General features: G+C 39.6%; 1 protein-coding gene across 3 annotated transcripts; it reads right to left on the minus strand.

The window, feature by feature from the left end:
- Window positions 1-53,283: 53,283 nt before the first annotated feature.
- RNF182 (ring finger protein 182) lies at window positions 53,284-117,432 on the minus strand. 3 transcript variants are annotated; one of them, XM_074335203.1, is made up of 3 exons: window positions 116,944-117,432; window positions 64,094-64,252; window positions 53,284-56,456 (listed from the first exon to the last, which is right to left on the minus strand). In XM_074335203.1, the coding sequence occupies exon 3, from the start codon at window positions 56,247-56,249 to the stop codon at window positions 55,509-55,511; it is 741 nt and encodes a 246-aa protein (XP_074191304.1). In that variant the 5' UTR covers window positions 56,250-56,456; window positions 64,094-64,252; window positions 116,944-117,432; the 3' UTR covers window positions 53,284-55,508. The 3 variants fall into 3 exon arrangements, with proteins under 3 accessions (XP_074191304.1, XP_019598516.1, XP_074191305.1); XM_019742957.2 differs by lacking the exon at window positions 116,944-117,432 and adding an exon at window positions 116,585-116,894; XM_074335204.1 differs by lacking the exon at window positions 64,094-64,252.
- Window positions 117,433-128,707: the final 11,275 nt, after the last annotated feature.

Here is a 128,707-nt window from a genome sequence, read left to right on the forward strand (position 1 = left end):
ATAATCGCTTGGAGATTCAGTGCAGGACAGCAGAATCAGGGTGTGCAAATCACTCACCTGGTTAATGGATTAGAATCCAGGGCAGCTAATTCCTCTCCTTAAACTCTACTGGAAGACGTCAGATTTCAAAACAGAAACAAATAAAACCGTGGATAGGTAATTTCCAAATCATGAGTTAGCTCAGTCCCCAATTAAATTTCATCCAGCATAGACAGCATAAACCCAGGTGAATAAGAGGCTTTGTCAGTAACAATAGGTGAAAATAAATTAATTCTCAAGTTTATGATTTTAGCCTGAAAAGTTTTTAGAAATGACAAAAAGAGGGCATACTTTATACTTAGAAATGAGGAGTGCCATGGCTCATTTATAGATAAAAGGGTCAGCTGAAAGCAGGTAGCTGGTTATTTTTAACCTGTAATTTTTTTCAGAAAATGAGGGGGAAAAAAACTTTGCAGAAATGTAATTTCCAGAACTTAAAGTAAAATATTTTAGAGAAGTTTCAGATGATATTTTCTTATTGTATAACCCCTATGAGTTATAGGGGGATATGTGTGTGTGTGTGTGTGTGTGTGTGTGTGTGTGTGTGTGTGTGTGTATTGGAAAGGGAGAGAGACAGACAGACAGAGAGAGAGACAGAGAGAGGGAGAGAGAGGGAGAGAGACAGCTTCTCTTGCCAGCATTTCTCATTTCTCTTTTCATCACTTTGTGTTTCTGTGTCCACCCTGCCAGCCATCACTCCCCTCCCCTATACCACCAGGCCCACTTCTACTGCTCTTAGATCACTATAAAATAGAAAACAAAAGAAAGAAAAAGAAATTTCTATAATTTTTGTATTTGGATAAATTTTAAAAGAATCTTACACTCCGTGATCTTTTTGTCTCCCTGTGGTTTCAGAAACCCGTCATAGAGATTTGGTTCTCCACCCCCCATTCTGCTGAGATTACATCATGAAACCCTTAGCACGGGGAAGAAATAAACATCCCTCCCATAAAGAAAAGGAAAATAATCAAGTATCGAAACATCAGCGTTTTGTTCACATACACAACGGTTTTGATTTCTCCAGAGCTCCCTTTCATCTCAAGACATCCTAACTTTGAATGCCCACTATCTACACGTTGGCCCTTTAGATGGAGAGGAAAGATATGCTGAGCTGTCCCCTTGCTGACAGTGGTGAATGCATGAGGCATAACAAAAAGTTGTTCCCCCCAAAAGGGAAGCACTGACACGGGGGAGGGGCTTGTGGGCATGGCCCCGCGAAGTGTTATTGTCATACTTTCAATTTTAAAAATCATTACTGTCCAGAAGCAGGATGAGCTTTTTTCTATTTCACTTTTCTTGCCTGTGGCCCAGTGCATATGATTCTCCAAGACTTGCACCTATCAGTGAGTGCGTGCTTCAAGAATTAGCTTTAGAAACAAAACTCCAGTATCTACCTGAGGTGCCAAAAAAATGTATACACGTGACTTGTACTAATCTTTTGTTACTGGTATATATTGAGTGTTACAATTTTAATACAGTTTTTTCCTTTCTTAAAATGTGTACACATTTTATTGGCACCCTCTGTATATATGTCTTATTTTCAAAGTATTACAAGGAGAGATTGATGTACTCTGCCAGAGAAAGCCCTGGGGCCGTGCTGTCTGATAAAATGAGGCCCTAGCAGGTAAGCGTCAATATAGAAACCAGCAGAAGAGAAGGTTTACTCATGCTAGGAAACCTTGATCTGATGCTGCATTCGCATATTAGTCAGGATAAATAACCCTACAAAAACACCCCTCCCCCAAAACTCAGCAGCTTGATACAGTATAGGTTTATTCCTTGCTTGAGTCACATTCAAAGCAGATTGGTGGCTGTCTTCCAAAAGCTGACTTAGGAATCTAAGTTCTTTCCATCTTGTTTTGCCAGCATCTTAAACATGTGGCCTTCCAAGTCATCACAGAAGGAGAAGAGAGAACATGGACCACTACACACAGAGTTTCATGCCAGGCCTAAGGCAGTTACATCTCTTCTTGCCACGTTCCGTCGGCCAGAACCCAGTCATGCAGCCCCAGCTAATGACAAGGGGAATCAGGCCACGCCTTCTCCCAGTGCGCCTGGAAGAGAAAACAGTTGATGTGCAGCCAATCTCCATCTCAGGAGATATTTTCTTCAGTCTATTAAGTCATGAAACTTTGCTACATAAGCAAAGATGAGAAAGAAAGGAAAGAAAAAAACGAAACAAGAACTTTTGTAAAATAAATAAATAAAATTTTACAAAAACACCTGAAACTAATGAAAAAAATTAAACTAATAAAAAAACCCTTTTGTTGGTCTGATACAATCAGATCTTTGATTGGGCTCAATATCCCCAAGTGGCAGACCAAATGAGAGCTAAACCAAGGTGGAAACACCCAATATAGAGACCTAAAAAGTTACTTTTGATTCCAAAATGTATGGAAGTCTCAGCCTACGGAAACTGTGGTACCCAAGGAGCACGCCAAGTCATGAAGCCACCTTTGCAACGTTGTAATGACCAGACCTGGAGGGGAGCGTATCCATAGGGCCTTGGCTGAGAATGAAGGCAAAAGACAGTCTTGACAATTATTCCACAAACATCCTGTTCTCTAGTGAAACCAAGGCCAGGGCTTTAGGGAGACAATTAGATTAGACAGAGCTCTCAAGGGATATGGAGGTCCAGGAGCATCCTTGGCGGGGGGCGGGGGGCTCCAGCAGGAAGCAAATCACACTATGTACCCCCACACACACTATGAGCTCCCTCCTGTGTACCCCACCCTAGGGGATGGCACCAGTCAATCCCACCCTGCTGACTCCACCTCCGGGCTCTTTCCGGAGTTCCTCCCACTTTCTTTATCCCACCACCGCCTCAGTCCAGGCTCATCGCTACTCCCTGGTCTCCCTGCCTCATCCCCCCCCATCCATACTCCCTGCTGCCATCACAGCACTCTTTCTAAAACGTAAAGCTGACGGCGTCAATCCCCTGCTTAAAATCTTGAAATAGTTTCCATCGCCTTCAGAAAGAAATTCAGAATCGTGGCTGTGACCAACAGACCTAACATAATTGGGTTCTTGCTTGGTCCTCCAGCCTTTCCCCTCACAGCACCCCTTCTTTCTAACACCTCACTTGCGCACTACACTCCAGCCAAGCATTACCCCTCAAGGTTCCCAGAGGAACACAGGTGCCATCTTCTCACAGGAGGGGTTCATCTCCTTCTTCTGCCTCCAACTCCTGCCCTCTCGCCTCCCCACCCCCACATTTCTTCCCACTTGTATTTGATAGGGCGAATGTAACGTTCCTCTGTGGCAAAACAGCAAGAATTTATTTGAACAAGGTGCTGCCATTCATCCTGAAGCAAGAATATGACGAGACTTAAATCATAGCCCCAGCTCATTGTTTGGCAAGGATTGAGGTCAAAATGTTGCTGTCAAGAGAAACATGCCTCCTTTCATGCAGACTAAACGGGTTCTGCCAGAGCAGCGCTCCACAGAACAGCCTTCTAAGTTTTCTTTTACGTACTTGGGGAGCACAGATGGCCCAGTGAGAGAGGTCTCACTGAACCGGAGATACCCACAGGCTTTCTGCCCTTGTCCTCCTTCCCAGGGCTCTGACCCTTTCCCCGCCCTCTCTTCTAGAAGTCTTCAGGAGCTGGAGCAAATGCAGACACCACTGACATCCAGCTGTAACTCTCAAGAAAGACTTAGGACTGGAACTCAGTTATTCCATGGGGGAAAGCTCGTCATGCCTGCCCTGAAGGAGAAGGCATGGACGCCAAGCAGTGAACAACCACAAGAAGAGACTGAGGAAACAGGAACATCTGAAGGCATAATCAGTGAATCCCCTGCTGATGGTTCAAGGAGGGGACTAAAAGCTGACAAGTGCATCCACACTCAATGGAAGGAGTTGTACCATCTGTTCAGGACTTTCTAAGGGGTGCCCTGAACCATTTTGGTGACCTCAAGCTTATCATCAGCTGCAGGCTATGCAAGTGGGGTGACAATGATCAGGCACAAGAAGGAGGGGAGGATTTCTGTTGCCCAAGGGACTCTGTGTTCCCTCTCCCTCAGCAGGAAATGGGAGGAGGTGCTCTTTTCCTTCCTAAAACCAGATAAAGGGACTTTAAAGGATACTGCTTAAAGAACTTGATATGACCCTAGAGTCTGAAGGACCCAAACAGAGACTGGTGCCTGACCCCTGCCAATAGCACTCTGAAAACTAAAGTCTGCCCAGCGGCCCCCGTGATGTGAGAACAAGGGAAAAAAGTAGGCAGTGGAGCAGCCTGTTTAGATAGAGCTTAGAGGAGTGAGTGAGCGTTTCCTGTGGACCAGCGGGGACCCTGCAGAAGGTCATGAGGCTTGAGCTGTCTTGAAAGGAGCCCTCCCCACAAGTCTGCCTAGAATAGGACCTGACCACAAAAGAAGAATCTATGAAGGGTGAACCTTCAGAAACAGAAGCTGACAGGGGAAATCCAAACGAACGGTCAGGGGGCCACCATCTGCACCACTGCACCAGTAAGCCATGCAGTGGGTAGAAGACCCCCACAGAGGGCCCCCCAGGGGGACATTTTCAAAAACTCACAAAAATCAGAGCTCCCGTTTGGGTATCTGGCCCTCCCGGAGGCAGGCAAGTATGAGGGCTTCTACGCCCTGCCTCTCCTCTCTTCCTCTACCTCCCCCTGGAGGCCGAGCCAGCCCAGGGAGTGGGAGGTGGGTGTAAGATGCAAGATGAGGAAATACTGAAGAAGCAGGGTCCACTGCTATTCCCCCCGCTGTGGGCTTCCAAGCCAGAAACTCTAAACTGGAGACACTAAAGCTTTGACAATAGATGTAGCTAGACTTTTTGAATCTATAAGGGAGTCTGTTCATTAGACCTAAGACTGACCAGGAAAGCTGTGGGATCAGACAGATACGTCAGAAAGTTGGAGAAGGAAAGATGACAGGTGGTGAGGAAGCATCAGGTTCTTCCTGCTCCTCCTGCACCAAGTCCTGCTCATTCAATGAACTAGTTACGTGAGCTCCTCTGGGGCAATATCCCCGACCATGTAAACCTTGGAGTTTACATGGATGAGGGCGCTTTCTGACATCTTGGATTGCCACTCCCTTGGGTTTCAGGTAAGCCAGTAAACAAAGCTGCTCCATAACCTTAACTAATCTTTTTTAAAGTTTGGCCATCCTGAGCGAAGGGGACCACCCTGGTCTCGACTCTCCTGAAGCCACTAGGGCTGGTTAAGCAGAACTGGTGATTGTGTTTGGAGACCATTCAGCTGTTAGCACAGAGCCCTGAGACACATTGTGTCTTCAGGGAAGGGAAAAGTCACATGCAGGCAGCCAAAGGAATTCTGCACTGACATCTTGGGGATTTGTTCCGTGTGCCTGGTGAAGGTTGTTGATTCCAGGCACAGACCCAAGAACTGGGAAATGTCAGGCTTTGCTCAGCAAGTGCCTTCTGTGATTGAGAGGAATGGACGAGTTTGGAGAGAATACAAATGGGACAACTGCTTAAAGCAGTTGAAAGAATCCACCAGCCTTTCTCTTACTGTTTAGAGTGAGCAGAAAGCAAAAATAAAAGAGTGCTCATCTCCCATTGGTCTCTCCCTCAAGTAGTGGAGACATGACTTTTCTGTGCACATGAATTTTTCAAAATCTAAATCTCAAGAACTGGTGAAGAGCTGTACCTCAGTATTCCTCCCTCTGTACATATTTTTTTGCTCAGAAGTTGTGTGTGTGTGTGTGTGTGTGTGTGTGTGTGTGTGTGTCAGTGTACTAGTTTCTTAGGACTGCTCTAACAAATTACCACAAACTGGGTGGCTTAAAACAACAGAAATGTATTCACTCACAGTTCTGGCGGCTGCAAGTCCCAAATCAAGGTGTGAGCAGGGCCATGACCCTTCTGAAGGCTGGAGTGGAGGATCCTTCCTTGTCTTTTCCGGCCTCTAATGGCCCCAAGTGTTCCTGGCTTGTGGCTGTATCACTGCATTCTCTGCCTCTGTCTTCACATGGCCTTCTCTCCTCTTTGTGTCCATATCTTCTCCTATCTTTTATAAGGACACTTGTCATTGGATGTACGGGCAATCTGGATAATCCAGGATGATCTTATCCTGAGATTCTTAACGTAATTACTTCTGAAAGACTCTTTTTTCCAAATAAGTTCACATTCACAGATCCGTGATGGATGTCTTTTTGTGGAGGGAGGAGGGAAAACCACATTCAACCCACTGAAGGCAAAAAGATAGCAACAAAATAATAAACTATTTAGGGCCCAGGAATACAGAACTGGGGTTCATGGGAAAGTTCCTCCATTTTGGAGGTATAAGTCCAGGCCTCACCCTCACAGGAGGCCCCACACCACTGCCTCTCTTGGAATCTCTATCTCTGCATCAGTTGGAGGCATTAGGACACAGGGGGCGCTCTCCCCAGGGCCGTGCACGGGACCACACTGCTTATAACAGAGCACCCTGTTATAAGCAAAAAATGAAAGGATGGGGAAAAAAAGAAGGGAGGGCGGGTGGGAGAAAAGGCTGCTTGATGAGTTTACAGCACTTGCTCATATATTTTACTTCTTTGTTTACTTAATTGTCTCTTTCACTACAGTAAGCAACCAAAGGGCAATAACTGTGACCTAACAAATTGTGTATCACCTGTGCTTAATATAGGGCCCAACTTAATCCCTTCCGACTTGTTAAGATAAATAACGTGTTAAGATATGCAAACAAATGAGAAACAGAAACTCATAGACAGAGACAATAGTTTAGTGGTTACCAGAGGGTAAGGGGGGTGGGGGGTGGGAGATGAGGATAAGGGGGATCAAATATATGGTGATGGAAGGAGAACTGACTCTGGGTGGTGAACACACAATGGGATTTATAGATGATGTAATACAGAATTGTACACCTGAAATCTATGTAATTTTACTAACAATTGTCACCCCAATAAATTTAAAAAATAAATTATTAAAAAAGATATGCAAACATTTTTCCCTTTCTTTTGACCACTGAAAGTACAACACAGTTCTCTCAGCCTTTACACTCTTGTTCGTGATTCTCATGGAGGTCAGGTGTGGTCAGAGTGTAAAACTTTCCAGGTTGCACTTAGGGCCTTTGTGTAGTTTGCAACCCACGCATTCTCACCACCAGCATGAGTGACTGAGCTGCGAGCCCACGGAGGAGAAAGCATGTGGATTATTTTTTAACCCTCAGGATTTGACGTCTGCTAAGCTTTTGTGGAGTATAGAGCTCTCTCATGTACATGATCTAAGTTTGATTCTCACAGCTGCCCTGCAAGGAGGTTATACCAGGTATCTCTATTTTGCACATGAAGAAACTGAGAGTAACCAAGTTATGGGAACCATCCAAACATCTGGAACTGGAACTTGAATATATGTTTTCTGACTCTCAGAGTAGGACTTATTCCATTTCTCCATAAGTAGAAACACATTATTGGTTTGTGTCTTAGTGTCATAGAAAACAATGTTCTTTGTTAATACCTACAGTCTCAAGAGTCTATATTGCCAAAACAGACATCAATTACTGATTTGATACATTGATAGGAAGAGAACAAGCTGTCACCTGCTCCCTGGGCAATAATTCTACTTAAGCTGTGTTTAATAGTACCCAACAGAGAGCTGAGAAGTGATCCATTCAACTGGAAAAAGAGCAGAGTGTACTGGTACTGCCAACCCTGGAGAGACCCTTAGAAGATAGCCCTCTGAGTGTCACGCTGGCAGAAGGAAAGCCCCCTGAACCGGGTGGCTGGGACCACCACATTGTGGTTCCTCCCAGTCCACAGTGACAAGCTCATGTGACCAAGCTTGGGAGGGTCAATCTGTTAAGGGTGCACAATTGAAAGAGCAAGATGAAGGAGACTCCTGGAGGTGGTGTGGGGAAGTGTGCTGGGCTGGCTGCTGGGCGACAGACACCAAGAGAGAAAGGGACAAAGGGCACATGTGGCTGCTCTGGGCTGAAAGGTACACCACTGTGCTCGGGTGATGCCATCCCTCAACCTGTTTCCTGAACCTGTGCATAATGTCACCAGGGCGTTGGCTTAGTGTGGAGATTTCTGTATACATAGTGGTGACAGCTAGAGAAATAAAAAAACGGGCTAAAAGCAAATCAGAGCCAATATTGTCCACCTCCGTGCTGCCCCCCACTTGTCCTCCCACCACGCACACACCCTGTACCCATAGCAGGCAATTTAGGTCACTTCTTTACTCTCTCGACTGTAAAATCCACTGACCCCTTAATATTTGTGAAGAGGCAGTGGGATGAAGATGACATGGCAAAAAGAGAACAAGTTTCAGAATCACACAAACCTAGCGAGATCCTGACTCTGCAAACCATGGGCGGGCAACTTAGTTCAGGTTGTGTAACTCCTCAGAACACCACTTCCTCCATCTGCTTTGGGAAAGATGGAAAATTCCACCCCTGAGAAGGGCAAATCCCCCATGAGGCTTTTGAGGTATCTGAATAAGGTTAAAAGCCTCAGGTACTGACCTAAAGACTTCTTCATTCATCTAAGACGTGGAGTGTTCACTACAGCAGGGGGCTGGTTGTACCTGACATGGCGGCATAAGCCTCAGGTGGAAACTATCCTTCATCACAAATAATAGAAAGAAGATAAGGCATGCAATGACTCAATTGTGATTATTTTCTCTGAAAAATCATATCCCTTCAATGGTGTGACAAATTAAGAATCCATTTTGTAGCAAGATTTTAAAAACTCAAACTCCTACTCTCACAGTTAGCACCTCCTTGCATTAAACGAACAAATGTGACTCAGCTTAATTTGGGCCCAGGAGCTTACATGCTTCCTTTCTTATTATCCCAAATCATTAGATCTGTGTTTTCTTAGTAGTCCCATTACTTTGGGGCTCCACAGAGTCAGGAGAGAGAGAGAGAGAGAGAGAGAGAGAGAGAGAGAGAGAGGAGGAAGGAAGGAAGGAAGGAAGGAAGGAAGGAAGGAAGGAAGGAAGGAAGGAAGGAAGGAAGGATAAAGAAAGGAAAAGAAAAATCTCTAGGTTTAGTGGGGCGGCATGTTACTTCTGGTTTCAAGTTCTACCAATTAGCTAGCTCTAGCACATGGTTTTTCTTGGCAGCTTTCTGCTTCCCATCACAGATGGCATAGACGAGCCTGACTGTTGACTTTCTGGTTTTTCTTTGCTATTTCCTCTCCCACAGCTAATTTAAGAAAGTCCACAGGATACAGGCACAACTGCCAGCCCTGCCTCATTTCCCCTGCCTTTACCTTCTCCAGCCACCCACAGCCACATTTACTGCTGGTCTCCTCCAGCACCCAAGCGTGATCAGATGGCAACCGGAGAACATAGCCTCCTCAGTCACATGAACCAGGGTGGTATGGAACTAAGGTCTAACCCCCAGATGGGGAACTGGTGACCCCATCTGTCAGCACTGCCTGCCCTTACAGTTTGGATCCCTTCCACAGAGCTGGGCTCCTCCTTGGCCCTGCTTACCCTCCTCATGTACCAGTCCCTCACCCACCCTAGGCAGGGAAGTCCTAAAGCCAGCAGTTCTTAAGCCCTGTGCTGACTCTCCCCACCTCACCTCACCTCATGGACAGCCGCTTGTTTCTTAGCGCCTATCGGTGAGTAGGCAGCACTCACAGGTCCTGTGTGGACCTGCCTATGATTCCAGGCCCCAGCCAGGCCAGCATCTCTGCCTGGATCACTCCTAACCCACACACCCACTTCCTTCACTTAGCTTCCAGAATGCCATAGCTAGTCCCCTGGGGCAGGCAGGGCAGAGCAGAACCGTGTGCTGGATGGGAGGGGCGGGAGAATGAAGCAGGACCCTGGCTCCGCAGTTTCTGATGATGAATGCCAATCTGAGCCTGTGGAAATGGAAAGAAGGGAACAGCTTTCCAAACATTGCAGGTAATGGAACAAGAACACCTTACTGATGGCTGACGTGACAGGACCCCTCTGCTGCCAAAGCGGGGCAGGCACCCTGAAGGGGCTGGAAACCCAAAACCAACAGCTGTAACTAGGCCAGGACTACAACCTGCTCCTTTAAAAAAGGAGTCTTTATTAAATATAGCTCTGACCCATCACACCACGACTTAATGACTTCTGATGGTTTCCTATTGCCTGTAAAACAGCTTGATCCACAACTTCCTTCACATTCCTGGATCAATACTGTATCAGTCAGGGCTTTCCGGAGAAACAGAACCAATAGGATGCATGCGTGCGTGTGTGTGCGCACATGAGCATATATATACAGCAGGTCCTCAAATAACGTCATTTTGTTCAACATAGTTTCATTATAGTGATGAGAAAAAAAAATTGATTCCTGGCCAGGGCCACTGTCTGTGTGGAGTTTGCACTTCTCCCCATGTCTGTGTGGGTTTGCTCCCACGTCCCAAAGATGTGCACATTAGGTGGACTGGTGTGTCTAAATGGTTCCAGTGTGAGTGGGTGTGGGTGTGGGTGTGAGCAGCCCTCCAATGGAAAGGCCTACTGTTGTTAGTTAGTTACTATATGCAGATCCAGGGAAAAGCCCCGCGGCTGGACCTCTACTTCCATAAGTCCAGGGCAGGGAAAGATGCAAGAAAGAGGCAGGCCACTCCAGTGGGACAGCTAACATGTTATTAAGGGAAACTTACATGGGAGGGCCATCGTGGGTGACCACAAGACGAAGTGGATATTCTCCATGCTTCTGGCCAGGCACCAAAGAATTATATAGGGTGAAAAGCGGCACAGGGGCAGGGGGTAGTCATGGGTACTGGTTCATGAATGCTAGCAGGTATGGGAAATTATTTATATGCTTGACCAGGTCAGGACAATGGCCTATTCCAGGAACCAGCACATAGTGGAAAGCATGGGAAAGGTACTGACTTTTGTCAGAATGAACAGATTTGTGGTAAGAAATCTCCATTCTGACGTGGGTCCAGCTAATGGGACAGACACTGGTCACATCATGACACAGTCTCTTCTGTACACCTGTCCAGGTGGGCTCCCGCCTTGTGCCCTGAGCTGCCGGGAGAGGCTCCAACCATCCGCCATCTGGAATAAGTGGCTTGGAAAATAATTATCTTACTTGTTTTTATTAATCTTTCTTCAGTGTATGAATAGCTCACATTTATTTTAATGTGTAAGAGTAGAAGGGTTTTGAGTCTTTACATAGAAGTTTGGTGATGTTTTTGTGGCCAGAAATATGCCATAGGAACTTAACTCTTATTTCTATCAATTAGCCTGTGGGAAAATTGCTTTTGTTACACATCATTTCACTTAAAGTCACAGTTTCTAAGAACCTATCAACAACATTGAGGACTTACTGTATATCTATCTCAATATATCCATCAAGTATATGTATCTATATCTATATCTGGAGAAACAGAGAGATTTATTTTAAGGAATTGGTTCATGTAATTTGGAGACTGGCAAGTTCAATAGCTGCAGAGTAGGCCAGCAGGCTGGAGACCCAGAGAAGAACTGACGTTGCAGCTCGAGTCCAAAAGCAGTCTGCTGGCAGAACTCCCTCTTCCTCAGGGAAGGTCAGTCTTTTTTCTATTAAAACCTTCAACTGGTTGGATGAAGCCCACCCATATTATGGAGGGTAATCTGCTTTAAATGTCCATGGATTTAAATGTTAATCTCATCCAAAATAAACTTTCAGGAAAAAAAAAAATCTAGACTAATATTTGATCAAATATCTGGTTACTCTGTTTGCAGCCAAAATGACACATACAATTAATCATCACAAACATGGTTTTTCATCCTTTTCAAACATGCTCCTACGTGGGCCTTCCTTCTGGCCACTCAGAGACTAGTTCCTAGGACACAGCAGAACCTTCAGGAGCTCTGGGCCCTCGTTCATCCCCGTGTACTCCCAGAGCCCTGTTCCTGTGTCTTACCACATGTCATTGTCATTGGCTGTTTACCTGCCTGTCTCCCACTGGATGTTTTACCTCCTCAAAGGCCCATTTACTCTCTATTCATCTCACACTGCCAGCTTCTGACATACCGCGTTTCCCGGAAAATAAGACCTAACCAGACAATCAGCTCTAATGCGTCTTCTGGAGTAAAAAATTAATATAAGATCGGATATAATATAATATAATATAATAAATATAATATAATAATATAATATAATATAGTATAGTATAATGTAATATAATAAATATAATATAATACAATATAATATAATATAATATAATAATAATATAATATAATATAGACTGGGTCTTATATTAATTTTTTTCTCCAAAAGATGCATGAGAGCTGATTGCCCGGCTAGGTCTTATTTTCGGGGAAACACAGTAGTAGTTGGAAATCAAAGAACTTCAGTAGATGTTTGTGGAACAAAAATTGGTCCAGAAAGCTGAAGACTCACACGAGAGATGATGGCTGAGGGTACTGAGCACAGACTGGACCATAGACTGACAAGGAGATAAAAGTTCAGAAAGTCATACTGAAGCCCAGGATCACTCTGACCCCAGAAATCACAGAAGGCTTTATCAGGGCAATGGCATTTGCATTCTGCCCCATGGGACTTCAGCAGGTCGAGATGCAGCAGGGCATCCCAGAGAAGGGAGTGCCTTCAGTTAAAGCACAGAAGCAGGGAATGGTCAGGAGAGTGTGTAGGTTTCCTAGAACATAAGCTACATGAAGGAGGTGTGGGGAAAGAGGCTGGAAAGGCAGGTGGGACCAGATTATTGCAGGTTGCAATGCCAGGCTCAACACCCTGGGTGTATTCAGATTCAGTGGTATACCATCAAGGTTGTCTGTCCCTATCAAGCAAGGGTTGGGGGGTGACATAATGATTCCAGCCTGGCTGTCACTTCTGCCTCTGCCCAGAAAATTATTGGAGTGAGGTCACTAATGTGCCAGTCCTGAAGGGTGAATTCACTGATACCTGAAGGAATTAAACAGGCGGTGTCGTGTGGGGCAGCCTGCGGGGTCTCAGCTCCCGCTCCCCACATAAGAATGCAGGACATGGTGAGGCCAAACAGGAACACCCACGGAGCCATAGGTAGGGGAGTCATACCACTATATTCTCGCTGGCGGCTGGGTTGGAGACACAGGAGGCAGGAGCCACACTATCCACAACTACTTCTCTCTGCCAACCAACCTCACTTGCTAGCTGCAATCCGCCGTGCTAACCACAATCCGCTCCTGCTAGCTCAGCCACCATCTTCTTGCTAGCTCCCATTTTGCTGCTAGCGTAGCCACAGCAGTTATATTAGTGGCCAATGGCTCACTGATTACAGCTGACGGCCAACTAGCCACAGTTGATGGCCATTTACTACCTGAGCCAGCACCTTTCCACATGCGGCCGAGTGCCTGGAAACTGCACTCCTGGCTCTGTCTCCACAGGTGGGTTGGCGAGGGAAGCCACCTTCGCTGTCACTCATTCGCACACCTTAGATAGGGCCGTAGATCTGACTGCTCCAGTTTCATTGAGTGGTGTAATTTAGACACTGTCTTTAAGAAGAGGTAAAGGAAAATGTTTCAAAAGCTGAAAAGACCAAAACAATGGCTAGGCTTTAGTCCTGGCTGCAAATGCAAGCAAACAAAAGCCTGGGTGGGATGACATTATCAAGACTGTCCCTAGGGTGGGTGGAAAGGCTGGGCTCAGTGGTAGGGGGCTGGAGTCTGCTCCTAAGAGGGGTCTGGAGGGCTAGGCTTCAAGGGCGCCTCCTTCCATGGGCCCAGGATGACCACAGTCTCTCCAACAGCCCGGCCTGAGTCTGCACGGCTCCAGGTGCACGGCTGCAGTGGGCTCTGGGTGAGGCCAAACCTGGGCTCCCACCCTAGAGCATTCAGAGAGGTGGCCTGTTGTCAAGCGGGAGACCCTGCTTGCTGCGCCATTTGTCGATCGTGGTGGCCTGCGGGGTCTCTGCTCCCGCTCCCCACATAAGAACGCAGAATGTGGTGAGGCCAAAAAGGAACACCCACGGAGCCATAGACAAGGGAGTCACACCACTATATTCTCTCTGGCGGCCAGGAGAGACACACGCAGTAGTAGCCACACGATCTGCAGTCCGCCCTTCACTTCTCTGCCTGCCAACCAACCAACCAATCACCGTAGCCCCGCAGTTACATCAGTAGCCAATTGGCCAACCAGTCACAGCTGATGGCCAACCAATCACAGTCAACTGTCATTCACACCCGATCCAGCACCTCCCCACGCGAGGCCCAGAGCCTGGAAACTGCTCTCCTGGACTCTGTCCCTACACCTTCTGTCCCTACACCTGTCCAAATGGGCTGTGGGCTACTTTGTAATTCCTCCACTTCTCCACTTCCCCACCCTCCATTTTGTTGCCCCTACTTCAGTCTCAGATATGATTATAAAGGAAGAGCTCCCCAAAACACTTTGTGCAAGCGATTTCTCTTGCCTCTCAGCATCCAGGGAAGAGTGAATCCCCACCATACTGCTCAACTGCTCCCCTGCTTTCACCTGTCCCCCTCCTGACAGCTGTTAGGAATGCGTTTCCAGCAGCCTTTCGGGCCTGCACCTCCGCTGGGGGACTGAAAGCGCTGTGCGTGCTGCGTGGCAGCGGCTGTGCCTGCTCTCCGTTCCGCACCCCGACTAACCTGGCCTACCGCTGCGCCCCCAGCTCCTCAGCCACTGGCGGCCCGTTTGGTGGGGTAGGACTGGACTCAGGCACGAGTGTGCTGGCACTGGGCATAAAGCTCTGTGCATAAAATGCTCAATGCCAATGTTTGGGGGTACAGGACAAAGGCTACCCCGTTGTGTGCAGCTCCGGAGAGCGAGATGGCAGGGCGGGTGCTCCGATCCGGCCTTGTGTTATTCCTGCCTGGTTTTTAGCAGCTTGGCTGCCCCACTTTGCTGATTGAAGCAGAGCGTTAGGGAGGAGAAAGAAGGGCAGAGGACCAAATATCCCAGAATAGTGCTTCATTTAAGGTCTCTCAGTGAGGAAACTAGACCAAGTGATTTTTCCATTTAAAAAAAGAAAAAAGGAAAACCACCTAGCCGAGACAAAGCAAATGAATGAAAGGCGTGTTAAGCACAGAAGTGTTTGGTAGGATAAATGGTCTGCCACCAGCCTCATAAAGCGTTACTGAGGCAAACGTCTCAAGAAAGATCACGTGGCAGTTTCATGGAACTGCACTCCATCCAGTAAAACTGCAGGGGGCCGGTAATTCCAAATGCTGTGCTGGAGGTCTCCCCACTCCATAAGGTAGAGCATGTGGAATGTTACAAACTCCTCCCCAAAAGAAGACTGAGCAACAAAAACAACAACACTGGATTTTGACCCCCTAAGAGCCAGGAGGGAAGCGGACCCTGTAAGTAGTAAGGTCCCTCCAGCTCTGCAATTTTGTATTCCGGAGGGAGGTCCTGGCACTGTGAAAGGGGGTGACAGGTCTGTGAGGAGAGTTCACACTGGGAACAAGAAGAGTAGATTCTTCCTGAATTGTGCCATTCTCCGCATTGTCTAACTTAATCCTCGCTGCAGCCCCAGGGTTAACAATGATTATCTCCATTGTTCCCATAAAAAAACCCGGAGGCCCAGAGAGGTTAAGTAATTTGTTTAACCTCACACAGCTGGCCAGTACTGTCTGAGCCCAGAGTCTGACACACCAACCTTTTTTTAACTATCTGCCTCATGGACTGGCCTGAGAGTTGCCATCAGCTCCTTTCTATACAAGTCCTGCCAATTGGCCACTCAGGGGCAGGGGAATGGGACAAGAAATATAGTTGAACAGAACAACCAGAACCTAAGTGTAAGGGGAAAAAAGAGGGACATAAACATGGGCAAACAATAAGCCATTCATTCCTCCAGTGATGATCCCAACTCTAACCCCACTTCTCCCAGGAGCCCCTGGGAAGGCCCATGACGCATCCATAGGACCACTTCTGCTAGCCATAGATTTCCATTTGCCCAAATGTTCTGGGTATTACAAATGTAAAACAAAAACAAGTCGAGTGAGACACAGCATAAGACAACTAGTATCATATATAAGAACTTTTCCTTTCCCTCCCCTTTAGTTAGTGTTGCAATACGCAGGAGAACAGAGTATATTTACTTGTTAATGATGGTGTTTTTCTTCACCTTTTCTACTCTCCTCTGTTCAGCTACCTGGAAAGTTAAAGGGGTAGGGATTGTCAGGTGTGAAATAAAGATGGGGGAATGTCATTTTCAAATGTCTAACCATTTTTGAAGACCAGTTGCAAAGGCCAGTGCATAATCTGTCCCCTTTGCCAGGCTGCATGGTACACTCTGTTCCTGGGAACTCTACCCAGAGACCCGACAAATCCCAGGCTCAGCGTGGTGATCTACTGAGCTGCCCCACGTCAGAGACATTTTCTCCCACTTTGCACAAAATATTCACAAAATATGACAGGTGCCCAATTTGAAAGGCAGGATTTGTGAAGTCGGGCTTCAGGAACACGAGGTCTCGCACTCAGCACCTTTGTTTTCATTAGTTGAGAGTAAGCGAATGCAGTTGCTCCGTGTGTGTGATTAAACTCTAGCAAAACTTCTTTTTAATCCATTTTAGGAGTCACTCGTTTTCTACATCTTTATTATTACTTTCCAAAATCTTTGGAGGAAGGCTCCAAAGAAGCCTAATCTTGAATCCACTGTCTGGAGTTGTGGTTATGTGATGCCTGGCAGCCTTCTTACTGGCAGGGCAGTGGGAAGACAAATAGTGGTTTCCCATTACTGAGAGCAGTGGGGTGTCAGGATGGCTCAGTCGCTGGCAGTGTTTCAACCAAAGACCGAAGTCTCAAAACTCCCTGCCTCTGTATGCCATTGCTCCCTAATGAGAAAATAGTACTTACTTATTCCACAAAGTCTCTGGGGAATACAACTACAGGAAATCTGTTCAAATGCACAGAATCAAAATACCTCGTCTCGCATCTTGCGATGGGTTCAGCTATACCCTTTTCCTGGGATTGCTCTAGTCTTCTAGCATCCTTCCTCTTGCTAGTGGAAACATACTAGGATACAGTTAATACTTTCTCTCTGCTAGCAATCAAAATAAGTAAGTAAGTAAATAAATAAATAAATAAATAAAATAACATCAAATGTCTAACCGTTTGAAGAGAAAGTAAGCAGCTGTCAGAGCAATTTACATAAGAGACACACACTCAAATATTGGTCTACTCCCAAAATCTATAAAACCTATTTATAAAATCAGCAGTTGAATTGCTTGTGAATGCCTTTCCATAGATAATCCTGGCCAGGAACGTTGCTCCACAGTAGAAAAAGATTCTTAAGAGTCAAATGATGATCTACAAATAAAACTAAATAATTCATAGCACTATTTTCACTAGACCTGACTCCCTGTGCTTCCTTGAGCGAGTTGGTGTCAAGATAATTTAAATATTCATGTGGCAGACACTTACTTTCTGGTTATACTCCAACTTCCTTTTAGGAAATGCCTCCCCCCACCTGCCAATCCTCTGATTGCCTGGACCTGTCATTTCTGTAAATCTTGCCTTCCATGCACAGAAACGAGCACGGTCTGTATCCATGCTGTCTAAGAGAGGCAGCTTCCAAGATGCCCCCCAAACACCCTGCCTTCTGGTGCTCACACTCTGTGTAGCACCTGCCCACAGTGTACCGGAGTTGGTCTTCGTGACTGATAGCATACAACAGAATTGATGGCATGTCATTTCCAATATTAGGTTATAAAAGAAGTTGGCTTCTGTATTGGGTTCACTTCTTCTCCTTTCTCCCCTCCTCTTTCACTCATGGATTAGTCACTCTCGGAGAAGCCAGCTGCTACACTGAAGGGACACTCAGGTAAGCCTATGGAGGAGCCACATGGTGACTTATGCAACAACCAGAGAGAAACTGAGGCCTGCAAGCAACCATGAGTTTTAAAGGGGATTCTCCAGCCCCAGGAAGCTTTGAGAAGATGGCCATCCTGGACAGAGCTTGACTGCAGCCTTGTGAGAGACCCTGAGCCAGAACATTCAACGTAACTACTCCCAGGTACCTGCCCCATGAAAATTATTTGAGATAATAAAGGTTTTTAAGCTGTTAAATTTTAGAGTAATTTGATATGCAAATACAGATAACTAATACATTGGCCAGTCAGACTATGCCAAACTCCCAAACACATGGGACACAGTAATTGGTCCAGGGGTGGAAACACAATCAAGGCACAGCCAATCAGAATCCTTTGAACAATCGATATGGAGAATAGGTGACAGAAAGTCTGGCTGTTTTCGCTATGATTAAAGTAAGCCTAGAGCTTTGGCTCTAAACCACAGTCTATACTGCCTCCCTAAGGGGCATTTGCAAGTTTGGGGGACATATTTAATAATCACAATATATGGAAGCCCTATTGGCATTTGATGCCTAGAAGCCAGGGATGCTAACACTCCTGTAATATATGGGGCAGTCCCACACAACAAAGAGTTATTCATTCCAAATTGTCGATAGCACCCACATTGAGAAACCCTAGGCGACAACCTTCCTTCCTCCTTTCTTTCCTTCCTTCCTTTTTTCTTTCCTTCCTTCCTTCTTTCCTTCCTTCCTTCCTTCCTTCCTTCCTTCCTTCCTTCCTTCCTTCCAAATAAAGCAAATCTAGGTGATAGTAAAGAACCAATATATATTGAAAGAGAGAAAGATAGAGTCCTGATTATAGAATTTGAATCCTTGAATTCATTCTTGCCTGAAGATAGAAGCAATCGCTTTTCTTTTGTAATTTTTTTGTTGGGGAATATTGGAGAACAGTGTGTTTCTCCAGGGCCCATCAGCTCCAAGTTGTTGTCCTTCAATCTAGTTGTGGAAGGCACAGCTCAGCTCCAAGTCCAGTCACTGTTTTCAATCTTTAGTTGCAGGTGGCACAACCCACCATCCCATGGAGGGAATTGAACCAGCAACCTAGTTGTTGAGAGCTCGTGTGCTCTAACCAACTGAGACATCTGGCCGCCCCTCTGGAAGCTCAGCGGCAGCTCAGTTGTCTTCAATCTAGTTGTGGAGGGCGCAGCTCACTGGTCCATGTGGGAATCGAACCGGCAACCCTATTGTTCAGAGCGCGAGCTCTAACCAACTGAGCCATCCGGCCACCCTAAAAGCAGTTCCCTTTGATCTTGTCAGCTATATGAGCCAATAAACTTTCTTCTATGTTTAAAAGAGGTTAAATTGGGTTATTGATCTTTTCCACCAAAAGAACCATGCCTGTTTCATCATTCAATCATCCATTCAAATAATATTTATTGAGCCCTCACTATGTGACAGTCACTGGCTCAGATCCTGGGGCTACATAGTTAAAGATGGCACATTCCAGAATGACAAGGCATTAACTAACAATCACAATACAGAATGATATGAGGTCATTTACACACACACACACACACACACACACACACACACACACACAGCTTTCCTTACTGCAGTGGAGGAATGGCTGCTGTTGTTGGGTAGGTGGAGGTAGTCAGAGAAGTCCTCACTTAGATAAAAAAGAAAACTGATAACTTGTAAAGGACTGTCTAGAAACGCCAGAACAGGTAGAGGAGTCTTGCTTGATAAATACCAAAGTGACTCATTGCACAGGCCCTGGCTTTTAATATATCGTAGTCCTGGCTATTGAGGTTGAAATCACAGTGATTCGAGAATCACTTATAGGCCATTTGGGAAAACTCAGTGTAATAAGACAAAGCAGCATTGATCCAACAAACTGTCCCTTGTAAAGCACTCTGGTCATTTTCTTTCTCCACTTCTTTACGATCTCTAGTATTTCATCTGGAAAAATAAGTCTCTATTATGAAAGCAACTCTGTTTTTTAAAAGCAACAAAGAGAGGAAGATATTCTTTCCCAACCAGACTCATATGAAAGTAAGCAAAATCATTTTCATTATTCCTGACATTTTTACATCTCTTTCACCCAGCACACGGAATTATGGGAGGGAGTTACATGCTATTAATTGGTGCCATTGCAATAACTCTGCTTTCTAATACCAGGAGGGAAATAAATAGCCCCACTTGTTAAGGAGGCTCTCAATCTCTTGTGAGAACTTGGACTGGATCTTGGGTTTAAGTGGAGAATTTTTTTTCCACTGAATTTTTTTCCAGAGACATCCAAATATTTCCCCAACTCTGACATTTCCAGGCCACCAATCAATCACGTCACAATATCTATTAGGGTCAATGAGGGCAAGGCATTATTCCAGACACCATAAGAGAACATGGGGGAAAGAGCTACTGAACCTGATTTCAAAAAACTTACAATCTTTTTAGGGACACCACCATGAAATGACAAGAATCAGATGTGACAATGCTGGTGGAACTACAAAGGGAGAGTAGTTAGGAGGCAGTCTGTAAGTGCCCCTTGGGCTTAGAGCCAGGCCTACAGAATGGGTAGAATTTGATCAAGAGAGAAGAACAGTCTCTCACCACCCAGCAGCACCTAGAGGAAGATGATTACGCAGCCAAACTGAGAGGGTGTGTGCTGGAAAATAGAATCAGAGAGGCAGCGGGAGCCAGAAGGGGGAGCAGGCAAAGGCCAGGTGCAGCTATCAATCTATAGCTTCTCAGTCACGAATCCAAGCTTCTTCACCTGCTCTGTGATAAGAGAGCTTTAAGCATTTCCTCTTTGCAGCAAACGCAGACAGCTGTGGGTCCATGCAAGAGGAAAGGGCTTCTCTCCCTGGTTCTGGTGTGCTGGTGTCTTCTCCCCACCTTGGGCTGCATGGCTCCCAGTGGCTGTCCCCAGCCTGCTACCTAGCTCCTCACTGATGGTGACCACCTGGCCATGGAGCTCCTTCTGCAGACCCTGAGTGCCCCAGTTCTTGTACTGCCCTGCTGGAGAGCAGGCCCTTGACACCTACTGCCCTCTGCACTCTCCGGCCACCTTCAGCCCACCTCTACTCCAGAGGGTGGTTTCCTCTTTGTCCCACATCCCTGGACAACACAGAGAAAGAACGTAGGCTGTGGTCACACCTTCTCCAATGCTGTCTGAACCTCAGCCTAGAAGAGTGACCCCCTTTTAACCTTGTCTTTCCATGGGTGCCGTCCATCAGCTTTAGGGTATTCTTCAGGGTTTACTTTACCTCTTCATAGTTACTCCCTTGTTATTGTTCGTAAGTCTTTATACAAAACTTCCCATGTTCCAATTACTGTGTGGTTTCTGTTTCCCACTTGGACTCGGATTGACAGGCAGGCAGAAGAGTCTAGACGATGTGATTGGGGGGCCAGCCAGGTAGGGCTGGTGGATGTGTGTTCTAAAAGCAGGAGTGGGGGACCTGGACCCGGAGAGCAACAGGTACTACTGCTGCTTTCTTCCTGTTCTAACTGATAATCTCAGCAAGTGAAGAGGAGAGAGTGGAGAAGCAGAGGAGAGAGAGCAGAGTATGTGGGGAGAGCAAAGCAGCACGGTCTTGGAGAGCTCCTCTTCAGGCTGTTCGGCTGCCCGGCCATGCACCACTATCTCCAGGTAAGTGGCCTGGCCCTGCAGACCCAGCCTGAGAGTCACACAGGGATGTGTTTAAGAACGATGAGTCTTGGAAGTACTGGAGAAGGGATTGGAGTGGATGTTGAAGGGAGTGGAGGGGAAAATAATGCAGAACCTGAGTTGACTGGCTATGGGAGTGGGTCGTCCAAAAGAAGAATGCACAGCCGACTGAATAATGGCTGACTAGGTCTAAGCGACAGTGAAGGATTCACGGGGAGGAGTGAGGGAGGGAAGCAGTAGTTATTTCCAGGAAAACTCCCTTAAGAAAATAAGACACGAGGAAAGAAAGGATTGGCCTCTTTGGTGTGAGCAAGGCTTGGGCGAGCCATTGGCCCCTCTTACCTCAGCTTCCTTACTTACCCAGTAGGAACACTAATGTCTACTGCAGAGTGTGGTCTTAGGGAGTAAATGCAACGCACTGAGTGCCTTGTCTGGAATGCAGAAATGTTCATTATGCTGGAAAGTAGAGAGCAAGGGATGGGTGTCCTGATGGGCAAGCTTGGAACCAGGTAAGGGGGTGGTGGTGGTGGAAGGGGCTACTCGCAAGGACAGGGCTCCTAGAATCCTGGAAAAATAGGTCCTGGAGAAAGGAGGTACTCTGAGTAAAGAGAGACGTCAAAATGAAGGAGGGAGCAGAGCACACCTTCTCACAACTTTGCCTAGAGCTGGTGGGCTTTTGAAATTTCAGACTAATCACAGTAACATAGTTTTGGACGTTAGTGTTCTTTTCAGCAGGGAAGGATCATGAATGCATTTTTTTCATGGTAGTGTACTGCCTTATATGGGCACATGAGAGGTCATTTCTGCTCTGTGGTCACATCCAAATGTCAGAAGATAAATGCACGTGTTACCTTTGTCAGGGAACTTCCTGCCTCTAATTTTTTTTTCTTAAACCTATAATCTTAGAAAATTCCCCAAAGGTTAATTAAAAGCTTTACTTCTCAGCCTCTGGTGTATTGTACTAAATATGTTTGTTGGTTTGGATGTCAACAGCAACTGATATTTGTTAATAGCTTATGCAACATCAAAGAGGCGAGCAGAAGAAAAGAAAAAAAACCCTCAGATACTCTATGCCACAGCTGAATAATTCTCACCTCCAGTGTTTATTAAAATAATAAACACTTTATATTTATTTACCTGAAGACTTTGAATATTCAAACAATGCAAACTTTTAAATTAAATAAAGCACTCCAGTATTCATATTTGTGTATTAGAATATGATCGATCATTGATTGGGGTCAAGAGTAACTGACAAATATTATGTCATAAAAATAATTTTATCTGAAAGTCTTTGATGAAAACTTCTCTCTGTCTCTCTCTTCTCTCTCTGTCTCTCTCAAGCATACTCACATACACACACACTCACACACACACTCACACACACTCACACACACACTCACACACACACTCACACACACAACCACCACCCAGATGAGAAGCTGAGCAGACTCATTCATCACAATCTATTATATACATTAAAATGAAGAGTCAGGGTATTGGTCAAGACTTTTAACCTCTTGAACCAGGATTCTAACCTTTATTCAGATTCTAAAGATGATGATGGTGACTTTCCCTTTGAAAGAGCTCTACTCAAACATATTCTAAAGCTATTATAACAGCTAATTTCTCAGGAAGAGGCTATGCTAATTAGGGTTGGTACCCTTGGTTTATCAATAATTAGTTACCACTCAAAACACATTGCATTAAGTCCTTCTTCAAATCTGAACCCTGTGCTTCTATTAATGACTTAGCAATTATGCTGAGTATTAGGGACCCACTTGGAAACACCAGAAGGAATGTTAGAGCCATTTAGCACTTGCGTCCTTGGCTTCTGCAGTGAGTCAATATGTGGGGAAATAGAACTCAGAGTTAGTGGAATTGGGGAAATCAGAGCCTGGCCATCTCCTGCAGGTAACTCTCAGCAGGCACCATGGTCCTATTGATTCCATCACCCTGCCCCATCTCCACTTTGGGCCCTGTAGTCTGCTCTGTCAAGCACCATGTTATCACCACACTCGGGCTGTATCAGTTATTTCCTGCTAGGCTTTGCTCCATATACTCAGCCTATGCCCTTGACCCATGTGGCAACCACAGCAAGCTGAATGCTGGTCCACAAAGCATGCTTGCTTTTGAGCCAGATAGCTGGATAGGTTAAACCCACATTAGCCATTTCCTTGTCCATGAGTGAATCAAAAACTCTATAAAAATAACAAGAGGATGATGGAAATCCTGTGGAAAACCAGAATGAGAACAACAACAACAACAACAACAACAACAAAAAACATAAAAAGAATCAACTACCAGTGGTGAGAAAGTCACAAGTAATCACAACTGAATGTTGTTTCAAGATTTAGAATCCTAGAATGTCAGGACTGGATGGAACCTTAAAGGTTATTGTATGAGGTAAGATAACTGATAGTTGCCAAAACAAATAAACACAGCAATCTCAGTGACTTAAAAAAATAAAGGTTTAAAACTGCAAGCTAGTTGGGGAAGGTAGTTTAGTCAATGTCCAGGAAGAAGAGAAAACAGGTTAGTTGGTAATCAACCAGCTAAGCTCTACCTTAGTTCCCTAGGACAATCATTCATACCTCCCCTGTCTTGAAACACCTCATCCCCAGCTGGAAACCATGTGGCATATTCAGGCATACTCAAACAAGCAAGTAGAAATTCTGGGAGCTGTGGCCAGATGGCGTTCCGCAACCTGTTTCAGAAAAGAAGCACACCAAATGGGATTTAATTCTGAACTGACCCCAGTATGGTTAGGAATGGAAACTCTACAACCACAAGACAACCGGAAACTTGGAAAGCCAGCCCAATTTGCTTCTGGAAGGGTTGGAGAACAGCGAGTCAACAGAGATAAAGTCCTAGAGCATGTTTTTGAGTATCTAAGGCTGAGTGACTAACAGCAGGTCACTGTTAAAAATCATTGCTAATCGATTCTTGCCTACTTATTTGGTTTATAGGAATGTTGGGACGTTTTGTAATCTGTAAAGCTTTAGACACAGGTAAAAAAGTTGTCATTGCTAATTCAAATTGTTTGCATAATAGGTTTATTAGTGAATTCATTATTCCTTGGGAAAGATTGAAATAAAATGCAACACACACACACACACACACACACACATCCAACATGTCCTGTCTATTTCCACCTCTGTAGACATTCATATCATACGCTGTGCATCAGTCCTACACACGCAATCCTGATTTTTCATACTGGTTACTATAGTTCAATGTGATTCTATTGTGACACCTGTCACCTTGGTGAAAGTCAGATTGATCTGTAGTACAGAACGTGCTAATTCCTGACAACAACTCTAGTTGTTGTAAGCAGCAAAACACCGTGAAAGAGCATATAGAGAGATTTCACCTATCGAAAACTGATTGTGAGCAGAAGGAAATAAAGATGGAGTCAAGGGCTTCAGAGTAAAGACAGAAGAGTGTACTGAGCGGAACCCACTCTCATAAGATGCCTTTTCTTTTCGTTTTTTTTTTAAAGATTTTTATTAACATATAGGTAACATACAATATTATGTTAGTTTCAGGTGTATATCATAGTTATTCAACAGTGCCCACCTAGCACTAAGGTCAACTCTAATGAAAAATGAAGATGCCTTTTCTATCCTAAATTTGGGGAAGCCTGTAAACCTTGCCCCGATGAGCCCCATTCTGTAGAGGATATTCATAGACAGCCTTCATGTGTCAGAGGGCAACAGCAGTGCTTGTGTTTAAGCAGACCCGTGTCTCTGAATTCCCTGCGTGTTTCAAACACATGCACAAGCTTAACAGGACAGGCACAGTGAGGGCTTTGGAAATACAGCTGATGACATCTGTCAGCGGAGGCAGCAAACCCACGAGAGCACTGGGGCGGGCAGGAGGCGGATTACAGAAAGGGCAGCCATAGTGGGAGCCATCTGGGGTCTGTGACCGTTGTGGCAGGAGGAGCTGGGCATGCTGCTGGATGGGGCTGTGTTTCCTAGACGCAGCCAGGAGGAGTGACGCTAGCTCTGACAGCAGATGCAGAAAAAGATCTGAGGCTGTTCCACTCAAAATTAGCCTATGGTACTAATTCATCTCCTATGATACTTAACCTCAGGTGCCATATTATAGAAAGGTAATGGGGGTAACAGTAATTTCATTGAAGTAACTTACTTTTCGTGATATGGACACGTCCATTTCCAGCATACAATGATAGATTTTTCTCTCCTTAAAAAAACAAAAACAAAAAAACAAACAAACTTGATTGCATCATTTATTTCTCTAGCTTGCAATGTGGTCGAGTTCATCCAACCAGAAGTATCTTTAGCGTGCTATTTGAGGCTAATGGCTATTTCAAACACTATGACAACGCCATCCTTTATATGATTAATACAGACATACCTCATTTTATTGCGATTCACTTTATTGCATTTCACAAATGTTTGTTTTTTTTAAAAAATTGAAGGCAAGCTCCTCCACCAGCAAAAAGATTATGGCTCCCTTCATTGCAATACTGTCTTTATTGCAGTGGTTTGGGAGGAAGCCCGCAATATCTCCGAGGTATGCCTGTACCACATACTAATGTCTGGGGGGATACATTTTGGTTCTTATCCCGCCCACAAGAACTTATACAACAGGAAAACAGAAAAAGATTCTTGTTTTCCTAATGAAGTCAGAACATTTTAAGGCATTCCTCGTAATCTAATAACTGCTTTCTGAAATAGGGGAGATAGAAATCAATGTGCCCATTTCACAAATAGAGGAAAAGAAACCGAGGAAAGAGTTGCTCAAAGTCTAGTGGCATACTGTGCAGACAAATGGGGTGGCAGGTCACCCAGGACCCATGCAGATGAGCACCTAACAAATGTTTTCTGGTGATGACAGGAAATTAACCTCTGACCCAAAGCTGAGAAACTTGTTGACGCCTCTAACTTTTACTGACTCTCTAGACTTTATCTGACTTTATGTCAGAGAGATGCTTGAAAGTACAAGAAAGGACTTTCTGGTATGTAAAAAATGGGCATGGAGCCAACATCCACTTTGAAAGGGACCTTTATGATTATTTTACAGAGAGGGAGACGGAGACAGAGAAAGCATATGGCTTCCTCTGAACACAGCAGTAGTAGTGGCAGAGCAGATGAGAATGCAGACCTTCTGATTCTCCCCCCATCCTGTTCCCAGGTTGACAGACTCAAAGCTGAACCCATCTTTTAAGTCCCCATTCAACAGAAAACAGACAGGCAGAACTAATCACTGTTTTGGTAAAGTCTGTGTGAGATCTGATCAAACGCTGCAAGGAGGTAATCTCACTGACATTTTGATTTCTCAAATGTCAAAACATGTAAAGAATCATGAAGTTACAATTAAATCTCAGGTGAGTTGGAGAAAATTGTCAGGTATAAAAAAAAGACAGAATAAAAGAAACGAAAAAAAAACCACTTCGTCTTTCTCACATCACAGCGGGAATCATAGTTGGCAGTGCCCTGTTTTCAGTGACAAGATCGAGGCAGCCACGCTGAAAATGCCTTGTCTGGCTTTCCAACCTTCACGAAAGCATTCCATGAAGAAAGTTACCAGTGATAGGCTCTGGAAAATATTTGTAGAGGAGGTAGAGAGAGGGCGAGTCCTTGAAATGAAACTTATATATTGGGAAAATTCCAATAAAGGTGTAGGACAAGATAAAACTAACTCTCCTTATAGGTTGTCATTCCTTCCACCCTAAGGAAGCCATGAATTCTAAGAAGCATTTATTCCTTGGAAGAAAGAGAGTAAAGAAGAGGGAAGGAGGGAGGGAAGCATATGAATCATTCATATCTGGGAAGAGACGAATGAAGAGGAGGCTGGAAGGGAGGAAAAGGAAGAGGAGGGAAGGGGACCCCAAACAATAAAGGCCATGCACTCAACACTGTGTGGAAACACCTTCCCAATGTACCCGCTTCACCTGTTTTGCCTGCCAGGCACGAGTTAGGCACAGAGAAAATGTGGTACAGTTTCTCTGAACAAATCAGTAACTCTTGTTGTATTGTAAGAAAAACAATAGACGAGCAAAATGAGTTCTGAGAAACTGTAATCAGGGTGTACGTCTTAAGCTTTGTTTCTGTAGGCAGCATGACACGCTCACTTTCAAAAGAGCACAAAAGGCAGACTTGGCTGTCAAACTGCTGATGTCAAGTTGACAGCAGGACAAATCCAACAATATGACAAATGGAGGTGTGCTACCAAAGGGAGAACAGGCACAGGAGGGGTCTCTTGTAAAACCATTTGTAATTTTTCATGTCAATTGGAAGATAAAAAGGGATATTTTCCTGTCTGGAAAAGAAAATATTTCTGAGTAAAATCTCTAAGAAATGCAACGCTTCAGGAGGCATAAAGAGTCCCAACTCTGAGGTGTAAGTTTGTTCCTTGGCTCTGTGGCATCTCAGTGGGATAGGCCACTTCTTGGGGACAAAGAACAATTCCTGTAACGTTGTGTTAAAGGAGTCTTGAAGTCCCACAGATGAGTCCTTATTGGAGCAATGCAAGAGATGAACTCGACTTTCTATTGGAAATGCTCCCCTCGAATTTAGAGATGTCGATGTTTGTGTTCCTTGTTATGCTGCCTAAAAGGAAGCGTCAGCTGGAGCAGGAAGCGTGGCTCTGTGCCCAAGAGCTTTAATGGAAACACCTGAGTACTTCTCTCAGCGCTGCCCTGAGAATTTACCACTAGAGAGCTCTGGGCTATTCTTCTACCCTCATTGTGGAAGCAGCCTGAAACCCTCTGTTTAGGTCATAAAACAAGAATTTTAATAAGAAGATTTTCTATTTCACTCGTGTGCAGATCAGTTTACCACGGAGTTAGTCATTGCGGCAAGAACAGGAAGTGTTGCTGGGAAAAGTCATGGCAGCTGGGTAGTATGTTTCTTACAGCTGTCATGGCTCCTCATCATTCATACCTGGGAGGCCCATCTATGTCATTGCTGTGGAGATTTGCATGGATGGAGGAAATGTGTTGACTTTTGTTTTCACCCTGGAATGTGAAATAAGAATATGCGTTCTGATCTAGGCCTCAGTTATCCACCATATATATATTAAGTAAGAGAGCCAGTAAGTCAAACATCTAGGTTTACTTCTCAAATCTCTCTCCATCCATGTTCCCCCAGCTCGTTGATTTCCAGCAACAAAATAACAAGTTTCTTTTATCAAGATACTTGGGCAGATAGCAGCTTGCAGAACTGGCCTCTACCACGTGCAGCTTATGGGATCATTTCTGGCCTTCAATCTAAACTTCTATTTTCATCTAAACTTGGGCTCCCAAATGTCCCTTCAGGATGGCTATAGCATATGATACGCACTGGAAGTATAATGGGGGACGAAGATGAGAAAAACGGCCACTCTGCACTGTTTCTCATACAAAACTCCACAGCCCAAACCATCTTTCGTTTATAGTTAGTTATTCAACAACACTGTGTGAACGTCTTCAACTGGAAGAGAGCTAAGTAGGTTATACTGTTACCGAACTCAGGTTCAGTGCCACTTGGTGCCCGAAGAGTCCAAAACATGACAGTGACAAGGGCTGGTGAGGAGAAAAAGTGTCCTTTATTCTAGATGCCGACAGCTAGGGAAGATGGCAGACTCGTGTCTAAAAAACCACCTTCCCTGAGCCAAAATGATCAAGGGGTTTTATAGGCAGGTAAATGGGAAAGAACAAAGCACAGCAGGCCTCAGGGCTGGTAGCTGAGAAGTCGTCACCTGGGTCTTCTGAGGCCTCAGGTCTGTCTCAGTATTATGACGATAAATCTTACTGTCTACAGTGGAAAGGTATCACAACAACTGTTGGGAAGTTGAGTCCCAATACCTGGGTGACTGAAGATTAGGATGTTGATTAGTAAGGTGTGGGTAGCCTTGAGAAAGGGAATGGAATTAGTTCATCAGTGAGGGGAGAAACAAAGAGAAAACAGCTGCATGTCAGGATAAATCAAACCGTAAATTGACTAAGTTTAATTACATTGATCTCCCGAGTTTCACCCTTACAATATGACACACAGCACAGCCATTGAGGAACAGGAACTTATATCCTTGTGCCTTATTTAACAAAAGAAAGATAAGGGATTAAAGAAATGCAGGCTAGTTGAATTACATTTAGAAAATACTGGTAAGTATAAAGAAAAAAATGAAAATTCCCTGCACTCTGATCTATGGATACTGTGAACCTGTTGCCTTCAGTCATCCAGCTTCTTCTGCTTTTCTGCCCTGCAGTTGAAATTCTACTGAATACATCAATTTCTTTCCTGATTATTTTTACTTGAACATATAAGAAGAATATTCCCACAATTACCAGAGAAACCCATTGAACAAGATTTTTTTTCCAATAAATTGTTTTGCCTTTGTCTTCCTATGACAGAATCATTCATCATATTTTAAACGCTTTTATTTCAAAGTTTTGAGACAGGTTAGTGAGCATGTCGTTAGGTACACTGGAAGGTCCCTGGTGGAATACACAAAAAAGCAGCCATGTCCTGAAACTCCAGGTCCTGGAATGTCTCCTTCACTCCAGGACAGAGACATGAGAGGTTAATAAATAATTTCAAGTCGCTTCTTGCCAAAGGAGCAGATCTGAGAGATAGGGATGGGTTATTTCGTTAATCCCTTCAGGATGGACAAACAGGACAAACCTGATAGATGAATTCAATTAGAAACCTCCAGCCCCCTTCCCCAAGCAGGCAGGGGAAGGTATAAAAGTAAGAGCTTTTGCCTCAGTCACTGGGCACCCCCATTCGGGACCCCCTCCTGCTCGGGAGCTGCAACCTCTTCTCCTGCCTCTAATAAACTGTCTTCCTTTACAACTCTTTGCCTCTCCCTGGTCCGTGTGTCCATTCTTTGGCTTCACGAGACACGATCCTGGCCCACACCCAGAAACTGCCGGCAGATCCAACATCACCTACATCATTTGGGGACTCAAATACTCTTACTTCAGTTTCACTGGATTCTGATTAAGTGGGGGTTGGTAATGGGAGGATCTGGTGTTGCTGAGTTTTGTGGGAGTTTGTTTGAAATCCTGAGTATGAGCTGGGTGCTAGGGGACCATCCACACACACACTCAAGGTTTAAAGGGAAAACTGCTAATGTTGATGTGAAGATCTTCCCCTCCGATTGGAAAGAGACAGTGCCAGAATGTCGGGCTGACAAAAACAGAGACAAAGAGAGAGCAGAGGGATTACTGAGAAAATCAAATTAACTGCTGATCTAAATCCCAGATTATACTTCCATTAAGTACAAGCAGGTTCAAGCATCTTTTGATAGAGGGAAGCAAAGGTGGTTGGCAGTTAGTCCTCTGCGGAGCTAAAGAAACATGGGAAAGCTAATGGATTTCTGAGAGGAATTCAGGGTGAAAAGAAAGATGTGTTCTCTTTAAGCCCAGACATAGGGAATACCAAGGTTAGATGAGCAATACCTAAAAAGGGTTAAGAAACAGTGTAAATGACTATTCATTTTAATTAGACTTTTATATTTCTTGAGTTTTATATTAATTGCAGAGTTGGAAAGTGTTGGGTTGAATTGTGTCCCCTCAAAATTCATATGTTGACATACTGGCCCCTAGTACCTAAAAATGTGACTTTCTTTGGACACAGGGTTGTTGCACATGTAACTAGTTAAGGGGAAGTTCTACTGGAGTAGGATGGGCCCTAACTCAATATGACTGGTGTCCTTATGAAAAGGGAAAATTTGGACCCAGAGGCACAGGGAGAACACAATGTGAAGGTTGGCGTTATGCTGCCACAAGTCAAGGAACTGCTAAAAACTTGAAAAGAGGCCTGGAAAAAAATGGCCCCTTCCCTCGTGCCTTTACAGGGAGCGTAGCCCTGCTGACACCTTGATCTTAGACTTCCAGCTTCCAGAACTGTGAGGCAATAATTTTCTGTTGTTTAAGTCGTTCAGTTTGTGGTATTTTGCTACGACAGCCCCAGGAAACTAATACAGAGGAAATCCGAGAAGCTATTTCGTCCAACTTCCTATTTAATGCAGAGCTCCTTCCGGGTTGGATAGGTGTTCGCCTCAGTCAGCCTCTGGGGGAAACTCCCAGGAATATGGCCATTGTCCTACTGAGACAGGTTGGTTAATATATTGCTAGGTAGACAGAGGGGTCCCTGGTGGAATAAACAAAAAAACAGCCATATCCTGAAACTTGAGGTACTGGAATGTCTCCTTCACTCCAGGACAGAGACAAGAGAATACGCCTTAAAGTTAATAAATAATCTCAAATCCCTTCTGGCCAGACAAAGGAGCAGAGCTGATAGGTAGGGATGGGTTATTTGCTAATCCCTTCAGGATGAGCAAACAGGAAAAAACCTAATAGATGAATTCAATTAGAAGGCGCCAGCCCCCTTCCCCAAGCAGGCAGGGGAAGGTATAAAAGTAAGAGCTTTTGCCTCAGTCACTGGACACCCCCGATTCGGGACCCCCTCCCACTTGGGAGCGGCAACCTTTTCTCCTGCCTCTAATAAACTATCTTCCTTTACAACTCTTTGCCTCTCTCTGGTCCGTGTGTCCATTCTTCGGCTTCACGAGACACGATCCCGGCCCACACCCAGAGACTGCCGGCAGATCCCACATCACCTACATCATTTGGGAACTCACAGGAAAAATATTCCTACTTCACTAGGGGCAATGCAGTCAGGCACTTAGTAACTCCCATTATTTCTTCTGTGGGTATCGTGTTTTTGTAATACAATTATTAGCAATACAAGCAAAGGTTAAGCTTTGTTTTTTAAAAAATATAATGCTGTATTTCACATTCAATAAATGGATGCTGCATAGAAAACTATGTGTGCATCTACGGCTTAGCCACATAACTAAGCCACATCACCGTCATTCACTCAGAGGTAGCAAAAGTATAAGATAGTTGGGGGGAATAACCAGGCCCTGCGTTCTGGCCTCACTGACAAACTGAAAAGCAAGAACACACTTCACACTCTCCTTTGTAGCTTGCAGAGTCTTCTGCACAACAGTGCCCACCAAGAACAAATCAATGTTAACAGGCTGGACGACTGAGTCATAAAAAGCACAATTCATGAGCCAAGCATAGTGTCTTTCTTTCCTGCTACAAAAGGGCAGAGAAGGAAACAGAGCTGTGAGTCATAGGGTAATACTGGTAATGGGAAAATACCACTGGGAGGTGAGAAACATCTTCTTTGATACAGTCCATTGCATTCTGTTTTCCAGCTGGTCACATTTCAGACTTGATTGAGAGGTAGATTGCCGCCATCTCCCCTTCAATCCCATTCAATAAGTATTTGTTGAATGAACACTGACCATTTGCCCCAGGGAGAAATAACTAGAGTGATGAGGCTAATTAATTCTTATGAACTAGCTACAAGGAGGTGCCTGGGAGCTAAATGACTCATGATCAGAGATCAATGCTTTAGGAAGATACGGGAAACGGCTTTCATTTCCAGAATGCTTGGCTCTGGATTAAGGAGAAATTCTGTCCCTACTCTGTAATTGGAGATCTCCCTCCAATCTCCAGTGATGAGATCAAGCCATTTCACTATGGGAAGCAGATTCTGTATTTTCACAGAATGTTCAAGCCTCTTTCTACTGGGTGCATCCAGACTTCGTGTTTCAGTCACAATTTAACATTCACATTCAGATAAATTTAACAAATACTCCCTGAGTGGTATTTACTCTGGGCGAGCCCTGTGACAGGTGCTATAGTAGCTACAAAAATAAGGCCCAAAGTCCTTGCTTGGGTCTTGAGGAGCTTGGGGAGAAAGCAAGACAATTACTCTGTCTTCACTTGCTGGCATCAGTTCGTAGGCTAACATTTCTGTTTCTTTTTCATGTGGGAATCAGAGAGACCTAAGTTTATATTCTGGCACCAGTATTTACTTGCTGTGGAACACTAGACAAAATCCTAGGAGGAATTTTATAAAATTAGACAAACCAATTTAGAAATTCATAAGAAAAACAAAGGATTGGGACTAGCCGAAACAATTTTGAAGGTGAAGACCACGGTTAGGGGTCATTCACTGCAAGATATCAGAGTAAGAGCTGTGGAGAGCAATTGTGATTAACACTGGTGGAATATCATGGTGGAACTGACAAAGTAGAACAATGATGTCCAAGAGAAAGCCAGAAACACACTCACATCAATGTGTATCTGAAGGTGGAGCGGAGGGACAGTGACCATGGAACCGTAGAGTGTCTTCAGACCAAAAAAATGGAGCAGGCAAATTCATTGGGTATACAGAACTTATTGTAGGGTAATTTACTTACCGGGAAGATTGGGTCGGAGTGGATAAGACAACCCAGCAGTCTGCATACATTATTCTTCCCTACTAAACAGTGATTACATCAAATGTTTCCGTCAAATGTATGGCCAAAGTCCTACTGACTGACAAGACAAAGAAACAAAGCATGTAATCCGTGCCAGGCACCTCACCTCCTAGGGATCATTGTGGATGATTGCTTACTTAGCACTGATGCTAACATCAGTGCGATATTTATCTCGGTTGTTACGTCTTTCTGGCTGTTACTGACAGGAATCTTTATGATTACATTGTGTAGGTTTATAGAACACAGCTAATCATTAACTACAAGGCCGTGTACGCTGGCCAGGACCAGTTAGGCTAACCAAAGTTAAAGCGAGAATAGAGAAAGTGGGGGGTTTACAAAGATGACAGTCCATTTGCTCACATCAAAATCTATATAATGTGAAAACTTGGTACGAGAGAGGTGGCATTATAAATCAATCAGGAAAGCAAGGCCTCTTCCAAAAACGGTGTTGCAAGAATTAATCCAATAAAAAAATTATTTTCATTTACCAAATACTCCTCCTTCTGGGCCCAGGATGGGGCTGCACTTCCCTGTCCCTTCTGAAGCGAGACATGGTCACATGACTCACTTTGGCCACTGAAGATGTGCTCAGAAGGTGTGTGTCACCTCCAAGCACAGCTCTAGCAGCCAGTGTGTGACTTGTCATATTCCCTTCCTTGCTGCAGGGCCCTTGGGTGCTTCTGTCTAGATAAGTGCCCATTAACCAGGGTCCCTGAGAGACTGTGATAAGCAGAGATCCTACATATTCACTGTGGACAACAGTACAAACAAGACATAAATTTGGGTTAAACTTCAGAGATTTGGGGTTGTTTCTATAATGTAACCTAGCTTCTCCTAATTAACACAGAAATAAACTCAAAGTTAAACTGCAGGTGATTAAAGACCTAGACATGGAAACTTTAAACTTTTTAGAAAAGGATACAGATAAATATCTTTATGACCTCAGAGTATAGTAGGACTTCTTTGAAAAGTTTTTAAAAATTATGAACCGTAAAGGTGAAGATAAATGTATTTGACTGCATGCAGTTAAAGTCTTCTGTTCACCAATGAACATCATAAATTAAACACATAAGCCACAAATGAGAAAAGATACTTGTAGTGTGTATAAGTGACAAAAGATTAGTGTCGAGTATCCATAAAACATCCTGAAGATCAATAAAGAAAAAACACATAAGCCAAAAGAAAAATGGAAAAAAGATATGAAAAGATAAAAAATAGATGGAAGAACCGTTGAAATCATTTAACAATTGGCGAAACAAACATTAAAGCAATTGAAACCATTTCACACTAATCAATTTGGTAAAAATGTTCAATTTGATAATACGTAGTATTGTCAGGGACATAAAGGAAAACTACATTGAAGAGCAATTTGGCCAAATCTAGTGAAGTTGAGGACATTTATATCTTTCAACCCAATAATAATTCTTCTTCCCACTGTATTTCCTAAAGGAACCCTGTGCATTTGCACAAGGAGATATGTAATCAGGAACATTCTTTGCAGGCTTGTTTTTAATGGAAAACAATCAGAAACAATTCAAATATCTATCACCATCAGAGTAGATTAGTAATAACCACTTGTGTCAACATGGATAAGTCTCAAAAACATAACACTGAAAAATGACAAAAACACAATCTTTGTGGTTTTGCAGAAAGTTGTGTAGTATATGTTCCATTTACACAAAGTTTGAAAACATGTACACTTCAATAGATACATACATACATAGTACAGTCACGTAACACTTAATGATGGGGATACATTCTGAGAAATGCATTTAGGCAATTTCATCATTGGGCGAACATCACAGAGGCACTGATACAAACCCAGGTGGGACAGGCCACTCCACACAGGCTCTGTGGGGTAGCCCTTTGCTCCCAGGCTGCAAACCTGAACAGCATGTTACTGTACGGAATACTGTAGGCGAGTATAACACAATAGTGCACATTTGTGTATCTAAACACATCTAAACATAAAAGGTACAGTAAAAATACAGCATAAAGGATAAAAAAAATGATACCCCTGTGCAGGGCACTTACTCTAAATGGAGTCTGCAGGACTGGAAGTTGCTCTGGGTGAGTCAGTGAGTGAGTGGGGATTGAAATGTGAAGGCCAGGACATGACTGCACACTGCGGTAGATTTTATAAATACTGTACACCAGCATCACCACAAACACCTGAATAATGCATTGTGCTACAACATTACAATAGTACAATGTTACTAGGCAATAGGAATTTTTCAGTTCCATTATAATCTTATGGGACCACCATCATATATGTGGTCCATCATTGATCAAAATCCCGTTATGCAGCACATGACTATATATACAGTAAGAGTGTGAAAGCTCGCACAGAAATGACCAACACAATTGGAGAGAGGGGGTAATGGAGTCAGGAACACAGGAGATTTCTAATGCAAATGTATCACTTTACGTATTAAGAAAAACAGAAACTAATACAGCACAACTTCAAATTGGACTGAGATTGGATATATCTGGGATACAGATGCTCATTATGCTGTTCTCCGTACTTTTCCATTGATGAAATACTTCTCTCTTTTTTTTAATATGACTTCCCAAAGCCTCATACTGAGCAAATGGCAGATGAACCCAGATCAGTATTTTATTCACCACCCCACACTTAGGTGAATAAGTTTAAAATGAATGCATCCTAACATTTCTGTACCTCTTTCTGCAAACTCCAGCATCTTAAGACATTGATTCTTAAATTTGGCTACAAGTGAGAATCAGTGGGGTCCCTGGCTCCCAACCCCAGCGATGCTGATTAAATTGGTCTGGGATGTGGCCTGGGTGATAAAAGTGTTTAAAGCTTCCAGGTGATTCTAATGTGCAGCCAAAGTGGAAAACCACTGCTTTAGAAGAAATGTAGGGCAAGAACTCAGGTTTGAAAATCCGCCCACTGTGGGAAAGAACCTCAGGTCTGTCACTGCTTTGTAACGTTGGGAGACTGCACTATCAATTTCTCTCTTGGTACAATCAGGATAATAACATCTATTGCGTTGGATTGCTAAAAGAATTAAATAAGAATGATGTGTTTAAATTACCCAGTATCTTATTTTATGGAAGTAAAAATTAGTTACTATTCTGGACGATCTTACAAGAAATAAATACGAACCAGATTGCTCAGATCCAAGGAGTGGGCTGAGCTTCTTAACACCATCCCCATGCGTGCCCCAGTCTTCCTTCTCTGTACTCTTCCATCCCACTGCCTACACTGGGAAATGGCCTCTAATCCTGCTGCTGTAGCAGCCTATCTTATTTAAATATGTGTTTGGAATTTTGAAAAGCCACAATTGCATGTGTACACCCAAAAGACAGCCCTTCAGCCAACAACTTAGTCTGTTGCATACTCAATATTTCTTCTTAATGGGTATATTATCTCAGTGTGTCAAATAGCACCATCAAAATGATGAATGGAAATGTGTCACGCGGGGTCTCAGCTCCTGCTCCCCACATAAGAACACAGGACATGGTGAGGCCAAAAAGGAGCACCCACGGAGCCATAGGTAGGGGAGTCACACCACTATTACCCAGTATCTTATTTTATGGAAGTAAAAATTAGTTACTATTCTGGTCACTGGAGGCTGGATTCACACGACTTTTCTGCCGACTGACTGACTCCCCTTACTAGCTTGCTCGCTGAGCCACCATCTTCTTGCTAGCCCCATTTTCTGCTAGCATAGCCACGCAGTTATATTATTGGCCAATGGTTCACTGGTTACAGCTGACGGCCAACTAGCCACAGCTGATGGCCATCCAATCACAGTTGATGGCCATTTACTACCCAAGTGAGCACCTTTCCATGTGAGGCCGAGAGCCTGGAAACTGCACTCCTGGCTCTGTCCCCACAAAATGCTTCTCATAAAAGGTTGTTACAATAGAGTGAAAGATGTCATATTAAAAAGCCACAGTCTGTTAAACTACTTTGCTCATGAATGAGATTTCTCTTGACTTCAGAAGATTACCTATATTTTCAAAGTCTACTGCTACTCATTCTGCATATTATGTATCACAAAAACAAATTTATGTATTTGTCATTTTCAAAACCTCTTTTCTCAAATCCTTCTTTTATTATCTGAGAAGAGGGGAGATGAGGAGTCTAGATACCCAAGACAATAAGTATGTAGTTTATCAGGTGATTTTGCTGACCAATCTTTCTCATGAAACATAGAAGCAAAAACCCTCAACAAAATATTAGCAGGTCAAATCCAACAATGTATAAATATTATACACCAAGACCAAGTGGAATGTATTCTGACTATGCCAGTCTAGTTCAACATTTGAAAAAAATCTATCAATGTAATCTACCATATTGATTGGTTGAAGAAGAAAAATTATATGATCATAATAATTGATTCAGAAAAAGCATTTGACAAAATCCAATACCCATTTATGATAAAAAAAAATTTTTTCAGCAAACTAGGAAAGAGGGAAATTACCTCAACTTGATGGAGAGAATCTATAAAACACTATGTAGCATCATAACTAATGTTGAAAGACTGAATGCTTTCTCCCAGAAGTGAAGAACCACAAATATAGTCAACTGATCTTTGGCAAAGGAGCAAAGACAATTCAATGGGAAAAGGAAAGTCAAGAACAAATGGTTCTGGAATAACTGGACACCCACATTAAAAAAAAAAAAAAGATCTTATATATAGACATTAAACTTTTCACAAAAATTAACGTAAAATCGATCATAGACCCAAATAGAAAACACAAAACTATAAAACTTTTGTATTTTTATTTTTAGGAGAAAACAATGGAGAAAATCTAGGTGATCTTGGATTTGGCAATGAACTTTTATACACAACTCCAAAATCACAATCCATGAAAGAAAAAAATCAATAAATTGGACTTCATTAAAATTAAAAACTTCTGCTCTGAAAGAGACACTGTTAAGAAAACGAAAAGACAAGTCACAGTCTGAGAGAAAATATTTGCAAAATACATGTCTGATAAAGTGCATGTATCTAAACTATACAAAGAACACTTAAAAATCAACAATAAGAAAACAGTCTAATTTTAAAATGGACAAAAGATATGAACAGACAACTCACCAAAGGAGATGTAAAAATGCAAGTAAGCATATAAAAAGATGTCCAATATCATTTGTCATTAGGGAATTACAACTTAAAACAATGAGATACCACTGCCCACCTATTAGAATAGCCAAAATCAAAAAAACTAATAAAGCCAATTGCGAGTGAGGATGCAGAGAAATAGGAACTCTCATTCATTGTTGGTGGGAATGCAAAAGGTACAGCCACTTTGAAAAACAGTTTAACAGTTTCTTACAAAGCCAAACATCATCTTACCATAAGATCCAGCAATCATACTCCTAGATACTTACATAACTGATTTGAAAACTTATGCCTACACAAAAAACTTGCATGTGACTCTTTACAGCAACTTTTTCATAATCACCAACAATTGGAAGCAACCAAGATGCCCTTCAGTAGGTGAATGAATAAACAAAATATGCTGCACTCATGCAATGGTATACTATTCTGCAAGAAGAAATGAGCTATAGAGGCATGGATGAATTTTAAATGCCTATTGCTGAGTGAAATAAACCAGTCTGAAAAGAGTACATACTGTATGACTGTAATTATATGGCAATCTGGAAAAGGCAAAACTACAGAGATGGTAAAAAAGATCAATGGTTACCAGGAGTTTGTGGGGAGAAGGGAGGATGGAATAGGTGAAACAACAGGGACATGTTAGGGCAGTAAAATTATTCTGTACGACACAGTAATGGTGGATACATAACATTATGTATTTGTCAAATCTCATAGAACTTTACAGCACAGACAGTGGACCTTAATGTATGCATATCAAAAAATCACTTAGGGCATTGTGGGATCCCAGGATGGAATGCAGAATGTCACTAAATAATATAAGTGTATTATAAATGCCTGAAACAACCTCACTGAAAAAGGCAGGGGGAAAAGGTGACTTATATAAGTAATTAGGAAATGAATGGAGTCTATAAGAACAAAAGCAAAAGGAACTATACAAAAACACTGTACTTTAATTGATAAAGTTGTATCCCATGAAGATATGGGTTAACAATTCGGAAATGGATGTACATGTATACTGGAAATGAACAATTAAGTACACAGGTGGTGAATGCTGGCAGCCAAATGTCTTACTGTGAGAGTGGGATTTTATAGATAAGCAAAGAGAGGAGGCTAGAATTATCCATGTCCTAATGGAAGAGAGTTGGACACCATATAAGAACTCAGGTTTCATTTAACAAACAGATGGTCATATACAGAAATATTGATAGATTTGTGTATATCCAAGTTAGCGTACCCACATGTGTGTCCTTGCTCTGCCAGCTGAGGGGACAACATCCCGTCGCAACAGCATCCTTAGTGCCTGCAGCTTGGTTTCTAATACCAGTCTCCAATGAAAAGAAGCAGGGCCCTTTGGGAAGTGGCTGATTTTAGGGTAGGGACAGGAAATATACAAGATGAGCCTGGAACATCTTGCAGTGCCAGAAAGTAAGAATGTGCTCGAAAACCAAACCAAAAATCCACCATGAAGGGGCTATGTCAGAGGGAAATGAGCCTAGTGGCCAGACATGGAGCAATTTGAGCAACAAAATAAATAAAGTAACAGTAGGTTATAACTGGAAGTATAAAATACATATCCATGAGTCCATACTGAAATAAGCAAATTATTGAATAAATAAATAAATGAGGGAGAAGAGACAAATCTTCCACAGAGAAAAATTCCAAATAATTGGGGTAGATACTCTACCCTCAAAGAAATGGAATGCAACTCCCTCTCTTTAAGTGTGGGCTGCCCACAGTGGTTTCTTTCCAAATAAGACAATGTGGAAAAGGGGGAAAAGAGTAACCTTGCAGCAGAGAAATCTGACAAACATGACCTCAGCATGTGATGAAGGCCAATACCGACCATGATGTCATGTTGACAGTACGTACTATAAGATGTGTTGAAAATGGAGCTTATCTCCGTGGTCTTCCTTCCCAAACCCAGTCTGATCATGAGAGAAGCATCAGACAAATCCCAGTGGAGGGACATTATACATAATACCTCAAACTCTTAAAACTGTCAAGGTTTCCTTAAAATGACTTGCCAGGCTCCTTCAAACTGTCAAGATCATCAAAAACAAGGCAAGTCAGAGAAACTGCCTCAGGCGGCAGACAGCTAAGCAGATAATACATGTGGTATCCTGGATGGGATCCTGGAACAGAAATAAAATTAGGGCAAAACTAAGGAAATTTAAATAAAGTATGAACTTGAGTTAACAACAATATATCACCATTGGTTCATTAATTGTAACAAGTGTACCATATTAATATTAGATATTAAAAGAGGAATCTGGGTCTGGGGTGTATGGGAACTCTTTCTACTATCATCTAAATTTTTCTGTAAATCTAAAGAAATGTTTTCATGTAAAGTTTTAGAAATGTTTATTTAACGCTGCTGGGAAGCATGACATTAAACCATTCTCAGAGTCTCCATCCCAAATCAACAAAAATCTGGGATCTTGGGAACCAGAGTTTAGGGAACAGGGAGAGGCAGCCAGTCATAAAGAAATAAGCCGAGGAGATGAAGTATATTATTTAAATTATAAACACAATCCATGGAAAGATTATAAATAGCATTAACTAACAAAACTGGAGAAAAGAGTAAGTGGGAGGTCATGTGATTTAAATACTACCACTCTTAGAGAGAGGAATCCAGAAGTACTGTGTAAAGTAGACATGTTCATTTTTTTTTTTTTTTTTTCACTAATTAAAAGGAAATACTTCCAGGGAGTAGAGCTGGGTTTGGGGAAGGAAAACTCTTATTTTTCATCCGGTAGTATCCTGAATTTAGCTCCTGAATGAGGACAATAGGATTGCTGTGATAAGGGACTGAGCTACTGCACATAAGACAGTTCAGCCCAAGTGGGGCACTTGGTAAGTAAGTGCTCAGTGAGTCCCAGACAGGAGTAAGTCCCAGCCCAGGCACTGCAGGGCTTCCATAAATGTATGCTGCAGGAAGAGGGAACAGGCTCAGATTTCTTAGGGGGTCTTAATTCATAAGCAAATGTAACTTAAAAAGTGTAGGAAATGACTTTATCACTCAACCGAGTACTTCCCTTTACTGCTTAGTATATATATCGCATGTTATAATTTTGCAACCCAATATTTAACAGTAATTGGCTGATGTACTAATGTCAGATACTTTTAGACAACAGACTCCAGTCTCACATTTACCTGCATAATTGAAAACAAATGATGCCTGACAAATGCTTAATTATTTCTGAATTTTATATTAGAACAATGTCAGCATCTTACAAAATAGGTTTTGATGAATAACTGGGCCATGGTAAACCTTTTCCAAGAAAAATACTGGCTTTGATGGTCTGAGATTTTCAGTTTATGAGATCATTAATCATTGCAAGTGTTGTGTGTCTCATTTGTTCTGGGGAGTTATTTTATACCCCTAGGACCGTGGTATGTTTATTAAACTTAAGTTAAAAAAGAAAATCATTTCTGCTCATGGCTATTCAAATTCTATTAAAAATAATTTCAAACCAGCAATCATGTTTCCATCTCTTCATTAAATATAGGAAAGTAGGCTTTAAAAATAATCTACCAGGCTGCCTTGCACATTTTCGACAGCTTGATGAAGTGAGATGATACTCACACCCACTGATAAAGAATCTTTCTCTTGGGTGACATTGCTACTGAAAATGGGTGTCTCTCTTGGGATTCTGAACTCCAAGGAAGCCCTACCATGTTTCAGGTAGAATCAGTACATGACATTTCATGGGCTTTTTGAACATTTTAAACCTTCATTGTATTGTGTGTATACCTCAACCGTATTATAAGAAAAGTCCTCAAATTTCTGGAACCTGTGGGAGCTCGTTGGGAATCACCAGCGCGAATAAATACTGTGAGCATACATTTTACTGAAAGCTGCCCCTAAGCCTGCAGTAGGAGTGAGTGGCAGAGGCGGCGAGGAGAGGAAGGGATGTCAAAAAGAAGCTAGCTGATTCACGCACAGAACCTTGGAAAAGCTAGAGAATTAGAGGCACCAGCTACCTCTGCAGATGTGGGTACGGAGTGGTTGAGAGTTGGCATACAGGGAATTAGCCTCCCAGATCTTCTTGCCTCCTCCGCTGGCCCAACAAAGATCAAAGCTTTCTTTCTAATGGGGTTGCATCCAAGAAGGCCTGTCCCCACAGAGAGCAGGAGCACCTGAGGGTGGAGGTGAGGAGTCCTCCTGAAAACAGAGGTATTGAATGGCAGGCTCTATATTGAAAAAGGAATCCAATACCTTCCTCTCCTTGCTCGGCTTCCAAAACACTGGAATTTCCTCTGTGGAGAAACTCATCGACTTGAAAGACCTAGAGAGAGTGAAAATTGAGCGTGTGCCAGTAAAACAGGAGAGCCTTCCCCAGAGGCCCACTATTGAGAAGCCCCAGCCATACTTAGTTTCCAACTGGCTTGTTTAGCTCCTCACTGAACTGAAAAGACAGCTAAGAATCAGCGAGTTCGGGGATGGTTCTCTATAAAACACAAAGACCAAAAATAAACAGACAAAATTAACTCAGAGGAAACAGAAAATGCAGGGAGCAAAAGAACACATAAAAACTCTAGAATTAATATTCTCACTAAGGTGAAAGAAGGATACCGTGTTCATGAAACAAGAAGATAATACCATTTAAAAACAGAACAGAAACACTCAGAGAACAAGGAAGCACTCTGAGAAATCAAAAATGACAAATAAAATTAAAGAGAAAGGTTAATAGATAAAATTGAGGAAACTTCTCGGGAATTAGATGAAAAATGAAAAAGATGAGAAATAGGAAAGATAAGAAAAATCAGAAACTCAATCAAGAAGCTTCAAAAGCTGATCAACAGGAGTTTTAGAAACTAGAAGAGAAAAAATGGAGGGGTGGATAGTTTGTAAAAAAAAAAAAAAAAAAAAAGAAAGGAAAGAAAGAAAGAAAGAAAGAAAGAAAGAAAGAAAGAAAGAAAGAAAGAAAGAAAGAAAGAAAGAAAGAAAGAAAGAAAGAAAGGGAAAAAGAAAAAAGAAAGGAAAACAAATGCAAGAGCATTTCTAGAATTGAATTGAGGCATGTGAATTTCCATATGGAGAGGACATACTGAACAGCTAGTACTATAAATGGGGAAAAAGCCACATAACAGTATTTCACTGTGAAATTTCAATAAACATAAACAAAATGAAGACCCTAACAGTTTACAAAATAGAAAAAAAAGAAAGATTACACACAAACTTGGGGTTGCAAGGCAAAGAAGCAATGAGGGAGAATAATTTCTAGTCAATTAAGCCTAAGGCTAGAATAAAGATATTTTCAGACATATACAGTTTTCAAATTTTTACCTCTTACACCTCTTTTTCCCCCCTGCAAGATACTGGAGAATGTGCTTCATAAAAAGATGAATGAACAAACAAACAAAAAAGATGGCATGCGATTCAAGAACAGAGAATTCCCAGGATGACAGGACGTCCCTGGATGACAGTCACGCAGAAAGCAACTCATCTAGATCAGATCAGGACAGTGCAGGGTTCCGGGAGGGTAAATGGCAGGTAAACTGTCACGTTTGACAGGAAGGAGAGATTTCTGAGTAGTCAGAAACTCTGGAAATGATTCAGGTATAAGTACAGAGCAATCTAGGTAAATTTTTTAATGAGGTAATAAATTCCATGGAAAATTCAAAATTGTATAAGAAGATACTGGTGGTTACAGGGGCTAAGAGGTGGGACAAGTAGGGAGTTGTTGTTCAATGGTTATAAAGTTTCAGTTATACAAAATGAATAACTTCTAGAGATCTGCTGTACAATATAGTGCCACAGTTAACAATTCAATATTTTACACTTAATAATTTGTTAAGAGGGTAGAACTCATGCTAAGTGCTCTTACCTTGATTGTGATGATGGTGTCATAGGAGTATGTATATATATCCAAACTCATCGTATTGTGTACATTAAATATGTCCAGTTTGTATATCATTTATACCTCAATAAAGTTTTTTTAAGAAAATGTAGAGAGATCCAAGAATGCAGAGTAGACTGTACCTGCATCCTTCTATGAACACATTAAAATTACAACTAAATTATGAAACAATCAACCTAGAGAACCATCTGAAATCTAGCCATACACAAGTCCTATGACTGAAAATATAAAGAAGCCACATCGAGATTGGTAGGAGGGACAAGACACGGAACAGGCCCCAAATCTATGTGTGTCAGTTGAAAATCAGGAGGGATATCTTGGCTGCGGAGGCTCCCCCTGGAGGACCGAGGGACCCCAGCTCCCTAAACCAAGCTCCCCAGCCTGTACTGGTGCCAGGAAGAGGAGCCCACACAACATCTGGCTGTGAAAAACAGTGGTGATTCCCCTGCTCAGGTGGGTCAGAAGGCTTTGGGAAACACAATTGTCCCCTTAAACTGCCCACACACAGATTCACTCGCTCGCAGGCATTCACCTTGGGCTCCAGAGAAGAGATGGTGACTCAGGAGGCATCGGAGACATACGGGGAGGGGCAGGTGGCGGGGGAAGACTGGGAGTATAGCTTCAGGCGGAGGACTGAAGGACATAGCATTTTCCCTGTGTGAGGTCCTCCTTCCATGCAGCTGGCAGTGGGCACCATCTTTCCTTTGTTGAGCCCACCCCCACCATGACCAAATCTGAATATGACTGGCCTGATGAGCCACCCTGCTGACTCACTGGGACACTGCTCCACCCAACTCCCCCAATGCTGAGATACTTTCTCCACAAGCAACCAACCCTAGGTGAATTGCATTCTTTCTTGGAAAACTATTGGAGTCTGGCAGATCCCCAGCAGGCAGTGACTGGCCTTGGTGTGGTCTGAGACTTTTGCTAAGTAGCTCCAGGCTCAGCAGTGGCACCAAACCAGAATTTACATTAACCTGTTGACCACAACTCTTCGCACTCTAGTGATTCCCTGAAGCAAGGCTTCACTCAACTTTCATACCAAATGAGGCTCTATCAGCAGCTGAACCTTAAGGGAGCTGGCAGGTAGCACCAGGCCTCGGGGGTGTCGTGGCTTTTTGCAGAGCTACCCCAGGCCCAGTGCTGGTGGCAGACATCCTTGGTTAGCAGCATGGCCTCTTCCATGCACCTTCAAGTGTAGCAGAAGCAGAGACAACTGCAGATCACTTTGTAGCTCCTACCAGGTAGTCCCCAAAGAGTCAGAGGGACCTGGACCTGAACCGGAGCCCCTTCCAAGAGGCCCCAAAACCAACATACTTGGAGATTGGCTTCAGAACACAGCAGAGCACTGCCCAATTAGCCCCACAAGTGGAACACCCAAAAGCTGGTCTCAACAGGTTCCAGAGCCCAATGGGGCAAATGTCACTTACTGTGCAAGACCCCGCACAGCAGCCTATAAGCTGTCGACATGACCAAACCCCACAGCCAATCAGCCTGAGGGTCAATCCTACTCACTCATGCTCCAATAGCAATCAAGCCTCAACTATAACAGGAGGGCACACACAACACACACAAGGGACACTTCTGGAGCACCCAGAGCAGGTGACCATGCAGACTACCAGGGCCCCACAGGACACCTACTACATAAGCCCACCCGGCCAAGACTGGGAGACATAGCAGATCTATTTAATACATAGAAACAAACACAGAGAGGCAGCCAAAATGAGGAAACAAAGAAATGCATCCCAAATGAAAGAACAGGAGAAAACTCCAGAAAAAAGAACTAAATGAAATGGAGGCAAGTAACCTACCAGAGACAGAGTTCAAAACAATGGTTATAAGGATGCTCGAAGAACTTAGTGAGAACTTCAACAAAGAGACATAGAAACCATAAAAAGGACATAGAAAACATAAAAAAAAGTCAGAAGTGAAGAATACAATAACTGAAATGAAGAGCGCATTAGAAGGAAACACCAGCAGGCTAGATGAAGCAGAGGATCGAATTAGTAATTTGGAAGACAAGATAGCAGAAAGCACTCAATTGGGACAGCAAAAAGAGAAAAGAATGCACCAAAAAGTGTGGAGAGTTTAAGAGACTTAGGAGACAACATCAAGCATAACAACATTCGCGTCATAGGGTACCAGAAGGAGAAGAGAGAAAGCAAAGGATTGAGAACCTATTTGAAGAAATAATGACTGAAAAATTTCCTACCCTGGCGAAGGAAAAAGACATACAAGTTCAGAAAGCACAGAGAGTCCCAAACAGGATGAACCCAAACAGGCCCACACCAAGATAATATTTGTTTTATACATTATAATTAAAACGGCAAAGGTTAAAGACAAAGAAAATCCTAAAAGCAGCAAGAGAAAAGCAACTGGTAAATTATAAAGGAGGTCCCAAAAGACTGTCAACCAATTTCTCAACAGAAACTTTGCAGGCCAAAGGGATTGGCACGAAATACCCAATGTGATGAAAATCAAAGACCTACAACCAAGATTTCTTTACATAGCAAGACTAGCATTTAAAATTGAAGGACAGATAGTTTCCCAGACAAGAAAAAGTTAAGGAGTGCATCACCACCAAACCAGTACTACAAGGAATGTTAGAGGGACTTCTTTAAGATGGAAAAAAAAAATCAGAATTATGAATAATAAAATAGCAAAAGCTACATATCTATCAACAATTACTTTCAATGTAAATTGATTAAATGCTCCAATGAAAAGGCATAGGAGGGTTGAATGGATAAGAAAATAAAACCCTTACATATGCTGCCTACAAGAGACTCACTTCAGATCAAAAGACACACACAGACAGAAAGTAAAGGGATGGAAAGAAACATTTCATGAAAATGGAAATGAAGAAAGCAAAAAAAAATGGGGTAGCAATACTTATGCCAGACAATATAGACTTTAAAACAAAGGCTATAATAAGAGACAATGAAGGACCCAGAAATCCCACTTTAGGATATTTATCCAAAGAAACCCAAAACACTACTTCAAAGGGATGTCTGGATCCCTATGTTTATTGCAGCATTGTTCACAATGGTCAAGATGTAGAGGCAGCCTGGGTGTCCGTCAATGGAAGAATGAACAAAGAGTAGGTGGTACATACATACAATGGGATATTTCTCGGCCATGGAAGGAAATGGGTTCTTGCCATCTGCAGTGACATGGATGGACCTGGAGGATACTGTGCTGAATATAATATGTCAGACAGAGAAAGATAGACGCAATGTGATTTTGCTTATATGTAGAATCTAAAGAACAAAATTAACAACCAAAACAGAAACAAACTCATAGATACAGAAAACATTTTGATGGTTGACAGATGGGAGTGGGGTTGGGAGTGTGAATGGAAAAAGGGGAAGGGATTAAGGAATACAAATTGGTTGTCAAAAAGTAGTTCTGGGGATATAGCGTATAACAAAAGGAATATAGTCAATAACATTGTAATAACAATGTATGGTGTCATATGGGTACTAGATTTGTTGGGGTGATAGAAAAGAGGGGCTTGAAGGGGAGGGTGAAAAAAGGTAAAGGGATTAGGAAGTACAAATTGGTAATTACAAAATAGTCATTGGGATGTAAAGTAAAGCACCGGGAATGTAGTCAATAATATGGTAATAACTATGTATAGTGCCAGGTGGGTACTAGGCTAGTTAGGGACAATCCCTTCTTAAATTATATAAATGTCTAACCACTTTTCTGTACACCTGAAATTAATATAAAATAATATCGAATATCAAATGTAATTGAAAAATTTTAAAGGGGCAGGGAGATAAAAGGGAATAAGAGGTTCAAAGTTCTTGGTATAAAACAAGTAAGTCATTGGGATGTAATGCACAGTATAGGAAATATCATCAATAATATTGTGATAGAGTGGCACGGTGTCACACGGTTGTTGGACTTATGGTGATCACTTCTTTAGGTATATAAATGTTGAATAACTATGGTGTACTTCTGAAACCAATATAATACTGTATGTTAGCTATATTTTTAATAAAAATCTTTTTAAAAACATCTGACAAGTTTTCCATATACTTTTATACTTGGTATATAAAAGTGTAAGTACCAAAGAGGATTAAGTAATCAGCCGTACAATCTTCCTCCCCTGTTCCAGAACAGAATTTAGTATTCTTTGGTCTCCTGGTACCATTTCCCTCCGTCCTCCACTCTAGCAGCAGAAAAGTCTCACAAAGTTATGGTACAGTTTGCTCTCTTTCAACTGGCGATCAGAGTTAGTCAAATTACAGTCTGGAAATAATTTTACAATTTTTAAAACTCTAACCAGAAATAAATTTGTAATGACAATAAACTTAAACATAGAAATACATAGTTCTAGCTGAAATATCTTGAAAAATCACATCAAATTTAGTCAACAACTAATTCATCACATGACTAGGGATAATCTCCATTGCTCAGTAATGGTGAATCCTGTAAAACAGGAATAATTACCTCTAAGACAAGTAGCTTGACTTCATGAGAAGTCATGAATGTAGATGGTAGAGGACACAAAAAATATTTTTAAATGGATAATTACCAATTTGCAGAAGACAAATATGGTTCTGTTTCATAAATCTGTGTTTCATAAAATGTAAAGACTTGGTGTGTGTGTGTGTGTGTGTGTGTGTGTGTGTGTATGTGTGTGTGTGCAGGAGGTATGGAGGAGGATGGCAGTGAAAAGCACTGGGGTCTTCTATAAATGTTATTAAATCAGAAAATGGGAAAAAAGGAAGAGTGTAAGAGGTTTGGGCTCAGCATATAACAAAAACAAATGTTCATTTATTGACTAATGATGTTATTTAGCATAATAATATTTCGTAGCTAAAGTGTTTTTATTCATTTAAAATTCCATGTTAGAAGATAATGTTTCTTATTTATATTCTAACCTATTGAGAAGAAATTTGAAACGTTAAGCCAGCTCTTAGAATTATCTGACTTAGCCTCCCATACATTTATTAACCAAGAGATAACTGATGATTGGCTTAACCAAAATGGAACTGTATTGGCAAGAATTAGGGGGAGACATTAAGTTTAGAATTATACAGCATATATTTTACTTAAGAATAATGCTTATTGATAATTTTAAAAAATGTAAACTATCGATTTTATTACGTGAGCTGATTGAAGCTCTGCATACATTCTATTTGCCACTCAAGGGATTGAAAAACTTAAAAATGGGAGTGTACATAGAGAAAGTTCCGCAATAGTATGAAGACTGGGGAACATACAGGGAACTGTATGGAAGAATCCACTGCCTGGAAGGGATTTTAAGAAAGGAGGGAATAGTCAGACAATGAACAAGAAATTATTCTGGCCAAACAGGATCACTCTGAAGAATAAACTGAGGAGTGAACTAATTACTAGAATAAGAAGAAAATGGAACTGCCTAAAGTGAAGAGTTCAAGAAGAAGATCTAAGAAAGATTGAAGCAAAGAATATGAAGTCGTAAGAGAAATGACAAGTAGTCCAAACATGATTTGGAATATAATCAGAAAGCTCATTAAGCAATTTAAGCAAGAGAGTAAAAATGTGTTTCAGGTGGGTGGTTAAGAAACCCAACTGGCATTTGGAAAGTTTGAGGCTAGAGTCAAGTGCATTATTTACAGGTTTGAAATAATGTTATTTCACAGAAGATTTGGGATTCTGAGGTTATAGAAATTATCTCATGAGATAAAAGGTTGTTCTCCATTTAATTTTATTCCTTCAATAAAAGATGCATTCCAATATTAAGATTTACCGAAGCTTTAGACAGGTGTTGGCTTCCACGACTCTATGTCCTCCTTCACAACATACTATCTGGACCATACAACCGGACCACCTCTCTTGAAAACCTTCAGTGAGGGGGAAGTTAGTTCTCACAGAGTAACACATTCCAAATCTTTGGAAAATTAAACAATTAATGCAGGCAAGGATCATCCTTGGATGTTAAGACCATCAAGTAAAAATTGCTAGGGAAGATGATACTTGCATGACGCCAAAGTATCACCCCACAGATTACTTGCTAATTGCACGGGGGAGATGGCGAGACCTGGAAGTCATCATCCCGAGTGATGAGACAGTATTTCAAATGATGGACAACCTTTCATTTATGTCTCCTGATGTGATGCAACACCAAGTACATAGCATCATCTAAGAAAAGGTCTTGCCCCAAATCTGAATCCAGTCATGTTTTTAAAACTACCTTTTAGTTTACAGGAAATACAAGTGATGGAAGAAGGAGTTAAACACCAACTTGAGGAAACAGTTGGACAAATCCAGAATGTGGGACATTATACAAAATAACTAGTCTGCTTTCTTTTAAAAATTAATGTCATGGGAAAACAAGGTGTAGTGCCTATTCTAAAATAAAAAAGAATAAAGTACATAACGACCAAGTACAATATATGAAGCTTGACTAGATACTGGTTTGTGTTTTGGGTTTTAAACTATAAAAGATATTTTGGAAACAAGTAGAAAATTTTGAATAGATTGCACATTAAATGACATTGGGGAATGTTTTTATTGTCTTAGATATAATACCGTACTCAAATTAGAGGATATCTCTTATTTTTAGGGGAGAGAAAAAGCAAATATAGCGAAACGTTAACAGCTGACTCTAAATGGTAACTGTACCAATGATAATTATACAACTCTCTCAACTTTCTGTGTATTTGAAAACCTTCACAAAAAATCTTGAAAAACCTAGTTTTAAGTAAACTAATCTGAAATCTGCTTCCATTTGTATTCACCGAATCATCCTAATACCACACCTGTTCTCTTGGTTCTGGTGACCACATTCTCCAGTTTCCATTCCTCACTTTCCTCTGGCTCTGCTGACCCAACGCAATCCCTTCGCCCTCTCCTCTGCTTCCATGTTACAGCCTCAGAGAGCTCAGCTGTGGCCATCCGCTCTCTCCCACTCTCCACTTCTTGACTCCCTTAGCTTCAGGGGCTATTGAAATGCCAGAGATACTCAAATGTAAGCCTTCAAGCCAGACCATTTATGGGTCTGAACATAGAAACTTTCTTACCTAAATCATCGCATTTCATGGGCAAACCAAGATCGAAAATGACCTACTGAATCAGAGCTCATTCTTTTCTCTTATGAAATCCCAACCATATCATTTAAAGGGGAAAAATTAGTATGTTGCAAATCTAATGAACTCCTGATTAATTAAAATGTTTGCAGAATAACTGTTCCAGGTAATTGAATGTTTTAATTAAATCAAGTTTCAGCCACTTTTAAAAATACATTAGTACATATCCCTACTTAGTATACACAATATTTAGGATAAAATTTAATTTTTGATTTTTTTATTCCTAAATTTAAAGCATGTTTATGTCAAAACCACAAATATCTGTACACTGAATATACTTAGATTTATATGATACCAAGATTTAAATGATATATATGAGCAATTGAGCTGAATCTGTATTGCCTAAGGATTCACTTGAAATTTACTGAAATTTCAAGGTTTTATTCACATTCTTCTTTTTTTAATCTTTTTACACAAAAGTAAACTTACAAGGGAAGACTCAATACTAAGTCTCTAGTTTCTTTGGGGAGTAAAAATTCATAAAGTGTTTGTAGCGAAGAGTAGTAAACATCTAAGAAAAGGGCAGAGACGTGGAAAACATAAGACTGAAGCTTTAAGAGCAATTGGTTCAACTTTTTCAGGGACCATTAAGGCTTTGAGGAAAGCTCTAGAATATGTAGTGTTTTTGTGATGTTATCAAAAGAATCAAGAATCAAGGCAAGTATTTGTTTTTTTATCAAGAAGAGTATGCAAAAAGAAAAAGTCTCAAAAAAAAGTAGAAATATGTAGAATTGTAGTTTACCTCATTGCACTGTCTCAAGTGAACTTGTTTCAACTTGTTCTGTACCTCAATAGTCACAGAGCTCATATATATAACTGTTAAATCAGTTTGCCTATCAACACAGGGTCCCGTTGCCTTCCATGTCGACATGGTTGAAAATTTCTTCAAAACCAGGGTGTGTTTGAGGCCTCGTATCTGTTTTACTACCAGGCAAACGCTCATCACTCAAGGGTCTCTCAGCAGATTAGCTCAGTTCACACTCATGCCATGACTAGCACAGGTAACTGCTTTCCTTAACCCGATTCTTTGCTCGTTTATGTAGAGATTTTGGAGTGAATGAAACCATATCTCTGGATTAACACATGGTACCAGTTCACTAATTAGCATAAGCATCTAACTGCTATATATTCCTAAATTATTCCTATTTTGCTTAACAATGGTCATATTTAGATATCAGGTAATTTAAAAAATTTTCTCCATCCACATAGGTTAGATTCCCCAGCCCAAATGGATTCTATTTTTTTAAGCACTTTGGAAAAATCTGGAAAATGAATAAAACAAATTAAAATTGAAAATTGTATTAAAAGATAAAAACAATATTTTTGTTTCATTTTCTCTAATTTTTCTTCCCTGTCTTTTTTCTTTCTTTCTGTCTTTTTTTTTTTTTCAAGCATGAAGGCTTTTAGAGGTGGAATGGGTTAGATTAGACTTGGAAGGGTCTGAAAATCTTCAGGCATATGATAAAGGCATTAGCTGAATCAAGGTTTATAGAAATTCAGGTTTGCAATTATCTAAGGTAAACAAAGATCTAAAGTAATCATTAAATCTTAACAGTGAGTCAGAGAAATCAAAATTCTAGTTTGGAAATAATAACAATTTAATGGACAAACAAAACACTACAGTGAACAAAATATTGAAGCATGTCCTTTTTTCATTCAACAGCATGAAAAGCTTTTTTTGTTGTCATACATTTAAAGTCTTTACAATCAAATCAACTTACTAGCAACCAAAAAAAAAAAAAAAAAAAGACCATCACAGTACACAAAGAGATACAAGTTTAAAACTGCAGACATACAAATAAGCAAAATGCTTAGTAACCATGTCCAAAGCTTTCTATAAATCTCATCATATGATAACTCACCAACTTGTCTGCCGTTACATTTCTAACATCAAATTTAACATCATCTTCGGTAGATAAAATGAGAATTAAAAAAAACAAAAAACACAGCCTTGTAAATATATAAACCCAAACCACAAAACATCTCCTAACCCTTGTATTTACTCTAAGTACAAATGGATTTTTGGAAATTGTATTCACAATGCTATCTAAACTAGATTTTATGAAATCATAAATGTATTTATTTAGATGTGTCTTGGGCTTAAATTCATTGGACCACATCCTACATATACTTTCCTGTCATACTTACCTTGGGCATCCATATTCTCAAAGTTAATAGTTATACGATTAAAATCAAACTGCTATTCTAGAAATAAGTGTCAATTTTTCCTGAATTAGGAGATTGGAACTGGTCCACTGTATATATCACACAACAAATGTTTCATCACAAACAAGTTAGAGTAGTCTGAGTAATGCCCCTTTCTAAGAGTTATAAATATTTTAATGTTCATCACCAGCAATGGGTTTTAGAGACTAAAAAGCTTTTTGTTGCCTAGTTTCCGTGGACACTCTATTCCCTCAAACCTAAAATATGCTAAACAATTTCTTCTCATAAATATATACATTCAACTGCTCCTACATCGTGAAACCAAATTCATTAACTCAAGTCACATAGCTTATACTTTTATTTGAAATAAATTGTGTAAGATCTTGAAACCCTTCTAAAATAGACTTCAACACAAGGAATAGCACTCTGTGAAGTTGCAATCTCCATCTCCACTTTACTTCCTGGAAGGGTCTTTTCCAGCAGGGCGTCAGCTTTGCGTGTTTCTTGCCCAACCTTTTGCTTGGCCTGCTGCAACACAGTCTCGCACATAAATCTAAACCATTATATTTTGGTTAACTCAGGAGAGTACAGCAAAATATTTAGGTTCTCATCACATCAAACTGTGAGCCAGAACACCTCATTCATTGTTTCTGGGTTTCCACTGCCACAATTTACCCCCAAATTCTTATGGGATTAAGTTAAATAAGTCCACAATAGAATTTAAAATACAATGGGGGTAAAATGAAAAGTCCTCATAAATTTTTAGTAACTAATTTAAATAGAACCTCATTCAGGATAAGGGGTGGAGTTTATTGAACTATGTGGTTTAAAATAAACTAAACTGTTTTAAGGAAAGACACAAACGAAGATTTCCATGAACAATAACTGTTCTGTGAGAATTTCAAAGAAAATAGAGAAGACTGGAAAATAAACATGGGGAAAGGGTGTGTCTCAAACACAAGTGGCCACATTCTGTCATGAAGTTCACTTCGTCGCAAATGGCTTAATGTTTTTAATTCTCTTTAGTAATATGGCAAACCAGATATTTAATTGAAACCACATGAAGGAATGAGGCCGCGTTTCCTCTTGGCAAGGGAGCATGTGCAAAGTGATCAAACACCTCAGCCGGGGTAGCGCCCACAGAGAGCAGCACTAACCTAAGAGAGAAAACAGCTGAAGGGGGTTCAGGGGAGCACCACGAGCTGAGCTGCGGAAGGAGTGAACTCTTCAAATAGATGTGTCTTGGAACAGCCCTCCTCTGGTGTCCGCCCTCCATTGTAGATTATTGATGACGATGAGAAGAGGAATCAGTTCATTCCGAACCTTCCACAAAGACCTCTCCTGCAGCCTAACCCTGCCCCCGCCACTGTCTGCCTAGCAGGCCCGAGTGAAATCCTTAGTTTACACAGTTTTGCTTCTTTGCTAACACTAAATAGATATGAACATTTGTACTTCCAGCATACAGGAAAACCAACTGTGTCAACATGTGATGGAACACGGGCCTCAGCCATAGGGCCAATGGCTCTGTTGAGGTCATGAACGCTAATCATTGAGAATATAAAGGGAAATAAATGATGAATTACCTAACTTGAAACATGGCAATGTGTGCCCCATTTCTTAGTTTGCTTATCGATTAAGAAGGTGCCATACAATCTAGAAATTCATGACACACGCACTGGCAAAAACCATACACCATCAGAATAACAAGGCTCGAAGGGACGAGGCTGACAAAGATAACCCCAAGGGTGACCTTCTTTGAGACCAGCAAGTAGATCCCTAGGGGTAAAGAGCTGAAGTACAGCAAACCGAGCAACCAAACCAACACCCGGATGGATGTCTGAAACAGCAGGGAGGTACAGTTCCACACAGTCCAGTTGTGTGACACAGTGGTGACAGAGTCGAAACTTGCAGGCCTATAAAATTCTACCACAGGAGTAGAGCTCAGAGATGGGGAGCTCTCTCTCTGCACCTCCATGATGGTTATAACCAGACAGTTGGAGGAAGTGTGAGAAGGACTGACGAGAGAGGCCAACCTCTTGGGGGTCAGCAGCAGCTCGGTGGGGTTCTCGGGCAGGCACTTTTTGCCTTTGCCTCCACAAGTCAAGTTCACAAGGATGTTGTTGTCATCGGGCAGGCTGCTGACTTCGTCATCTGGCAGGCATGTCTCAAATCTGCAGAAAGGACAGACGATGACACCTTGGGTGGAGTCGCCAAAGTCTATGATCTTATAGAGGCATTTGGCACAAACCCTGTGACAACACTCCAGCACTTTGGGTTTCCTCTGTTTCAGATTGTACCGATTATAACAGATCTTACACTCCAGCTCGTCGGAGACCTGAGACTCAGCAGTGTCTTCCGGCGGTTGACTAGCCATCTTGAATTATGCATACAATCTTTGGCCGGATATGTCTCATTGAAGAACTTCGATTAAGGTGTGCCTCTGAGTGTCACATCATCCAAATCAGGCACAGATGCAAAAAGGCAGGAAAGGTAGTGACAGAAACCAGAAACCTTCCAGGCATTTTCAGCTTCTAGGTATAAATCTCTGTCTCCAATGCATATTTAAAAAGGCCATATGGGTCTGCAAAGGAAAAAAAAAAAGATTCTAATATAGTGAAGAGTTCTAATGAAAAGTGCTTTATGGAATTTTCTGAGCTTTACCAAAAAGAAGCAATAGATTTAAAAGGTTAAATCCCTTTCATCTTTTCACACATTCCTGCCCCAGAACAGGAAAGTGTTATCTTCATGCTTAGCCTTTTCAGTCCACATATATGATAGTAAAGAAGGACTTAAGAACCTTTCTTAATGGTGTAAAATACACTCCAGAGCACTGTAAGCATAGCTAGATACAGAGATTTGTCTCTTTGAAACTTGTAACAAATTCTGGCTTCTTTGAAAATAGAATGGCACACAAATCAGAAATAAATACATTTGTAATCAAATTCCATTCAATATAGGCTAATGAAGGGTGTCATTGGTGTAAATACCAGTTGTCTAAATACCCTCATTAGTGCTTAGGAACACACAAAAGAAGGGAAATCTTAAGGATAAATGCTTACATTGTGTTTTCAGAAAGTACTTTGATAGAGATGAAAGCATATTTAAATACAGCAGACTGCTCTCACCTTCCCAGTGTAAAGGAATCTGTTATAAATGCCTTTATTATTTGACTATTCAATTTCAAACTTTTTGTTTCAATACTAGTCTTGAAAACCATAGTTGTACAAACACATTTGCTCAAGGAAGCGTGAAGCCTATGACACCTGACATAAGCATTATAAACAAGTCAAGTTCAATTCCCAAGCAAGAGAAGTAAACACAGATAACACATGCACAGTTGTATCTGCAAACATGAAGAATCGTGCATGCATAGCTATCAAGAAATACTCAGCGTTCACCTACTTGCCTACTTTATTGCATATAAACTCTCTTTCTATAGTGAACAGAAAACGTAATACAATCAATAGTCCCTAATGCTGACCTTTAGCTGCTATTACTGGCTTTGGACAAATGGCTGAAGGTTGATTTCATATGCTCATGTTAGTTCTTAATTATTAGTACTAATGGAAGGGAGAAACAATATGGGAAATCACCAAATAAATTTTATTTTGCTTTAATATATGTGGTTTTTTGGGGTAGTAATTTGCCTTAAATTATGTTTTTCTTGGAAAAATATCAAAATGTGCTTGAATTTTTGAGCACACCCCCAAGCAATAATAGCAGAAGGCTGCCATGACAGTGGTGAGAAGGAGAACGCAACTATGCTAGAATCTGAAATTTCCCTATGGATCACACTGCCTTCACAGAAAAGAGGCAGTGGATAGCTAAACTTGGATAATTTCTGAACTCATGAATAATTGGTAAATGAATACATATTACCTTCCTTTTTGTTTATGACTTTAATTTTTAACTGACTTCATGTAATACAAGAATGCATAATATAGTGTATTTCAGTGGCAAGGTATTCTTGGTGGGAAAAGGAAGTCAATAAATCAAATCTCTGACATCAGCCAAAACATGTAGGTGGGATTTAACAACAACAACAAAAATACAGTTTACTCTACATGAAAGCATGTATTTCAAAATTGCTACCATAAGCCAATTTCTGTATCTCTCCTCTTACACAGACACAAACATCAACTCTTCTCTCATTTTCCTTCCACGTGCCCTAAATACTTTCTCATTCCTGCTCCTGCTCCTGTTCAGCATACATGTGCCCGCATCACCGCAAAACATGACTTTACCTGGCCCTTAATTCTACGAAGCTGGCTTTTGATTCTCCTGCGGGATAAACATCCTTAGGATGATAGCCAAGGAACAAGAAGGTGTTCTGTTGCTGTCACCACACCCAGTCCTAGCTGCTTTGACAGAACGGTCCCTAGTCCTGGGCATGTCATTTGTGATCCACTTACTGGATATTTCCCATTCATTCAGCCCTCTGGTAGCCACACACAGACAAAGGCCCATCAGAAACGAACGCGTTACAGTCTCCTTGCAGCTGCCTTCCCACTCAGTCTGACTGCCCTCGAAACTCCAGGCATGCTGAAGTAATGGTAGAATTTGCACACTGATTCCCCTATCACCATCAAAAGGACTGATGTATGTGAAGTCGTGTGAAAAAGAAAAACAAAGTATGTAACCATGTACATAAAGAAGAAAACAGAGAGTAAAATATTTAGTGAGGATAAATAAGCAAAATTACATCTAAAAGCACAGAAAGCAAGAGCATACATATAGATATATACGTATATAGTTACAAGAAGTGGAGTACAGCATTGGGAATAGAGACAGTGAAATGTAATGGCTGTATGTGATGTCAGAGGGGTAGCGGATGGAGGGAAGGGAATTGTCACTGTGTGGGATATAAATGATAAATGTCTAACTATTACATTGTTTCATACACCTGAAACTAATAAAAAAAAAAAGAGCACACATATAGAAACACCAACAAATAGCCTACGATGTATGTGTAATGAAACTAGACCACTATCTTACACCACTCACAAAAATTAACTCGAAATGGATTAAAGACTTAAATGTAAGACTGGAAACCATAAACTCCTAGAAGAAAATATAGGAAAAAAGCTCCTTGACATAGTTCTTAGCAATGATTTTTTGGATATAACACCTAAAATACAAGCAACAAAACCAAAAATAAACAAGTGGACCTACATCAAACTAAAAAGCTCCTGTACAGCAAAGGAAATGATCAGCAAAATAAAAAGATAACCTAGGGGTGGGAAGAAATATTTGCAAACCATATATATGGTAATGACGAGTAGGGAAGAGAAGGAGGGACACAGGCTAGAGTGGGGCTAATGAATTTATTTAGTAATAGCTAATTAAGTTATGTAGCAACATGCAATAGCAAAAGACAGGCAATAGAATGTGTTAATGACAGGAAGTAAAGGTGGTTAAGGCTAAACTATATACATTGTTAACAATGTCGCTTCAAAGGAGTACATATACATACATATAAGTTTAAGAGATCCCAGCATATGTTTACTATTGATCAAAAATCACTTGGCTAAATACACAAATAACATCAGTCAGGAGTATCCAAAAACAGTCATAAGCTCTAGATGATAGTAACTATTACAGTAGATGTCAAAAGCTCACCAAGCTGGGGGACAACAGCACTGAAAAAGTCATAAATCAAAACCTTGCCAGGTCTGCAGCTGAGAGAAACTCAGGCGTGTCCCACACAGCTGCTTGCTAGTTCCCAAGATGCTGCTGTTGTTGGCGTTGTTGTTAGAAGTGAAGGTGTCTTCTGATGTTGTAAGCTGCAAGCTGCATATGTTTTCAGGTGCTAACAAGTTCTCAAGAAGGCTAACCATGGGGAACAACACTGGAGAGGTAGGAACCAGCCAGACCTCACCAGGTTTGCGGCTGGAAGTCAGGACATCACCTAGTGTCGTAAGCTGCATGTTGCTGGAGGTCCTCAAAATGTTAGAATGATGAAAAATCACCAATGACAAATGACCAAATGATGAAATAAGAATTATTATACTGTCAACTGAGGTCTGTCTTATATATTTTTCTCAGATGTACCTTGGAGCCAAGTTTCTTGTTCCTGCCTCCCCCTCCGGGAATGGCCAGTTCTGGGAGGGTCCGGCAGTTACTGATAATGAATGTTGCCTATCCGGCCAAAGGGCCAATTCATCCGGACAAGCAATATCTGCTGTTCTTGCATGAGACCATCAGCCCAAGCCCTTCCAAAGCCTGGCAACGTGCCTGTCACGTCGTCCTGATATAACTTTGCTACTTCTTCATTTCATCTGCTGATGAGGGCGAAACAGACAGAACAAAAAGGGAATTTTCTCAACCCCTCATCAAGAATTTCTTTAACCCTAAGCTAAACATCACCTCACAACACGGACTGAACAACAAACATCATCTCATATCTCCCCTACTCGAGAGAATGAGACCAAACAGAAAACCTCATCTCATGTCTCCCCTGCTCGGAAGAATGAGACCAAAGGGGGACTTTACTCAACATCTGGTCACAGCACAGAAATCACCTCACGTACAGGAACAGATCAAAGCTAACAGACAAAAGTTCACATCAACCAATGAAGACAAGTTTTCTTCAACATCTTCCCTACAATTAGGCCTCAACATTTGTATTCATTGGTAATCACATGTAGTCTCTTATGTGAGAGAACAAAGAGTCAACAGACATAACTTAACCATCACCTCGTATGCAGTCTCTCATGTAAGGGAACAAAGAAACAGACAAAAGCTAACCATCACCTCACATGTAGTCTCTCATGTGAGGGAACAAAAAGCAAACCAATGACAAAAACTCACATTAACTAATGAAGACAAATTTTCCTCAACATCTTTCCTACAATTCAGCCTCAAAATTTGTATTTATTGGTAATAAGTCATTATTGTCACCCGTGTACTAGTGGCATTTTAGTACACATGATAAAACTGTAAACAACCTGTATAATTTATAGCTTAAGGTCAAAGCTTCAGTATCCAACAAAGTCCAGCAACAAGCTAGTAATTGTTTTTCAAAGGGGTATAGGCCTTGGCGGCCTCTGGCAGCCTTTTTGCTCCAAAAACCTGATAAGCAGTTAACAAACACCATCCACACCTAGTCAAGAAGTTTCGTTCCCCCCTTTCCACGACTGTCATTAATGCCTGCCGGAAATCTTTTGGTTCGGCATGATGCAAAAGCATCCCAGTTTTTGTAGAAGCCTGTCCCATGAGACCATTGCTTCGCTAACAGCACGAAGCGGGTGTCCTCCCATCTCAGGATGTGGGAGGAGACCCCAGGCCCCCAGGACTTTCGAAATAAGGCCACCCTGCTCACTGCGCCAATTATGTAATGAAGGGGGGGGGGGAAGGAGAAGGGACACAGGCTAGAGTGGGGCTAATGAATTTATTTAGTAATATCTAATTAAGTTATTTAGCAACATGCAATAGCAAAAGACAGGCAATTAATAGAATGTGTTATAATGACAGAAAGTAAAGGTGATTAAGACTAAACTATATACATTGTTAACAATGTCATTTAAAAGGAGTACATATACATACATATAAGTTTAAGAGATCCCAGCATATGTTTACTATTGATCAAAAATCACTTGGCTAAATACACAAATAACACCAGTTAGGAGTATCCAAAAACAGCCATAAGCTCTAGATGATAGTAACTATTACAGTAGATGTCAAAAGCTCACCAAACTGGGGGAGAACAGCACTGAAAAAGTCATAAATCAAAACCTTGCCAGATCTGCAGCTGAGAGAAACTCAGGCATCTCCCACACAGCTCCTTGCTAGTTCCCAAGAATGCTGCTGCTGCTGCTGCTGGCGTTGTTGTTGTTAGAAGTCAAGGCGTCTTCTGATGCTATAAGCTGCAAGCTGCACATAAGTTTTCAAGGTGTTAACGATCTGAAGAATGTTGCTGCTGTTGTCGTTGTTAGAAGTTAGGACGTCTTCTGATGCTGTAAGCTGCAAACTGCACACAAGTTCTCTAGATGCTAACAAGTTCTCAAGAAGGCTAACCGTGGGGAACAACACTGGAGAGGTAGGAACCAGCCAGACCTCACCAGGTTCGCGGCTGGAAGTCAGACATCCCTGGTGGTGTAAGCTACACGTTGCTGGAGGTCCTCAAAATGTTAGAATGATGACAAATCACCAATGACAAATGACCAAATGATGAAATAAGAATTATTATACTGTCAACTGAGGTCTGTCATATATTTTTCTCAGATGTACCTTGGAGCCAAGTTTCTTGTTCCTGCCTCCCCCTCCGGGAATGGCCAGTTCCGGGAGGGTCCGAAGTTACTGATATGAATATTGTCCATCCGGCTGAAGGGCCAATTCATCCGGACAAGCAATATCTACTGTTCTTGCTTGGGATCAACAGCCCAAGGTCTTCTAAAGCCTGGCAATGTGCCTGTCACATCATCCTGATATAACAGCTACTTCTTCACTTCATCTGCTGATGAGGGCGAAACAGACAGAACAAAGAGGGAATTCTCCCAATTCTTGATCAAGAATTTCTTGAACCCTAAGCTAAACATCACCTCACAACATGGACTGAACAACAAACATCATCTCATATCTCCCCTGCTCAGGGAAAATGAGACCAAAGGGGGACAGAAAAGCAACCTCATCCCGTATCTCCCCTGCTCGGGAGAATGAGACCAAAGGGGGAATTTACTCAACCCCTGATCACAGCACAGAAATCACCTCACATACAGGAACAGATCAAAGCTAATAGACAAAACCTCACATCAACCAATGAAGACAAATTTTCTTCAACATCTTCCCTACACATATGATCAGGGTTAATATCCAAAATGTATAATGAACTCATACAACTCAATACCAAAAAACCCCACAAATAATCCAACTTTAAAATGAGCAAAGGACCTGAATAGACATTTTTCAAAGAAGATATATGAATGGGCAACAGGTACATGAAAAGGGGCTCAACATCACTAATCATCAGGGAAATGCAAATCAAAACCACAGTGAGATATCACCTCATACCTGTTAGAATGGTTATTATCAAACAGACAAGAAACAACGATTGTTGGCGAGGATGTGGAGAAAAGAGAACCATTATGCACTATTGGTGGGAATCTAAATAGTGCAGCCACTATAGAAAACAGTATGGAGGTTCCTCAAAATATTAAAAATAGAATGACCATACGACCCAGCAATCCCACTTCTGGATATAGTATACATCCAAAGAAAATGAAAACATAACGTCAACTAGATATCTGCACCCCAAGGTTCATAGCAGCATTCTTTATAATAACCAAGACATGAAAACAACGTTGGTGTCCATCAATCGATGAATGGATAAAGAACTTGTGATATAGATACACATATACACACACAACGGAATATGATTCAGCCATAAAATGGACAACATGGATGGACTTTGAAGGCATTATGCTCAAGTGAAATAAGTCAGGCAAGTACTGTTTGATCTCATATGTGGAATCTAAAGAAAACACACATAGAAAAAGAGATCTAAAGATGAGATTTCTGGTTAACAGAGGTGGGGCAGCAGGGGGAGTCATGAAGGTGGTCAAAAACTACAAATTTCCAGTTATAAGATAAATAAGTACCAGGCATATAATGTAAAACATGATGGCTATAGTTAACACGGCTCTACGGTATATTTCCAAGTTAAAAGAGTAAACCCTGCAAGTTCTCATCATGAGGAAAATCATTTCTTTTCCTTTTCTTGTATCTATATGGGATGGTCGATGTTAACTAAACTTACTGTGGTACAGCACAATATATGTAAGGCATTACGCTGTGCACCTTAAATTTACACAGTGCTGTATGTCAATTATATTTCAATAAAACTGGAAAAAATGAAAACTAAGAACGGCTCGTGTATATGAGAACACATTATATTGTCAGCATTCACAATCAACTGGTCACATTAGTACTTTCTGTAATAAACTTCTCCCCATTGGAAGAGTAATAGGAATGTTCTATATCAGGCCTGTCACAACTTCTAGTTCATAATTCAGTGAATGTACATTATTTGCTTAGATGAATTATTGGGTTATTATTTGAAACAAAGCTTTCTTTTTTCATAGAAACACTCAATCAGATCTTTCACTATGTTAAGATATAATGTCATGTGAGCATACTGTTCATATTTATAAAAATTCATATGGGGGCTTAGTAAAATGCAAAGAAAATACTAAATATTCTAATAGATGATGAAAAAGATACCTGCTTTAATTGTAAGGCCGATTTTAGCAAATCCACGCCACCACCTTGAAATACTGCATCATGTCCTGCCTGTGAGCGTGGCACTTCTGGGAAGGACTGGCTGACAGCCTTGAGCTCTGGTAGCACCGCTGGAAACGCAGCCAGCCCAAGCGTTTCTTCCTGCAATGGCATAAGACAGCATGGTGATTGTTTTTCTCTTGGGAAGTTGGGGTACCAACTGCCAGACTGCTCAATAAATACTTCATCTGCTTCATTATGACTCTAAGGTCCCTCCAAGAACTCGAACATATAATAACCTAAAATCTGTAACTTCATAGGGTTACAATTAGTGTGAGTTGCTATTTGGTTCTTGAAATGATATGCATTCCAGCCCGTTCCTCCTCTGCCTTCACTGCGTAATTGTGGGTAACCATGATGATGTTCAGTGAAGGAAGCCAGACCCTAGCGAGCACATACTGTATGGTTCTATTTCAAGAAAGCTCAAAAACACAGGCAACGCTAAGCTGTAGTAGGCATGCAAGTTTGGGTGGTAAAACTAAAAAAGAAAAGGCAGGGAGTAATCAGTATAAAAGTCCAAACAACACATGCCTTTCAGGGGACCAAGCGTTGGGGGAGAGCACGGGCCCAGCTGCCCGGAGGCTGACCTTGTTTCTCAACCTTGGTAGTACTTACAAGTGTTTACTTTGTGTTACACCACCGGGCAGTACATTTTTCTGTACTAGTGTTTAAAAAAAATTTTTTGGCTAAATACTTTAGCTATTTTAATAGACCAGATTGTTCTGTCAATGGGTATTTTGGATCCACTTATCCTTTTTGCCTCTGCGAGTTGCAAGCTCATTAATTTTTTTCACAAAAATTGAAATATCAGTCATTTATTTATCATCTAAATATCCAGGCATTATTGTAAATCAATGTTAAGATGGATGAAATCTTTAGGATGAGCAAGTGTGGAGCATTCCTTGATGAGAACAACTGTTAAAAGTATGTCTCACCAGGTACACAGGAAAGAATCTGGCATACGAAAACTGCCTTAAAAATAAATACATGTAATTATGTGAGGTGATGAATGTGTTAACTAACCTTATGGTGGTAACATTTTGCAGTATACATGTGTATCAAATCATCACATTGTACACCTTAAACTTACCAAATATTATGTCAATTATATCTCAATAAAGCTGGAAAAAATAAATACATAAGGTTTTCTTTTCCTAGAAAAATACATCACATATTCAATATATGAAGCTAGTATTCCTTATTAATCACTTAAGTCTTTAATCCTTTTATAAATCACCTGGGATAAGAATACACAAATAGATAATTACCAACTCTAATTCTCGTAAGTCAACGTAAGCTCTTGGATGAATGACAATTTTCCCTGCCCTAAATGTATATATAGTGTTATCTGACTCAAATCTACTTCTCCCACTGTTCAATTCCTTTGATACTGAAGATGCAAACTTGGCTTGTACAGCAGTTTGAAGCAAAGGGCCCCAGTAGTCATCTGTTGCTTTGTTTACCTAGAGTCCTTTTGTCTACCTTCAGACCACACTGCTCCCATCTCACCTGCCACTGCTTCTTTGGGGAAGTTCCCCACTCACTCCTACTATGTGAGTGTGGTTGGGCTGTGCACACTAACCACAATACTGCACCTCCCTTCTCTCCAATGGTGTGGACTTGTGAGCCAAGCCTGGCTAATGGCAGCAGTCCATTACCCTCCTGCTGGCGGGACCAGTCTGTGTGGGCATGTGACTCAAACCAGGCCTGTCAAAGCTCTTTCCTAGGACTTTTTCTATTTGAAGCTAGGGGAAGAGGGAATATGCTAGAAGCCAGGGGAGGGAGCACAGAACCAGGAAAAAAGATGTATGAAGGAACTGCCATGCCATCCAGACGGAGAATAAAGTCAAAAATAAAAAGAGAAGGAAAGCAGGAGGCCGAGCTACAGACTGCAGCAGAAGACAGACACCGGATGACAGCTACACTGAGTTTTTGGCTCTAATTGCATGGGAAGGCTCCCGTGACCCATAAATCCCCTTTTTTTGCTTATGCTAGTTTTGTTGTTTGATTTCTGCTACTTATGACAAAAAGAACCATGATACAATTACCATGCCATCTCTGACTGAGAATTTATTGTTTTCAGATCTAGGTTCCTACTTAGTATAGTATTCCAGAAATTATAAATAAATAATTGAATAAAACCCAGAGCCAATAGGAATTCTTTATTTTTAAATTTTCATTTGCACATGTACACACATGCATGTGCCCATGCATATACAAATTTATATACATAAATATAAAAAGTCATACATATTGTTATTTATTAGTGGTCTCTGCGTGTGTTTATGTTCTTTTTCACTTGGTCAATTTCTTCTCTTCACTTCCCTCCATCCATATCAACCGGAATTTCACCCCCTTATCCCCAGTAACCCATATTAACTACCTGGTGTATTTTCTTCCATATCTATTTCCATGTACATATATTTATCCATGTACATATTTTAATGGCACACATATGCACACTTTTTCCAACACTTTTTTCTAACTACTATATTATAACCAGTTTCCTGCATCTTGCTTTTCCCATTCAATAATGGCTCATGAAAATCTCTCAACTGATAGATCTCTAAATTCCTATCTAAACAGCCGCAAAGTATTTCACCATTTGGATGTATTGTTATGGAGCCAACCATGCCTTTCCTATTAAGCATTCATTTATCTCTATTTTTTTCCCCAACATTACTGCAGAACACAACCTTGTAATACATAGCCTTACATACAGATGTTAGTCATGGGGTATAAAGTACAGCCCAGGGAATATAGCCAGTGGTACTGTCATAGCTATGCATGGTGTCAGAAGGGTAGTAGACTAGTTGGAGTTATCACTTTGTGAGGGGTGTAAATGTCTAATCAATATGTTGTTTTGTACACCTGAAACTAATAATAAAAAATAAGTAAGTAGAATAAAAAGAGATCCTGGGTCATACAGATATTACTTCTACCATATGCTACCAGATTACTTTCTAAGACTGTAACACCTACAGCAACTAGAAATATGAGTATTCTTTCCCCCTAACAGCAAAAAATGTTTCTGAACTTTTAAATTTTGCCAATTTGAAGGGTGATATATCATCATTTGAGTTTGAGTGTCTTATTTGCTAGCCTTCTGCATCTGCTCTTCTCTGAACTACGCCTTCACATTTTTGGCTGATTTTTCTGTTGGGTTGTTGGGCCTTTGTAGTCAATTTGTAAATGCTTTTTGTCATTATAGATATTAAACTCTGTCCTCTGTATTGCAAACACTTATCCAAATTTACGATTTATTGGCTTTGCTTAATATCCTTTGAAATACAAAATTCTTAACTTTTCATGCAGTCATGTTTATCTTTTCTCTTGTAGCTCTGAGTCTCTAATCTTAGTTAATACTGCTCCTAGTATTGTATGTGTATTAGTTGTTTTCTTACAAAATTTGTCTTGCTTTATTTTTAACTTTTTTTTTTTCATTTTCATATGTGGTATAACATAGGATTCTAATTTTATTTTCTTCCAGGTCAGCAGCTGTCTGTATCAATCCCATTTGTCGAATAATCCATTATTTGCTGATTAACTAAAATACAATCTTTGTCATGTATTAAATTCTCATACATTCTGAGATCCATTTCAGACTGTCTATTATATTCCACTGATTTATTCGTCTAGCCATGGGTCTCGACTGTAACAATTTGAATACCATGGCTTTTTAGTATAGTCTGATACCTGGTAAATCTCTCCTCAGTAGTCTTTTTTTATTAACTCATTCAACTATTTACTGTCAACTGTGTTCCAAACACAGTTATAGCGACTGAGGATTCAACAGGGAGAAAAATCTCTTCCGTCATGGAGTTTACATTCCAGTGGTTTGGAGGGAGGTGGTGGAAGGATTCTTTCCTCAGCTATTACTAGTGGCACTTAACCTTCTGTTACAAACTTTCAGATCATTTTATCAAATTGGAAAAACAAAAACTGTTGGGACTGGAATTGGAATTGCATCAAATGTATCCTTCAAGCCAAGAACATGGTATGTCTCTCATTTGTTCAAATCTTGCTTTATGTTCTTCATTAAGACATTTTCATTTTCTCCATGTTTCATGCCTTTCTTTTAAACTTATTCTTTAATATTTGTATGTTTTTTCCCTATTGTGATTATTTCCCAGTCCTCATTTCTAAGGACCTATTGCTATGATGGCAGGTGGAGGGATTTTGTTTATGTATTTTGAATCCAGCCACTTACCAAATTCTCTTATTCATTCTAATAAGTTCTACTGGGAGTCTCTTGGATTCGAAAGTCATACAATCATATCATTAGGAAAAGGAGAGAGTTTAAGCTTGTCTTTTCTAATATTTATTCCACTTATTTCATTTTTCTTGTTGTAATGAATTCACTAGAAAATCTGAGACAATGTTAAATAATAATTCCCACAAAAACATAAGCTCCACGAGTCATAGTTTTTTGTCTTCTTTATTCAGTTCTCAGAACATACAATAATAGCCTGGCCCAAAACAGGTGCTAAAAAATATTTGTTAAATGAATGGGTGCATAGTAATAGCCAGACTGCTTAATTCCTGATACTAATTGTAATTTTATTGTGTTTTGCTGTTTAGGATGACACCTACCGGTACTGTTGGTAAACGGTGGATTATATTAAAGTAGTTTTTTCCATTCTTTTTGTTAATTTATACATTTTATTAGTGTCTACATATTTTGTTAAATGCGTTTCCAGTATCTATTGATGTGACCATATGGTTTTTTACCTTTAATTTGATCATGTGAGGGATTGCACTGATTTCCACTCTTACATTCTTGGAATAAACCTTACCTGGTCATAGCTGCATCTTCAAATAAGCTGATGGGTTTTATCTGCTAATATTTTATTTAGAATTTCTGCATCTATATTCACCATTAAATAGGTCTCCAGACTTGCTTTATACTCTACTGAGTTTTGTAGTTAAAATGTATGCTTACTTTACAAATGAATTAGGAGCTTTTCATAATCTTCCGGAACAGTTTAAATCATGGTAAAACTATTAGGTTTTGAAAGATTACATAAAACTCAGCTATAACTCCGTAGGATCCCACTGTCTTTATAAATGGTAGGCCTTTAATCACTTTTCCAATCTTTTTAATGGTACTGTCTCATTCAATTTTTCCACTTCTTCCTTAGTCAAATTCGGACATTTATATTGGCAAGGAAATAATCCATTTCTTCTGGTATTTCAAATTCTTTGCCATAGAATTGAATTCTTATCTTTATTATCTTCTTTGAATCAGTCCTACATCTCTGATTATGTCCTTCTTCTCATTTCTAGTCTTGTAAATATTTTACTCTTTATGAAGTTTCCAATCAGACACATAAATCTTGTATCTATTTTATAGTTTCAAAGAACCAGCTATTATAGTTATCCTTTCTGTAATTTTTTGTTTCATTAACTTCAGCTTTTATCTTTAATTATTCCCTCTTTCTAATGTAGTTTAGGTTTTGTTTTGTTTTTGTCATTCTCTTCTCTCATTTCATAATAAGGGTGCACTTTGTCTTTATTCTTAAATAATGGAAACATCTAAAGGCTGCAAAATTTCCACTGGCCATTATGTTCACTCCATCCCACACCTTTTGGAATAAACTGTGCTCCTTCTGTTGATTTCTAGATACCTTGTAAATTAACTCATTTTCACTTTTGATACAAAAGTTATAAAACATGTTTTGAAATTTCCAAATAATAAAGTTTCTCTTCTATTTACTTTCTATTATTTATTTCTAACATTACGAGATTATGATCAGAGAACAAGGTCTATAAAAATCTCTTTTCCTTTGAATTTGTTAAGGTCTTCTTTGTGGTCCAGTATATGATTAAGTTTTGTAGAAATGCAAAAAAGCGCATTCTGTATTGAAGGGACGTAAGGTTCTAGCATATCTATTAAATATAACTTCTTTATTTATTCAATTTCTCTATCTTAGGGGTCTACATAAAGTTCAGGCAGTTTGATACAGTGAGAGAGGCTTATTAAAGTGTCTCACCATAACTATATTTGCATTTCTAATACTTTTGCTTTACAGACTTAGTGGCTATGTTATTTTATATATGCAAGTTTATTTATCTCCTTCATACTGTGCCTTTTAAAAATCATTATATAATGTCTTTCCTTATTGTATTTATGCCTTTAATTTAAATACTATCTCTCTAAACCTATTATTGCTAGCTCTTACTTTCTGTATTTGCCTGGGATCCTTCTCCGCTCTTTTATTTTCAACTTCCATCACTTTGTTTGAAGTGTTTCTTATAAAGACGATATGTCTGAGTTTTGCTTTTTTAACTCCGTCTAACAGCATCAAATTTTTAATGGGAAAATTCAGTTCATTCACATTCAACGTAAAGACTTATATTTGAACTTATTCTTTCCTTCTTAAGTCGATTAATTTAGAAAAATTTCCTCTGCTACTGTCTCCCCTCATCTTGAGGTGTTTCTGATTAATTTTTTGTTTGGATGCTTTTTTGTTTGATACTCTTTGCCTGAGTATTTTTGTTAAAAATGGGTGATGGACATCTCTGGTTTCTTATATAACAGTCAATGTCATTTACTCTGACAGGGAAATGACATCTTAGCTATGTGTGTGATTTCCAGGCTGCTGGCTTTTTGTCTCCACAATCTACAGAAGTTTCTCCATAATCTCTAGCTTCCTGTGCACAGATGAGAAATCTGCTGTTAGTCTGATACTTCTTAATGGTAGTTAATTTGTTCTCTCTGCCAGTAAGCTTCTAAGATTTTGCTTTTTATTCTTTTCCAATATATACAGAGATGTCTATTTTCATAAATCTTGCCTGGAACTTGATGAGCATTTGAATACATAGACTCAAGTCTTGATTCTTAAGCTCAGAAAATATTATTTAAGCTCAAAAAATTAATATCTTATATTAATTGAATTATTGTCTTTCCTCCATCTGTTCTTTTTTCTCCTTCTGGCTCTTCTATTATTCACATATTGTATTTCCTAGATCTATTTTCTCTTGTGAACTCCATTCCTTTATATTTTTGTTCTGTGCGCTAAGATTCTTCCACTTGACCAACCAAACCACTAACTCAAGTCTCAGGAATGATCATCATCTCCTTCAATTCATTTACTGAAATGTTCGATTTGGAAAATCATGCATTTCATCTCTAGGAAGTCTTTTTGTACTGCATTTCAATCCCCTTATGTGCCTTACTGTTTTTTGTCAGGCTGTCTTCTGTCTCCAGCTGTCACTCTATCACATTAACCATGTGTTCTATCTGTCCTCATAGCTGTCTTCTCTTTGGCTGTGGTGCCATCATCTCCTTTTGTTTTATCACTGGGGTGAAGTGAGTGCCATTCTACGAGTGGTGGGAGCACAGTGGTCTCTCCGGCTGCGATCCAGCTGTGCAACACCAGGAAGGTGCCAGGGTCCTGCCAAGGGAAGACTTTCTGCTCCACCTCCTCACACTCTCCCAGCCTCCAAGACAGTGAGGACTCAGCCCAGGAGTTCATCTTCACCTGTGTCTCCTGTAGGAGACACACACACACACACACACACACACACACACACACACACACACTCATGTACATACAATGGAGTGAGGGCGATTTTCAATTTTCTTTCCAGTAGGTCAAGCTCTTTATAGTATCCAGTGCATTCTGACCCTCCCCCAGGGCATCAGATGCCAGTCTTCAGTGCCAGCCCAGCCCAGGAAAAATGCCCCCAGCTGCTCCCTTCCTCCTCAGCTCCCACGGAGCTCAGGGCTTCACCTGTACACAGGGTTCTACAGGCTCCAGGAATGCTCTGGGTCAGCAGAGGCAGACAGCAGAATTGAGAAAGGCAGAATAACCTGCCACATTACCCTGCTATATCCCAGAATCCTTACCAACTATAATTCCTGGATTTTTCCCACAAATATTTATCCAGATGGGAAATCTGAGAATTTGTGATTAAAGTTGTAATTTGGGGACAATACTGGCAGTTCTAATCATGTTCAGTGACTATTACAAAAAGATACATATCAAACTGATACTCATCCCTAACTTCGTAACTATTTTTGAAAATCTTTTTACAAATTTTCCCTTCTGCACATTCTTTTGTTTTCCTTCTATAGCAAAATGACCCCAAGAATCCATAAATTTGACACACAAGGAGACAAGAATCTCTTTACTTTTCCCTTGGCTACCCTTCCTAAATAATACCATACAAACTGTACATTTTAATTCAGTGAGTTGGTATTAGTGCATACCAGTTATATAAAAAAGCCATTAGATAAGAATTTTTCATGTTTCTATTTCAAAACATTCATATATACTTCGTAAAACTGTTTTGGGTCTCTCCACTGTTTTCGTCTTAGGCTGTTTTGGGTCTTCTACCTCAGCTTTTCACGATATAACTCTTCTATTTCAATTCTTTTTTTTTTTTTTTTTACTATTAGGCAATGTAGTTTATTATTTTACACGAAAGTTGGGGACCAAGGCCACAGTGCTGTTAGACACCTGCCTCCCCACCCACCCACTCCTACCCTGCTATAAAAACAGAACACAACCCAACAAAATACCACGGTTCAGGCTGAGACTTCTATTTCAATTTTAAATTTATTAGTAGACCATTTACCTAAATATCCTTTGCCCTTCCCTTATCATGGGTAGCAGATTGTTTGTAAATGGCTATAATAATTCTCCACAGTGTGTACAGCCTGTGAAATGTGACTTTCCATTCATCCCACCCACAGGTGGAGGAATCTGCTTCCCTTGCCCACCCCTTAAGTCAAGGCTGGCCTTATGACTTGTTGTGACTAATAAAATAAAGCTGAAGTGACTCTGAGAGTGCTGAACCCTCACTTCAGGGTGCCTTGCAGCTTTTGCTCCTGCTGTCATAGAAGTTGTGTGAAGAAGTCCAGGATTGTCTCCCTGAAGATGAGAAATGAGAGAGAGAGAGAGACAGAGAGAGAGACAGAGAGACAGAGAGAGAGACAGAGAGAGAGTCAGAGAGAGAGACAGAGAGACAGAGAGAGACAGGGACAGAGAGAGACAGGGACAGAGAGAGAGAGAGACAGAGACAGAGACAGAGACAGAGACAGAGACAGAGACAGAGACAGAGAGAGCAGCCAAACACTATCATAGACCAACCAGCTTCGGTGAACCACCGTGATTACGACCATTGGAATGGGTGACCCCAAGAGAGACCAGCAAAAGAATCATCCCTGCTGAGCCCAGCTGAAAATGCTGATCCGCAGAATCACGAGCAAATAAAATGGCTGTTGTTTTAAGCCACTACATTTTGAGGTGGTTTGTGTTGTAACAATAGATAACCAACACATCAAGTTCAACTATCCCTTTCCAAACAATTCCAAAGCTCATCACTGTCAAGAGAAATTATTTTCTTCATTCATCAATGGCTATCATTCCTACCCAGAAGACTTTCTTATGTACTTTGAAGCTGCCTGACCCTATAGTTCTTACAATTTTTGTTTGTGTTAGAAAATTCTTGGTCAGAATACAGTTTCTATATATTCTTATGTATATAAACTTGTATCATTTCTATTATAATAGTGTCTGTTAATTAAGGACAGTTTCTCTAAGGAGCTCTAAATTTTAGGGTTTCTCTAAAATTTTTAGAAACATTGCATAACCTTCACAATAGTGAAGGACAATAAAATTCCCATTTAATAGATGTATAAATGCCCAAAGAAGGTAAGCATTTTTTCCAAGATTACATAAGAAGTCAGGACAAAGGGAGCCCAAAAACTAAGCTGTCACTGAAATCCTATTTTATGCTTGTCCAGGGCTCTATCCTGTGTATCACTCCACTGTCCATATAAATTACTTTTATATGTCTCAGAATGAGTTTAGTTTCTTCCAAGTAGTTCTCATACAGGTTTCATTTAGCCTGACTCATGTTTGCAGGGTCCATCAACCATTTTAATTTGGCATTAACGAGACAGGTTATATTTTTCCTTATGAAACAGCAACAACTGCCAAGTTTCAATTCTCATTTCCTGGATCCTCTTCCCATTCTCGAAAATAAACATTATTAACATTGCTCTCTACATGATGCGACAACATATTTCAAAGGGCTCTCTAACAAAAAATTGATACAAATTAAGGAATTGTCATTTTCATTATCTATGGTTCCTGTTTTTAAGAGATGGTGTTAAATTGCTTCTGTGTTTGATTTTTTGTGTGTGCAAAATGGAACATCACTCTTCAAACATTTTCATTTCTTGATCTTCAGTTTTTATGACATCCTAAATTCTTTGACTAAGAACTCTGCCCCAAAATACATGAGAGATTCTAGCACTTGTAGCAACATTCCTCTTTGTGAATAACTGAGGCAGAACATTGGTTTTTAAGCTCGGCTACTGATTAATGATATACATTTGTTGTCGCTCTAAGGTCAAGCCTCTCATTCACAAAACCCTATGCTCCAAACCTTAGAATTTATGGCATTTCCATCGCAAATGAAGTTTAAACCATACATGTGGCATCTACCCTCAAGAAAGCCCAGTTTTTCCATCTGGAGATTTGTAAGTTGGCTTCCAGTTAGAGTGTGAAAGACTCACATTACTGTTTTAATAAGTACACCTGAAACCTATGTAACTTTACTAACAATTGTCACCCCAATAAACTTTAATTTAAAATAATAATAATCACTAATCACCAATAATATGCTGGTCTCAGTCCCAATTACCATAGCTGTCCCTTAGGGAACATTAACAACATTTGTAGTTTTGTTTAGTGTGATAATCTCAGAATTAAAGTTTTTGCTATGTCTTTTCATTGAAAACAATCCTTCTTGCTATAATAAAAGGCTCTAATTTAGAAAACACTAAAAGAATAGGCTCAACTGGTACCAAGCACTCATTACTGAAGGATCAACAGCTGACTCTAAATGAATTTAACCTATAACACCAATAACCCTTAATGGTTGCTTAGCAGCGTACTGAGCGCCTTCCAGAACACTTCCCTTAAAGATGAAAACTCTTACTTTACCACTCCTCCAAGACCAAACAACTTAATTTGATGAGGAATCATAATCGACGTATTAGAATACAGTCAAGTTAATGATCTAGAATTCTAGGCTATTAATTTTGAATGAGAGGCCACTACTGATACGTATGAAGGAGGGATCTATCATGCAGTGTTTCCCCGCGGTTTTAAACCAATAAATGTCCACCAACAAGGGAGGAAAAACAGGTACTCCTCACCCTACGTACAGTTATCCACATGTGCAACCTCAGGACCTGGCTGTGCAGCCAGGAGCATGACCACACTTGCAGGCGGTCTGAAATGGAAGAACATACCATCTGGAATCAGGAGACCTAGACTTGGAGCCTGGAGCTAACATTGAAGGTTATGTGATCTTGGACTCTGAATAACATCTGCCTCACAAGCTTATTGTGAGGATTCAATGAAATCATATAGGTATAAATATTTTTCAGAAATAAGCACTATATGGATGCTATTAGAAATTTAGAAATAAGGTACCCACTGATATTTTTACAGTACTTCAGCGTTCTAAACTGGTACTAGATATAAGAATATACTGGTACTAGATATAAGAATATGCATTGAACACAGTATCAAAAGGTACATAGGTTTTCTGTCCATAGAGAGAGCACAGGCCAAGTGAGTATAATCTACCAGTTTTGCAAATAGTGATAATCTCCACTATTTGATGAATTCATTATTTTTTCCTTGCTTATTCTTTGCTTTTACTATGTCTATGGGGCACTAACAGATAATGTATAAGTCTTGTAAGTTTAGATTGTTTGCTTCATACCTTACACTTTACTTGGAAGAGAAGAAAATATAACTTAAGACGATCAAGAATTAATAAAAATACAGGCTGCAAATTACATTATTAAAAGTTACTGAGTCCTTTCTCACTAGACAAATCTCTTTGTTATTAACTCCTTCTTCCCTAATTTCCCTTGGCCAAATTTTAATAAAACTCTCTAACCATATTAAGAAAGAATAAAATGTCTAAAGAAATTAACATAGGTGCTTTGCACCATTTCTACAATTTCAAACTTAGGTAGAAGTAGGTTATTTTGATGCCGATTTCTTTAAATAAAACTAACTCTCTATCTCCCCTCCCCCCCACCATATTCTTCTTCCAAACCAATTTGGAACCACCTTTCTTTTGGGAGACAGAAGTAATATACCTACTGATCAAAAAAGTACACAATTATACACCTGGAGCCATGACTGAAAATCACAGACTTTCAATACATTTTTATCAATATATTAGTAATTGATAGGAAAGTCATCTTCAACTGCTAAAGAAACTCACTTAAAAGAGCAACAGTTGGATTTTAACTCTTGATAGCTCATGATGTAGCCTTATTTTGATACTATCTCTCATTTAACCATTCAACAAGTATTTACTCAATGTCTATTATGTGTCAGGCAATGGGCTAGATTGTCGGGCATGCAAAGACAAATAACATTGGATTTCTGAAAGCAGAAGCTGATTATAAAGGTAAATGGATCCTTTTCTGCCATTACCTTGTTTCACCTCTCAAAGATTTTCTACCCAATGGCCATGCCTTTCCTCCTGAAACCCTCTCTTCTCCTTAGTTCCGTGATGTCATACTTTTCCAGTTCTGTTCCTGACCACTCTTTCTCAGTGTTCTCTGCCAGCTCCTCTTACATCAACTTTCTAAATGTTGGAACACCCTTGTACTTGGTCTTAAGCCATTGTTCCTTCTCTAGCTGCACTCTTTCCTTTGGATTATCTCATTTACTCCAACAGCTTTAAATACCACCTTACTACTCCCCCAGTATTGTGTCTGCAGCTCATCCCTTTCCTCTCATTTCCAGACTGCTTACTGGACACCTCCAATTGTATTCTTACAAACATTTCAAATTTAACTTAAGTCTAAGTCAAGTCTTAATCCTCTCCTCTAATCCCCACCCAACACAGTTTCCCCATCATAACTAAGGGCACCCCCATTTTCTCAGTTTTTAAGGTCAAAAAGTAGGAGTCATCTTTGATTCTACATTGTACCTCACTGCTCGCACCCAATCCATTGGCAAGTCAAGTCAATTCTACCTCCAAAGTGTGGCTCCAACCTTCCAACTTCATCCAATCTTTGACCTTGCCCTTTATAACACTGCCTCCCAAATGATCTTCTTGCTTCTCATCTTGCCCCACTACAAACTATTTTCTTTGTAACAGCCCAAGGTGACCTTCTAAAAATATAAATTACATGATACTTACTGTCTGTTCAATCATTTTCCACAGAGATTAAAATCCAAATTCCATAGAGCAAGGTGTTATACATTCTGGCTGCTGCTGTCCCTATAGTCCCATCTTGAACCACTGCCCATGTCGCCTTCCTGTCACAGAGACCCTTGTTAAGTTTCATAAACAGTCCAAACTCTTGCCTGCTTTAGGCTGTTTCCTTGATGAAAGATGTCCTTACTAGAAATGTCCTTACTGAGCTCATCCCTTCTCATAGACATCAACTGCAATATAAAATCCTCAAGACTGTCCTCCTGAAATACCTTATTTTAAAAATCCCTGACCTTTTATTTTCTATGACCCTGTTTACTTTCTTCAACAAACTTCCACCCACCCAATTTCACTAATGTATTTGTTTGTTTGCTCTCAATTTCCAATACTAGAATACAACTTCTAAGAATACAAGAGCCATTGGTATGTTGTTTACCAAGGTAGCACAGGCACCTATCAGAAGTCAGCACAGAGTAAGTAATCATTAAACACTTGCCATGTGGATAACTATAGTGAACTGTCCCCAAGGTTCCTCCTGTCTCCATCAGTTTTTGATGGTAAGTGTGGGGAAGTCGGCACTTTGTCTTGATAAATATTCTTGAATGCTATGAATTTTTAATCTAGATTTTAAAATTATAAATCTAATACCCTATAATTTCCATAAATAAATATTTACTCTGATCAGCTAAACTTCCCAAGAAACCTTTAACCATAAAATAAAAACTGTAAAAAGATTCATAAATCATAGCATCTGGAAAGCCCTGGATATATGTTGAACAAATAAATGAATTCCTTTCTCTACCTTCATCATTGAAAATCCCAATTTTCATAAATACTTGTCCACATCAGCTTCAGGTTTAGACTCATCAAACATATCCATTAATACAATTCACAGAATACAATCCCTATAGGATTGTTTCTCTGTAAATGTCTAGACATCAACATGAAGAGGTATATTTTGTGCTTAAGGCTTTTAAATTTTTTCTGAATGTTCCCTTATATATTGAGCAAAACAGTCACCACTACTAAATCTAAATACTCACAGCTTTCTCAAAATTATAAATACAGTAAGAGCTAGAAAGATGTTATTTTATAATATTATTCTAAAATATTTTTCATTTTCATCTCTCCCAAAAGTGTTTTGTTCACCTCCCATAATTCTCAAAAACATATCATTTCTTCTCCAGCATTAATAAAAATGGCTATAACATCTCTGGAAGTGGAATATATTTATACTTACCAAAGTCCAACTGTACACTGACTTAGCAAAATATGACCAATCCAATTAATGAAATGTTTCAATTAATAATGGACGAAAAGTTTTTTTAAAGGAAAAAAAATCACTTTTTAAATGCTACCACATTTACTAAATGTCTTAATCCAACCTTGGCAAGGAGAAATAGAAACACAGATTAAATTTTATTAAATTTATTTGCCCTGAATGGCTTTTCTCAAAAGGGCTTTCAGACTCAATCTTAAAGTGCCACGTTGCAACACAGCTACATAAGGTGGCAGTATTGATTGACATACACTCAGCTGTGAAGATTAGGAGAAAGTACAAAGCTGTAATATTTTTTAATAAATAAAAATTATCTTTGTATAAGAAACGAAGCACACTTTTAGAAAAGATAATTCTATATTTACTACATATTAAGGTTAAGTGATTTTGTTGTGCAACAGACATACTAAACACTCCATCCTCAAAAGGCAAACCTAGAAGGGCTCTGCTTCCTTTCTTATCAGCCCAGAAAACATTGGGTCTGGAAAAGCTTTGAAGTTATGACAAAAATTGCTCCTCATTTTATCATTGAGAGAAAAACAGCTCAATTGCTGGTATCCCTGAAGATGGTCAGAATTCGTCTGGAAAAGCTGCATGTGAAGAAGGGAGACTTGCAGTGAGTGGGACAAGGTATATTAAATAGAGAAAGAATGTCACAGAGGAGTCTAACACAAAGGACCGCCAGCAGACATTGGGTCAAAGCAGAGACAGGGTACAGCAGGAGATAAAAATAGAAGACAACTTTTAAAGGCTTTAAACCCATCTTCAAAATCTTTTCATTATTCAGCTAGCAACCAGGGGGGCCATGAGTGACATGAATACATTTAAAAGGTACCTCAGGAACATGACGTACTCTCCTCTCTTAGATTTTATTTTCAGTTGTTAGGAAAAATAATCAAAGTTTAAACATCTTATACTTGGCAGTAAATATAGAAACATCAGATCTCAGAATTAGAGACAGAGTTCTAAATGTCACCTGCATGTGGGGAATAACTGAAATCGTGAAAATAACACTGGCAAACTATAAGCTTCCCAAGGATGTTAGAGAAACTTAAAGAGAAAGTGAGAAATGCTGAGGATACATAAAACAAGACTCAGGAACATTGTTCAGGGTTGGGGAAAGAGAAGAGAGAAAAGGAATCAAGAGAATGAGAAAGAAAAAAAGCCTAAGGAAAGTGTGAAAAGGAGGCGTCAAAACCAGCAAGTAGGTCAATGACAGGAACACTTGGAAGAAACTCCAGGTAACCACAGAATACCTAAGGGGCAAGTGGACCACAGTGGGTTTAGGGTGAAAGTTTGGCTACGGCAGAGGGAAAACACAGATGATGAATCTGAACAGCTAAAATAACAGAGAAAAGCAGCAAGGAGGTACATTAGAATAGTCAACTAATTAAAGTGAACTATGGACAACAAGTCAGGAGAGAGCATTTTGATATGTACAATAATGTTAAATTTGAGCTCTTTAAATATGTCCATCTTTTTTCCACTTGGCACTAATGAAAAACCAAGGCTATTAAAACAAATTTCAGATTGTAGGCTAACTAAATAATATTGCATTACGAGCATTTTAATGTCCATTTTGTTTAACAACAATGACCTAGTCATGATAAAAACAAGTATGTTAACACAGATTTAAAAATATGTACAACTGTGAGAAAGAATCTAATTTCTGAATTTGAAGAACATTAAATGTTTTTCTCACCTAATAAAATGAATACTGCAGCATCATGTATTTTAGAGCTGCAGACAGAGACCACTGATTTATTTTATAACTACACCGAGCCATTCTGCCACGGAGCTGACAATGCCTCAGGAGGGCCACAAGCTGCAGTGTGACTGTTAGCACACCAGCCATGGCCCCTCCTGTGTGCCTGCAGGTCGTCTAGGAAAACTGAAACATCAAATATGTTAAAAATCCATAATTTCATGATGATACTTTAGAAAGAAACTGATCACCTTTGGAAGATGCTAGGAAACCAACTCCTTATTCTGGAAATGGGTACTAATAAATAAAGGGAAAGACTTGAACATTTATCCTACTGTTCTTTTACAAACAGAGTATTAAAGTAACCAAACAATTGATAAGGCAAAATTCTTCTTTATAGACACATTTCGATTAATAAACAAAGGGTGACAGAATTACAATATTTTGCAAACCCCAAGGAAATAACTGATGTAGGTCAGGAGTTGGCAAATAATGGCCAGAGCGTCAAATCTGATCTGGTAAATAAAGTTTTATGGGAAAACAGCCATGCCCACTCATTTACACATTGCCTAAGGACGCTGCCACACCACAGTGAGAGAGACCAAATGGCCAGCAAAGCCAAAAATACATTCACCATCCAGCCCTTTGCAGAAAAAGTTTGCCAACCCCTGATCTAGACAATACCAATGGGGCTACAACCATGAAGCCAAAAGCAGATGGGGAAGTTTATAACGAATGGATCAGGCTGACAACACCTGTGCTCGCTGCTCAAGTTTAACCTCACGAGGAGGGGGAGGCAAGGTATTATGTGCCCCCTGATGCCTTGGAATAGAAAGTACATACCCCACCTCTGAAGTCTTCTTGCCAAAAAGTGGAAAATCTGATAAAAGCTCTGGCTCTAATTACCAGTTTACAGGAAATGCAGGCGACAGAAAACCAAATTAAACTACACCATGGGGACACAACTGGTAAAAATTTATACGTGGGAAATTCTATAGGCAAAGGTTCTGGTTTCTTCAATACAAAAGTTGCAAAACAAACAAACAAAATGGTGAACCTATAGATTAAAAGAGGCCTAAGCGATTTATCAACTAAATACATGTGTGGTCCTTATTTGGATTCTGATTCTGATACACCAACCAGACAAAAAATTTACAAGACAATCAGGGAAATTTGAATACTGATCAGATATTTGATGACAGTAAAGAATTACTGTGCTATTTTCTGGAGTGCTAATAGTGTTGCGGTTATATTTTTTTAAAAGGCAAGTCTCTTTATTGTTTTAAAGATACATACTGACGTATTCATAGCTGAAATAAAATGACATCTGGGCTTAGTTTAAAATAATCCAGTGGGTGAAGGGGGAGATACATGAAGCAAGATTGGCCAGATGTTGATCATTGTTAAGGCTGAGCGATTGGTAAAACGGGATTCATTCTATCATTTTCTCTACTTTTGAATATGTTTAAAGTTTTTCCATAATAAAAACATAAAAATGAAAACCATTGGCAAAGCTTTCTGTCTCAACTTTCCAACAATTGTGTTCATGGATGTTTTGTTTCTCCCCTGCCCATCGACCATGTATATCCGTTTATTAACCAAATATCTATTGAACACTTACTGGTGCTAGCAATAATCTTACCTTCAAGGAATGTACAACCCAGAAGTGGAGCCCCACAGGTAACTCAGCTATTACAGCACCTGATGATAAATGCTGCAAGAGAAGGATGCTAAGGGAATGCTGTGAAGGGGAGATACATGTTCTTGTGATCCTCATTCCCACCCCTTAATGTTCTTTTGCAGTATATTTTCTATTTTTTATCTCCCAAGCAATAGAGTTCCTTTCTCTAAGTGACCCTGACTTACCCTATCTTAGATAGGCAATACCCTATCTATTGCCTATTCTGTGACTTGATGAAAGTGAGACATTGAATTCTGCTTCCACTCTGTTCCACACAGGTCCTTTACTTCTATGGTGACTTTCTCTGACAGCCCCAAACTCCTACAATGCAATAGTGTAAAATTAATAATCCCATTACAAAAATGGGCTAGGGATTTGAAAAGACATTTCACTAAAGACATACAGATGGCCAACAGGTACATGACAAAATGTCGTGTCACAAATCATCAGGGAAATCAAAACCACAATGAGATATTACCTCACAACCTGTTAGGATAGCTACTATTAAAAAAAAAAAACACGCAGAAAATATCAAGCGTTGGCAAGGAAGTAGAAAAACTGAAATCACTGCACACTGTTGGTGGGAATGCAAAATGGTACAGCTGCTATGGAAAACATGGAAGTTCCTCAGAGAATTAAGAATAGAACTACCATGTGATCCAGCAATACTACTTCTGGGTATTTAGCCAAAAGAATGGCAATCAAGATCTCGAAGCAATATTAGCACTCCTGTGTTCACTGCAGCACTACTTATAATGACCAAGATGTGAAACAACCTAAATGGCCGTCAGTGGATGAATGGATAAAGAAAATGTGGTATACACCGCAATGTACACCTGAAGCTGAAGCTAAATAATAATGAATGTCAACTATAATTTAATACATATATAGTCACAGGATGTGGAGTACAGCATAGGGAATAGAATCAGTGGAACTGTAACAGCTATATACGATGTCAGAGGGGTAGTAGATCGGGGGAGAGGGTTATCACTTTGTGAGGGGTATAAATGTCTAACTATTACATTGTTTTGTACACCTAAAACTAATAATAATAATAAAAAAGGAAAATGTGGTATATATGAGGTGTGATCACAAAATGTGATGAATGTTTCAATTTAAAAAAAATTATTACAGTAGAAGACACATTGCCATTAATCCCCCTCAAACTACTCCCCCTCGCTTTGAACACACTTATCCCATCATTCTTGCCACTTTCTGAAGCAGTTGTGGAAGTCCTCTTTCGTGAGTATCTTTACTTCATCCTCCATCACGACAACAATCCATGTCACACATCACTTCTGGTATATGGCAATTTTTGTCAAATAAAAACATTACGGTGTGTCATTATCCACCTTATTCACTGTGCAACTTCTGGCTCTTCCCCAAAGTCAAAATGACTATGAAAGGAAAATGTTTTGAATCAATTCAAGACATTGAGGCAGCTACAACAGCGCAAATAAAGACACTCAGCAAAGAGGACTTCCAGAACTGCTTCAAAAAGTGGCAAAAATGATGGGATAAGTGCATTCAAAGCAAGCAGGAATATTTTGAAGGGGACTAATGGCAATGTGTCTTTTACTGTAATAAATTTTTTTAATTTAAACATTCGCCATATTTTTTTTATCACATCTCATACACACAATGGAACATTACTCAGCCATAAAAAGAAGGAAATCCTGCCATTTTCAACAATATGAATAAACCTTGAGGACATTATGCTAAATGAAATAAGCCAGTCACAGAAAGACACTGCAGGATTATTCCACTAATGTGAGGTATCTAAAGAGGTTAAATTCATAGAATCAGAGTGGAATGGTGGTTGCTAGGGGGAGGTTGGAGGGGAATGAGGAGTTACTAATCAACAGGCATGAAGTTTCCATCAAGCAAGATGAATAAATTCTAGAGATCTGCTTAACAACATTGAATCTATAGTCAACAATATGGTACTACACACTTAAAACTTTGTTAGGAGGGTAAAGTTCATGTTAAGTGTTTTTACTACAATGTTTTAAATGGGTTATTTTATTACTAAAAAAAAAAAAAGGCAGAGAAAAACTGTCAACATGAAATTCAGCTATAGCAAAAATAGAGGGAAACAACAAGGGGGAAAAAAACTCTGCTTGCGGTTTAACACTTCTAAAACAGCATAAGAAAGAGAAGTGGTATACTTCAATCTTTGAAATTTTTAAAACACTGTAGTGATCACATTTAATCAAAAAAATTTTAAAGGTTTGTTTTTTTTAGATTTGTGTTGGTTGTTTTGTTGTTGTTGTCGTGTTGCTATTACTTTATTTTTGCTTAAACTGTAGTATGGGAGTAACTCAAAAGAGACTCGGCAGATTAAGAATGATGCGTTGGACAACAGAGAGCTCTGCTAAATCACCTGATGCGCCTAGCAGGGACAATCTTGAGTCACTGTCATCGCCACCTTTGCAATTTTACCTTTTAAAGTTATTTCTTTAAAAAAATGTAATGGCAACACCGTGGCAGTTTGACTTTTGATAAATATATTCTGCGATAACAACATCTGAAGGTAAACCCCCAAATTGGGTGACAATCATTTTAGGTTAAACCAATCCCAGCTTTCTCTAATGAGCAGGCTGTGAGACCTTAAGTAAATCACTTGGGGAAATCACTTAACCTTTCTGGTCATGGCTTTTTTCAATTAAGATTCTGGACTTGATGGTGGACTTGATTCTGGACTCCCTGTTCCAACATTACGGGGACCCACGATTAGGAGCAGACTTCCTATATGCATTGTGATGTTTGCAGTAACTCAAATGACAACTGGGGGCATTTATATCCCAACAAAGTAAAGTATTAGTAACACTCTCATTTTCTCCTACTTAATGTTGATTAAGCCTTGCTAAATTTTCTTCTTAGGACTCGCCACAGGGTAAGCAGCTTATCTACATTAACTGTTACTAATGTAAATCACTTCTAAGAAAATCAAATTGCTACACAACAATATTAAAATGCAGACTGATGATCAGAGGATGGCACTTTGAAGTAAAAAAAATCTGGGTTTAAATCCCAACTCCACCAATCACGAATTATATGACCTAGATCATGTTATTTAAACTGTCTGAGCCTGTCTCTTGATTTAATATGGATATAGTACTAACCTCACAGGGTTATTAGAAGGATAAAAAATAACAGATGTAATGTGTCTGGTTAAACAAATATTAATTAGTTCCTTCTCCGCTATCCATGGACATTAAACTCTTCTAGTTATCCCTGATCTCCACCCATTTCTGGTTTCATCCTCGATTTCCATTCATAAAACACCCTTGCTTGCTCTGTGTTAATGACAAAGACTCTCTCCTTGACCAAACTTTAGTCAGGGTCCTCTGAGCTCCCTGCTCACCTAGGCCTCTCAACCTTGGCCTATAAGACCAACTTTTAGCACAATCGATTTCATCCACCTCCCACACTAAGAGAATTAAACAAACACCAGCATAGTTTCTATTAGCTCAAGGCCATGTTCCTAGAATGATGACCTAGCTTCCTGAAAAGCCTGCCTGAGAAAGCTCAATGCTGCCAAAAGAATTCACTGTTTGTTCCAGCCAAAACCTAACTATAGGCCACTGACCTCCCTTTTCTTAGAGCATTCACTTTAAAACGCTTGCAATGATAAAGACTTTCCCTGCTCCTTTAAGATATAAATCATCTACCAACCAGAAATGTCTCTTTAAAATGTAGACATCTAGGGAGCTATCTGTCCTATCTCCCAGTTCTTGTGGGAGAGTAAGAGCGTGATTCCAGTGGGCACCTTGCTCCAATATGCAAAACTACTTCCTGTCCTAAAGATATGAGAAGTTTGTTTCTCATCCAGGTAAGTGCCAAAGAACAAACCCAGATTGCCGAACCACACAGACCAAATTGCTGGAAGGACCATCAGTATCTCTCCTGTAGCACACCTACCACAGGCTCTAGAAGGCTTCCTGCCTTTTGTTTCAGTGGCATTGAGCTCAGTTTACAATAAGTCTCTCTCCCCTACCGCAGCAGTACTAAAGAAAATCTGACTTGTCATTTTCTTAAAGTGGTGCAAAATTTTCCTTTAACATTATTCACTTAGCCAACATTTACTGAATACCTCCCATGTGCCAGGTACCATATCTCTAACAATGAGCAAGATGCTGTCACCTTCCTCACAGAGCTCATACCTAGCAACAGGGACAGTCAAATATGCAAAATAAAGCAGTTAAAAGGCAGTGAGGTAAGTGCTGGTGGTACACAGTTCTACTGGTATCTCAATATTCATTTGTCCAGTAGTATAACTTATACTGTAAAAAATCCTATTTCTCTAGCTCCATCAAAAAACCATGGACTGCAAAGCACAAACCAGCTCCATGGGCCTAATAGTGCTGCCTTACACTGTATGGCATTTTGTAATTTTATCAAGGGTTGTGATATACATCTTTTATTGGATATATGCTCTGATTTAGATGAATGCAATTATATAGCACTTTATAATATAAAAACAAATTTCACTATTTAGACATCTATAAGGTAGCCATTAGTGTCCCCTATGTGTAATTAAATATGTGTAACTCTATTAAAGGCTTACTTTATATCTACTAACCTACCAAATAAGAATTTCAGAAAAAGACAAAGAACAGAAAATGGTTTCCTCTCATACATTCTCAGAAAATCATTGATTTTCCTTTTTCATCCTTCAGTGTACTGTATTCATAAACTTAATACTTTGAACAACAAAATCTTTATTTTAGAATACTATAGGTTCAACTTTTAAGCTTATACTAATTCAAAATCAATGCCTATCAAACACACACACAAAGTCATTATAGTTCATCATAATATTGGTGGTTCACTGCAGTGATATATAGAAAAACAGCTCCGAACATATTTAGGTAAACAATTTAGAGATAATAATTTAAAAGTTTCTCAAACAATATATCAGGATAACACTGGTATATCAGAGTAGGTCAATGTAATTTCTGTGAATCTAATAATTTTTTTGAAGACTTCATTTTTTTAAAGCAGTTTAAGATTCACAGAAAAGTTGAGAGGAAGGTACAGAGATTTCCCACATACTCTCCTACACATTCATAGCCCCTCATGTCATCACTCACCAGAGTGGTACATTTGTTACAATTGATGAATAATTGTTAAAAGCTATTTTCAAGACTGATTTTTGCTTTCTATATTATAATGAAAAGAATTAAATCTTAAAGAAACTAGCATAAAAAAATTAACCATTGTGTCATTTCACTAAAAAACTAAGAAAATCATTTCACGTTAATGAGTTAAACATTTGTGTTTTTCTAATAATAAATGCAAATAATGTTGGTCTTAATATTCTACAAATTAATAAAGATCTACTCTACAAGTCATTATCAAATTTTTATAAAATTGCTTTATATAATTAGTTGATTTTATTGTAAGAAATAATAAAGAACTAAGTGGCTCAAAGAAACTAACTATTCAAAAGACCTATAATATAGTAACACTGCAGGTCAGTTTATCCTTTTATACAAAACAGTCTCTTAGTTATAAACCAAGTAGAATTTCCCTAGTCCAAATTTTACAGGACAATTTTTTTAACCTTTTCTGTCTGGTCATTGCATCTTGAAGAGAGTCCTTGATTGTTCTAAGACAAGACCCTAATCTAGACAAAAAAATTGTATGATCACACATCTCTTTGTCAATTTAGGTAAAATAATGACACTAAAGAATGCTTTTGTGACATTTTGGTATTTTTCATCTGACCGTCCATATCAAATGTTCCCATCTAAACATTATCCAAAATCACGGTTTATTATCAAAAACTTTAGTCCTTATGTCTAGTGGTACTTTGAATCGTTTATATAGTAGTATTGCAGCAGTGCCTACAGGATTTTACGGAAAATTGGGATAGTCTCCACGACCACAGCTAAATAAATAAAGCATAAACTACATGCCTTAATCTTTTTTGAAAAGGTTATTATTAATCTTTTTTTTTTTTCCACGCAGGGACTTTCTAGCAGTATGACTGTTACCTTACTTGAAAAGTAGTAGTACCCAAACACTTTTAGATTCTTTAGGGTTAATGTAGTTTCTAAGTCAGCTCCCAGTTGTTTCATCTCCTTTACCTGCATTTATTTGGTGTTTGTCTAAAGAAAGGAAAGAGGAAAGCAAATACAAATTGTACTATTTCTGTTAAATCATTGGGTTTTAGTGGTAAACTTACTTCAGGGTAGGGTGTTAGAAAAAGAAAAACTTCGTGTCAGGCTGAAGAGCTAAGTGATTAAAACATTTGACTTGATGATGATGGTTTGTTCACTCTTTCAAATGAATTTGCTTTGGAAACAAATGAAGAGCAGCTCTCCTCCTTTCCTCCACTCAGTGTTCAGGTGTGGCATGCTCAGGTGACCCTGCTGGAGTCCAGCTGGAGCACTGTGCTACCCTTGTGTTCCAGCGGTTGGTTGTTCCTTTCTTGTATTCACCAAAGTGGGCACAACGACATGATCCCAAAGACATACCTAGTTCATTCCAGCTAACAGCAGACCAGAAACATTGTAAATGGATGGCTTGGTATTGCTGGAGACAAAAAACAAAAAACAAAGGGCCTGGTTGGGGGGAGAAAGAATGCTTTTGGAGTTCCACTTCCATAAAGAGTGAAATAATTTGTATCATACCAACTCTCCCTTGAAGAACAGTTGGATAAAATTTACAGAAGCAAAAAACTGTTAAAGGCCTTAGCAACCAAAGCAATCGGGACTTGAGAGACCAAGACCCTGGAGAGAAGGGAAACGCACTGAAGTGAGCCTGACATTCTCGGCTACTTTGTTCGTCAAGGCATTTGCCAATTTCTATGCATACTCGAGAGCCAAAAAACCAAGAAGAAAGCAGCAGCTCAAATTTTTGGCTTACTGCACCATGTGCTCAGAAATTAGAGTTCCGTTTACCTCCAGGAAGGACTGGAGGAGCCAAGATCCCAAAAATAAGAGGCGAGCAAAGAAGACAGACCAACATTCTGTGTAACTTTTCTCATCAAGATTCCTAAGTGGCATAACACGAGAAGCCAGGAAACCAAAGAGAAAGTGGCATGTGTTAGGTTAAAATACTACACAGAGCTTTTGGTAGAGTTCAGAAAAAAAGAAAGTGGAGTTCAGGTTCAGCAAGGAAGAAGGCCCCAGTAAACATCTCAGTTTGGGATCTCAAAAGGCTGTGCCCTAAGAATAAAGAAAAAACAAAAGTAAAATACATAGATTCCTCAAAAAGAATGAAAGAATCAAATGTTTTCCATCTTGACTGAATCAAAATAGGCCACCTTTACTTTGTCTTCTAGAGGATAATTAAGTGTACTCTGAAGAAGGATAAGATTGTCCAGAGCTTCTACAATTTTTCAAATACACTGTCTGACATTCTATCAGAAGAAGAAGAAGAAGAAGAAGAAGAAGAAGAAGAAGAAGAAGAAGAAGAAGGAGAAGAAGGAGAAGAAGGAGAAGAAGGAGAAGAAGGAGAAGAAGGAGAAGAAGGAGAAGAAGGAGAAGAAGGAGAAGAAGGAGAAGAAGGAGAAGAAGGAGAAGAAACACACATACTAGGGGACGAGAACAAATGAGTAAAATCCAGGGCAGAGGAGAGAGGAATGGACTAGAGAGAAAGTGAACCACTGGTGATCCAAATACTGAAGTTATCAGACATGGACGTTAAAAGTACTATGATTAATATGTTCAAGAAAACAGATGACAAGGGAAGAGTATTACCAGAGAACTGGAATCTGTTTTAAAAAGAAAAAAAAGGTAAGAATCAAATAAAGATTATAAATCTCAAAAATACAATAACTAGAACAGATTTACTTCAGCATGATGGAGGGAGGAGACTGGCAAATCCTCTCCCCACAAAACAACTACAGAGTTGGTCAATTCTGGCAAAAACAATCACTTCATTTTCAAGTCTGCTCTGTTTATTTTTTTAATGTTTTTCTCTTTATTCTTCAAATTGGATAATATATCTTTATTTTAACATCTGATCACCTTTGGATGATGCTAGGAAACCAACTCCTTATTCTGGAAATGGGCAAGAAAACCAAATACAGTTCACCAAGAAAAACAAGTGGCTAATAAGCACTTATAAGGTACTCAACATTATTAAGCATTAAAAGAATGCAAATTAAATCACAAATTAAACTCTATATACCCACTAGAATTGCTGTAATCAATAATAGTTGACCAGGATGTGAACTGAAACCTTCATACATTGCTGGTGGGACTATAAAATGTTACAGCCACTTCAGAAGATAGTTCCATGGTTACTTAAAACGTTAAACACACATCCACCACATGACCCAGAAATTGGCCTCCACTTCTCTTACCTAAAAGAAATGAAAACATATGTCTACACCAAGACTTACATGAATTGTCATGGCAGCATTATCCATAGTAGCCAATAACTGGAAACAATCCAAATCTTCATTAACTGATGAATGGATGAACAGACTGAAGTATATCTATATACTATCATACTATTCAGCAACAAAAAAATAAAATACAAATGCATGCTACAATATAGACAAGCCATGTAAGCTTCAAAAACATTATGCTGGGTGAAAGAAGCCACATACATAAGACTGCATATTGTATGATTCAATTAATATTAAATGAGTAGAAAAGGCAAATTTATGAAAACAGTGGCCATCTGGGGTTAGGGATGGAAGCACAGATTGCAAATAGGCTCAAGAGAATCTTGGGGGTAGATACATGTTCTAAAACTGGATTGTGTTAATGGTTACAGAACTCTATAAATTTAACTATCATCATTGAAATGTATACTTACAATGGTTGAATCTTATCGCATGTAAATTATACCTCAATAAAGCTGTAACAAAATAGAAACTCAATAGATGCTTTTAAAAGCAGATTAAACATCAAGAAGTGAGCAATAATGCACTGTAAAATAAACCATTAGCAAAATTTCCAAACTAAAGCAAAGGGGATAAAAGACAATGGGAAATACAGAAAAGAGTTGAAGAGTCAAATAGGACATAGTGAAAGGGTCTAACATATATGTAAAATTATACTTTTGGGAGCAGAGGAGAGAAACTAAACCAGAAGTAATATCTGATGCAATAATTGCCAAGAATATTTTAAAACTAATTGAAGAATCTCTATTATCCCCAAGCAGGATAAACTGTAAGAAAAATATTCCTAAGCACGTTATAATAAAATTCCTCAATATCAAAGACAAAGAAAAAAAATTTGAAAGCAGAGAAAAACAGCACATCATCTTCAAAGGCCCAACAATGAGACTGAGCTGATATTTTAAACAAAAATAAACTACACAGAGAATGATGTAATTAAATTACAACTTTAAAGCACTGAAAGACACTGACAACCTAGAACTCTACATGCAGTGAAAATACACTTCAAGAATTAAGAAAAAAATAAAGAAAATTTCAAACAAACAGAAATACAAAGGAACGCTAAAGGGAGTTTTTCCAGCACAAGGAAAATAATCCCAGAGGGAAACACAGAGTTGCATAAAGGAATGAAGAGAAATGGCAAATATAAATAAATACTAACTGCATAAAACAGCAATAATAATATATCATGTGGTTTACTCATATGTGAAATTAAACAAATGACAGCAGCAGTACAAAAAGGAGCAGGGTCTTTTACAGAGTTAAAGTACTCTCAGAATCATGCATTGTGAGGAAAATGATTAAAATACTAATTTAGAGTAAATGCATAAGAGAAGGATAGATGATGTAGGAAAATGGCAAAAGAATAACAACAGGATATATAATTAACAAGCCAATAGAGAAGAAAACTGAATGTTAAATACTTGATTCATCAAAAAAAAAAAAAGGCGAGAAAAGGGGAAGAACAGATGGGATAATTAGAAAACAAATAGTAAAATAGTAAATTTAAATCCAAGTATATTATCAATTACTTTAACTGTAAATGAACTATCAGAGCTCCCAAAATTTTCAGGTGAGATAAAGAAGCAAAACCCAACCATATGCCACTTATAAAAGAAACAACTCAAAAATAAGAGTCCAAGAAGTTAAAGTATAGGAAAAGATAACACCATGCAAACACTAACCAGAAGAAAGCTTGTATATACAGTCTAATATCAGACAAGAAGATTATAAGAACCACTACTAGCACTAAAGAGAGGCATTTAATAGTGATAAAAGGGTCCAACATAATAAGAAAATATAAATTTGTATGTATCTAATAATATATCCTCAAAATATGTTTGAAAAAACTGATTGAATTAAAAAGATAAAAATTCATCAACACAATGAGAGATTTAGCTTATTTTTCTCAGTAACTGACAGAATAAGTAGACAAAAAACCGATAGTTTGATCAATACAATTAATAAATTTTATCCAATCTATCTGTATAAAACGCCGCACCAATAACTACAGAATATAATGTATAGTTTATTCAAGTTTACACATATCATTTACCAAAAGTGACAATATTCAGGCCATAAAACAAGTCTTAATAATATCAAAAGACTAAAATCTTAACAAGTTATTTGATAATAATGGGATTAAGCTAGAAATCAATTTTAAAAATCATTAGAATATCCCAAATAATTGGAAATTAAGCAATAATTGTTTAAATAACCTATAGGTCAAAGCAAAAGGTACAAAGTCCATTTTAAAATACTTTAGCAGAGAAACTAAGATACGACATCAAAACTTGAGGATGCTATCAAATAAGTATATAATAGCAAAAAAAGAAAGAAAGAAAAACCAAGTCAACATAGGCTCACTGACAGAATCATAAATTTGATAAACCCCAGGCAAGACTGATCAAGAAAAGAAAAAGAAAGCACAAACTGTCAACATCAGGAGTGAAAAAGGGGAACTACTCAGATCCCACAAACTTTAAAAAGAAATTAAGAGGATTTTACTATCAACTTTTACCTGTAAATTTGAAAATTTAGATGAAATAACCAAATTCCTTCAAAAACACGACCTACCAAAATTGACTCAAGAAGAAATGGAAAATCTCAGTAGGTTTATAGTTAATATAATTGTATCCATAATTTAAAACTTTCCTACAAAGAAAACTCCACTCTTAAATAGCTTCACTGATGAATTTTCTATCAAGCATTTAAGGAAGAACTAACACCAATCTCTTTGAGAGTTGGACAAAAAGGGGGAACACTTCCCCTTTTATAAGACCAGCCTATCCATGATACCAAAACAAGGCAAATTCATTACCCAAAAATGAAATTACAAGCTACTCTCTCCCCTAAACACAGACACAGAATTCTTAAACAAAATATTAGCAAATTGAGCCCAACAAAACACAAAAATGATACCATATCTGTTGGGTTTATAAGACTACAAGATTGTTTGAATAATTTTTTTTAATGTGATTACCACATTGACAAAATAAAGGACAAATAACTCATATGATAATCGCAACAGATTCAGAAAAGCATTTGATAGAACTCAACACATGTTCATGATTAAAATGCCTATCAAATTATAAATAAGAGAATTTTCTTAATCTGACAAAAAGTTTTCAACAATACTCCTCAGTAAGTAACTGCCATACTTTAAATATTGAAAGCTTTCCCCCTGAAACTAGGAATGAGAATGAGATAAACACATGCTATCATCACTACTATTCAAATTCATAACCAAGGTCCTAGTTAGTGTAATGAGGCAATAAAAAAAAAGTGAAAGTTATAAGAATTGAACGAGAAAAAATAAAACTCTATCACATAAAATGATTATGCACATAAAAAATCCAAAAGATTCTACAAACTATTCAGACTAAGAAGTAAATGTAGCGAAATCTTTCCAATCAAGGTCAATACACCAAAATCTATTGCATTTATATATACAGGCAACAAAAAATTAGAAAGTGAAACTTTAAAAGATGTAATTTACAATAACAAAAATAATCAGCCTAATGAAAGATATACAAGAATGCTACAGAGAGAACTTGAAAACGTTGCTCAGAGAAATTAAAGACAACCTAATTAAAGGGAGAGCTACATTGTGTTCATTGGTTAGAAGACTCAATATTGTAAAGATGTCAACTCTCCCCAACGGATCTACAGAGTCAATGCAATACCAATAAAAATCTCAGCCAGTTTTTTGTGTGTGCAAATTGATAGGGTGATTCTAGAATTTATATGTAAATACTAAATAAACAACAAGAAAATGCCAAAAGAAAATCAAGAAAAACAAATTGAAAGACACTACAATAATTTAAGGCATTTCATAAGACAAATAGCCCAATAGCAACAAAATGCAGAGTCCAGAAACAAATTCACAAACATACAATTATTTAATTTACGAAAAAGGTGCCATTGCAATTCAGTGGAGAAAGGATGATCTTTACAATAAATAATGCTGGGTCAACAGGACATTTACAAAGATGAAAATCATCTTGACCTCTATCTCACATCATACACAAAATTTAATTGCAAGACGGTTGTAGACCTAAATGTAAAAGGTAAAACAAGACTTGTTAGCACAGAATACCTTCATGACACTGAGGCAAGCAATATTTTCTTAAACAAGACACAAAAAACACTAACCTAAAGCAAAGATTTATAAATTGAAATTCATTCAAATTAAAAATTCCTGGTCATCAAAGAAACAACATTACAAGATTAAAAAGCAAGCCACAGTGTAATCTGCAACGCATATATCTGACAAAGGACTTGCAACTGGAAAAATACAAAGAACTCCATAAAAATCAGTAAGAAAAAGACAGACAAACCTTTTTTTAATGGGCAAAAAACTTGAACCAGTCTCTCACAGAAGAGGCTATTCAAACGGACAATAAAATATACAAAAAGTGTTCAGCATCATTTATTAGAAAAGAAAAAATAAAACCACAATGAGATATCACTTTTCATCCACCCCTATGATTGCCAGTACCAAATGTGAGGAAGAATGAGAAGCAACTAGAACTTTCATACACTGATGTTGAGAATATAAACTGGTAACATACACTTTGAGCAACTGTCTGACAGTATCAAACGTAAACCATGGAGCTAACCTACCACCCATTCCAGTGCTCGGTATACACTAAACAGAAATGCCCACATATGTACTTATATAAGAATGTTCATGGCAGCACTATTTGTAACAGAGAATAAGTAGAAATGACCCAAATGTCTATGAATTGTAAATGGGTTTTAAGAAATGTGGTACATACAATAATGAAATATCAAGATGTGGGGGAAGAAAAACCAAACTATTACTATACCTAGCAGCATGGATGAATATGGTTAGTGACAAAGAAATGGTTAGTGACCAAAAAGTACATATTGTATAATTCCCTTTATTTAATGTTTTAAAATAGGCAAAACTAATCAATAGTGATAGAGTTCAGACTAGTGATCACGTTTTGGTGCAGATAATGACTAAAAGAATGCAACAGATAGATTCTGGGGTAATGCTAATATTTTCTTTTTTTATGTGGGTAGTAGTTACACAGGTGGCTTACACAGTTGTTACAAGGGTGTGAAAATGCATAGATCTATAACCTCATGAGTTGTGCACTTTTCTGTATGCATGTTAACCTTCAGTAACAATAAAAACAAAACAATGCTTCCTTATGTCTATTCATGATATATACAACACAAAACAGGTAGAAGGATGTTACGGTTTTGTTAAAAGTCTACACGAAGCACCCAGAAGGATTTTCTAGAATTCAAATCTGATCATTTACTCCTCCCCTGCTGAAAATATTTTAATGTCTTCCTAATCCTACCTCTGCCTTCCTGAGCAGCCACATCTCACCCCTTACCACTCCCTCCTCCTCCCCTACCTCACTCCATTCCCTCCCCAACTCTACCTACTCTCCAACAGAAGCCACACTGTCTCTAGAATAGCCTCTGGGCTTTTAGTCTGCAAATTCCCTCTTACTAGCACTTTTACCTGCTTGCACCATTCAAACCAGCCACATACCTGCCCCCTTGCCTGGAACACCTTTCTTCAGTGTAGATATTAACCATGCCCAAATCTGGTTTGGACACCTCTCCTACTGAGGCAGGATAGGTGGCCTAGGAAATTGACAGCCCCCTCCAGGGCACAACTCCTCACTGGTGACACAAGTAACAAGTGACTGTATCCAGCACCTGCAGCTAGAGAACAAGAACCAGTTTCATCCAGCGAGGCTGATCCCCTTGACCAGGACCTGACCTAGTATAGCTAATTATAATGTCATTATAATCTCATTTACATTGCGGTTACTACGACTCCCAGCATGCATCTGATGCCATGACTGTCCGAGGAGCCAAATAAGGATGAAAGAGCAGGAAACTGAGGAACCCACCTAATGGGAGGAAACTGACAAACCACGTCCATGGGATGTCACCAAGTCCTGCCCCGAGGAGGTGCAAATGCCCCGGTCAGGACTTCCTTGGCACAATTCGCTGAGTTCACCCACACTTCCTCTCAAGTGTGTACTTCCGTTTCAATAAACTCCCTATGCTTCCCTGCATCTATCTCGCTCCTAAATTCTTTCTTGTGCGGAAACACGGACCTGGTCTCTGCTACTGGGGGCTGAGTCCTCTCTTGGACAGCCCTGAGCCTCAGGCAACACTACGTGCTTCCACAGGCATCACATGCCCCTCACATCACACTCCAGTGTAACAACCAGTCACAAGGCTGTTTGCTCCAGGGGGGTGTTCATCTTTGGGTCATCAGTGCCTTGCATACGGTGGGTATTCAATATGTACACACTGAATAAAGTAATTAGGAAAGCAGAATCCTGAAAACGCATTTACCTAAAGACTTTCCTCCTTTCTACAATGCAAGATTTTCACATGTGCTGTCTAAATTTTCTCTGTTTTTAAGCCGACTTTCTCTGGCAGAAAAAGCTATCATTTACAGACCAATCAACCATGACCTAGAGGTTAACAATCAAGCCATTTAAGTTTATTCCAGATCAAAGAATAATTGAACCTCAAGTCCAGGTATAATTTTGAGTTGTAAAATGCTTTACGCTCCTCCTAATTATGTGTCCCACTGTTGGAGTAAAACTGTTTAAAGGTTTCAAACTCTTCCATCATTATCTATAAAGATAGGGAAAAGGAAAATACTAAATTGGTTATGTTGCTAGTTCCATACCCAAACCATCTAAATCAATATCACGATCCATTTCAAATGTCCCATTATAATAAGTGAGGTCGATCTTAAATGAACCACAAATGTCTTATTTTGTAATTCAATATTTTAAAACATCTTTTGTATATATTCAATGTAAGATACGCTGAGTAACTCTTCTGCTCATACATTACCATGATTAAGTGATCATAACCTCAACACTTTCAGTGACATCATATGGTTTTAACCAACACGCTATCTTTTTTACTATCAAATGTTCTCACAGAGTCCCCATGAAAATAACCTCCACCTTTTAATATGTAGCTTATAGTAGTTCCATTGTCAAAATAAGTGTGAAGGACTTGCAACTCTACTCTGGATATCTGAATAAAGACCTTGATATTATGACTTTATGAATTATTTCCCGCTAGCCAAAATAATTTCTTTAGCCATGATACATGTATCTATCTTCTATGTGTGATGTAAAGAAAACACTGAATTGATAGTTAAATCAATATAGATGGAGTTATATCTTAGTCATTATTTCCCACAGTCCTCATCTAGTCACTCAAGTACTGCCATGTTTCCCTGAAAATAAGACCTAGCTGGACCATCAGCTCTAATGCATCTTTTGGAACAAAAATTAATATAAGACCTGGTCTTATTTTAATATAATAAGACCGGGTATAATATAATATAATATAAGACTAGGTCTTATATTAATTTTTACTCCAAAAGACGCTTTAGAGCTGATGGTCCGACTAGGTTGTATTTTCAGGGAAACACGGTAGATAACCGAGTGCCCATATGGTGCCAGACTCTGGACTAAATACTGGGAACACAACTTTAAGCAAAAAAAAAGACATTGTCTCTGATTGTCTCTGCCCTTAAAGAGCTTACAGTGCAGTGAGGACAATATCAATCAAATAATCATATAAATAAATGCAAAATTACAATTTTAATAAGTACACCATCTCTCACCTGGACTACTCAGTAGACTCCTAACAGTGCTCCCTGCTGCCACCCATTCTCTCATGATCCGATCTACATATAGAAGAATATTTCTAAAATGTAAACCAAATTATCCTCATTTCCCCTAACCACCAACTCTACAAAAAGCCCTCCAATCGCTTCCCATCGCATATAAACTAAAACCCAAGCCCTTACCCTGAATTACAAAGCCTTGAGCAATCTGACCACTCCTTCCCTCTCTAACCTCGTCTCATACCACTCTCCTGCCTCCTCCCTGCCTCACGGCCTTTGCACTATTCTTTAGTCTGAAATGTTCCGCTCCTGATCAAGGCTCCCCTTGTCACCCAGATCTCAGCTTAAATGCTACCTGCTCATGTAGCATCCAATGCTTATTTTAATTATTGCATTTTATTTGTCTCTGCTAATTTTCTTACTTATTTGGGTTTTCTTTGGCGGGGGGAGGGGTGTATGTGTGCACACACATGCAAGAATCTCTTCACTAGAATTCAAGCACCACAGAAAAGGAACCTGTCTGTTTATCTCTCTAGATCTTAGAACTCTGCCTAGCCCACTGTAGCCACTCAGTAATTATCTGTGGAATGAGCAATGGAGTTTGACCTGGTCAGAATGTAAGGGAAGATTTCCATAAGGAAGTAACAACTAAGCTGAAACCTGAAAAATAATCAGGAGTTACTGAGTGAAGAGAGAAGGTAAGAACATTCACGCAGAAGGAATAGCCAGTTCAAAGCCCCAGGAGCAGGAGGAAGACTTGCACAAATGGGGGATTAAAAGAAGAACCACGAGATGAGTTCAGAGTACCAAAAAAGTATAGCTAAGAAAGATGTTAGGAGAGATCTGTTACCTATTTGAAGAATACAAAGGTAAGTATTATACAATGAAACTAATACCCTTGTCAGGTTTGAACAAAACAAGCACTCTGCTTAAAAAATCACTACAGAATTATTTCATAATAATAAAACCAAATTAGACATAGATGACAAGACAAAATGTATTCAATTAGTAATACTTTTAGAACAGGATCTACTGGGCGGGCCTGGTGGCTCAGGTGGTTGGAGCACCGCCTGAGGTCGGGTCTGATTCCCACATGGGCCAGTGAGCTGCACCCTCTATAGCTAAGATTGTGAACAACAGCTCTCGCTGGAGCTGGGCTGCCGTGAGTGGCCGACTGACCGACAATGACCCACTGCCTCAGCCGGGGGAGCGCAAGGCTCATAATACCAGCGCGGGCCTGGGAGCTATGTCCTACACAAGTAGACTGAGAAACAACAGCTTGAACCAGAGTGGGGGGGAGGCGGGAGAAAAGGGGGAGAGGGGGAAGAAAAGGATCTACTATAACGTATTTAACCTAAATCCCACAATTTAATCATATCTATTCTTATTTTTCTGACCTGATTTCAATAGATTGCTCCATCTAAAAAAAAGAAAAAGAGAAAACCCTGCCACATGAAAATTGTTTTATAAAACACATCAACTGAATATCAGTTGATGAAAACTTATTTGTAGATTTGGTCTAATAAGAAAACCTGATTCTACTCATTGAGATATTACTGACACTATACTGAGTATGTCTGACATTTTAATGTTATACTATTAATTTTTTTAAATAGACTACCATGTAGTTTTTAAATTATATAGGACTCACATTTGAAGAGCAGTGTAAAGAACTTTGTGAATGGAAAATAAACAGAGACCTTGAAAAAAAAAAAAAAGATAAAATGCCACAATTACTTTTTTAAGTAATGATTAAAAATGATCTTTAAGGATAAGTCTTCACCTCCTAGGGGAAAAAGGCAGAAATGAGAGGTCATGTGATAGAGGGAAAAGACACCAAATAGCAAAGGGCTACCAATTATTAAGTGTATTTTATCCATCACGTGTTGTACATTTTACATCCATCCATCCATCTGTCTGTCCATCCGTCTGTCATTCATCCTCACAACGACCCTACCAGGGGATGGCATTATACCCATTTTACAGTTCAGTGTCCACTGACTCCTGGTTTCTTCCTTGTACATGTGCCATTCGTTTTATCTGTGCAAATGTACTCTGTAAATGAATATAGTCTCTTATAAAACCAACAAAGTCCTAAGCAAAGTACAGGATTCACACCTTCAAAACTGTACATATAAGAGTTTTAAGAGAAAGAGTTACTTACCCTGCTCTTTAAAACTTCATACCATCATCATTTGTCATTAGGAAGAACTTGCTACTTTATCCTAACAGATTTGTTTCCAACATTCTCCAAATTATTGAATCTCAGCCCTCTCTCCAGATGTTGAACTAAATCTAATTACTTCCCACCTACAGACGATACCAGTTGCAAGAACATGCACTCCAATTCTGGTGCATGTACACTTCAGTGAACCTGCCATCACTTACAAGGGAGCTAAATGACAAAAACATCTTTAAATCAACACAAATCAATCCCCACTGCTAGAAAAGTTTATATCCAAGGTGGTTGGTTATACCATTTTTCCATGTAACAATGTAAACTACTATCCACTTCTATTATAATCTCCCCAAGCTAATAATACTGTATAACCAATAAGAAACAATAAATGAGCTGATAATAAAAACATACTATTGTCGTGTCAGTGTCCGAGTGAATGGTGTCCCAGGAGTAAGGTGTCTACAGGGCTTCTATGTGGCAAAGGCAGGATTTGGACCCAGATCTAACTACTAGGAAGCCCACACCCCTCACATCCATGCAATGTGGGCACAGTGAACCAGCAAGGCAGGCTACACACCCATGAAAAACTCTTTATTTCATTTCCATCTTTCAGTACCTAAGAGCTGATTTAATAATCTTCAGTGAGTTTGTTCACTTTCGCAGGGGACATGGACACAAACTCAAAAAGAAAAAGTTCGTATGACACATACACATCAGATACAATAGCAATTTCTTTATTTTAATTCCTAGGCTGGGAGGAGGAATGTATTTTGTTTTTTCTATAGTCCTGTTCATATTTCAGTGATTAAGAGATCATTAAAAGCTTTGCTAAAGCACAAATTTCCAACCCTTCCCCCTGAAAAAACATTTACTTCAGATTAAAAATAGATAAAGCAGCAAACTATTGGACTTTCTTGATTTTGGACCTTCTAGCTCTTGAGACACCATGTTTTTTTAAGTGCTTGTTATTATCATTACCATTTGAATATCTTCAAACTGCTAATTCAAGCAGAAGTTTCAGTGTTTTCCTTTTATTTCTTAGCTCTAAAATTGCACATAAGAAATTCTAACTCATATTAGCATTAGTAGGGGTTCAAAATTATTTCAAATGGTCTATATCTATTTTTATAAAGACTTGAGAAGCGGAGGAAACTATGCAGTACCTTTTTTTAAGACTTCAACAAAACAGTTAAAATATTATTAAAAGCCCTCACCCAACTGAAAAAGTCTCTGCCATAAAATGCTCATGTCTCAGTAATTATAGATGTCTCAAGTTTTACCAAATAAATAATTCTGATCTGTTTATCAGAACAGAGGATGGCATTTTCTGTGCTATTTTCTGGAATCATTTAATGAGCTACAGAGACAACCATTTGACAACACCAACCAGATAGAGGATTGACTACAGAAATCTACAGCTCTTCTATAATGTTCTAGAGTTTTCTAAGACTGAACCCCTGTGCTAGAAACAGGTATCATATAAAATTATTTTATTCATTAAAGAAATATTTATTGAGCACTTACTATATTCCTGGTGTTGTTCTAAAAGCTGAGAATAAATAAATAGAGCCACTGTCTTTATGGATTTTATACAATAGAAGAGGAAGACAAACAGATATACACTTTTTGTTTGTGTATGTGATGTGCCAGGTGGTAATAGTGCTATAGAAAGAACAGGTAAGAGGGATAGAAAGTACAGGAGACAAAAAGATTATAATTTTTTACAGAGTGCTCAGGAAAGGCCATTCTGATAACATTAGAGTACAAACCTGAAAGAAAAGAGGGGGTGAGCTTACAAATATTTGGAGAAAGAGCAGTCCCAGCAAAGGGAACAGCAGCACTAAGGTCCGGCGGCCAGAGCAGACTTGGTGTGTTTAGAAAACAGCAAGGCTGGAGTGCAATGAGCAAGGGGGAGATGCAGTGGGGGCTAGCAGGGGCCAGAGCGTGGAGGCCTCGTAGGCCCCTGAAGTGGCTCTGCCATTGATTCTGAGTCAGGAGGGAACCAGTGCAGGGGGCTATTTTGTTTTCTTTTGGCATCAGAGTCTTTTGAGCAGGGAAGTGATAGGATCTGATTTCAAGTTCAAAAGGATTGTTCTCACTGCTACATAGGAAATAGACTGTATTCTGCCTTATAAGGGCAGAGGTTGGGAGACCCATTAGAAGATACCTGAAGTAAAACAAAAGGGAAATGGCAGTAGATTGTACTACAGTGGGAGAAATGAACAAGTTTAAAGGCAGAGTCAACAAATCTACTAAAGGACTGAATTTAAAATATTAAGGCAAAAAAGGAAAAATCAACTTATGAAGAAGTCAAGTCCCAAGTTATAGCTAAGGTACCTGAAGATGCTATTTATTAAACTGGGAAAACGGAAACAGCAGGTCAGGAGGGGATTGGTACAGGGAATCAGGAGTTCGTTTTTGGACATGTTGAGTTTAAGATGCCTATTTAGTCATGAGATGAGATCAACTACCTAGGAAATGAGGGAAGACAAAAAAAAGGAAAGAATCCACAGTCTGGACTTGAAGGCACTGCAAGGTTTAGAGATATCTGCAGAAGCCATCCAAGGACACTGAGCGGTAAAGCCAGTGATGGACAGAGCATCAAGAAAGAAAGGTGTCCTGGAGGCCACATGTGATGTGCTGGATTATTATTCGGCAAATACTCACTCCCTTCCCTTTCCAATGGTGGTTGCCATACGCTGCGCTGCCCACTATGTGAATTTCTTTGGCCAATGGGAGTGTTAGTGGGCAAGAGGAAAGAAAAGGCCTTCAGTGAGCTTCTGTAGCTTGATTTTGCTCTTGGACCCCAATAATATGCCACAACAAGAGCATACCCTGGATAGTCCCTTCGCATAAATCCCAGAATAAATACATGAGGAGTAGATCTAAATCCACTCCACAGCCAGGACCAGGGCCACCCAACTCAGCCGATCCTAGATCAGCTCAAAAGCAACCAACCTAGGAGACCCATGAACAAAAAATTGGATGTGAGCTAATGAGTTTTAGGGTGGTTTGTAATGCAGCATTACTAAAGCAACAGCTAACATATATACCAAGTGAAGAAAGTCTTTCAAGAAGAAGGGATGGATGGACTGTCAAATCTCACTGATAGGCTGGGTAAGAGGAAGATTGGGAACTGATCTTGGATTTGGCAAGGTCATTCTGAAGCACTTTCAGCAGAGTAATGGGTATGAACCCCTAACTGAGATAGATTCAAGAATAAGAGGACAGAGAGGACAATCAAGATGGTGCAGTAGGTAAATGCTGTGCTTACCTTCTCTTACAACCACATCAAAATTACAACTAATCTACAAAACAACCATCATTGAGAATCACCTAAAATCAAGCTGAACTGAAGACTTTCAACTGAGGACATGCAGAAGAAGCCACCTCTGGACTGGTAGGAAGGGCAGAGACGTGGAACGGACTGGTCCCACACCTGTGTGTGACCATTAAAGATCAGGAGGGCTATTTCAGCTGTGGGGGTCCCCTCATCCCCTAAAGGAGCGAGAGATACCAGCCCCACCCAAGCCCAGGGTTCCAGTGCTGGGGAGAGAAGTTCCCATAATTTTTGGTTGTGAAAAACAGCGGAGATTGTGACTGAGGGAGGCAGTGTGGCTGCACTCACAGGTGCTCCTCTTAAAGGGACTGTGCATGGACTTACCTACCAGTGGAATCACTCACTCTGAGCTCCAGCGCTGGGGCAGCAGCTGGAAAGGCAGCAGGGACAAATGGTGGGAATTGACTTGTCCAGCTTGGGATGGGGGCTGGAGAGGTGGCTTTCTCCTGTACTGGGGAGCTGGCAAAGGCCATTGTTTCTTTGTTGAGCCCTCACCCTCCCTGACGCAAGAACACAGGCAGCCGCCATTTCTGAATCTCCGCTGTTCATTCGCCATGCCCTGGCAATTTGAGACCTGGCCCAGCCCAATTTTTGGGCACACCCAGGCACTATCAATGTCTTTCTCATGCAGACCGCCTGCCTTGGCTCAAGCTGCACTTTCCTAGGGTCTCTCGAAAGTTCGCAGAACCCAGACAAACAGCATCTGGCTTGAGCATGTCCTGTACCTCTGGCTGAGCAACCGTAAGCCAGCACTAGTGGCAGCCGGCCTTGGTTCATGGCTTGGTCTCTCAAAGGCACTTCCAAGCATAGCATGGACGGGAGACATCAGCGGATTTCTTTCTGGCTCCCTCTAGGTGGCCCCAGGTGGGGCACAGGCTGTGGCTGAAGTAGACCTACAGTGGATCCCCTCCAAGGTGGTCCTGGGTCTAGTGCCCCCAGTGGCTAGCTTCAAAATGAGCTGGAGCATCACCTAGCCATCTCCAAGTAGGACACACCCAAGGGGTGGATTGGGCAGGCACCAGAGTCCTGCTGAGGCAGATCCTGCTCTGTAGGATCAGCCCATGCACAACAACACTTCCACTGTGGTCAAGGCCAGTCCTCACAACCAGTGAGCCCAAGGGTCAGTCCCTCACACTGATGTGCAATTATCAACCAAGGCTCAACTACAAGAGGAGGGCACACACAACCCACACCAGGGACACACCTGGAGTACATGGCTCAGTGACCAGAAAGACTGTGCCACTGAACCCCACAGCACACCTACTATATAAGGCCACTCTACTAAGACCAGAAGACAGCCCTACCTAATACACAGAAACAAACACAGGGAGGGAGCCAAAATGGGAAGACAAAGAAACATGTCCCAAATGAAAAGAATAGAACAAAGATCCAGAAAAAGAACTAAGTGAAACAGAGATAAACAATGTATCAGATGCAGAGTTCCAAACACTGGTTATAAGAATGCTCAATGATCTCTTAAAAATGGAGATGGAGACCATGAAAAAGAACCAGTCAGAAATAAAGGATACAATAATGGAGACAAAGAATATATTACAGGGAATCAACAGATTAGATGAAGCATTTGAGGATCCAACCAGTGATGTAGAAGATAAGGTAGCAGAAAACACCTAACCAGAACAGAAAAAAGAAAAAAGAATCCAAAAAATTGAGGAGAGTTTAAGGGGCCTCCAGGACAATATCAAGCATACCAATATTTGCATTATAGGGGTACCAGGAAAAGAGAGAGAGCAAGGAATCGAAAACCTATTTGAAGAAATAATGACAGAAAATTTCCTTAACCTGGTGAAGGAAATGGGCATACAAGCCCAGGAAGCACAGAGAGTCCCAAACAACATAAACCCAAAGAGGTTCACAGCAAGACACATCATAATTAAAATGCCAAAGGTTAAATACAAAGAGAGAATCTTAAAAGCAGCAAGAGAAAAGCAGTTAGTTACCTATAAGGGAGCCCCCATAAGACTGTCAGCTGATTTCTCAACAGAAACTTTGCAGGCAAGAAGGGAATGGCAGGAAATATTCCAAGTGATGAAAAGCAATGACATACAAACAAGATTGCTCTATCCAGCAAGGCTGTCATTTAGAATTGAAGGACAGACAGATAAGGAGCTTCCCAGATAAGAAAAAGCTGAAGGAGTTCATCACCACCAAACCAGTATTACAAGGATTCAGAGAGACTTCTTTAAGATGGGAGGGGGTTTAAGGATGGGTGAAAAGGGAAGGGATTAAGAAGTACAAATTGGTTGTTACACAGTAGTCATGGGGATGTAGGTTATAGCATAAGGAATATAGTCAACAATATTGTAATAACGAGGTATGGTACCAGATAGGTACTAGATCTGTCAGGGTGATAGAAGGGAATGGGGTTGGGGTCAGGGTAAAAAAGGTGAAGGCATTAAGAACTACAAATTGATAGTTAATACAGAATGGGGACTATGATCAATAATGTTGTAAAGATCATGTAAGGTCACAGATGGGCACTGGACTTATCAGGGGGATCACGTCATAGACTGTGTAGATGCCTGACCAATGAGCTACACACCTGAAAAGCTGAAGTAGAATAATATTGAATGTCAACTATAACTATATATATATATATATATATATATATATATATATATATATATATATATGGTCACAGGATGTGAGTACAACATAGGGAAGATAGTCGATGGTATTGTAATAGCTATATATGGTGTCAGATGGGTAGTAGCTTGGGGGGGTGGGTTATCACTTTATGAGGGGTTTAAATGTCTATTACATTGCTTTGTATACCTGAAACTTAAAAAAAAAAAAAAAAAGAATGAGAGGACAGAAATAGGGAAGAACAGTGTAAACAACTTTCAGAAAGTTTTGCTAAGACGAAGAACAGAGAAATGCTGTAGAAGCTGAAGAAAAATGTAGGGGTTCAGTAAGTATTGTATTGTGTTTGTTTTGTGGGGTTTTTTTTGTTTTTAGACGAGCTTAAATGACTTCAGTTTATAATATTACAGTATGTGAACTGATTAAAACGATCCAATAGTGGGGGAAACTGATGATAGAGAAAGACCATTATCCGTGAGTGGGCAAGAAGGGATGATACACAATGCACAACAGAGGAGGTGGCTGCTGAGAGGCGCCCAGTCACTTAGGGTCCCGTTGGAGGTGGCAGTGTGTATGGGTTCAGAAGGAGGTGAGGCCACAGATGCAATGGTGGAAAGTCTGTGGAAGTTCTCTAGAAGCAAGGTCATCTGCTTCTAGAGGGGTCAGGAAGGAGGAGGGGGTACAGGTTTGAAGGGAGAAAAGAAGAGAATAAATGATTGTCTAGAAAAGCAGGATAATGAGCAGACCAGGAAAAAGGAGGAGGGTTGCCAGGCAGCATTTGAGCTCACACCTGGATTACATTAAAGTCTTAGCATTTCCATCTAAACGGCAAACTACCTTGGATGAAACAGAGATGTCATAAGCTCACCCCACGGTACCTCCTTCAAAACTACTACTGCTGTCGTAAGCGAATGTTTTTAATTGTGTTAGAAGCCACTCAGAAGATAGACAAAAGTTGGAACAGTTGAACTTAATGAAATGACATTAAAATGCCTGTCGAGCCAATCAGACATCATTAAAATGACTGTGAGCTAGAGAAATGAGGAATCCAGCTGAGTGAAGGAAGCCATCTGAAACAGTAGTGGGACACAACCCAAAGCAGATCAAAGAATTAGCTGAAGAACAGGTCTGAATCAGGGTTGCACTATCCACTCTGGGAGCCACTAGCCACCTTTGGCTACTGAGCGCTTGAAACGCAGCGAGTGCAACTAAGAAACTAAAATTTTAATTTAATTTAATTTTTATTCATTTTAATTTAGAAACTGAAGCAATGTAAAATATTTTTCTATCTGATACAACTTTACCATTTTGCAAGGACTATCATTCATTGTAACTGCTGGAAATTTAGCATCCAAATTGAGATTACTCTGTAAGTGTAAAATACAGACTACATTTCAAAGACTTCATGCAAAACAATAAAAAGAATGTCAAATATCTCATTAACAATGTTTATATTGATTACCTGTTGAAATCATGATGATATTTTGGATATGTTGGGTTTAATAAAGTTAAATTAAAATTAAAATTAATTACTTTTTGCTTTTTTATACTATGGCTACCTGAAACTTAACATTACATATTTTATTGGACAGCCCTGGTCTAAGAATTAAAATACCAATTCTATCTGAAAAGCATGGTTTGGAGTCACCTGTTGTCATGGTGACTATAAATGAAGGCCAAGCCTATCCACTGATGTCACAAGAAGAATTATCCAGGATCTATGCAGCCCGGGTGCAAGTATCTAAGCCTTTAATCTGTAATCAATAAGGATGTTTTCATGAAAAATGGTCAAGCCGTAACTTGAAATCAGAATGGAATGGTATGATAACTAAAGCTCATCTGAAATGGTACCTCCAGCTTATCTGAGATAATGAACTTCCTCCTAGTAGGTAAGTAACTTTCCAATCTAGAGAAGGTCTAGAATTAAATTCAGACATGATGACGAAAATCAGACTCATATTAATACTTTTCAGAAAAGCTTAAAAATATGTTTTACATTAATTGGAACAGTTTGTGAACAATTGTTTTGTTTTTAATGTTTAAAACAATCTGATATAAACACACAGATTAGCCTTATAATTCTAAACTAAAATGTGTGATAAATTTAGACACATGATTTATTTAGATTGAAATGTTTAAGAGGATTTGGCTATGTCTATAAAATATTAATTTGTAAGTGATGGAACAGTCAAAGAAACTTAGGGTAAGTATTTGGAAAGGTTTTATTCATATGGGTCATAAATTTGCCCAATAAGCACCTGATTTGTGTAAACAGAAAACCAAATTCATTAAATTTATATATGCAATTGAAAATATTTAAGGGTTTAAATCTAGCTAAGTTTATAAATGGGGCTGATAGTTAAAGGAACTGAATCTGTTCCATCTGAACTAACGTTTCATCAAAGAAAACGTAAATGTGATTGCTCACATTTACCAGATTTATAAACAGAATAAGACAAATATATTGAACATGAAGGCCTAAAGAAATCTAGATTTCTATTTGTACCTGTGAAAAAATAAAATATTAGTTGTCTTTCTGTACAAAAAGCTTACTTGTGATAGCTAATAATTAAGTAGCTTACAAATATTAATTTGTTTAATCTTCACAACCCAGAAAAGTAAGTAATGTTTTTCTCCCCATTTTACAGGTAATAAAATTTTTACAGCATTTTACAGCACGATTAAGTAGCTGCCCCAAGGTCATACAGTTAGAAGGTAGCCGAGCCAGGATTCAACTCCAGGTTGTCTGGCTTCAAAATTCATGCTATAAACCACAAAGCTTTACTGACTTTCTTTCTTTTCTTTCTTTTTTTAATTAGTTTCAGGTGTACAAAACAATGTATAATAGTTAGACATTTATCATTTATATCCCACACAGTGATAACCCCCCTCTCCCCATCTACTACCCCTCTGACATCACATATAGCCATTACATTTCCACTGTCTCTATTCCTAATGCTGTACTCTACTTCTTTTAACTATATATGTATATATATACATATATATACATACTTTATATATATATATATATATATATATATATATATATACACACACACACATATATACATATAAAATTGTAGTTGATATTCATTATTGGTCAGCTTCAGCTTCAGGTGTACAGTGCAGTAATCAGGTATCTACATCTTCCCTGAGGTTGTCTCCCTAATGAGACAAGTGTCCATCAGATACCCTACAAAATCTTTACAACATTACTGATTACATTCCACAAATTGACATTCGTTCCCCATGGCGATTTTCTGGTTACCGACTGTGCTTTCTAATCCCCTCACCTTCCCCTTTATCCCGCCCCCATCTAGCAACCCTCAGTTTTTCCTCTATGTCTCTGAGACTGTTTCTGATTAGTTCATTCATTTATTCTTTTCTTTAGATTCCACATATAAGTGAGATCATATGGTATGCGTCTTTCTCTGTCTGACTTATTTCACTTACCAGAGACAAGGGAACCCTCATGCACTGTTGATGGGATTGCAGATTGGTGCAGCCACTATGGAAAACAGTATGGAGGTATCTCAAAAATCTGAAAATGGAACTACCTTATGACCCAGCAATTCCACTCCTAGGTATCTATCCAGAGAAATCCAAAACTCTAATTCGAAAAAATGTATGCACCCCTATGTTTACTGCAGCACTATACACAATAGCCAAGGCATGGAAACAACCAAAATGCCCATCGGTAGACGACTGGATTAAGAAACTGTGGTACATTTATACAATGGAGTATTACGCAGACATAAAGAAGGAAATCTTAGTATTTGCAACAATATGGGTGGACCTTTACTTTCATCCTGTCCTTGAATGTGAAAAAAAGCTCACATTGACAAAAAGAGTAACTAGTTGTTCATAAAAGAGAGCTTTTGCATGCTGTTGAGACTATAACTAAAAGTCCCTTGTTCCTCTTTTTTCTCAGTAGTTATCAAAAAAGGTTTGTACTAGGAATTCCAGGGAAAACTAAGATGTACAGGAGAATGACCCAAATGAGAAGAGTTTTCAAGCCTTCTAACTTCATCCTGACCCTATACTCCAGACCTCTAGCACCCGAAGGGAAGGATCCCCTGCAGTAACATAGAGCCTCAGAGAAGTCCAGCCTAAGGTACACAACATTTATTGCATTACTTCTCATTTCATTTCTTTTCATCCTATTCACCTCTATGGCCCTTTTCTGTGTTAATTCCCAATCCAGGTCACAGTATAAAATTAAATGAAATTCAGGAAAGAGAAGACAATTTCATTTAATTTTGTATTTAATTCTAAAAATAGATTTGACAGGAAGCGTTCTCCCCCTCCTTCTACCCCCAAAACCCACCTGGAGTCTGCAGCAATAAGCATAAACAAAAACTTACTTTTCTTGGTTACCTCCTAAGAACCATCTCCCCTCTTTAAACTGACCACACCTACCATTCTGAATCTGCCCCACCAGGCAGTCTGCAACTGCCACTTTTTCCAAAGCATACAAACCAGACAGCATCTTCACTGAAGCAGGAAGTAGTTGTCTGCTGGTAATTAACAAAGCAATCACAGTCAACTTCAGATTGTGATTTATCCACACAAATCATGTTTTTAAATTTACCGACTCTGTGTGATCTTGGATAAGGTATTTATTAGCATTTTATAGATAAGGAAACAAGAGTTATTGTGAAGATCAAAAGATAGTTTGTGTAGCATACTTAATAGAGTACCTGGCACCAAATAAGTGCTCAACAAATTACAATATTTATGATTTAAAGAACTTACAGAACTATGCTTCATTACTTGTTTTTATGGACACCTGTCTCTTATTTATTTAATCTTACTTTTCATATAAATGAGAAAGACTCCCTGAAATGAAAATGTTAAATGACCCTTCTATGGAGACAGTGTAAATATGTGTTTACAGGGGGGATGAAAAGTGGGGAGGGGAGGTAAAAAACTAAAAGTATTATAAAGACAAATGTAAATGATTTCCGAAGATCCATTTTTTGCTGTCTTTAACTAGAATAATCAGAAGTTTATCATCCATAATTGCTAGTATAAAAATTAAGCTAGATAGTGTTCTTTATGCTTTTTATATATATCCTTTTATGACATGAACATCAGGAATCCAAATAATTGAAAATGGAATTGTGATATTTGATTTCTAATGCTGTATTTCAAATACCTAAATGCTCAAATTAAATTTATAGTGCCCTAATTATACATTTTGAAACTTAGATAACTGAAGTACCACTACTACAAGAAAATTGAGTCAGTTTCCTATGCCCCTAAAATTGACTTTCTTAAGGCCCTCAATACTGACTTTGGAACTAGATTTAAAACATAATAATTTTATATCTCATAAAAAAGTATTCAATTAAGCAAAGCATACGTGTACCTACTTTGTCTTTGGAAATGAGTAGGACATAGTACTTTTTCTTAAGAAGCTTGAAAGTCCAGCATAAAAAAACACAGATGTATTTTCAAACAACATGCTAAATTGCTTCAAAAAAAAAAAAAGGTATACACAGAGTTCTCTTGGACGAGAGAGAGTGACAGAGGAATATCACTTAGTCCTTAGGACAGGTTAGAGTTAGCTAAGAATAGGAGACCTAGAATGATGGTAGCCCACATAAGGTAATGAAAAATAGAGAAACGTTTAAAAGATATATTTCCATGTATATAGCAAGGCTAACACCATAGAAAACATGTATTTTTAATGTATCAATACAAATAATAAGTGAAAGAACTATCTTCAGAAAGTATCTTCTCTTAGTCTATTCTAGTGTCTTTGTACAGAAAATACTGGTACATGTCACAATATGCCATAAAGAAAGGCTTCTTGTTTTATGACTTTAGGTTTTGTTTCTTTTTATTAAAATAAGAAAAAAAGCCCAAGTGCCATAACAATTAGTGCCTTTAATTTCTATACTTAAAACATGTCAGTGAATTGAAAAGTAAAGCTTGCTGTATTCCTTGACATAAAGGAGTCAGGATTCTGGCACATTTTGTGTACCTTTGGGTTAATATGACAGAGAAAGCACATCAGTTTCCTCATTCTTAAGTCTGGGGAGTATTATAGTACCTAATTCATAAGATGAAATAAATTAATATTTGTGAAGTGCTCAGAACAGTGCCTGGCCCAGAGGAAGCACTGGAAAGGTCTGATTGATGGATAGAAGAAAAGATGGAACTGCAACCATATTAAACAGGGTCTGAAGAAACCATATATAACAAGAGGAAATGCCAGATAAGACCATATAGAAACATTTGATCGCAGATTTACAATTCAAGAGTTTGGTTAACATCTGTTCTTCAATACAACTATGCCTGACACATGACATAGTGATACAACTGTGTAAAATGTCATGGCTCCCTTGAATGACTATGGTTATAAGAGAGGGAAGACGATTTATAATGTACTGTTACTCAGAAACACAATTTCTCATTTAAATATATCAAGTATGTTCGGTAAACACATAGTTTTATTTCATAGTTCCCTTACTGTCCTGATTATCTAACTGGCCTACTTGACTGATTAGATTATACAATACACCCATGTGGAAAACCTTTCTTTTTTTGCCCTAATTTGTGGTTTATAATATTCAAAGTGCACTACACCACAATTCCAAGGAATCACTTTTTAGTCAGAAAAGGTGGGAGTAAGCATCCAGAACCAGCATCTCTGTTGTAGGAGTGGCCAGCCTCTGGAAACCATGTAAATAGCCCTTGGGTAATTGCTTCAGGATTCTGGACCTTAAGGTGTTGAAGAGATTATTAGTGCCATCAGTCTTTTTTCCTCCCCTCCCCTTTACCACCAAGCCCTGCAGGCTCTCAGTGTATATTAATCTTTCTTTTTAACTAACATTTTTTAACGCACTGAAGCCTCTACGTCAAGATCCTTTGGCTTTCACTTCCACTGATTATAAGGTAAAGAAGTAGGGATCTAGTTCAAGACACTCCGGGCAATGAGCAATCAAACACCTAACAGGATCCCAAATTTTCCTACCCATCATACAACCTCTATAAATGTCGAAAATGTGAAATTAAGGATTACAATATGTGTTTTTCTAAATGCACACCATTATAAACTAAGGTTCCAATATTCTTCTGGTTGAATAACAAATTAACCAAACCATATTTTTTAAAAGCCCTGGGAATATAAAATCATTTTAAAAGCATTATGGATTGAACTGGTAAGTTTTCCCCTAAGAAAAGGAAAGCTGAAAACTAGGCCAGAAGAGACTATTTGGGTATTGTACATAATGAGTTATACATAAGATAAAACAAATACTCATAATAGTTGGAAAACAAGTAATTTCTCATCCATAAGAGCTCAGATGACTTATATCAAGCAATATGGAGTACATAGAAGGAAACACTTGATAAATATTTGTTTGCTGATGTCCAAAACTATAGTATATAATTGCTACAAATAAGTGACATGTAAGAAAATCAATCATTGACTTCAAACTATATTTACAACACTCCAATTATGTGCCAGACAGTATAAACGCATGCATTTTCCCCTGCACTGTGGTTTCTGCAATGGCTTAAGACAGTTTATCTTCGTTTTAACTGAGAGCATAAAAAAAATGAAACACATACCACAAAAGTTTTTCAACCACCATCAATCACTATTAATAATCCATGTCACAAGCCACCACTTCCAGTGTCTTCCCTGCTTTTCTTCAGCACAGTAGTTGTGATCAATACCCACCATGCACAGCAGGTCAGGTTAACAATACCTTACATTTATTGCCCTTTTTCTGCGAGGTCTCAGGGCTGGCTACGTTATCCTCCCCAGCCACAAATCCAAACCTAAGTGTTTTGATAATGAATAAATCATTAAAAAACTATCATCTTTCCCAAATGCGCTTTTATAAATGCTACAGCACATTGTTCTAGATGCTAAATTACCACCCAGTCATCATGTTAACACAGTGCAAAGAGAAATTACAAGAGAATGTTGACCCAGAAACAGGCAATAAAGGCTTCAGTGGCCTTATGCTCCCCATGCGGGCTCATATGGTTACAAACAACAGACTTTCAATGGCAGAAGTATAATGTTAATCCTAACTTAAACGTGAACATTTCTTGGCTCGTTTTATATCTTTGGGCACGCTTGATAAAGCTAAGTTAATAGAATTCTTCAGGTAAAACAATGGCTGTGGTTACAATTATAGACCATATTTTACAACTTATACCAAAAATGGGGACCGGTTTTACTTCATAAAATTAAGACTCTTTTAAGTCTAGAAATGCAAACATGTCATAGCACTGTGAATCAGTGAGAGTGACGAATGGTATTATACACCTGAGGATGTGCTGTGCTGTTCCCTACTTCCACCAGGTGGCTAATCTAAACCACGGACATAAAGCACACTTTCCATTTGTATTTCCTAAGGAGCTAGATATTGTGGATATCACAGTATTTTTTCCTTTCATTACCAAGTTATGCATACATCTCTGAACACTAGTAACATATATAAACACACCAAATTATTGTTTTTCACTGCACTGACAAAGCTTCATTTCATGCTTCAGAGCTTGTGTAAATAAAACCACTACAACAAAGCAGTGCTTGCAATACAAGATTGTTTCTGATGTTTACTGACTTTATTTTTTGGCAGAAAACGACACAGTTTTAAAGATGCCAAACTATATTGAATCTCCTGGGTCTTGTGTGAGCTAGCAGCAAAGGCAAAACGTAAGTCTTTATTGTGCTGAATTAACATTAGATATTTCCATTCTTCAGAATACAAACTTGGGGCCACAGCATAAATGTTCAGGCTAGAACTCACAGTGAGAGTTCCATCTGGCTAGAAAAGTAGGTCCGGAGTCATTGCACTTGAATGTTGGATCTGCTAACAAAGATCTGAATAAAGCTATATACTCTTAGTATCTCAGAAACAACACAAAACATGAAATAGCATTCTGTGCCTAAATAATAAGCCTAGGCTTCAATATTCTGATTGTCTTTTATGCTTAAATGAGAAAATCCTTATTTTCTCACCCGGTTATCTTCTCAAAACAGATCTACCTCATTTTAGTCAATGTATCATTTCATTACCATCACCAAAGAGTATTTAGCAGAGCGTCTGTGACTCACTCTACAAGTAAAATTCAGTTAAAAACAAACCCAATTGTGAAATAATCTCCAAACTGTTGTTGCAACTTCATCCTTTTAATTTCCAATACAGTCGTCTAATGAAGTGACATTACTTAAAATTGCTAGCAAATAGGAACAGGCTTAGAAACCTAGTAATCAGCAGGTAACAGATGTTGAAATCCCAAAGGAGAGAAGAGGAATATTAGATAATCACTTTATGCCTGACACCTCAAGTAGCTTTAATATCCATAATTCTAATTAACTTAACTGCAATTCAAAATGATCCGTGCCATTTGGATCATTGGTTTCTTTTCATTAACTACCTTTTAGCAAAGATGTAATTTCTTGTATTCCATGTAATGTTCGCTAACTGACTGATTCCAATTTACAAATTATTTTACTAAATTGGGTATACAATTCAGTTGACTCATTTTCCAGTTATCAGTGTGACATCTCTCACCAATTAAAACAAATAATATTCACAAATATATTATTTCCTTCTGAATTGATCAGCCATATTTCTGAAAATGAGTAGTGTTCTGTCTTTCACATTACTACACGTAAGATGATATTTAAGTAGCCACAAAACAGTCTTCACAATTATATTTTAATGCATTCTTTGCATCTGCAACAAACTAAATATCACGAAATGATGGCAAGGCTTGGGGCTCTCAGAAAAGCGAGGGTACATAACTTGAGCAATTCCCCAGCCGGTACCCCTATGCCCTTGGCAACGGCATCATAACCCTTATCACACTCATAAACACATGCAAACACCACCTAGCCACTTGCCTTCAGAGGTGCTTTAGATTGCTTCCTTACATATAAAAACGCACAGCATTTTCCAGTTCTTAAAGCATGAACACAATACCTGCCAGAAACAATAGCAATGACACAGGTGCCAAGGACCTAATCTACAAAGTACTGGTCCTGCTATTAACTCTGGTACTGCTGGATTGGAAACCTGGGCTACCTTTCCCATTTAGTTCCAGGTGCAACTACACCCTCCAGAGATAAAGGTCGTTATGTTTAAAATCCAAACGAACTTCAGAAGCACCTCAAAATGTTTCAGTCGCAGGCATAGAAAAACGAGCTCTGCTTTCAGAGACTGTAAAAAAGGTCTTAAGTGTACCCCTTACAACCCTCCCATCCCATCCTCAAAGAGAAGAAACTATAAAACATGAAACTCCAAAGATAAGACTTTCATTTTTTTTCTAAAAGCCTCGATAACGAGAGAGAGAGAGAGAGAGAGAGAGAGAGAGAGAGAGAGAGAGAGAGAGAATGAGAGAGAGAGAGAAAATGAATATGAATGTAGGTAGGTACCACCCACCGCCTCTCTGTAAAATCACATCCAAGGAGCACACGGCCGAAGCTCCGAGCCCAGCGGGGCGAGGACCGTCGAGTGGCGCCAGGACCGTGGCCCCGGCCGTCGTGCCCGGGAGGAGGCTCAGCCCGCCCGCGGCCCCTGGCGCGAAGTTTGCCGCCCGGTCGCTGCCGCGGTCCCCCGGCCTCAGCGCCCCGGCGGCCCGGCGGGAGGCTCCCCGACGCGGGGGAGGCCGTCTCCCAGCTGGGACGCGCCCCTCCGGGACTCTGATGCAGCCGGGCCCGGCGCCCGCTCCCTGCGGCGGGCGGACCCCCACCCCGGGCGCGCTCCCGACCCCTCCCCGGCCGCGGGCACGCTAGCCTTACCTGGCCCACCGCGGCGGCGGTAGCGGCGGGCACCGGGCCGAGAGCCGCTCCGGCGGCGGCGCCTGGGAGGGAGGGAGGTGCCCACGGAGGAGGAGCTCGGGCGAGAAGCGAGCGGGCTGGCGGGCGGCTTTGTTTCCACTGTGCGGAACCGCCGACCCTGCGTCACCATGGCAACCGCGCGGGGCCCGTGGCCTAATGGGGACCCTTGGGCACCCAAGGTCCGGGACCCACCGAGCCATCGCCGCCGGGACTCCCGCCCTTCTCCTCAGCAGTCTGAGAGCTCCGAGGGGACAAGGACCCCCAAGGCGCCGCCACCACTACAAATACACCCCTCTCTCAGTCTTCCTCACCAAATCGTATGTCTTGCCCCAGCAAGAGGGGAGAGGGAGAAAGAGGAGGCCCAGGGTCAATCTTATTTCCTTCCTAGTAGGCACCCCCTTTGGCTTCCCACATGGGACATTCCAAAAGCCCCCAGCACACCTTTCTTCTATGGAGCTGAACCCTCAAAATGGAAATACACAGAAGAGAGAAGAAAGAGCAGTGCAAACTGATAAAGTGTTGAGCAACTGGTATTTGGCGCTCCTGTTGCCACTGCCGCAGCGTGCACGGAGCTGCCAAGGGACAACGTACCTCCTCCTCCTTTCACCAGGGTTCTCCTCAAGTGGATCTGGTCTCTCTTCACCCAAATCCTGTATCTGTCTTGTGGAAAGCTCCAGGAGGAGAGGGGGAGAGGGGGCTTTAATTTTTTATTGTAAACACAGGATACACTTACAACCTCAATAGGCTAAAACACAACTTTCCTGGTGCATTGTGAATCTCAGCTGCTGCCACTGCTCAGCTGCTGGCTGTGACTGCTAGCATTTACCATGAGCACTGACTTACTCTCTGCCAAGGACCCTCTATGTACTGCAGGCCATGGCGCTCCGCAGAAGAGAGGCAGACGCTAACCTTGGCACACGCTAGGCATCCTCTGCTATGGAAATTCTTGGAGAGGGAAGGAAAAGTACTAGCAAACCTACAGCGAGGCTTCCTCTAAAGGACAGAGCTAGAAGATAGCTACCAAGGGTGAATGAGTCATCAACCTATACTATGTCTTCTTGAAAGATGGGTTACTGAGTCCAAAACCCACAGTGTCTTCATTTAGACCCCAGGGAGCATGGCATTTATTTTCTGGCATTTGTGAATCACCAAAAGAATGTCAAAAACATAATAAAACCCCAGGGTAGCTGGTGTTTTCTGTGTTTGCTGCCTACCTGAGAAGCCGTAAAGCAGAACAATGTTATTACCGATTGAAACCACACATATTAATTAATGGAAATATAAGATCCATTTTATGGTGGAGAACAGAAAGTTTGTTCCTCAGAAAGAGTGGCCATTTTCCTGTAACAGGAACATTGGTATTTCCAGTTGAAGTCAAGAGACAAGGTCTTTCCCACAGGCTGATAAGCAGTTTGGCAGTGTTTCAAAATTTAAAATGTATATACCTTTCACTCAGCTAACTCGATTCTTAGAAATCTTTCAAGCAGGAATATACAAGCGTGCAATGATAGATGTACAAGGATGTGTGTTGCTGCAGTTTTTATAACAACAATTTTGTGAAACATCTTGTATGTTCATCAACAGTGATGTAGTTAAATAAATTTAGTATATTCAGACCATATACTATGCAGCCATTAAAAAGAATAAAGTATATAAAACACATATAAAGATATTGATTTGTTATTAACTAAAAAGAGGGGATGCACAACAATATACATGGAGTGATTTCATTTCTGTACAAATAAAGTTCTAGATAGATAGAAACATAGATATAGACACATTGATAAATCAGGTATGTATTCTCCGAGAATGCATACCTAATTGTTAACAGTGATTATGTCTGAAACTAGAGTAGGAATTGAAAGGATTATTATTACTTGTTACTATAAACAGCTCAGTATTGTTTGGTTTGTATGGTTTTTCTTTTCAATTAGCATATTTTAGTAATTTTTCAATGAAGAACCCAAAACAAAGATCCTTAATAAATGTTTGTTGATTTATATATTAGTGCCTGGTTGGGAACTGAATACAGAACAATAAGGAGCTATTGAGTTGTCCATCTCTGCCCTCAGATGCTGAATGATTGCAGAATCCACACTGGGTCCACACTCAGTGATTTTCCTAGTGACCTGGTTCTACATTATTCTGTGAGGTGGGTATTCTTGCAGACATTCATTTTGCCCAAGGATATTTAGTTTTACCTTAGGGTCTGCTCCATTCTCACTCTTAGACAAAATTACAAGATTATAAGGAAACCATCCTTCTAAAATTTGTAACCTTACCTGGTGGGGATATTATTTAAACAGGTTAAGTGGCAGCTGTTAATCCAATTAGTTGAGTTGGAAATGAAGGAACTAAAGCTGAGAAATTATTATATGGATGCATAACTATCCTTTCCTAGTCTTACCATTTTTAAATATGTAAAATAGTGAATTTTACTTCCTAAAAAGATCTTCTATAGTTGCACTGTCCAATTCAGTAACCACTAGCCACATGTATCTATTGAGTACTTAGAATAGGGTCACTCCAAAGTGACATGTTCAGTAAGTGAAAAATACACATCAGATTTTGAAGATTTGGAACAATAGCCCCCCAAAAGTATATCTCATCAATAATGTTTATATTGATTACATGTTGAAATAATATTTTAATATATTGGGTTAAATGCTGTGCTCACCTCTTCCCATGACCACATCAAAATTACAACTAAACTACAAAACAACCATCATTGAGAACCACCTGAGGTCTAGCTGAACAGAAGTCCAATAACTAAGGATATACAGAAGAAGCCACGTGGAGATTGGTAGGAGGGGCAGAGATGTGGATCAGGCTAGTCCCACACCCATGTGTGGTGGTTAAAAACTGGGAGGGATATCTCAGCTGCAGATGTACCGCTGAGGAGCAAGGGGTCTTAACCCCACACCAGAATTCCCAGCACAGGGTTCCAATGCTAGAAAGAGAAGTTCCCATAACTTCTGGCTGTGAAAACCAGTGGAGATTGTGGCTCAGTGAGACAGACTGTGGCTAAAGTCCCAGATGTTCCTCTTAAAGAGCCCATGCATGGACTTACTCACTGATGGACTTACTGTCTCTGAGCTCTAGCATTAGGACAACAGCTCAAAAGCCTCCAGGGACATGTGGAGGAGAAACTGAATTATCTGGCTACAGGGGAGGCTTGGAGGGGCAGCTTTCCCTCAGACAGAAGTGCAGGCAGAGGCCATTGTTATTTTGTTGAGCTCTCCCCCCAACCAGCATGCAGATGTAGGTGACTGCCATATCTGAGTCTCCATCTACCTGGCCAACACCATTCACCCACCTTGGTGATTCCCACCTGACTTGCCGGCCCATCCAAGCTGCTTCCAGTGGCTTTTCCATACAAATGTCCTGTCTTGGCTCATGCTGTAGACTTTCTTACAATCTCTCAAAGGTTCACAAAACCCAAACAAGCAACATCTGGCTTTGGCATGTCCCATACCTCTAGCTAAGCAGCTCCAAGCCTGGCACTAGTGGCAGCTGGCCTCAGTTTGTGGCTTGGCCTCTCGAGGCACCTCCAATCTCAGCACAAGCGGTGGCCATCTGTGGATTGCTTTGTGGGTCATGCCAGATGGCCCCAGGCTGGGCACTGGCTATGGCTGAACTTGACCTGTGACAGGGCCTTTTCCAGGAGTCCCTGGGACTGACATTCCCAGTGACTAGCTTTAGACTGAGACAGAGCATTACCTGACCACCTCCAAGGACAACACACACAAAGGGCAAACTTGGCGGGCACCAGAGCCCTGCTGAAATAAATCCTACTCCATAGGGTCAGCCCCTGTATAACAGCTCCTTCATTGCTGTCATGGCCAGTCCTCACTACCAGCCTGAGGGTCAATCCTTCCCACTGACATGTAAACAGCAACCAAGGCTCAACTACAATAGGAGGGCACACACAACCCACACAAGGGATATACTGGACCAACCGGCTCAGGTGGCCAGGGAGACTGTGCCACTGGGACCCACAGCACACCTACTACACAATGCCATTCTAAGACTGGAAAACATAGCAGCTCTACCTAATACATACAAATAAACACAGGGAGGCAGCCAAAATGGGGATACAAAGAAACATGTCCCAAATGAAAGGAAGAACAAAGCTCTAGAAAAAGAACTAAACAAAACAGAGACAAGCAATCGGCCAGATGCAGAGTTCAGAACACTAGATATAAGGATGCTCAATCATCTCAGGGAGAACTTCAACCACGAGATAGAAAACATAAAAAGGGAGAAAGAAAACATGAAAAAGAACCAGCCAGAAATGAAGAATACAATAACTGAAATGAAGAATACATTCCAGGGAATCAACAGTAGATTAGATGAAACAGAGGATCGAGTCAGCGATTTGGAAGATATAGTGGCAGAAAACACTCAATCAGAACAGCAAAAAGAAAAAAGAATCCAAAAAATAATAATAATAATAATGAGGAGAGTTTAAGGGGCCTCTGGGACAACATCAAGCATAACAATATTCACATGATAGGGATACCAAAAGGAGAAGAGAGAGAGCAAGGAACTGAAAACCTATTTTAAGAAATAATGACTCTAATATGGTGAAGGAAACAGACATACAAACCCAGAAAGTACATAGTGTCTCGAATAAGATGAACCCAAAGAGGCCCATACCAACACACATCATAATTAAAATGCCAAATGTTAAAGACACACAAAAAAAAGAATCTTAAAAGCAGCAAGAGAAAAGCAGTTAGTTACCTACAAGAGTCCCCATAAGACTGTCAGCTGATTTCTCAACAGAAACTTTGCAGGCCAGAAGGGATTGGCAGGAAATATTCAAAGTGATGAAAAGCAAGGATCTACAACCAAGATTACTCTACCCAGCAAAGCTATCATTTAGAATTGAAGGACAAATATCGAGCTTCCCAGACAAGAAAAAGCTAAAGGAGTTCATCATCACCAAACCCATATTACAAGGAATGTTAAAGGGTCTTCTTTAAGACAAAAGAATAAAAATAAAAATAAAAAAATGAGTAATAAAATGGCAATAACTACATATCTATCAACAATCACTTTAAATGTAAATGGATTAAATGCTCCAATTAAAAGATATAGGATGGCTGAATGGATAAGAAAACAGGACCCTAACATGCTGCTGACAAGAGACTCACTTTAGATCAAAAAACACACACAGACTTAAAGTTAAGGGATGGAAAAGATATTTCATGAAAATGGAAACAAACAAAAAAAAAACTGGGGTAGCAATAGGTATGCCAGAAAATTAGACTTTAAAACAAAGCCTATAACAGGAGACAAAGAAGGACACAGTAATCCGACTTCTGGGTATTTATCTAAAGAAACCCAAGACACTACTTCAAAGAGACATGTGCGAACATGTTTATTGTGGCATTATTTACAATAGCCAAGATATGGAGGCAATTTGAATATCCATCAATGGATAAATGGATAAAGAAGAAATGGTACATATACACAATGGAATATTATTCAGACATATAAAAGAATGAAATCTTACTATTATTGCCATCTGCAACAACATGGATTGACCTAGAGTGTATTATGCCAAGCGAAATAAGTCAGAGAAAGACAAACACCATACGATTTCACTTATACAAAGGACTGATGATTAAGTTCACGAACTTGTTGCAACGATGTTTCTAACCTTTTTTGACATCAAAAGGACTATTCATTATGAATTTGTACTAACTGGACAAACAGTTAACCAAGTTTACTATTTGAAAGTGCTGAAAAGTCTACATGAAAAAGTTAAATCACCTGAACTTTTCGCCAACAATTCATGGCTCTTGCATCACGACAATTGCACCAGCTCACACAGCACTGTCTGTGAGGGAGTTTTTAGCCAGTAAACAAATCACTGTGTTGGAACACCCTCCCTACTCACCTGTTCTGGCCCCCAATGACTTATTTGTTTACCCAAAGACAAAGGAAATATTGAAAGGAAAACATTTTGATGACATTCAGGACATCAAGGGTAATAAGACGACAGCTCTGATGGCCATTCCAGAAAAAGTTCCAAAATTGCTTTGAAGGGTGGACTAGACGCTGGCATCGGTGCATAGCTTCCCAAGGGGAGTACTTCGAAGGTGACTGTAGTGATATTCAGCAATGAGGTATGTAGCACTTTTTCTAGGATGAGTTCGTGAACTAAATTGTCCAACCTTGTACGTGGAATCTAAAATACAAAATAAATGAACAAACAAAACAGAAACAAACTCATAGATACACAGAACATTTTGACTGTTGCCAGATGGGAGAGGGTTGGGGGTGGATTATAAAGGGGAAGAGATTAAGAAGTACAAATTGGTATTTTCAAAATAGTCATAGGGATGTCAAGTACAGCATAATAATATTGTAATAATTATGTATGGTGTCCGATGGGTATTAGATTTATCAGAGTGATCACTTCATAAGTAATGTAAATATCTAATCATTATATTGTACACCTGAAGCAAACATAATATTGTATGCCAACTGTAATTGAAAAATAAAAAAATATATTAAAAAAATGAAAAAAATATATATATATGGTATTGGGTTAAATAAAATATGTTATTAAAATTATGATACTTGTTTCTTTTCACTTTAACATGATTACTAGAAAATTTTAAATTACATATGTGGCGTATTGGACAGCACTGTTTTAATTGGTGTTTATGTTAAACTATCATTAAGAAATCCAAAGTTAGCTATTCTTATTAGCTTTTCATTAAAACAAAATATAGTTACCTCATATATAAAACAAAATATAGCTTCCTAATTCATAGATATGCCATAATATAGCAATTTATGTTAAATAATTTCAACCTATTAGAAAAATTTTATATACAGCTCATTTGGTTATGTTTTAGAAAGATTTTACTAAAGATGTTAAAGTTAGATTATCTGTTCCTAAGTCCCAGCTCTGCTATTTATCAGCAACATGACCTGGGCAAGCAGTTTAATAACATCTGGTCCTCTGTTTCCACATCTGTAAAATGAGGATCGTAATGGTGCTTACCTCATTGAGTTGTGAGAATGAGAGCAATGAGTGAATGAAAAACTCTAACCACAATGCCTGATTTTACACAATGCTGAATAAATTGTAGGTATTACTATTATTATTTCATTTTGTCAGATCTGTCACTTATTCTATTAACCTTCAAGTCAGGTTAGTCTATATAATAAATCTTTCATCTGCCTTTAAATAAGCTAATTGGAACTGTGAGTGAGCCATCAAAATTTAATTCTCCTCACCCCTGAACTGATTATAAAATTATTATCTAAATCAAAGAGACATTTGATACATTTTAAGTTAGCAAAATAAATGAAAAATTCCAATCACCAGATCAGCATTCATAATAATTTCATTTTGATAAATACTAAAATTTCCAGGTTTAATAAAGTGTAACAAATATCTAAAATGGTTTCTATTCTGTTTATTATTGTCAAATCCCTAATGTGTAAAATAAATAAGTTATCCTTACCGAATTATTTGTATAAAAATTTTCTCATTCTATAATTGGAATTTTCTTACCCAAATCCTCATTTTTTGCTCGATTATAAGTCATAATAATAGCTAATATTTATTGCCCACTGTGACAAAATTCACACAGTTACTTAGTAGCAGAATTACTGGGCTCTTAACCACTACGCACTAAGAAATACCTTTAAATTATTTGAGAGCTTGAGTTCAAATATGTTTTATCCCAGTAAGCTATGAGTTTTGAAACAGGCAGAGAAAAAAAGCAAACTTCCATGTTCTCTCATTACAACCTCATTAAGCAACAACTCCTTCTAGTCATGTTCTGACATTGTTGAATGAGATAGTTTCAACACACTCAAAACCCGTGAAAAGAAATACTTCTGTTGTCTTTGTCTTAAAGTTAGTTCTCCTTGTGGATAGTTTTAAAATTTGATTGGAAAACCCAGCTCCAGACATTCAGAAGGCTTGGAAAAAGAAAAATAAACACCCTGCTGAGTCTATAGAAGCTGAAAATTGAGAACTCACAAATTCTTCTTCTCCCAATAGCTCCCCTAGGGCAGTAGGTAAATATTGACTACCAACCACATCCCTGAAAGTAGAGAAAATGCCCTCCTTTAGACACTCTTCATAGTGGTGTGGACATCCTGGCTCAAAGAAGGTATATTTGTCCTTTGGACTAAAAAACTGGCCATGCAGGAGAGTTTAAGTCATATTTGTTTCAAAACTCCAGGAGATGCCCAATTCACAAGCTCAATTCCTTCATCATGGTTAATCTCTTACAGAAGTAAAAGATGCAGCCAAATGACAAGAATGTTACCTAACCTGAAATGAGCTCTGTGTATAATGTGTTAGGCTGTGGACTGCTCTAATGGCCTTAGCAGTAAAGAAATAAAAAGACATCCAGCTTTCTTATCAATGCCAAACAGTTTCATAATTGCTTGTAGAACTGAAGGAAACTAACTTCTCACTGCAATCCAGTCCAGAAAGATAAGATGAATTTTGAAATGACCTTGCTACTTAACCAAGTATTATGAAAAATGTTGTTAATAATTGGTAGCGGTGATATATTTCACCACCTAGCTATCTATCAGTCGGTTTCTGTGTGAGAAAACATGTGCTAATTAGAGGAATGTATCTTCTAGGAATCCTGGAGAACACAGCATAAGTCGATGTGATTCAGAAGGTCTGTCTTATGCATCATTTCTTATTCTCTTGCGTTTATTGTACAGCCCATTTAAAAATATATACATATTATTTACCAATGGGGAAAACGTAAGAGAAACAGAGAGTTAAAGAAACAAATACATCACAGCTGTTTGCCAAAAGCTCCTTATGGAGAGATCCAACATGATATCTCAGCCAAAAGTATAATTTGATATTGATCAGATCGCAGCTTAAACTTTTGATGTGCTTTAATCTGATTTAAGTAAGCTTTGTTTTAAATAAATTAACTTTTGGCTGTGTTCAGAAGAGTTGTATTCAGAGAGTGAGTGTAAATATGTTGCTTCCTATTCTTGGGCCATTAAGTAGAGGCTCACACCTCTTTCTAGGGTTTCTGGCATCAGAACGTCTCCACACTCATAGCTTATCTCATTTCAGTGGCAAAAATATGCAGAATATGAATTAGTTCCAATATTATTGGTTTTAAATTCATAGATTATTGACTGATTGATTCCTGACACAGCTGCAAATGAGCTCTTTGCCGACTAGAAATAATTTGTTTCTAGTTTCTTCATCTATAAAATGAAGTTATTGAAGACTTCTCATATCCCTAGGAAAGTATTTCATAAGTTTGAATTAGATTGTTCAGTAAAGCTCATTGATCAAAGGTTCTGTGTGACTCTAATGCCATAATATTACGGGAGCGAGAGACCAGAAGAGGTATCAAAGGGAAAGTATGGTGCTCTACACTTCATTATAATAGTAAAACTATTTTAAAGGTTCTCTTTGTGACTAGATCTTTTGAACGTTACAAATGAAGACTTCTACACCATCAAAGCAAGCCAAGGGTGCCGTGACCAGCAGGCTCTTCCTCACAGATGAGGTACACAATGTGTCAAAGGAAAGATGCATGGCAGCATGTCCACTGAGGCCTCCCCATCACTTTGAGAGCACACCTTGCTTGATAGATAGACACAGGCCACAGGAAATACCCAGAGATGGGCTTGTTCACTGTCACCAGATATGGCAGATTTAGGCAGGAGTGGAGATCTGGAACGAGTTCTGTTCAATGGGGTGGGGAGGACACTAGGCAAAGGGCAGGGTAGAGTTGCCAGATACAGTACAGGAGGTGCACTATTTGGGACAGACAGATACAAAACTTACTATCCTTTGTGTCTATTTGAAATTCAAATTTAACTCAGCATCCTCTATTTTTATTTGCTGTCAGGCAACCCTAGGCCGAGAGCAAGGGAGGATTTCAACAGTGCAGATGAGACTCCTAGGAGGAACGCATTCTAGTGGGCAGAACAATATCTGTAGTCAACACGACCCGAATCAATGGCTAGTAATGGTAGTGCAGGTGAGTGGTGAATAAAGGCAGTGAGGGCAGATGTGGGGAAGCTCGGGGAGAAGAGCACAATTATTTATTAGAACTGGGCACAAGATGAAAGCCACACTAGCTTGACCGAGCCGATGCTGAGTTCTAAAACACTTCGCTGGAGTGGTGGTTCTCAATGTTTCTGTATCCACACCATCCCCAAAACCAAACACTTGAATCAGTAATGCCTTACTTTATGTCTCCCCAGAGGCATTTCTCTCAACAAAGAGGTAAGGTCTGAAAAATCCACCCCAAAGCTTCTACCATACATCACCACCACAAATGAGTTTATCCCTCCAATTAGCAATTTTCTGAAGATCATTCTTTTTTACCAAGAACGGATTTGAGGTGAGTAAGATGAAAGCAAGGAGACCCATGAATACACTAATTCAGTAGATCAGGTGAGAGATGATTTGAGTTGGACAGGGTGGGTGGTGGCAGTAGAGACTGAGAGATGTGAAAAGATTAAAGAGGCCTTTTGGAGGAAGAATGGAGAAGTGTCAGTAAGGGGTTTCCTCCAGGACATAAGTGAAAGTGCCAAGAATGCCTCCTAGGTTTCTGGCCAGCCATGAAGGATTCTGTGTTAGGGGAGAGGAGCTGGGCCAATTAGATTATCTCTCCTGAAAGAAGAAACTGAGACCAGATGGTGGAAGTGGATATAGTTGAGATGTCATAATACACGGCTGGAGGTAACTGCCGTACTGATCTCAGAGCAGGAGGGAGATAAGCAACAGCAAAGAAGAAAACAGAGACAAGAATTCCATGGCCCCTCAGAGGCGTAAAGGCTGGCCTTGCAGGCTTTCTTTCTGTACTTTGAACACATCAAGTGCATTTCTATCTGAGTCCCCTGCCCTTCTGTTTCCTAACTTGGAATGCTCCCCCCCCCCATTTATCTCCTTTGTGTGTTTCATCTACCCACTCAAATGCCACCCACTCAAAAAGAACTTTCCCCCACCACCCAATCTGAAATAGCACCCAGTTTTTTATTATCACATTACTCTCTTCTATTGTTTTCAAAACACCATCTTCTGAAATTGACATAGGTTTACAAGTGTCCTGTCCAGCACCCCACCCTCTAGAATGCAAGCTCGCAGGCTGCAGGGACTTGTCTGTCCTTTCCATGCTGACTCCCCAGCCCCTAGAACAGCGCCCTCAGAACAGGGTGCGGTGATCCCTCAGTAAACACCTGGTGAATGGGGTTCTGGCAGATGGTTTCCCAGTTCCAGGTTCTGACCATAGCTTGTTTTCCGCCCTTGCGTACTGTAAAATAGTCATGTCCTTATAATAACCCTTTCTTTTCCTTGATCTCATTTAAATGGCTTCTTTTCCTTACCAGCAACAGGGCTATCCCAGAACATACTTAGGAATCTAAATAAACAGAGGGGCTTGATGAAGTCTAGAGGATATGTCAACCCTTCATCAGGGGAAGAGCCACAGATTTTTAAAAATTAGAACAGATATATCAAGAGAAGGAAAATGCACTAAGTAAGATACTAGCCTACTACCTGTTAAAGAACATTAGCCAATGCAAAGATTTTATTCCTTTGCGTTGCCTCTCTTTCATGTGCAATCTGTGGGCTAGGCCACAGATCTAGAGATGAAGGGGCGGCCCCACCCCTGAAGGAAGGAAGTCTTCAGAGGGTAGATAAGGGTGACAGTGAAGGCAGTACAGGTCGTAAGCGCTCTGTAGCAGTCTG

Source organism: Rhinolophus sinicus, linkage group LG06 (genome assembly GCF_036562045.2).
Source record: "Rhinolophus sinicus isolate RSC01 linkage group LG06, ASM3656204v1, whole genome shotgun sequence".
NCBI classification, from domain to species: Eukaryota; Metazoa; Chordata; class Mammalia; order Chiroptera; family Rhinolophidae; genus Rhinolophus; species Rhinolophus sinicus.

What these genes read in the sequence shown, in the direction of transcription:
- RNF182 (XM_074335204.1), bottom strand. Translation starts at nt 56,249, where the DNA reads ATGGCTAGTCAACCGCCGGAAGACACTGCTGAGTCTCAGGTCTCCGAC.